Source organism: Dufourea novaeangliae, unplaced genomic scaffold (assembly GCF_001272555.1).
Source record: "Dufourea novaeangliae isolate 0120121106 unplaced genomic scaffold, ASM127255v1 scaffold39, whole genome shotgun sequence".
NCBI classification, from domain to species: Eukaryota; Metazoa; Arthropoda; class Insecta; order Hymenoptera; family Halictidae; genus Dufourea; species Dufourea novaeangliae.
In genome coordinates, this window is record NW_015373918.1 from 1,097,728 (window position 1) to 1,239,937 (window position 142,210).

A 142,210-nucleotide genomic window follows, 5' to 3' on the forward strand; every position below is an offset into this window, starting at 1 on the left:
AATCTACCTTTTGATATTAATAAAGAACTATAATCGAAATAATGGAAACATACAAAAATGAAACTAAACATAATTGAAATAACTATTTAAGATGTTTACAGTTTAAACTTACGTACCAATAGATTTCACAATGGGTATGTAGTTTATGTGTCCTCCCCCACCTCCATGACTTCCTAACTCGATCTCAGAATCGTACCCTCCTCCACCTAACGTAAAATACCAATGTTAATACCGACCGGGGTGACTTATCGAGAATAATCATAAATAACCCGGTAAATTCAAACTGGTCCGACCAATTCCCTGCAGGTCGATATCGTGGTCATCGTGACCCACAGCAATCTCCCCCAATGTCAATCCATGACCTCCTCCTAAGCTCAATCCATGACCTCCACCAAAGCTCAGTCCATGACCTCCATCTAAGCTCAGTCCGTGGTCTCCCAGTCCTATTTCACCAGCCAAGCAGACACCAGTGATCGCCAGAATCAGAATCTTAAAAACCGAAATATGTTCATAATCTTCACCAGTACGGAAGATCGTTTAATTTCACTCGATCGACATCGATTATCACAATAAACAGTGCCATAATATAAGGTGATTACGAAAACAATAGTAACGTTCGAGGAATTTAGGGCTGAAAAAAATTATTGAACGAGCATAGGCCTAGAAACGAATTTTTCTACTGGAATTAGCAAGCTGAAGTTAAAAATTATCCCTTGCAATCAGCCTGTGCAATTGTTGGTGACAACACGACTCACGTACGAGCTTCTCCATTGTTCCTCTGATAGACGCATATGAGTGCTTCGTGAATAAAAGATCAACTCGAGACGAATTCTAAGCGTAGTGACTTTATATAGGAGAAACGGGGGACACGCAACCCCACTATCCCGCAAGAAGCAATTCAACACCTTCACTGTACAGGTTACATTTCTCTGTTTCTTCAAACGGAGCGCGCGTGTCCGCCATTCTGGTTGCATAACGAAAGGATTTCCGTCTTTCCTTAATCGAACGGTATGTGCAACTTTGTTCGGACCGTTCCTTTTATTTTCATTCAACAACCAGATAACACACCTTTCTATCAGTCGTTTATCGTTGACATAGTCAGAAACAACATGTCATAGAACGTTCGTCCATCATATTGGATACACGATGAACCGACAGTGGGAGTACCTGGTACTTCCTACTTCCTCATTTAGGTTAATCGCTCTGCAAATTGTTCGAATTGAGAGTGATTGCAGTACCTGCACTGATTTATTCCATGAACCTTTCAAAATGCAATTGAGCCTTGCAGGGACAAGCAGTAGGGGGAATTGATTTAGATTTTTATTTTGTGAGTACTTCCAGTTGTTACCGAATTAGTTATGTAAATTGGTTTGGAAATTCGTGTTATAATTCTTGTGTCTTAAGCTTCTGATAGTTGTAAATTAGAACTGTGTATTTATGAGTATTTATGTACTACCATTAATTACTGACTCCATACAATACAGATTGAAGCTATAGAAGATTTTATTAGAGTCGTAACTGTCGTGTTATACAAGAGACACCTATATCATTACTAACGTAATTAATTTTATAATACTGATTCTTCCATTTTAGCTCTAGATACGAAATGAAACGAGACCCAATAATGAATGTTTTCGGTAAGAATTACACTATTTTTCAAGATTTCATAGACGTCCATTAATCAGTTAATTACTCTATTCTATAATTCCAAGGAACATCAGAATTAATTTCCTAATATTAATTAAAACATTATTTTATAAAGGAATTTACAAGATCCCCTGGAGTCTAGCTTGCAGTCCACACTTTACCCCTCGACTTCAGTTGTGATTCTCTGAAAATAAATACACACTAACCATCTCGTAAACCTACTGTTAGCAAACATTATTTATTCTAGAAACCAAAATTGTTCTGGATACAAAAATAAATGCACCTTAACGTAAGATGAGTCATCTAGTAGATCGTCGAACAAAAAGATTATTCCGAATCGCGTGAAAACTAATTTGCATTCTCATACATATGCACAAGTTATTAAACGTGCAGCATCTTTTTGCTCCTGTACTTGGTGCGGTCGCTTTCTGAACATCTGCGTCGCCGAAGAAAGCATCGATCGTACTACTTCCTGCGAATTTCGGTGTGTCATCGTGCATTACCTCGATACACCGATCTCGATAGCCAGGCTCACCTACGCAAAGTGTCCCCTCGTCTCCACGGCCCATTAACGGTAGCTGATCGTGACAATCATGCTACCGCCGTTCCTGAATTAGACCGCTCGTAACGTTCACTTTCCACGGAATCTGCAGCCGATGTATCGAAAATCCCAGTGAAAGTTTCGATTATGATCACGAGCGCATTAACTTCGTACATATCGTACGACTAGCCGGCCAGTGTACGATTTACACGGAGCATCAAGGAAAAATCACTCGATCCACCGGATCCAGCATGGAAAGTTCCGAACGTCTATCGAATTTCTCCTGGGAGACGATACCTACTCGATCTTTCCGAAATACGATATATCGTCTCCCTTGTTCAGTAGAATTTAATACTCGAATGTATCAATTCGATCTACTATTACATTCTTCAAGATCCAATTCCACATTTAAAAAAAGACGGTACTCTTCGGAATGTTAATTATACCTGTTCCGTTAATCCGTGTATAAATTCGACGACAATGGACAGAGGATTTCTGGTATCGAGGGAGCAAAACTATGCCCAGATCATACAAAGACATTTACTGTAAAAAAAACACTAGAGGATATTTATTTTCTAGGCATTTTATTGAAAAACAAGAACAACAACGATTAAAAAATTAATAAAAAATCAGGAGAACAGTAACAACGATACTTAAAATATATACAGAAATAACATGGACGCAGTCGATTCGGGGTTCCCGAGGAGTTATTTTTATCCATGGGGTTCCGTCGAGCTGCTCAGGTTCTAGAACCTCGAGTAAAAGTGGTGAACGGTCTCTATAGTCGTTTCGGCATCAGTCGGGTGGATCGTTCCCTGGCCGATAGCTAAGTTTTTAGTGCTTCTTCGCGTGGTGATAGATCGTCTTGTAAACAGGGATCTTGATGGGATACGGTTTGATAACCGGCACAGGCACATGCTTCTCGATCGTGATCGGAATAGGTTTCTCGACTGGCACCGGGATATGCTTCTCCACTGGGAATGGGACCCTCTTCTCAACTGGCACCGCAATTGTCTTCACCACTTGGACGGGCACTGGTCTTGCAACGGGCTGAGCCACGGGGTAACTTTGGGGTACACCCACGGGCACTGGATGGGGCACGGCAATCTTCACGATATGAGGAACTGGTACCCCTGAAAAATAAATTGATGGATTAGAAAAGAAAGCAAGGTATGTATTTCTCCTGATTTGTATACAACAACCATTTAGGACCAAAGCTTGCTAAGTTCGAATAAATTGATAAAAGAGCTCTTAAAAGATGGAATTTGATTGCTTGATACAACAGTTATTTACTTTTATAACTAACTGTACATAGTAATCGATTTCGGTTCACTGTTAGTCACTCTAAGCTAACATTCTGTGAGATTTTCACTTTCAAACTTTCTTAAACTTGAACAATGATTGCCCTAAGTAACTAGCCTCCTCGCAGCTGTAACGTATTATTACCGGACATTGTATAATAATAGCCTTCGAATCATAGGCGGTGCGATTGTTAACACGATGTATCGTTTAACCCTATTAATGCCCCTCTAGAATTCACAAATGTCGTTATTTCTTAATTTAATTAAATTCAACTGAACTATGTACACGACTATTTCTCGGAACGAAGCTGCTATAAATGTCTTATTCTTATAGAAAGGAGCATGATGTATCTACACTTCACCGTGATGTTAAATAAAATTGTTAATACTAGTTAAAACGATCCAAGACTTACCAATGTGCTTGACCACTTTAACAGCCACAGGCTTCGTAACTTCAACGTGTTCGGATACAGGGACGCTCTGAACAACATTGTGGCCTCCGTCCAGGGAAACACCGCCCTCGTCACCACCACCTTCGTATCCACCCCCGAGAGACGAGTAATCCGAGCCCAAGTGGTCACCAGATGTTTCTAAATGTCCTCCGACTGATCCCTCGAAACCACCGCCATGTCCTCCGCCTAAGTCACCCCCGTAACTTCCGCCGCCGTAGTCACCGCCCCCATAACTGCTACTACCACCGTAGCTGCTGCCGCCGTAGCTGCCACCGCCGTAACTACCACCCCCGTAGCTACCACCGCCGTAGTCACCGCCACCGTAGTCACCCCCGTAACCTCCGCCTCCTGAGGAGCTCAGAGACTCGTGGTCCGACCTCTCTATCGGCATAAAACCACCGTAGAGTTGTGGATGGTACACGTTGTAGTCCTGGTTCACGATCAACGGCGAGGCCGCGGCCAAGGACACCAGAGAAAGTAGCACCTGTGTTGAAGGTAAAGTTCAACTCTGAACGGTAGCGCTGGATGCACTCGCGAATGCAGATCATTTATACAATACGAGCAACATTAATCAATCATTCACGACCTGTCACGCTTACTGGAAGACAATTAAACTGATCATCAGGATGAAATAAATCACCTAGATGGTGGTAGTTAGATCGTCGACGAATAATGTTTGAGTTCCTAAATAGTAATCACAGTGGAAAGTAGTAATCGAAAGGATCAACGTTTTTCCGGGTTCCCTAATGAACGACGGTGAAAAGTAATTGAGTGTAAGTACCAGTAATTTAATAGAAATTTTTTGTTATTACAACGCGAGTCTTATTGTTCCCGAAGATCTCGATTAGAATTTTACGAATCTTTTTGTTCCGGTGTCGTTACTCACGATTCCGTTCATGGTCACGAGCATATAGCTCTTTACACCGGCCTGCTAGCTGTAGAAGTTCCTTCGACGACTGATACATCTTTGCTCATTGCTCGTCTTAATATACCGTCCAGCCTTTCACTGTCGACGATGTAGTTTAGTCCTGGGCGAACGGTGCAACGGATCGCCGTTCTGCAGGAGCAATAGTTTCCCCGACATCGGTCCGCCGAGCACCGTCGTAAGTATTGGCTGCATTTGTGAGTCGAACGGCCACTCGTGATTCGGACAATTTCTGCACTATTCGTAGGTGACTGCCCACGTACGTTCACAATTTTCATCTACGATTTGCCATTGCCACATCGTGCTCCTGCCATTATGGACGGGGGCTCACGGAACCCAAGATCCCTCGGGTTCGCCGAAAGTTCGTTGGCTTATCACCAACGACTCGACGTTCGTTTTAATGCGGCAGAACCGCGAGAGGAAACCACGCGGCGCAATTAAGTGACTACGGTCACTTTCGTTTGTAATTACTTGAAAAATCAAACAGGCGGAATTAATGATACCGTCGGAGCTACGACCGTGAGAATTCGTGACCACGAGCGGCGAATAATCAATTTCCATAGCACCTACGGACGACCCAGCCATGCTTGACGTCTTTTATTGACTGTTAAGGCATTATACTTTGAAATCAGGTACTCGAATGCTTGCAGAGTATCTAGAAAACCTAATGTTTCGGAGAGATTTTATGGTCTTTACCATTTTTATTGTCTCGTTGTACTGTTTATTAAACTTTAGTAGTTCCCAGACAAGTGGTAAAAGAGCTTGAGGTTTAGTACAAACGGAGCGAACATTCAATTTAATATGAAGTCCAGTTTTTTATAGAAGCATCCCAGAAATCACTCATCCCTGTCTAATGCATGAGACTTCACTAAAGAAATTTCCTCCTAAAGAAAACACCGATAACTAGACAGTAATAGAGTTACCGTCAAAGTTTTTGCACCCCAATGAAAACATCGTACCTCTTACATAGTAGAAACATTTATCATTCCGTAATTAACGATCTTAAACGTTGCAGTAGATTCTCGGAGAATCTGTACGTCCCTTCTAGGAAAGTTCCCTGAACTCGTACCTGCGTCTGTAATTAAGTTCGCCGATTAGAGTTATGGAAAACGTGAGCGTAGTGCGACAAACAGGATCGCGTGCAACGATACCTGGGACACGAACCACGCTCGCTCGCCTCTCCATTTAGTCGACCTTGTGGAGAGAGCATAACGAAAACGTCTTAACACCATCTAGTCGCAAACTACGCTGCGCTCGTAACTATCCAGAAAATGATGATAATTACAAGGTCGCTGCTAAGATTCGTGACTCGAATATCGGTAACGATTTTCACGGAAATTAACACGATACCGAATGGTCTCGATGCACGGAGCATCTATACTATCGTTCGTTCATCAAACCTACTGTACCATTTTAAGAGCAATGTTAGATATATCAGTAAGTAATCTATTAATTACTTTTTGAATGTATTAACTACTCTTAAGTGAAGGCATCTTCATCTTGCTTCCTCTTTTCAATATGGCGGCGGGTACTTCAGTATGTAAGTACAATGTTACTGAAGTAATAACTATTACACTTAATATTATCTAAGTAATTAGCCTTCTGAATAATTCAAGTTCTACTATAAATGGTACTCTCCATTCACAGAAGCTAACCATTTCTCCTATTCAAGATATATCGGTATGCATAGGGTGTCGATAAATCTGCTCAGGTAATCTGTGGAAACAGTGTAGAATAAAGCAAGCAATATGACTAAAAATTAATCCTTTATTTGGCAACAGAGTAACAAAAACGAACAAACATAAATATTGCATAATACTATGTCAGGGACACATCAAGTTCCCCCATAGACAATGGCGCCGCGTTCTTCGATTCGTTGACGCCAAACGACCCATCGCCCTCATTTCGTTCAAATAAATTCGAGTCCTCTCGCGCGGTGATCGTAGGATGCACGAGGCGCCTTAGTATCACTTCCAACGGCGTGTGCTCGTGACCGTAGATCTTCGCCGCTCGGTTACGCAACTAATGGCTCCATCCGTGGCCTCCGTGGGACTTGACCCGATGGAACACGTGCTTGTAGACCGGAATGTGAATCGGGTACGGTTTTTCCACGGGCACGGGTATGTGCTTCTCCACGGTAATAGGCACGTGTTTCTCGACCGGGACTGGTATAATCTTCTCCACCGGATACGGAACCTTCTTCTCGACCGGGATCGCGACGGTCTTCACCACCGGGATCGGGACCGGCTTCGCGACCGGTACGTGGACTGGGTACGGTTGCGGTACCCCAATGGCCACCGGATGCGGCACTGCTATCGCCACTGGCTGGGCAACTGGCACTCCTGTTCGTGACCACACAAAAACCGATTGAGTTGTACGTGCCTCGTGAAAGTGCTATTTCCTAATTACAGAACACTTGGAACAGATGGTTAATCGAGTAAAAGCGTGGTATTTTAACACTAAACCTACCGACATTTCATGTATACCTAATCCTACCATGAGCGGTCAAATGACCGCTTCAAAAAAACATATGTATCTTAATATAGAAAGAGATTTTAGCAAATTTTTTTCGGAAAGCAAACAATAAAGAAAGTTGTGAATATTGAAAAATGGGTTGTATGTATATTATAGGAAAAGTCAATAAGCTACATGGTGATACAGTAACGTTGTATACGAGAAATTCTAAACGAAATTTCAAAAACGGTCATTTGACCGCGCATGGTAGGTTTAGTGTTAAATAGACCCCCTGTAGTGGGTAATGAACTGTACACTTGGTTCTAAGAGTTTGATACAATAAATCATCGATGAATATTTGAAGACTCCTTGGCACTCTGTTGAGACGTCACATTAGGTGGGTCCTGTGGAACTAATCAAACGCCCAGTGGTGGTGGGTAACGTCTGAACATTCAGTGCCGAGGAGCCTTCGAACACTCATACATGATTTACTGTAATGAAACGAATCTCTCATAGTGGAGAGAAAGAGGACATAAAAGCTACATCTATAATTTATGTTTGATGGAAAGTGGAAATGATACGAAGTAATGTCGAAGAAGTGTAGTGTATACTACAAGATCGATCGAATGAGTCAAACTTACCGATATTTCTGACAACAGGTATCGGAACAGGCCTCGTAATTTCAACGTGCTCGCTCACAGGTACAGCAGGTGCGTAATGATGCTGAACATGTCCGTGTAACCCGTGATCGAGTCCTCCACCCCCGTAGGAACCGTAATTGGAAACGTCATCGTGAAGACCTCCTGACAGATGTCCACCTAAGTCTAACCCGTGTCCTGTCCCGTAACTGTTACCACTAGATATCCTGACAAATTAGATACGAATTAATAACAAGATATTTTCATTTATGCGTTGATCGTTTATGATCTCTTACCCTTGCCAGCCTCCAGGATCGCTACCCTCGATACCGGCCAACGCAGACCTGGCGATCAGGCATAACACGAGAACCTGAAAATAATGAATAATCGCAATGAATCCTCGGAGTTACATAACAGAATCGTAAAGTCATGTTTGTAATTTATAACGAGATGAATTGCCACGTCCAAGAACAACTTCTCACAACCGTGGACGATGAACTCAGGTCAAAACAGACTACTGAATCACATATTCGCGATGAAGTGTCCACAAAGCCGGGCTCGTAACTCCCTTTAGCGGCATGAATATAAAACACGCGATGAATAGGGATTGGCGTTTTACGAGTCATCTCGGATACGCCTGAAAGAAAGTACGCGGGCCAGCAGACACTTTTCACCGGCATTGTACGCGATACAGGCACGGAACTGGTCGACAGACGCGGTAATTTTGCCGTCACGGTACACCGAATCCTCCCTCGAGGTTCCTCCGTTCCTCCGTATCCCCTCTCGAACGACATTCAACGCCGTTCCCCAGATATTTCTTTCCAGTGTTACTTACAGGGGGCCAAGATAGCATTTTTCGACCACTGGATGAGGACAGTGGATGAAGAAACGGATACGGATACTGCGGATAGTTGCCGATGGACCGCTCCTTTTTATACGCTTTCTCCCTCTCCCCTTCCCAGCCTCCGCGGATGATCTCTCTCTTGAAAACCGGACTTGCATGCTCGCACTCGTATCGTACGCGCGCGCGTGTAGGAAACGCGGGCATTTGAATAGACGACGAAATACGACACCGATGCTTCTGGATAGCTTGGACGCTGGGGCTTTCGATGTCACGGTAACCGAATTGAGGACTTCGAAGGATGACTTTCGATTTATTGAAACCAGAACAAACCCTACGGTCCCCTATTGTTTTTTCTGTACAAAATTTTCTGATCATTCTCACCATATATAATAGATCAGCACCTAAATGCAATGTGTGCATTAGAACAAAGTGTTTAACCTAAGACACCTCGAACGTGGATTTTAGCCGATGATAGAGGATTCATACGAGAAGGGGCCAGATGGTCGGTCGGTCTATCTCGAGAAACGCTGACGGAATGCACAGTCAGATTTGCTAACTAACGACGGTCTAGGTGAATGTGGTGAACGCCCATGCGGACCACCCGTGATCCTCTGCGATTGAGCAAGCGATGAAAGCGATTTCCTTTTCAACGCTGGAACCTCTTTCTTCCGTTTTGCCCTATTTTGCGATGTCACCGTCATGAAATACCCGATCGGAAGTCAACCGTGTCGACTTCCTCTGGCTGAAGTAAAATGGTCTGCTATGTTTAATTTCATCGTTAGGTGGTGTGTTATGATGTTTTTATCGAGAGATGCACGCTTTAGATAGGTAATAGTGTACTTGAGATTGTGCTTGAGGTTTCATTTATTTTTTTTCTCTTTCTTGTCGGAAGTGACGACGAGGATTTTCGTAGGGCGTTCGGCTGAAACAAATTCGCGTTACAACCGTGGCCAGTGAGAGTGGCGCGGTCTTTCACGCAATAAGAAAGGAAAGCAAATAAAACTAGGTGAGGTAAAAGGCAAAACGCGACGCGTGGATCCAAAAAAGCGGCATCGATGAAAGTATTGGCCGGTTCGGTGTGAAAGGAGGAGCCCCGCCACGGCCGTTATAATAGTCGTGACTGCCCCGGCTACAGTTTACTTGCGATCCTATTGATGAAACAGGTTGGAACGTTTCCCTTCGTTTCGAGTCGCCATTGCACGATATCGTCGACCGTGGTTAAGGTCAACTCAAACGCAAGGCTATGTTACTGGGACGGATATCGATTGCTGGTCTCGACCGTGTCGGTTCGCTGACCGATACGAATTAGTACACTCGTGACAAAACGATCGGGTTAAGAGCCAGAGACTCTTCTGTCGGATATTCTAGGTTTCGTAAGGATTAATTTAATCAACACCTGGGAGAAATTCACTCATTTCGGTAAAAAGATACAGGAAATGAACGAAAGGTTGTTCGACTTAATTTTTATGCTTTAGAGAGTTTCGAAAACGTGTTAACAGCACATTATGCCTGTAGTTAATTTAGTAATCCAGTTACAGAAGAGATTGTATGAATTTCACTAATGAGTTTATATTTAGCGTCAGGCTACATGTTTATCAGTCGATCCTTCGATACTTTCCATGCAGGCCTTTCTCTAAAATCTTCAAATCCGGATCATAGTTACCCATTCAAGATTCAATTACCCTTAAAAATTAAAATAAATATATAACAACTGATTAAACTTAAATTAGTCTTTCCTAAAAACGGTACAGCTTAGAAAACTCTACCGAAGTACTTTCAAAAACCGCTTCAACCTCTCGCCACTATCAGAACCAAGACCTTCGGCCATCATTCGGGACAAGAATAATGGTCCTAATGACTGATTATTTTCCATCGTGGAAATCCAGCCGGCGAATCAGTGACGCCATTAAACGTGCCCGTCCCTCTTCCGAGGCAATTCCACGGAATGTGGGTGCATCGGTCAAGCCCCCGGGGGCGGCTCTTTCTTTGTCTCCCTGGTCGGAACGGTGACAGAAGGGGCCCCATTGTCCAGGTAAATGGTCCGAGTGCTCGCATGGAAGTCACCGGGCCAAGAAAGAGTGACTTTGATCGAACGACTTTCTTCCCACGTAATTGCTCCTGATTCGTGAAGCCGCGGCAGCCCCCTTGGACAAGAATCGCTAAGAGGAGGGGAGGGGGGCATAGCCGGCGGAGAAAGGGGGTGTTACGGATGGTCAGGAAAGAGGTGAGTGAAAGGATTCCGTGCAGGGCACGCTCATGGATACGACGTGGAGGAGAGTTTATCCAACCCGGTCGCGTTCTCCTGGGCGTTCTGTTGCACGTAACTGGACACTGATCTTGCATTCTTCTCCCGTCAATACTGTCTTCCCGCGGAACACGGTCCGTGCGCGCGAGCGGGCCGTCACTTTCACTACTGCGACTTCCCCTCAAGATAGTTCGCGCGGCAAATCATGATACTATTGTCTTTGTATCTGATTCAGGAAACGATAGATACGAATGGGATCCTCTTGCCTGACCTCCTGCCCAGGTGATCGCATTGCATCCACGACAAGAGGAAGCGACACAGTCCCTGAACGGAATTTAACGATCCATTTGTTACGATGATCGACCGGAAACTATGTCACCGCGTTAGGTAATGTCCCCGCGGATGAACGTGGCGCGTCGAAGCGTGCCGCGCGATGACACGGGCAGAGGAGTTCCTTTAGCGGTCAACAGAAACAATTAGGTGTAACGAACAATCGTAAGAACGCTGTACTTCGGTCCCTTGTGATACAATGTCGTTAGAGGTGAAAGTAACGTGGGTGTACTTTCTACAGGCAGAGGCAATTTGTCGACCGGATTTATGAAACAATGTTTATTCATAACAAGTATAAAAGATACAGCGTACCGACACCATAACTAGAAGAAGATACAAAGTGGGAGGATTTATGGTGGGGCGATGAAGTTTTTATCGGCCCCAGGGAGGATGCACCGGTTTCTGCAGCGCTGCAAGCTGGACTGCATTCGCCACGGCGTTCTCCTTCGCTGCTATGATGTCCTTTTCCTGGGAATGTATGAATGGGAAAGAAAATATCAGTCTAGAAATTTGTTATTTTTGATAAAACTTTACGAAATGTATTGTACTTCATTTAAAATTATTTTGTAATTATTCAATGTAATAAGCTTGACACGAGAAACTATTATATTAAGAAATGTCCTGTTTATTGATATGCAAGTTGATTCATTCATACCTTCGCTTCCTGTTCACTCTGACTGATCTGCTTGTCCACGTCCTGTTTCTGCAACTGAGCAGCAGTTTCGGCAGCGTTTCTCTGAATCGCAGCAGCTGCGGCCGCCTCCCTGGCGGCAGCTACTCGTTGAGCAGCTGCAACTGCATCCTTCAGGGACGCTAGTCTCTGTTGAAGAGCTACTAACTGCTTGGCGCTGGCTCTGGCCTCTGCTTCGGCTGTCGACGAGATCTCTTGGGACCTTAAACATGGAATAGGATTTGCATTAATATGAAGATAGAAAAGGGAATAAGCAATGAGTGTCTGAACCCATCCAATCATATGGTTAAGATTACTTCGCCTGGTTTATTGATAATTATTCTATCAAGGACTTCACCTTGCGGCAGCCTCCCTTGCGGCTGCTTCCTTGGCCAAAGCAACCTTCTGTTGGATAACAGCAGTCTGTTTGGCCTCTGCCACCTTCTCTAAAGCCATGTTCACGTTGTGGTTCGCTTCCTTAGCATGTTGAATAGTTCTAAGAACATCTGGAGGATACGCAATGCTGGGAGTTCCAGGGGCTGCATCCTTCAAGGTCTATCATAAACATAAAAAATAAGAACGCGAACCATTATGGTACCAGGTTCGCCTAAAAGTATTCGGTTCATTGCTCGTACCTGAAATGCGACATCGTGCGTGGCCTGAACCTGCACCTGCGTCAAAGGAATGTCGGGTACGCCTGAAGGGTTCCAACCAGTAGATCCAAACCCAGTAGGAGCCCATGGACCATTAGATAGAAGAGGCCCCACACCAAAGAAATCATAGCCGGATGGTCCAAACACAGCGACTCCTCTTTTCTCTTTCCTCGATGGTGATTTTGACGCCGCCATGTTGGCAAAGGCGCATGCAACAACGATCTGCAAGTATGTTGCCAAAAGTTTTGTACAGAAATTAATCTATTGTTATGTTTTAAGAATAAAATTGGTAAAGGTTGTAGTATTACCGCATAGACGGTGTTCATCTTGGTAGAGCAGTGGATGATGATATCGGTGATACTGAATTCTCCTAGACGAAGGACGCGTATATATACAGATTCTGATTCACGGGAGAATGCCCTATCGGCGTCGGTGTAATGACAAAAATTAATTAGTACCATTAAGGGCATGGAAAAAATCGACGTACCGCGGTAGAATTACAGGTCTTTATTGTTTAATGACGATTCGCCGCGCCGGCGTTCCTGTACAATCACCGCCCGAGAAAAGTCGATTATCCGTCTGGAAATTGATGGACACCGATGAGTGTTTTATCTTCGTACCCAGGAAATCAATGAGGGCTGTCTGAAACCTGTGTGCTTCCGGTGAGACACATTTGTCATAGAGAGAAGCTGAATTTGTTAAAATGGAGATATGAGGAATTATAGACTGGCGTCGTTTTAAATCCACAATAGAATAGTGGAATTAAAATTTAATTGCCGATTACTACGTTGGCGTACTTGTTACATTGTTGTTGATTTCCTACTTGGAACATATGGTCCCCTTATTACGACAAATCGGTTTCTCTAACGCCATCTAAAGAGTAGAACATGACTCTCGATAATCTTGATTAAAGGTCTAGAAGCGAATTGTATGTAATCCTAGAATTCAAATGACACTGTGCCGTACATGATACAAAGATTTGTATCAGAAAATTCTCTACAATGCAAGAATGCATTCAAAAGAAATTGTGAGAAAGAATGGAGACCATGTTTAATATGTAATATATTACGAACCGTGAGTTAATTTTTTTCCTGCATTCTACTTACCAGAGGTACCAATATTGTTACTATTACACATGTTACAAACAGAATTAATCACCTTCTGGAGATATTTATTATTATATAACTTTGATTATTATTGAGCGAAAAAGGGGTTCAGTATTCGAAATATTTTTATTTATAACAGAACTGTAATGTATATACAAACAAATAGAATAAAATTAATATAAATTACATGTAGCTTTAAGAATTAACATTCTATTGTAAATACTGACAATTTCAATAACAAACATATACTACTCGTAGAGCATTGTTTAATAATATTACATACATTATGCAAGAAGTTACAATATTCTTTCTTTAATGCACACCAGCTGTTCTGTGCTTATAGCTTCTCACTTTTTCAGGTATTTTGTTCCCAAATCCACCTTCGTACGCTACTTCTGCCCAAATATCAGAGCTTTCTCCTTCGTTATCTATGAAACCTCGAGGAATTTTGTAATAATTAAAATTAGAGTGACTTCCTTGGCCTGCAGGATCCTCGGAATCACGATGATCCTTATCCCTCCGTGAGGATCTTGAACCGTATTCCTCTTCTGGTACTTCTTTCGTGTGGGCGTACCCTGAAATTACGTAGAATTATAAACTATTGCACTGCTTCAAAAAGAATAATAAAATTACTGATTCTTAAAAATTGTACATACTCTGTTTCGGCAGTCCCCTTTTGTAAGACGTCTCAAATTCTTCATCAAAGTCCTTCTCAAAGGATTTAGGTCGGTAAGTGTCGTCTTCGGACTTTTGTCTCTCGTAATCGTGACCATCCTCTTCTTCCTCATCTTCCTGTTTACTATAAAAGGGTTTCGACGAACTGTCATCAGAATGGTACTTCCCTGAAGGCACGTCTTCCTCTTCATCATCGTCGTTCGACGAAGAATAGTCACTATACTTGGTAAATGGTTTCTCTTCAGCCTCTTCTTCCTGATTCTGATTGGAATACTTGCCAAACTTCTCGTCGTATTGTGTGAAAGGGAAGGATGTAGAAGGTTTGAAGTCGCCTTCCGTTTGAGAAGGTGTGAAGTGCCTTCCTGATTTTGAATCATAGTCATCGTCACCGTTGCTATCTGGTCCATAATCTTTCTCCGTAGACCCTATGCAATGATATTATTCTTCTTAAAATGAAATTCGAACACAATTATCTCCTACATTCTCTGAAATATCACATTGTATTACAAACCATCATCATCTTCATCATCATCATCACTATCATTCTTAGGCGGAGGGATTGTAGGTTTCTTCTTGTTAACAATTTCCACGTCAGTCCGAATCTCCTGCGCAGAACCAAGGTTGTGATTTCCGCCTACAGGCCGACCATTTCCATGACCAAAGTGTAACTGTGGTTGCATTTGAAGGGGCTCGTACACTACCGTTGAAAATCCACCAACAGTAGGATAAACTTCTATGGCGGCGCCCTTGTATTGAGGGAATTGTGGATTGTTATTGGCAGTCGCGATTGGGATAACTTGACCCTGGAAACTGGATAGAGGAGACAAGAACGGTGCACTCAATTGCACGTTGTTCACTTTCGGCGTCTTGGCTGGGTAGCTAAACTGATCAACAGGATTCACAATTAGTGGCTGGCTCTGGTAGTTGTTGAGGAATACAGGGTAATTGTTCTGTGCCCGCAGAACCGGCGAAGGTTTTTTGTTGAATGAATTTTGTACAGTAGGCGAATAATGTTGTGATCCCGTGGCCCTTGGCAAAGCGTAGTTGGTTTTGTACAGTGGAACTTGGCTGTTAGGGGATGGAACAACACCGTGGACACCTAAAAAGAAAAAAAGAGACTAAACACTGTATATTGCAAAAGGTGCCTATTCAAAAAGTAAAATTATTTGACATCTAAAAGATAGGGTCCAAATGGTTGACCAATGTGTGCCATTCTAGATACCCGTATGATAATATACCTGCATTCTGACTCCGTGTTGCCTGTGTCACCGGTGCACCCTCGTTTCCCACTTTGTAGCCAGCAGATATGGTGAACAAGTTGTCGAAATATGGCGTCGAGTGGTCGCTCACCTGAGCTTCCTGCTCACTAACCGTCACTAACAATGGTTCCCGAGATGCGGTCTTATCCTTGTAATAATATAATTTTGAATTATTATTCGGGATGCTTCGTGCATTCTGTGGTCTCGGCTGTCGATATCTGTAGTCTCGTGGGCCATCGTGACCTGTGTCGACGATTCCTCGTTTTGGTTTCGCGAAACCCGACGATAGGGGTTGGTATTCCGCTGCTATGGCCGCATTCAGCACCGATACGAATAATGTGGTATAAAAAATCTGCAATATATTTTATTTTACAAACATAACGTTGATGTTATTTAACTCCACGATTTCAGGGAGAAATAATTTTAAAGATTATTAGAGTGGATCACAGAGAACGTACCAGCATGGCACCGTAGTAACGACCATAGACGGGCACCAAAGTTTCTTCTTAACTGGCTGCGACCGAGACTCCGTGATCTTTTATATTCAGTGATTAGCGGTGCGAGACAGCCGAATGGGTTTGGCTTTTCTACGATTGACAAAAAACGTGTCGAGAAAAGCCGAGTCAAATCTCCGCGGCTCTCCAATGATTGGCGACGCTCAAGCGGCGTGTCAACGACCTTCCTGCTTATTAATGTACAGGGTGTACAAAAGTTGAATGTATGTGCTTGAGATTAATTGTTAGTGGTTAATATCTGTCACGTATTTCGTAAGATCCTGCAGATATTTTCACTTCAAATATTAAATACAAACAGTTAGATTATAATATATATTTTGGGACATCAGAGATTTTTTAAATTATTCTATACATATAATAGAATTTTTTAGTCAGAGTAGCAAAAATATTATAATCATATTTAGTTACATATTTTGAGGCACTGTGTACACATACAGCGGCTCAGCACTATAAGTACGTTATAAGAATTGTTATATTATACCAAGTTTCTTATCATCGTTACTTTTACTTCTAATACTTTTACATCATCTGTTTTACCTAATAAATCTTACGATCAAATATCTGCACTTCTCATTATAATTATCTGCCTACCTTCAATATTCGAAGAAAAATGTTAATCAATTTTCTAACTAATGAAAGTGTTTAATTTTCTGTTTTCTACAATTATGTGCCGACTAATGAGTCTCGTTAAAACATTCATTGAAATTGCCAATATATATTGCATTTAAAAAAAAAACAAATTTCAAAGTGTTCAGATCCATCAACGATAAATGTTCATGCAGAGTTCAAGTGAAGTTAATAGTCATAATTAAATGAGAACGACGACGCCTCCAGGTACGCGATAACGATCTATCGACCGGAAGTGCAATTACTCGGCAAACATTCATTGATCCATGTCCCCAGAAAATGACAGAGACCTTATTGTTCTCGACGGTTGTAAAAAAATTTGCTTCTAATTGCTCCCCGGCTACCATTTCTGGTGAAAGTTTCACTTGTGTCTCACGATACGTTAGAGAGAGAGAGAGAGAGAGAGAGAGAGATGAGTTTGATCTGTGGCAAATCAAATTCTCCATAGTTCAACGCAACGTGTGTATGAAACTAGAAGATTAATTGTAAGAATTAATCTGTCTTTAAATTGTAAAAATGGAGAACCATGAGTTAATAGATCTGAGCATGATATGAATAAATTATTTTTCCCGACCATTTGTCATAATTTAATTCTAAGTAACTTAGTGTTACTCTGAAAGTACAACGGAGAAAGTATGTGAAAGGTTATCCTATATTTTGTATTGCGAACAATTAATCTTCAACTAAAAGTAAACAAGTTTTGCTCGACATTATCCAGCCATTGTTACGATCGAATCACGACCACGTAACATTGATTGCTTCTTTTTTATGGTCAGCATTATGCCTCGGCCGTGAAGCGGAAAATTATATTAGAAACCGAGGGGCTTTTCGAAGCTACGAATACATACCGTCCCGAAACAAGAGGGAGAAAAATTTTCACACTTTCCTGCGCACCCTATAAAGTGAAGATATCGCAAGGTTGGTAGGAAATTCTTCTCGAAACACTTTCACCTACAACGATGCTTGCCCAGCAAATTGGAAATGTGACGTACAGAGAATTTATCGCGCTTTCATTTTTTCTGAATCGTTCATAGGGGATGGAGAGCATGAACTGTCAGTCGGTAATGACTTTAAGGAATTAGAAAGGTGAGAGCAACGAAATAATTAGTAATTTCTAATCCGTAGAGATACAAAATAAAAACCGTGGGCAGTAATGGAAGTGATTTATCTTGTTACCTATTCAATGAAAGTGTCGTATAAAGGCGTCGTTCGGCTTACAGAATTACGACGAATTACAACAAATAGAGCTTACAAATTTCTGGTGAACATTTTTTTTAAACTCTATAATAGTTCCTTAGAAATTTTCGCTCGAGCGTCTGAAGGTGTAACATACGAACGCAATAAATTACAGCACCAAAGAAGATCTCTTTTGGTTTACAATTAATATGTACACAATCCATATCTCCTCATGATAGAATAATGAACGCTTTCTCCTTCAGTCTCGATCCTTTGAACTTAAAGTAGTCGTCTAATTTAATTGGATACAATTTATTCGCAAACGGTAGCCTCTATTTGAACAGACGTTGAACGTAGGACGAATCAATCATCGTCTAACAAAACACAATATACTTATTACTTATTTCTTAATACACTAGATCAACGGTCGTGATTTTAGTCCCACTGTACACCCATAAATTCGTATGCGTTAGAAAAATATAAACTCTTCTTCCTTTTGGCTTCATATTATTTTTTCTTTTTAATATACTTTTTGCTCAGTAGAATGCACCGTGGGGTTAAAATAACTATACAATCAAACAAGAACATTGGCCATCATCGTTTTTCCAGTCGGACATCAACCTGTCCCCTTCTCTATCAACGATCTCCGAACATCGATTCCACTACGTCCCAAAGTGGAATACGAATTGCCCTCGGAGTACTTGTGCAAATAATCCCTCAAGTTATCGACGTAAAATTGCTGTTGGGATCGTTGTTTCTCGTCCTCGAAGAACTGATTCAGTTGGTCCTCGTCTCTGAAATAGTTCGGTGTGCCACCGACGGGTAGCTGTTTATTCTTCATCAGCAGTCCAAAAAAATTGTGCATCCTAGGATGATTGATCCCACGATCTTTCCCACCTTTGTTGCTTTTAGACTCTTTCGTATTCTCAGGCTGCGAATTACTGAACGATGCAAACGAATCGAAAGGATTTTTATTGAATTCCGAGCGTGAATGTCCGGAATCGAAGAAATTCTCAAACTGTGGTCTATGAGCGTGAACTGGATCACTATTGGTCGCTGAAGTTTCCAGCCCACCGGACTTAGGAGACAAATTGTGTCTGTGATGACTTCTTGGTCCGTGAAAGTGATTCGGGCCACTGTGTCTCGTTGGTCCAGAGTTTGGCCTCTTCTTCCCCGGTTTATCGTGATAATGTCCCTTTCCACGATGAGAGCCTGACTGTGAATGCGTCATATAGTCTCTGACATGTTTGGTGTCCCTGTAATCACTGTTAGACCCGAACGTATACTTATCCGAATCGCTCGGTCTGCGATGCCTGTGCGGTCTACCGCTTCCATGATAGCCATTAAAAGAATCTGTTGGATGAGTCTTCAGCATGTGTTCGAGAGCAGCTAACAATTCATCTGGCTTTTTACTGGGAAAATCCGCCGTCTGCGTTTTCGTCTCGCTATAATGGGCTTCGTGATCCTTGTTCCGTTTCGAATCTGATAGCGAAGCCTTCAGCTTCTGTAGCTCGTGCTTCAACTTCGTGATATCAGTCAAATCAGTTGTATTCTGACGATGGGCTCCTGGTTTCCGGTCATTGTTCCACTTCTGCGAATTGTATATGGTCTTCAAGGACTCTCTGAACATCTGGTCGGCGTATGTTTCCAAGTCGGTATTCAATTTTGGTTTCGCCTGTAATTCGCTGTGGGAGCTGAAGGAAGGTTTGAAGAAGTGTCCTCCCGGTATCAGAGGAACGAGATTCAGGTTCTGTTGCAGCGGCTCGGTAGCGTGAAGCTTGCTGTTCAAAGCGTTTTGGTTTTTGACCACGTCCGTGTTGGGCACGAAGTTGATGGGATTGAACACTGGCCTGTCTTGGGACTGGTAGGTCTTCGTATCGCCTATAACCAGGTTGTTCTTCGAACCCATTTCGGTCAGGGAGTTCACTAGACTGTGAACGTTGCTGGAATCCGTAGTGGTGGACATCATTGGCCTTGCAGTAACGACACTGGTAGTGGCGAACATAGGAATAGGCGTGGTGAAAACCGCGGTGGGATAATGCATCGTCTCGTATGGATTTATAATCGTGGCGTCGACTGGACTCGGCTTGATATTAGGATTCACGATTTCGACGTTCCTGGTGCCAACGTAGGGCAGATGAGCGTTCTCAGCGGTCCCTGAAACACCTGTGTACGTATTTAGTGTGTTAACATTGCTACTACTATGGCTACCATGGTTATCGATCATTTGATAAGTCATAGAAGGCAAGTTAAAGTTCTTCGTGGCGGACACTTCGTTATTATTAACGAACTGTTGCATCTGATCTGGTGAAGACTGAACCACGAAGTTGGTACCTTGAACTGTATGCCGTTCAGGCATTACTTGCTGTGTACCAGCTGTTATAGTAGTCATAGTCGGCAGTGGTTGCAGCACGGCTGGCAACAGGTGAGTCGTCTGAATGTACGTCTTCGTTTTCGGGGCTATATTAACGTTCTTCACCTGATAGACTCCTCCCTGTTGCTTGAAAATCTGCTGAGTGTTCGGATTCTGTAAATAGTAAGAGTTACTATTTGAAGATTGCCTTTGATCGTTTTGACCGACAGCTAGACTCGCGGTAGCTAAGAAATTAGCGGTCGAGCCGGAATACAGAGACTTTTTGCTCTGAGGTTCAGCTGTCACCAAGTTAAACTTTGTGACTGGGACTGGTTGAGGTGTAGATGTCACTGTGGACATAGTTGGGATACTCTGTACCTGTAAATTCCCGTGGTTGACGAGATTTTGTCCTTGCATGCCGTGATGATTCACCTGGATGTTTAAGTCCGAGGGAGACTGGACTGACGTCTGCACCAATGTTGGGACCGTCTGAAGCGTTGGTTGGGGAACTATCAGCTGGTGTATGTTCCCATGACTCGTTGGCACCTGTTGTAATTGGTTGATGTAGGTAGTCCGTGGTGTGACTGTTCCTTGGACGTTTTGAATCGGAAAGCTCTGGAAGTTATGATTTACGCTTGGAGTGACAGCAAACACTGGAGTAACTGTGCTGGATACGTATTGAGGCTTCAGATTCGTTGGGAACTTGTTCTGATCGTTCATATGAGGTACGACCGCATGCATCGAGTTTTGATAACTGTTCTGACCAACGATGATGTCAGGAACAGGTGTCGAGACTCTAATTTCCGTATCATGACCAAAAGCACCGTCCGGGGTGCTCATCATAGGAGTAGGTGTGCTGACCGTGTTACCTGGCGTGGCTGACACAATGTTCTGCAGGACAGCGTTTGACATGTCGAAGTCCTGACTGTTCCCAATAGCCGTCGCGTGATCGAAGTTCGTTACCGGTACCAAGTTCACGTTAACCGGGACGATATACTTGGGCTTCTCGACCTGACCGATTTCGACACCGCTCGAGTGTGAAATCTCCAGATTTGGAGATATTTGGCTCCAGGTATTACCTGGCTTGAAGTTTGAGTTCTGTTGTGATCTTGTCTCTGACATTCCACTGTCGTACTTCGTTTCGTCGTAGCTCTCGTCTTGATGTCGATGACGATGATCGTCAGCCCAGGAATTTCCTCTTGTTCTCTGTTTATGCGGCTTCGTCCTAGTCGAATGGTGCCTTTTGCCCTGATTCTGATACTCCGCACTATAATCCCTCGATCCTCTATGTTCCTTGGGAAGTCTTTTCTGATTGTCGATGCTAGAAGGTCGTCTTCTGCTTTTCTGGATCCTTCTAGGTCTCTCCGTATATTCCATGTACTCCCCATCGTCAGACACATCTCTGGAATCTTCGTCGCTTCGAAATCTGCCGTCTCTGTCATTAATGGTGTCATGTGGCACTTCAGAGCTGTCTGAGTTGATGGCCCTCGAAGTCATATAGTCGTCACCGCCTGGTACGGGCGGCCTCGACTGTTCGAAACTGTACTCCGCGACCACAACTGGTCTAGATAATCTATTTTGATTGGTGGGCTGAGAAGGGGCAGCGACATTATCGTAAACGCTACCGTAATTGGTCACACTGATGGTAACAGGATTGGTCATCTCTTGATTCGTCCTAGACAAGGACGACGTTGCTGATGCGTTCCCTCTACTGTGTCTGTGGCCGTCGTTGTTCATGGCATTTTGCTGGTGATAATTACTGGCGACTTTCTCCTGACTCGCCTTCTCATTATCCTTCGCTGGATAGTAATGATTATTAATATTATGATTGTTGTTAATAGCCAGGCCCTCGTTGGGCCTCGACAAGATTGTCCCATAATTTTCTGGATAACCTTCCAGTTTCTTCCCCTTTTCTTTGCTCCTGTGTCTCGGGGATGATTTGGTCGCCTCTTCCTCAGTTTCGCTAGAACTAGGCACCTCGAAGAAATGCGGATAATTGGCGACGACAGGCGTGTCGTCTTTAACTTTCAGCAACTCGAAGTCGTTCTGTCCATCCTGGTACTCGAAGGATCTACGGTTATTCGTATTCAAATGACGGAAATTCAAGAACATCCTAGCCTCCGTTGAGTAAGCCGGATCATTCTCGATTTCGTCACTTTCTCGTTCGTCAATGTCCTCATCGGCCTCCACCGATACGCTTGAGTTATTTGACTCGTTCAAAGAATTCGTCCGAACGTTGCCTGTTGCGTCTACCTTGTCGAGAGAGTCAGGCGTCTTCGATGTGGAAGAAGCCACCATTGGCAAGAATCCGTTCGAATTCTCATAATGCACCGTGGTATTTGGTATAGTCGATAGCACCTGATCCTGTAATTTCTCCTGCTTTTGTTCGGGCTTCTCCGTCCTGATAACAGTCTCCGAGGCAGTCGCGATCTGGTCGAGAATCGCTGACTCGTCTCCCGCCCCTATTACGTGCGCCCAGCTCAAAGACAAGAGAACAACCTGCATCGAATACGAAATGATTAGCGAGGACAAAGGTCTAGACAACTCGTGAGAGTATAGAGAGCTGCCCATTATCGCAGCCAATTTAGGGGAGGGAGGCGGTCAAGTGGGACAATGTGGAAATTCGATAGTCGCTCGAGTATTCTCCGCGTTTTACTGGCCAGTAGAGTTTACAGATCCTCGAGATCATCAGCTAGATTGAATCTCTGTGAACGAAGGTCTGAAACCGACCTATACGAGGCAGTATATATTAATAGTCTATACAAAATACTACTGTAACTAGTTCAACATTGATATTTAGCTACAAACGAATCTTTATTACCTAAAGTCTCACCATCCTCTAACATTCTCTGCATTTATCAAATCTTTGACTTCCAGACTGTTTCTTGAACAATGAAATTTATATTCAACTACAGGAATAATATATTGCTGGTACTCTCTCCATCCAACAAACCATGACTAAGAATTTAAACACAATTACAGTGAATGACTTGTCGACTACCATTACCAAGCTGAACACGCCTACATGATTTTGTGGAGATTCTACAGAAATGGCCTGTGTATATTAATACGGAATCTTTTGTTACTGATACGTTTCTTATTCTTTATGGATCTGGAACTGTTGGGTCTGAGCGTGTATAATAACAGGGCAGACAGTGGAATGCGCGACCGGACCCGAAGAAAGCCACGGCGAAGAAAGCGCGCCGATCATTAAGAACTTAAGGTAATGGCAAATCTAAACGGATTCATCGGCGAAATTAAGTGGTAGTCAAGGGGCTGACCTAGAAAAGAAAAGCAGAGTAGAAAAGTAAAATGCGAACACGCGTGTGCACTACAACGGCCAAGGACTGAATGTGCACGGAAGCAGATCCTCCGGTACTTTCTCACCGGTTCAAGGCGACCAGATTCAGATTGACAGTCTTGTGTAACTGATTGGACGATTACTTGACGACGTTCGACTGTTCAAAATGTAATTCAGTCATTGATAGCTTTCTTAACGATGGATCACCTACAGTAGCGATTTAAATAAACATCAACCATAACTAATTCATTCACTACTATGTTCTAACCATAATTTTTTATAGTCAGTATGAAGCACTCAATTTTGGAATATTTTAGGTTTCTAGAAGACACACGAACGATTGATTTAACTTTCATATACAAATAATCACTGCAGGTATGAAATAATATGTGATACAGAAAGTGAAAATGCAAGTAGACTCATATCCTGCCGCTACAGTCTTGTCACGCGATTGCCATGGTCAAGGGGTTAAAGAGAAATCTCTAATACAACGTTCTTCCTGTCCGAGGAAAACAATTCGTAAAAAGAAATAATGACGGTTTACATCAAATCGCTGTCAAGAAAACGCAGCGGAAGTCCATTTCCACAAGTCGAATACCAATCGACTCTCGTCGAAAACAAAATAAAGCGACACGAAAGACTTCGTTGGCCAATGAATGCGAGGAAAGTAACGTCCTTCTGTTAATTGGCCATCTCGATAGCGAAGTAAATTAGGGAAAACACTGACGTCGAAATATTAAGAAAGAAAGTGCTCCAGTTACACCAATCCGTGTACGGTTAGATGCACTCTATAAATCCGTATTAGCATCAAACTCGTATACTTCACAATAAAATAAACATTACTACTCTTCTGGTATCCTCATTCCTATAAACGTATCCTGGTCTACAAGAACTCTAAAGAGCACAATGGAAATCTGCCACAAAGTAAAAATTAAACGATTTTCTTATCAGACCGAGTGAAAAACGTGTTTCAGAAAAGCATACAGCGAGAGAAAAAAGTATTCGTACAACGGTGACCCTAATTATCAATTAACAATATTGCTTTCAGTTTACTACCAAGTGAAAAGTTATTTCCTTCCAGTCATTCCATAATAATGTAGTTTCCTGTCAATAAAATAATCTAATGGATATAATTATGAATTTGAAAATAAAATTATTAATCTATAATGAATGTCACCGTTGTAAGAATACTAGTTCCAGCCAATGTACCTCTGTTTCGCCTACGAAAGTGGAATATTAATCGTCAATTTACACTCAGGAAACGCTTCAGAAATTGTCACCTTAGACACATCGAATTTTCACTGGGATGGATCGTTGATCGCGGTACTTACAAGATGGAACAACATTTTTCCTGGGCCGACAGGCCGGCGCACCGTTTTACCCTCGAACACGTAGACACACAGAATTACGATGGACCGAGCGTCACCAGATATCGCGTAGAACACATTGATTTCGGTTCCGTGGCTTGTTCCCCGAGCTTGTTCCGTAGTAATCCGTAGGACCTTGCGAGGCGAACCTCCACGCGAGAACTGAGCAACATAATAGACACGCGATTTTCTTTATACACTCCGGTAGCCAAGTGAAAAATATCGTTCTAAATATTATCCTACAGTCCACCCGGCCGGAGGATACTTTCATTCGAGACACGCGACCGACGTTGGGAAATTTTTGTCCGTATCAAGCGCAGGATGCGACCACCCGTCATTACCGTAGTAGCCACGCAAGAACAACCTTGGTGAAAGAAGAAAAAGAATTTTTCCACCTCTTAGAACCACCCCCGTTCGATGATCCATGAATGGACGTTGTAATTAACTACAATCTGATCTAATAATATACAACGTATGTATTCTTTTTTCTTAATTATATCTATTAAAAGGGAAATAAACGACAGATCCAGGTGTCATTAAACAAGGTGTTTGTACGGTGTCCAAAAATGATCGAATTTATCTGGGATGAAAATGTTTTAATCGAACCAGGGATAAGGTGTGGAGGATTCACCTAAGCGGCCAATAGTTTCCCGTCGAGCGTTTTATGCGCTCTGAAACGCGCGCATTATGCACACCGCGCTCGCTCCTCGGGATGCTACCCGTCTCACACGATAGAAACGACGACCAGCGTCCGTGTGCCACGGAGCTGCCCGTTCCTTGTGAATCTTTGACTGTGTGTAAGAGGTCTGGTCTCGCGCGCGCTGGCAATCGCCACAGTTTAATACGCCTTGTGTCTAATTACCGTTGCTCCGGCAGATATGCGGAGATATCATCGTTGCCTCTCGTTGTGAAAACGTGGAATTAACAGTGCCCTACGACTACCCGCTAGCCGTTTGTTCATCTCCAACTAACCAGCCAGACAATTAACGCTAATTGCCCTCCGTCTCGCAAACGTGTCACCTTCACTTATCCCCCTTTTTCTTTCTTTTCACTCCCTTCGGAAACGATATTTCTGTTTTTTCTAGCAGATTGTTGCATAACAACATTCTTTCGAATATTATTTGGATCCATTAAATATCGGGTTGGTTTTTTTTTTAACCTACGGATAGATAGATTTGGGGGGAAACGTGCTGCATTGAAAAGAATTACATTTTGTTGAGCTGGAAAAATTGAAGGAATAGTCCTTGTATTGTTATACTTGTTCCTTACCTTGAAAATTTCTATTTTTAGGGTCAATTGTGGTTTTAAAATATTACATTTATTATGCAATAGTCGATCTAAGCAGAATATTGACTGTCGATGCCGGTGATCGTGAGAATATAAATTGAATGTAATTGCTAATTGTATAGAATAGTACGTTTCCCTGACCTTTCTAAAACGTACGATAACGTCGACATTATAGTGAATGCGTCGAGTGTTCTGCGTATCGGAGTCACGCGTTTCTGTATTTGCATTTCCTTGCATTCCCGAGTGGTGAAACAAAGACGAGTTTCCATTAGAAATTCAACGGCAGTTTTTACTTTTCTTGGCATTTATCACCGCCGCTGGGTTAATTAAACAATAACATAATATCGTTAACCTCCGAGGAGATTTATATCTCCTTCGCAAAGGTTAATAAAGATTAGCGCTTATAAATATTAACGGACTTCTTCGAACGGTGAAAGAAGCCACATGTAAGTGGCGTTCGAAAGTGTCTAACGGACTCGTTTAATTGGGTACAGTATTTATTTAAGTAGATAGAAATCGCATACAATACCCCCGAATGTTTTGTTTCCTTAAACAAAAATACTAAGTTTATAAGGTACCTTCTTGAAGTAAATAATTTGGTTAAATTGTATGTAATATATACAATACCGAGAGCAACAACGGTCTGCCTCGTGTGTGACCGATTTCATCAGGAGTCACGAAGAATCAGCGCCCAGCATACAATAACATCCTAATAAAAATTTATTGCACAAGCCCCTCTTAAATACTATTAAATGACTAACAATTATACAATCAAATCGAATCGTCCAATCGACATCTCGATGGCATGCAATATCTCGCGAGATCGAAAATAAATGCGCCTGTTCCCAGAATCATCTGCATGACGAACTTCCTATCGCAATATTCTACCATAAATGTTCCTTTGTATCGTAAAACACCTCAATTTTTAATCTTATAACTCGTATACCTCGGATCATCGAGGATCTGAACGTTCATAACCTTCTGCCGAACGGACGAACGTTCACCGTAATGGCTGTCGGTGAACGCTTCCTGCACCTCCGGATTGCCCACTTCGTAATTCGATCTACCGACGTAAGTGTTCGGATCGTAGGTGTGTGGAGGGTCACGCGCGTCATCCTGGGTCAATCGAATAAGATCGAGCACGGGATTTTTGCCAGGATCGGGGCTCTGCACCTTGCCATTGGTCTCAGTTCCGAGATCGTAGGTGGATGGACGGGCCAGTTCTTGGATGCTATTGGCGTATTGGATCAGGTACTGTTGAAGTAACGCCTTCAAATTGATATTCGGCGTGGCTCTGTTCTGAATAGGGGAGGAACCGTCCACCCTCAAAATAATAACAGGTATTAGGGAGTTTCCAGCTTGAACGAAAGTCGGCCGAACGTTTAAAATGGACGACGGATTCCTGATGTATTCCGAGATCGAGGGATTGTAGTTCAACAGGTCAGAATATTGCAGGTTGGAATAACTATTCAAATCGTTGCTGGGCGGATTGTGCTTCTTCGATTGCTCCGCTGCGTTGAACACTGTCTCCAGATAGTTCTGCACCTTTGGTGTGTATTTGGTCGCGACTCGAGGATAGGACTCCGTCGACGAGGAGAAGAAGTTAGAGACGGGAGTGGTGGTGTTTACAGTGGGTTCGGTCGTATAACCATCGGTGTATTCGGGATTGGGACTGTTCACCATGTACCTCGATGTAGCCGTCTGATAAGGTGATTCGTAGGCGACCTTGTGACCATTGGCGCCGGACTGCACCCTACCGGAAGAGGAGAAAGAGTAGGATGCCACCAGGCTGGGCTTCCGTTGCTGCGGCTGATTTACATTCTGCCTCTGGCCCAGTATATTCTGATAACCGTATCGGTACACTTGTTGCTGGGGCAGGCTTGACGGCAACGTTTCCGAGGAGACGAATCGATTCGGTTCCTGCACGTTCTCTTCCGAAACTGCGGGGAACTGCACTGGTCCCTGGGAAAGCACGCTATTTTCCGTGGCTGTACTGGCTTCATAAATCGTACGCGAACCCTGGGATTTGTTCGGTTGGTCTGATTGCGGGTAGCTCGAGTAGGTTTCCACGTAAGTAGCTGGAGGAACGTCCGACACTCTACCATCGGGGTATTTCCAGAAGACTTTGTTCTCGTAGCGAACCCCGTTCTCCACTGTGTACCTGGGACCATTGTTCGGAAGCTGTGTCTGCTGGCTGGAGCTTGAGTAACGGGGATTATAGTTGTGTGGGGAGACGGTCGAGGTCTCGACACTTTGAGAAACGGCGCCGAAGCCATGGGAATTGATAGTGGATTGAATGTTCTGCCTCTGAGCAGCATAAGTCTGCGAGTTTCCGGTGTAAGCGTCTGGTCTGGCGTAGTTGAACGAGCCGCTTTGCGAACTCGCGAAGTTCGCCGGGTTTGGAGTTACGTATCTGACTGTCTCTGTGGGGCTGTAGGCCGAAGGCGATTGCGTAGTTGTCGGGACATCGTTACCCCTGTATCCCGAATTCGATATTCCGTACGGGCTCACAGACGGTTTTGGAGTCGACAGCGTGTTTTGGTACGTGGCGAAGCTCGTCTGCGGTGTTTGTGGCTTTGTTCGCAAACCGTACGTCGACTGACCTTTCGGCTGATGGATATTCAGATACTGATAGTTCGTTTGGGTTTGACCTTGAGCTTGGGCACCAGCTGGTTGCGGGACATAGGAGTTTTGTTGGGTTCTGAAATACTGCCCCCTTTGATCGGTAGGTTGAACCTTCTCGACTATCGTCTTCGGTAAAAACGGACTGATCGATTCCTCGATGCTCACCGTGGTTCCTGATTTTCCAGCAGGGAAATAATAGTTGTATCTTCGAGGTTGAACGCTGTTCTTGTCCAGCCCGTAACCCAGACCGTTGTTCACGGTTCGTTTAGACTTCTCCTCGGACGTAACGTTATCGTCCTCCGTGCTATTTCCAAAGTCTAATAGAATAATAGGTGGCAGAATGGGAAGCTGATCCTCTTCATTCGTATCTTCTTTCTTCGATTCTTCTTCAACAACGGCTTCAAGAACGGTAGATTCGGTGGCGAACTTATCCTCCAGTGACCCGCTCGCTTTGGACAGATCCCTGCCGGAAGTTCTCGCCTGGCACAGGCCAATTACGAGAAGAATCGCAGCGACCTGAAAATGACGAGTACACGTAAGAAATCGACATCGTTTGTCGAACGTAACAACGATAAGAGGGTTATCGATCCTAGTCGAGTTTGATGCTCCAATAGCGATAATCTCACTTTCACTTCCCTTCTCTGAATGTATACACGTGTGCCGCTCCCTTTTACGCGTTTTAATTCGAAAAACGTCCACTACGCGAACCAATAATTGCTACTCTAGGGGAAATCTTGGTTTCTTAGACGATAACTATGACTTGGAGGGGAAGGGAAGTGGAGGTCTCGACCTTGCCAGGAAAGAGTTGAAATTTCTACAAGGTTACCGTCGACGCCGGATAGAGACAGGAGAACGAGTTCCAAGCGCACTTGCGATTTTCACCGCTTTCTTCGGCTGCCACACGCCTCGGGGGATATCCGTGGATCCCTAACTTCGACTACGATCTTCAGCCGTGAACGGTGAGCTAACGAGCCTCTTTAAAAAGTTCTTTGCTATCTCTGTCGAAATTGCTACAGCGAGTCTTCGTCTCGTTCGAAGTGAACCATTAATAATCTCGAAATGCAATAGGATCGTTAACAAGGCAGCGGACACGGGATGAAAGTTTCTTTTCTAACGCGCAAAATGGATCGACCCTGTTAACGTTGAAAAGGATTCCCCCGTTTGGAACATTCTTTGGACAATATCGAGTTTCGTAAGAGCGATCGTTATTCGTCGTATTTCGACTGGATCGATTCTTCCAAGAGGATAGAGAATCCGGTTACCTAATGAACGATCGTCTGGAAACAGTGTTTATGGCGGTGTTCCCCGAATACCGTCAAAGACTTTCACTGACTTGCCCAAGAGCATCTGCCTCGGCTGCTACCACCGAACGCCGGACGCTGCGCGCGACCGTGGATGAGAAGAAAATAAGAAACACTTTCTCCGTAATGACCGTTTCGGAACGTGGGGCCCAAATTGTTTCGTCGACGCGAGACCGTTGTTTGATCTTGTCCCGCGACAAGGATAATCTTGAGAATTACTTAATTTCGCTATTATACCGCTCGAATTCGTTCACCGCGATTCTCTCTGCTCTGATTTTGATTAATTCGGCGTAATGCGAGACTTCGCACGAGACAATATCTGATTGGTGTAATCGACTGTAACGAACGCACGCGTGAACGCATACGAATACCTCGGAATCAAAGACGTTGCGGTTTCAACGGTGGATATTCCGGTGGATGTGGTTACAGTAATCGTCTACGGACAAGATAAGACGGAAATACTCGTATCTGTTTTGCTTAATGTTTCAGGGGTGTAAAATTTAAGGAGGATACCCACGGATATTAGCCAGAACTCGTGACTTTGTTCGTGAAATCCTGCCGACGTAGGACGCGATGAACTAGAATATTTGAGACTATAAAGTGGAAATGGGAGGCGAACACGATACGTTGCGGCTGAAGATGGTGATCTCCGGAACTATGTAAAAATGTTGGTGTTAATTAGAGTATAGTGGGAAGTGAAAAGCGATCGATAGGAAACGAGTACAGATTGGATGGTGTGATTTAGAAAAACGAGAGGTCGATTTAATACATGCAAACACACGTAGTACCAAAACAACTGTACAGCTAGTATATTTACTGGAATTTTAATAAAATTCGCCAGTAATGCTAATAATGGAAGCAATAATTTTTCTTTCACTTGCATAAACATTCACGGTCTAATTGTAACTCATTCACAGAAACAGAGATATCTTACTAAATCTACAACGTATAACAAACGTATTCAACCATCACAGTAATATATGAAATAAACATTATACAATTATCATAAATAACATTCATTCACTTGAAATTTTATTGAGTTCATTTAGTAAACACTAATTATATTTCCCATTCTCGGAAAGCTATAACATTAGTCAATGATAGCCTTTACATCAAAACGATGAAATGTTGATTAGAAGACATGCCTTCGGTCAATGTGTTCAGTCAATGTATCAAGTCATATCTGTTCCTGTCAATAATGTCTGTCAACCTGTACACTTCCCAACTACATTTCTCACAACACCTTGTCACACACCCAGTGCCCCGAATTCCCGTGATCCATTGATCGAGCGTAAAAAGGTACACGAATCGTACTTACGTGAATCGCAAGTGGCCTCATGACGACGCTCGACCTTAAACCTGCTCGCTTGGCGGTCTCGTCGTGTGTATTTGGGACTGATGAAGCAGAGCCAGCAACATCCCACCTTATATGCCTTCGCTTGAACCGCGAGAGGGACACCGCGATTATAGTTTCACCGCCGTAACACGGCGGCATTTCTCATTCGATACGTACGGAAAGAGACCTGCCAGTAGCGTAGTGACGACGCGACTAGTCACGATTACGTGCTCAACCCGCGACCATTTCAACATTAGAGGAACAACGGTCCGATTCCATATACCACAAGATCAACAACGCTCGTCGTCCCCCGCCCTCTCCACCGAAAAACGCTTATCCTTTTAAATAGCAGAATTTCAGCAACAAATGAAATCGCTGAGAAAATGCGCAACACAAGACTACCTGTGATTAAAAATTAAAAACACGAATTGTGATATTCGTAAAAGAAAAAAGACAAACTCATGACATTCGTACCTTGACTAAAATTTAATAAGAAATCACGTGTGTAAATTCATTGAAAATACTAACAAACACTTTGTTTTTTCCTTCGATCTTTGTTTGCTCAAGGGTAATTGTAGGATTGAATAATTTGATTGCATGTTGCAACCAGGACCCTCTTTACTGGACGATTTAATAATAACGACGACTCAATGGGGGCTAGTTAGCCACCGTTACGGTTCGCTGGAGAGAGAACGTGTAATTCACGGTGGGAAATTGGTGTTTTCAACGGGCTCGGAATTTCTAGCGGATAATTTCAAAAGCATACACCATTGGCTCTTTCCTACAGCATCCGCTTTCTCATTTCGGCACGCCATCACACACGAACGAACCGGCCGCTTGTGTCTGTGCCACACGCGCCTTGTGTCAACGGATCGCCTACGGTGAACGTGACCGCCCGGCTCGGTAGCGGTTTTATCAGGTGTACATTAGCGCCACGGTCATAGAAATTGACAAATATATTAAGCGATTGATAGCTACGAGCCACGAAATGCTAATTTCGAACCTTTCTAACGCTTCAATCTCATTTATCTTCGGCTTATTTAAATAATGTTTTGAAGGATCTCAATTAAGCTCAATTTCCGAATTGAAACATAGAATCCCCAGTGATCTCTTAATATCCTAAGGAGATCTCGAGTGGCCTGCATAAATAAGCTCAAACACAAGAAAATTTGTTTGTTCAAATCGATGAAAGCAAAAGTTATCCAATCATCCGAAAAAAAGGAGTTATTTCTGTTACAGAGCTCCGATATCTATTTCAGTTAGACGGATACACATAGAAAGAAATTCACAATTCGATTCGGGCCAAGGATAAGATTTCTCCTCCAATAATTACCAAATGTAATCTCAAACAGCAATCGGATGAATTACAAAACTCTCGTTCGAGATACATAACAACTGTTTTAATAATACTTTATTTTTTTCTATAAAAAAAAAATTCGTATAAAACATCGCCCGTAGATCTACAAATGGAGAAGAAAACAACAGTGTGATCGACGATCCTCGATGAAAAGACTAGATGCGATCGCGCCTCCTATCGTCGGCTACAGTGTCCTTGGAGAAATTTTTCACCCCAAAAATTTCCAGCGACCGATTGGAACAACCTCTGACCATTTCTTCGCTCGACGTTCGTCAGTCGTGTGACGAAGCACGTTCCGCGAGTCACTCGGCCTTACGTTTCTTGTACAGGAAGTTCTCTTTCGACGGCAGGAAGCCGCTCTCCAATTTGATCGGCCTTTCTTGATATCTGTAACAAATCGTCTCGGTCAAACAAGTGAAAGAGGCGCCTTCTGATGGTTGGTCTACTTTTACGGAACAGTCGATCACCTGGCGGAATCCTGAGCCACGATTACGTTGCTAGGGATGTACGAATCCAACAGAGATCTTGGCTCGGTTGGGACCACGTGATTCTGCACTGGAAGGGGCTCGTCCTCTTGCGACGGAACTGGTAGCAAGGACGTGACGCCAGATTTGAAATCCTGAGGCGGTAATTGAGGCGGTACCAAATCGTCACTGGGTTCCTCGGGATCCTGTTACAACGCAAATTGTTTATTAATTCTGATAAAATTTTAGATAGAATAAAATGTGATGAATGAGGATAGTCTAGAAAGAGTCATTACAGATTTGTTCCTCTGAGTAACTGTTCCGGCAAATTTCTAATGATACACATTGAAATATCATCTCACTCTAGAAATAAAATTCTTATCTCTATTCGCTGAGTAATGGACAGCAGATCTTCGTATTTTACACTCCTCATTTCGTAGATTAAAGTATTTCTCGCTACTGGTTGATCGTCGGATGGACACTCGTAAATAAATTCGATGTCGAAATCTTTTACAGAAGAGAAAGTCGCAAAGCCGAAAATTTATCACAATATTTACGGTTTCGATAGTCTGTAGATACAAGTGTGCATAAGTTAAAGTCAACAAAAGGAGTCCTTAATAACGAAAACGAATGTCTCATTCATACTGCTGTCCGTAGATTAATCGCCAAAATTATAAATTTGCATAAACTAGTCTACCAATCGGATACTCGTTTTTCTAAAATCCTCCATTCCACGTGCAAATAACGTAAAAATTTTCACGCATTGTACTGACCTTGACGTAATTCTGAGCCACGCTCTGGCTGGTTTGTTGTGTCAAAACCTGATTTGGCAGCTCATCGGCGATCGGCACGGAAGTCTCCAATTGTTCAGGTGGGCCGTTGTAGTTTACGTTTGTGTGCAGAGAGTTGTCCTGCGAGTAGGCAGGTGCACGAGCGTAGACGTCGTTGTAGACAGGCGTAGCGTGCATATAAACAGTCGCTGGCTGTGTGTAGACTAACTGGGAGACGTATTGCGGATGGGGTGGAGCGATGTACGCTTGCGTGTATAAGAACTGCCTTCCCTGGGCGAGCGATTGGTCCGATGGAACGTATGTCGGCACGTTTACTAACGGGGCACTGGTGTACTTCTTCGGAGTAACGGGAGTGGCGTAAACGGTACCCTTCAGTGCCTAAAAAAATCATTGCTAGTTCTATATTGGATACACTTGTCTTGAATACAATATGTCTTTTTCCATGGAACGTGTTTTTTGTGGGACAGACGACCACGTAAAAATGATATTATATCAACTGCACGAATGATGAGGTCACTTGTTGTTAAATAAAGAACAATGTAATTTATATTTAAAGTATCTTCCTCGAAATTATCTTTGCATAGATGGAGAAATATATTGGAGTAATATGGTAATCTTGAAGAGATACCGTGCATGTATCTTCCTCGGAATTTTATTCGTATAGATGGAGAAAGATATTGGAATAAATTGGTAATATTGAAATGATACCATGCAATGTTCATCTACTGAAAATAGTAGAGTATCGATTGATATCTCGAGAAATATCGACTTATGAAATGTCATTGAATTTTTAAATGAGGTATATGTGAATTAATTATATGTGAATTGTTTAGTGACTGTCAATCTTAAGGTTGTCACGTTTCATTGACAGACTTTGCATCGTTCATGATAGCCGTCCATTAATTCCATTTAGAAATTGGAATATTGATAGAAGTACTATCATAGCAAGGATTATTATTTTTTACGCTAACCTTAGTGGTGAAAGTGGGTTGAACAGCCCCATTGTATTTCGAAGCGTACTGAATCTGATAAGTCGGCTTCACCGGAACAATCGGTTTCTGGTTTAGCGGCGAAGTATAGAGAGGAATGGATATCTGTTCCGTCGCGGCTGTAGTCAATTGAGGCACCAATAGCCCGCTGCTTTTACCGGGATTCCCGTTCAAGTTTGGGTAATAAGCCAGAAGGTGCATCATGGGGATATCGACGTATACTGTCTCTGAAATCGTATAAAGGAATATAACAATGTTCCATCGGTGGGAAAACTATTTCGACAAAAGCGATGAAATACTAGTCTAACCGTACTATTACCCTAGGTACGACAATTTTAGAAGTACCTTTTAAGTATTGAAATTTATTCCATGCATGAAATTTCGCTTTATATGACGAACAACAATGTCATAAATATTCACAATACCTTTGTTCACGTTTTTCGCGTATTTAGCCGTAACAGTCTTCTGCTGAGTTGCTTGCAACTGGTTACCAACGACCACTTCCGGTTGGTAGATCAACTGTTGGGATTCGTAGATACTAGGCGAAATGTCTTTAGAAGATGACGGGGATTGTTGGTACTCGTTATAATATTGAGATTCCGGAGACTGCTCCGGTGGGACATTATTCTGTTGTTGATAGATTGGTTCCCTTAGAATGTATTTGTTGGACTGAATGTAGGTTTCTGGAGCCTGTCGAAGGAAACGTTAATTGACACGATTCTGAATCATTTCTTGAGACTCCGTTAAGCTGAAAATCTACTTTACATTTTGACTCGGTGGAGCAGTGACATATGCGTTAGGTGTATTAATTGGTCTGTTGTATTGGCTGGGTAACTGGTATTGTTGCTGATTATACTCTGGCTTCGTCAAGTACTTCGTTCCTTCTGGCCGAGCGACACCCGATTTCGATATACCTTCCGATCGCAAATTGTCCCTCTCTATGTCAGCCAAGTTGACCTTCTTCTCCCCGTTTATACCGACGAACAGCAGGCCCAGTAAAACGTACAGTTTCTATAAAGTAAACATAAATCTCGTCATTCATACATCGACGATTGTGATTTAAATAATTAATTAGATTATTTAAATGATGCAGTGGAATGTATTTATGCTGCGATTTAAATTTGATTGGTATGTTTGTTCCTTAACCATTGCGATTACTGGGAAAAAAGTGAACTTGAATCGGAAGACACTTTCACTGCTCGACAAGGTCTGTATCAAACATCCGGCATGGACCACTCTTTTATACAGTGCGCCACGCATCGGGCCCCTCCCGTGGCCAAGTGTACCGCATTATCCATGCAAAAGTAAAAGTTTCTCTTCTTGGACCCCGGGTCAATTTTGGGTGCAACATGCGTGAAATATAGGGTGACCAGAAAATCATGGTATGAATATCAAAAAGAAGACTCTAATCGTTAAAAAATACAGATAGTGAAATATAGATCAAAGGCTTCAGTACTTTCACTTATATAATTTTCCCTTGTATAATTTGTAGTATTAATCGCAGGTAGATCAATAACATCATAGATCTGATGGTAATTATAATTATTAATATTACTCTAGCTGGAAAATTTAGATCCGAATCATTTAAATAAGATACTAAAATAAATTCAGATTAAGTTCATAATGTCCGATTCTTTGGTTCACTCATCTACCGAATATTTTTATGAATATTAATCCAAAAGTGAAAATTGCAAATCGTGTGTTATTCCAGGATACATACGTACCATGTTATCGAAATGAAAAAGTGTGATCGCGACACAAAGATGCTAGCTCTACTACAAAACCAAAGTAGATTCTCCTTCTCTTATATAGCCTTTACCCCTACCAGTAGCATCCCCTGACGGCGCGCACACTTCACTTGTGGATTATAGCCCGTGTAATGGGTCCTGTGGACCACGTGTTACAGAACACAGACGGTCAGTACCGGTAAAAGTGAAGGGATTTCATGACTCGTCCCTTTCCTCCGTAAGAGTCATGCGCCGCTCGTTTGCATCTCATATAAACCATGAATATCACCATAGAAGGTGAGTCGAATGCAAAGCAACGGAACCATAACCATCTTACATAGAACATTAATTAGCCAAGTTACACGGGAAATCAATTCCTTGCTCTCTTACTTCCCCGAAAGACGTTCAGTTTTCTAATTTCTAGGTCCTCTTTTATGCGAGTGATATGCATTTCTCACGATCAGACCGGTCACCGACCGTTGAAACCGGACGATTAGTATCGAGAAAAAACGAGCACTCGCGCTACTGGGTTCGGCCGTGAGAACCAACGAAGAAAAGTCGATGGAAACGCGGATGTGCCGGCGTGTCGCTCGGAAACGGATCATTAAGTGGGGGTATTTCCAGGTTCCAGCCGGGAATGATCCATGCCAAATGCATTTTCAATGGAAGAAGGCGCGCGTTAAATGGCTGTCGCGGACCACCCCCGCACCCCGTTAGCCGATAATCCCCGTTTAAATCGTTTCCAAGTTTTCCAGTACAGAGTCGTTCTAATTATTCCACGAGTTAATCGGTTCATTAGTTTGCTAATGAAGTGAATTCGTTGCCGGCCTGTGTCCGACAGCTTCCATCGGGGGCCTCGATATATAATGCAAGCTGTTCACTCTGTTATGCAAACCGTTTCATCCGCGAAGGGACGCATAAATAAATTGTTTCCGTGAGTCTGCTTTCCAAAAGCTCTCGCTTGATAATTGTGAAAGGCTTAACAATCATCGCCTTAATTGCCGTCGGGACGAACAAAAATGGGAGACATCGCGAGAGCAGCCGGTAAATTTCTTAACTTGGAATTCGATTAACGACTTGGTCCACATAAAATGGAAACTTTCGTGGGGAGGAAAGACCGCCTTGTAATAAAAGAAATCTCATGTGTGAATTAAAACTTGAGGATTTATAATATCTGTCGGATTTCATTTTTCTGTCTTCATATTCGTAAAACACAGTAGTTACTATTTGGAAGATAATGTGTTCAGACTTTGATTAAAGAAATTCCATTTCGTCCTCGGGAATTAGAATATTTTGTTATTCCCACCGGCAGGAAACCTTCACTGGAGACTTCTCGCAGAGTGAAATAGGAAGGCGAGGCAAAGTACATCAACGCACGAAAGGAATTTCAAACGGAGTGGGGGGAGAGAGAAAAAAAACTAGATTACTTTTCGCTTAGGAACGAGTTTCGAAAAATTTGATTTGCCGCGAAACGGAAGGAAAGGGGATCTCCTGATTCCCATCAATCTTATTGTCGATCCCTCTTTCCCCGTCTCGTTGATCGATTCGTCATTGAATCGCGCGTTTCCGCGAACCCTTTCTTCTAGCGTCCGCGCACGATCCAAGAAAGAAAAGAAGAAAACAAAAAAAAAAACACTTTCTATCCGCATCCCGGGCGTGGACGGGTCCGATCTATAAAACGATGACCGTCGTGCTCGTACCACGAATCGAATTACCTGCAATTAAGCAGAGAAAGTTTCTCGGTCGTGTAACGATGGCAATATTCGCCAGGAGAAAAAAGGAAGCCGCCGACCCTGAGTGGACGTTCGGTCGTTTTGGGATCGCTATTTCGTCAGATCTGTCAGGAACAAAAGCACAGTCTGGCTGAGACCGGCCTTTCTTGCCATCACTTTCTCGGCTAGTGGTCCAATGCTGCTGAACTAGAAATCCGCCCAAAATTTGACACATCCTCATCCCATCACCTGTGCAGAATCCATTAACCCTCCGAATACGTATGTTTTTAATGTTCGTAGAGACAGTGGTGTCTAGGTCCGTCTCAAACCCTGTGCCTCCTTCTTTTTAAACATACTTTCGACCACAATCATTAAAAAGCACCTGTTTATTTTATACGACCAAATATGAACAACGCATAGCTTAAATTATATTTACAAATCGATGCGTCAGTTGCCACCGTACTCAAAGGGTTAAACGACGCTCCATAAATAACCTTTCTAAAACACGGTGATAAGTTGCATTCCAGCGGGATGTGCAATCGAATTTCCCGATAATCAAGGTCGAAAAAGTCGATCCAGAAAGGAACCGATAACGACCACGATATATAAACAAACCCCCTCGAAACGGAATTTCCAAGTGTTTCTTCAAAGGTAAGAGAAAGTTCAACGACATTCCCGTAAACGAAGCTCCGCAGTGTGATGCGTCGAGCAGAAATGTAAAGAAGCTTTCGGGTCACCGTGTACATTGCGAACCGAGATCCAGCCCAGCTGCGAGAAAGTAAGAGGCTTGGTACGGTTGATTTTATTTTCGACCATCGGCACACTCACCGGGAACGGGAAAAATAAAGCAAAACGCCGTGTACACGCCACTCTCTCTCGCCGTGCGCCGATCCACGGATCGCACTTCCCCTTTCCATCACCGCGCCCAAACGATCCAGACCGGACGTAGCCATGATCCGGATCTCTTCCTTTCGTTCCGCGATCGTTGGTCTTCCCCCCCTTCGTCTTTCCACGTGCATAACGAAGCGGTCTATTTCGTTTTTTCTTTCTGGATTCGAGATACATTGGTTTTCTTTCCGTACGATTCCCGTTTCATCGAGACCATCCTCCGTTCCTCAAAAAGAATCTCGATTTTACGTAGGTAGATCCAGGGAAAGGAGAAAGGAACAGAAGTCTCACAGAGAAAAAACAACAACGTTTGTTTATTAACTAGTGACTGCAAAACGAGTACAATATTTGCATACGGATGCGGAAGCCTCATAAATACGAATATCACCGTGGCGGGTCGTAGGTGAGAAAGTTCAGGCGAATTTTTTCGAACCGAAGAACCAGTAGAATACGAAAGTATATTAGTGCGGCTTATGCTAGAGAGCTCCTGCATCTCGCGCGTTGTTGGACCAGGCAGACAATTATCTGCGACAATTAAGCTCCTCGTGCCAATTTTCCGTCCGCATCATTCATCCTCGTGGCGCGAGATACATTCGTTACGAAAAGGATACAGAAACTACAGGAAACAATTATAAATATAATTAGAGACATACTGCTTCGACTGTGATTAAAACCGACACACCATGTGAAAGTTGATCTTCTTTTGAATGAACCATTAGCAAACAGTCTTCGAGTCGTATCACTGGATTTCCATCAAAGTCGAGGGAATAACATCTCTATAACAACTGACGAATCTTAGCCGTCTATCCCTTTTTCGTCTTGCTACCATAGTTCACGTCATCCAAATTGTTTTTGTATTGGTTCGACTGTTGCTGGCCCGTTTGTTGTGACGGATTGTAGTCGTTATATTGGTAACCGTACCCACGTGGCGTCTGTGCTGTCACAAAATTCTGATTCTGATAAGATTGTTCGTTCTCGTAATTCTGTGGCTGCTTATCGTTCTGACTCAAAGAGCTGTCGTAGTCCTGGGATCTCTGAGGTGGTGAAGTATCATAGTTCTCGTACTCGTTCGAATCCACCTGATCCTTTCCAGGCTTGTCGACTGCGGTGTAAACGCCAGGTATAGGCGGAGGATACTTGATGTTCTTCAAGTGAGTGGTCGGCGCCTGGTTGACCTGGCCAGCAGCCTGAGCAATGTTCAGCTTCCCGAGAATGCTAGGATTCACGATGTAAGCCAGACCAGCCTTGGCAATAACGTTCGGGACGGAAACGTATCGTTGGGAGTCCTTGTTCTGATCGTTCTGGTTCACGTACTGTCCACCATTGTTCTTGTTCCCGTCGTTCGTGTGATACTGAGCGGCCTGTTGCAAATTCTGGGCCAACACCTTCGCCCATGTCTGACTCATCAGCTCCTCCAGTTGTTGTGCCTTCACATACGGAGCCGGTAGAGGATAGTCAGGGCCTACCGGCTGACCTGCGACGCTGATCACCCGGTAGGTCGTCTTTGGTAAAGGGACTTGAATATTCTTTAAGTGAAAGTCGCTCACTTGTTCCAACTGATTCTGTGGGCTGCTGGCTTTGTAGGTGCTGGGCTGGCCGTCCAGATCCTTTGTGTTCCCGGAAATATAGTTCCCTCCGTCGACGTATTGGTTGCCTGTAGGGTCCTGATCCGCTTCGTTGTACCTGTACCTTTTGTCCCCGCTAGGTTTCTTCTCTTTATTCTTCTCGTTGTCTGTATCGGAATAAGGATCGCTGGAATAGTCTGCGCCAGGTGGTGGCAACGGAGGCGGCGCGTATAGTGGCTGAGTATAATAATTAGGATAATAGTAAGGCGGTTGGTAGTAGTAATTAGGATAGGACGTGGAGTAAGGCATCGTTGAATAGGAAGGTGGAGCCGCTGGATAGGGTGTTGAGTACGAATTGTATCGATTGTATGCCGAGGTTGGATATGTATACGGCATAGAACTGTAGTACGAGTATCCAGCTGCAGAAGAAGACTTTGGATACGGATTATAGTTAGGGTAGTAAGGATCTCGGGGATAGTTCGTGCTGTAGCTGGCACTGTAAGAATCTTTAGCGTCGATTTTGGGCGCGTAGAGTTCCGGGGACAATTGCGTGACTGCCTCCCTGTCGGTTTCTCTTTTAATCAGTTTTGGGCTGTACGGATAAACTGGAAATATAGGGAGGAAGGGTTCTTCGTTTGGGTCATTGCTCTTCCCATATCCTTGAACGAGGATCGTCGATGATAAAACAAGCAGCACCTGTTATAAATAAAGAGTGTAGTAAAAATAAATATCTTCCCTGTCGATGTATATTTTAATAACTAATTCAGATAAGCAAGTGCCTATACATGACGAATATAAACATCTCACACTACCATTCACTTAAAAAAAGAGAACAAACTGAACATTACTGATAGAATAAATAGACTGTTCATTCTCTCTGTGACTTATCAGTCGAAAGCTTATCAGTCGTATGAAATATACATATATACGAACCAGGATCGCCATATCAATCAGCCTTCACTCTCTTTCCTGTCGATAATTACGTGTCTCTGATTTACTCGGTTCGTTTCTCCGCGCTGTCTCATTCGCTGGGTCCTGTCCCACCGTTCACCGTTGATCGAGCACAGATCGAACCGACACGCCGGCGCGACGTCTAATGATGTATCAGCCGACATTGAATTTCTCCTTTATACCCGGCCGGCTGAAAAATCGCGGAAACTAGTTTAACATTTCTCTGCTCTTATATGTAGATATCTGGATACACCGGCCGGTGCACCGGTTCAGTGAAACCGCCTAGTAAAACGCCTCTCGATCTGGTCGCTCGTCTGCACTTAGCCACGACAAACTGGTCTGCGTGTGTGCCGCGGGTGGGATCTACAGATCCACCTATAGTTACGTGCCAGTTGGTATGTCACGAAAGAGAGAGGGGGGTAACAAAGACACCGACAGATCGATGGATCACCGAAACGTGAAAGCTCTTCGGACGATCGGTGTCTAAGCTCGCCACAGACAGCGAGTAATTATCATTGCGACCCTATCGTGGCCACGAAAAATGGCTGTACAACATCTGAGAGTATCCCGTCCGACACGCGATCCTGTAAAAGACAATCGAACGATCTCCCGTCCGTTTGAACGTGGAAAAAAAAAAAACGGCACCGATTTGTCCGTGACAAGTGGTCACGGAAGCGAGAACCGTTCCGCGAAACCCGCCGTAGAGGATCTATTCCGTTCCGCCGCGCCTCTCCAGACGGACGTTCTTAAGATCCGTCTCCGGGGGTCCACTAGCGCGTCCATCTATTCGATTCGGTGTACTTTCACCTCGCGCCACGAATCCACGGCGAATCTCTACCGAGTCCTGGGACCACGCCTTCGATACTGCACACGCGATCGATGCGGGTCCACGGTGATAAATATAATGCGGGTTGGAAATCGGGGGACAAGGCATTTGAACGGCTAGCCGTGGACACTTGGCTTGCGCCGGAGAAGACAGTCTCGGATGTCGTACCGACACGCGTCGCACCGAGAAAGTGGCCACTTCGAAACAGAGAGGAACGGTCTTATCCGTAGATCTGAAATTGCTCTAATATATCGTGGTTTACGTGTTCTTGGGAAATCAGCACGCGAGATTACAGTGTACGGTTATCTTGGATCTGTAACATTCCGCGACCGAGTCCTTGCAACAATGAACATTACTTGATTACTTTGATGACCGTTTTAGCAGTCGAAGCGTTACGGTAACGCAGATAGTAATTAAATCTTCGTGGGGATTACTTGTTTCGAAGCGCAGAACGCGTAATGATGGATCACGAGCGGTTGTCGAACGACTCGGGAGAACGTCTCGGTGTACGGGAGGAAGAGTAAGAGCAGAGTTTTCCCTGTTTTCGCTCGAGGCACGTCCACCAGGACGGGCGTGAGAGTGAAGCGCAAGTATGTCGCCCGCAGAACCAGTCGGGAAATAGTGAAATGTGGCTTTTCTATGACGGAGACGACGCACCGGTTCTCCGTGCGGTGCTACCGAACCCTCCCCCCCCCCTCTACCGTTGAAGAATCAACTAGCTACGCGATAGAATATACCCCCGGATCGCTGGTGGTTCCTTCGTCGTTCGCGACGATGTTCCTTTGGCGAACACACGCGTGCTCGTTCGTGCATTGCGCACGTGCGATTGAAAAGTGGGTCAGACCACAACGGCACTTTGAATACTGCAACCGACGCATCCGTCCGCTTTCTTCTCGTGTGGGTGCCGTTCGATGTTCTCTTTCCTTCTCGATACAGGAACGAACATTCGAACGTTCGTTAACGATTTGGGAGGATTTCTCTTAAGAGACTTCTTTCGGTGTATGGCAATAAAGATTCCTTTTCAATGAGTAATCTTGTATTTTTTTGTCGAAGATGTAATAACTCTTAATCGAAAACCAGAATCAACTTAATGATACTTGCCTTCGTTCCTTAATAGGTTTTATTATAGATACCGAGGAATACGTAGGAAAAGCTGATTGAATCTAAACTGTATTTAATACCAACCGTAACTTTGATACAAACAATTATAAAGGCAGGGGATGTTTTTTAATAATCTTATTTATTCGTTATTCATCTAGAACGAGAAATATTGAACGACTCTGTTTTGCACCATATTTCGCACGTAGTTTCTTTCTCCTATTAACATGCTACCGCATGGTTTCTCCACGAATCTTTCACTTTCAGAAACCACATTCACCATCTGTACCATGTACGTACATTCTCTATTTTTTAACTTTTTCACAGACGCGTCCGACCACGCCAAGCGTGACTTACAAACCTATCTGGTTGAAAATAATCCTGACCCATATACGGTTTAGCGTTAGATGATAATATGATTCCGCACTTCGGTTCCTCCACTCTTCTTGGCCACAACGCTTCGTGTCGAGTTTTAAATATTTGCGTCCCCGGAAAAGCTTGACGAGCAAACGACGCCTTCGAGCCCCGTCCTTGTCCGCAGTAGCCCCCGATGGAGCTCTTTACTTGCTTGAAAACTTCGATACTCGTCTTCGCTCGGAGAGTTCTAGATCAACACCGGACCGGAACCGTGCCCGGCTCCCTTTTCCGCGAAGACAGTAAAATTACAAGAGTTTCAGAACTAATTTAACCCATCCCCACTCCCCTGGAACTTTTAATCCCAGCGTCGTGGCCTCTAACGCAATTAATAAAGAAGGAGATGAAACAAATTACGACTCTAAGGGGGCTAGCAAATTAAAAGGGCCGTTTATCAGGACGAATAAAAAGCGTGCAGCTAGATATCCGTGTAAACGCAACGGGAGGTAATGTAACATCCTCGAGACTTGACAATATTGAGATATTATATACCGGTAGCAGACCCGGTTACGATTAGTGTCGTAGGAATAAGGGCAACAAAATAAAAAAAAAACAAAGAACGGTTGCCTTATGAATCATGTTAAACCGGTTCGCGGACGAACAGTCACCGGCTTGCAAGTCGTATTACCGGCCGGGCGGGCGGTGGGATACTTTCCCAAAAAGAATAAAACTTTAGAAAGGAATCCGCCCATTTCGCTGTCGCCGGCCTTGGAGTAAAAGTGATCCTCTTTTTATGCTTTCGGGAGCGGTTTTTGTCGTCGTCATTATTATTGCACGCGGCTACCGTTCCCGTTTACTTTTCCCGCGGCCTATAACTTTCACAGCGAAGATGCTATATCGATAGCAAAAAAAATAAAAAATGAATTCTGCACCGATCGTGACAGTTTCGACGGGTCTAGAAACGCTAATAACACCGTCAAGTCGGTTCGGAGACTACTACGAATTCTGAAATGCAAATTGGATATATGAAAAATCGTTCGATATACTCGACGAGAGGCAAATTAATTTTTTCCCTCGAACTCGCGATGGAACTCCGATGCCCCGAGTGTTCGCTTAATTGAAAGGAAGAAGAGTTCTTGTACGTTCGTGTTTCTGATTTACGGTATCTTCTTCGATCCCGTCGATCCTAGATAATTAACGATGCGAACACGACCGGGTGAAAGCTTATGAATAAATTATCCGCTACGGTTTTCGATAATGCCAGGGATTTCCAGATCGGTTTATGTGGAACGTCAGACGGGATTGACAGCCGGTTACAAAAAAAACATCACTTTATTATAAAAAAAAAAAAGGTATAAAGCTCTGCAACGTACACATCACAATGTCGATGTCACCGGGCGTATACAACGGTATTGGGAAGCGAGTAACAAGATTATAAATATATAAAACGATGTCTTAAATAATACGATAATTATGCTAGTAACATTAATATAAATTATTACGGTGTCCTTGGAGCCGTGGACCATCCGATGCTAAATCGATCGTCGCGATTAACTTTTCTAAGACTGTCCTAAGCGAGCCGGTTATCGATACGGCATCTTACCCTGCTAGAATCGCGAGGAGGTGTATTTTTGAACTTTCGACAAATTTAATATTTTCCGCTAGGACTGGAGTAGGAGATCGTGTCGTATTTGTTGCCCTCGTAGCTCTTCCCTGCGGAATACCCGACGTATCTGGGGCTCAGATTCGAGTAGGACCCATGGGACTCCGCGGGAGAGCTATACGACGCGGAAGAACCTGAATAACTGGGGGAATAACCGCCGGATGACCCAGAGTAACTCGAGCTAGGACTCGAGTAACTGGAACTAGGACTGGAGTAACTGGAGCCGGAGTTAGAATAGCTGGAAATAGGACTGGAGTAACTGGATCCGGAGCCAGAGTAGGTCACGGACGGACCGGAATAGCCTCCACTGGAGCCACCGGTGGCGTAGGTGACGGTTTGGCTGGGATAACTGGAGCTAGAGCCACCGTAGGAACCACTTGAACCCGAGTAAGCAGAATTAGGAGCAACATAGGTAACAGTGGGGCTGGAATAACTGGAGCTTCCTCCAGAGGAGTACGAAGACGAACCAGAGGCAGAGGGAAGAGAATAACTGGAACCATCAGAACCACCAGAAAGACTGATGTGACCTCCTGATGACCCAGACGACACCGGTAAGGAATAACTGGCTGAACCACCGGAACTGGACAAACCAGAAATTCCGTGGGACCCAGAAGATATTGGGAGAGAGTAGCTAGAGCTGCCACTGGAGCCAAGAGAAGAACCGGAGGAACCTTTACCAAGCGATCCTGCATCAATTACCAAGCCTCCGCTAACAGAATGGGACGAGCCTGGAGACAACGATTGAATAGAAAGACCATGTCCCGATGAGCCTCCCAGCGAAGCCAAAGACGATGCTGGTATACTGTACGAGGAACCGTGCGAGGATCCCAACATTGCTTGAAGATTGAGGCCGCCTGACGAACCACCACCACCGTAAGATGATAATCCTTGACCTCCTGTTGCATAGGCTGGTGTCGAATAGCTGGAACCAGAACTGCCTACAGACGCACCTCCGCCATTGGATCCAAATGTAACTGGTCCGTTCTTCGAAGAGGGGCTAAATAGCGCGATGCTTGCACCCCCTCCTCCTCCACCGAGGCTCGACATGCTCGGGAGAGAGTACGAAGCTTGACCAAGGTGTCCTCCTAAGGATAACCCTTGAAGACTCAAGCCATGACCCAGACCAGAGCCCCCCAAACTAAGTCCTCCAGATCCAGATGATCCTAGAGAGTATCCCAGTGAACCGTGTCCCAGCGAACCTCCCAATCCTTGCAAGCTCTGGATACCTCCAGAATGACCCAACGAATATCCTCCACCGGATCCTCCGCTGTATCCAGAGCCTCCGCTTGCCTGAATGAGTGGTGAATTGTAGGAGGATCCTCCACCAGACGAGTAGCCACCGGAATAATCACTGACACCCCGTTTTCCTTTTAGTTGTAGCCTGAATTGTCGCTTCTCTCCTTTCGTTTCCCTGCAGGAAACGGTCGAAATAACGAGGACTACGAGTCCCAATGTGATCTGCAAAAAATTATTCCACGTTAGACGAGGATATGAAATCTTTCCATTAGAAACGATGGAAAGGTAAACCGACGCGTTTTTATAGGCACTGGTTATAGAAAATATCTTGATGTTGATTATACTAATTTTAAATAAATGTGACACTTACTAATGACCGCATGGTGGCTTCAAACGTGACTATCCCGCTCGATATTTCTCGTGATCAAGTGACAACCGGGTATGTAAGTGAAATTGTGGTTTCTGATGCCATTGCTACCCAGAAGAGACCTTTTATATACAGATCCCCTCTTACACGGCGAAAGAAAGGTCTAGGTGAAGGTGAGTCTCCCCGCACTGGTACATAGCACACCACCACCTTCGCGCCGTCGCACACGGGACGATCGTGGTTTTATGTATCTCGAAAGATGAGAAGTTTGCAAACGAGAGTGCCCTACTCGGTAAAAGTTGCTAGATCGATATTTATCAGGCATTGTTCTTACCGATCGCGAACGGGGCATTTCCTTTCGGGGAAGTCGATGATCTCCCACAATAGGAAGGAAGGGGCCGCGATTTCCATTTTTTTTTTTGCTGATCACGTCGATCGATCTAGATACGGAGCTAATTATATCGTGGATATTCCTTCGCGAAACTCTTCATTCAGGCTGCATCGTAAAATCAAGCCGAAGTTCTTCATCCGAACCGAATAGGATACATTTAATTATCGTGATCGCGTTTTCTAAAACTGCATTCGGAAGCAGGAACTGTGTACATATGTAATTATATTGGATCGAACCTCGTGCAAACGTGGGACGACACACAAACTGTTGTGTTGCACGGTAAACGTTTCTAAACGTATGCTCATTTCCGTGTAGCTTGTTTGAATTTTTATGGAATGACTGAGTATTTCTGTGCACTGAGTCACCAAAGAAAGTGCACAGTATCACGAAATACTCTGTGGTCCTCCTTAATTAGTACCGAGTTAGCTGCATACCGACAGTGGCCCCGGTAATTAAATCTTCTTCCTGGAAGGTAATTGGTCGCCGCTTACCAGACGTAAATACGGCAACATTTCTATGAAATTTCGTCTAATCGTCTGGTAAAAGGCCCATTTTCTTCGAGAAAGGCGACTCACAATTAGCTCGCTTCCTGGAGAAGGATTCTCTGGCAACCATGCGATACTATTATATGTAATTTCGTTGTCGACAACGCTGTTATTTATTTTTTAACAATGTAAACATTCTGGTTGGATGGGCGTATTGGGAGCAATGTGAAGACTTCGTTTACCGATTACAGTGAAACTAGCGTGTAGAATGAATACTGCATTGCGTCGTAGGATGTGACTCAATCATGGTCTGCCATTAATGATAATTCTTAGTAATTTGGTTATACTAAATACCCGTTTACCGTCAATATAAATGGCAATTAATAATTGAGTTTAATACATTTATAGTTCTAGTTCAAGTAACATAATATTCTATCCCAGTTGATTTTCTATTACATTTCGGCGTACTAAATTCAATGAATTCCTTACGATGGCTAACGAGCTTAGAAATCGAAGCAGCAAATTAAAAATAATAATATCAAAGAGGTGTTCGTAAATCATTCATAGAGTACACCTTTAGGATAGTAAATCCATCTTCTTCTCCGACCTGAATGATCTTACGAATCTTTTCTATTTCAAATTTCAATGAATGTGAAGATTGTACGTGGACTCTATTCACGAAATTCTATTCACAGAACGGATATATCGCCAATGAAAGTGGTATCCTTCCTGCTTGTGCTTCAATTAATCCCGTGATGTGCCTCGATATGAAAGGAACAGTGAAGGTGTGGTTCCTGTGCTGGACACGCTTCACCGTTACAATCCCGCTGAAAGTAGTCTTGATCTTGGAAAGTGAAATGCACAGAGCATAGTAGCAAAAAGTAACGAATATTTAGGCGGTCTCGAGCTTTTTATTTCCGCGCCGCATAATCCTATCGCGAACTAGAAAATTCAAGATAGTGCCGTTTAATGTAGCCTTGCGACGCCTGGAAGCAATCATTGGGGAACTAGATACTTGGACGACGCCCGCCATCTGTCGTGTCAACGATCTGTAACGCCTGAAAATACCGATTGATTTCGTTTTACTTTCACTCGTGGGCCGTACGAAGTCATTGTTCGTGTCAACGGTTTCAGACGGTATTCACGGACCATCGAAAGTCCGATGTCTTTGCCAAAAAGATAGCGAATGATCAATCCTCTACACTCGATCCAATCCCCCCTAAAGACTGTTCTCGTTTCTTTATTAATACATATACTCTTGTGAAAAATGGAGGCAACTTCGAATTTTTTGTAACTATTAGCGAAGAATGCGGAACTTTAATGGCCACCGATTAAAATACCATTTTATAAAATGTACAGGTATTTTGCTGGGAGAAGCAGATTCGTCGCTAACTTCGTAATAACTTAATTACACGCGATCGCACAGAACAAAACGTTGTACTTCGCGCGGTTACTTGAAAAGTAAAAGTGGTAATTACAAACGCTTCGGGAACTTCCATTCTTTCGTTAAACACTTCCGTGGGGAAACACGTTTATGAACCGTTGCCCTCGAACAATGACCGTGGGATACCGCTCGAAATTGAAACGCTTCTGAATGAACGGTACCATTTGCATAGGAGAAACAAGTGTGATCACGGTATTTATGTTCTCCGTCGACGCGTTACACGGCTCGCCTTGTTAGGTAACGCGATCGTAAAGTAATCCTTAATGTCTACAAGAGAACGAAGCGAGGAAGCTCTAAACGTCATTGTTTCGGTACATTAAGAATTTAATTAAAAAGACATAACAACGTTTCTGCCAGGTTTTTTTTTATCTAGTAACGCATGTAACGTGTCTGTCAGTTCGGGATTTAGAAAAGAGGCAACGAGCGACCGTTTAATCATCGAAAGCAATTGAGACTAATCGCAACGTTTCGTTTCTGTTTACCTGACAGGTTGAAGACAGTGGGGAGGGGGATCGGACTAATTTATATTCAGCTTATCCAACGATCTAAACGGTCCCTTCAACAAGAAATCCAGACCCCGAACAGGTATAAGTGCGTACGGTAAAAGTGCACGAGCAGCGTTAAAACGAAAACAAGGATGGGATTCTGGGTCAGTCGCGGAAAGTGAGTTGACAGCCTGGTTTCCTGTACAGAGGGACGCGACGTACGTACATCCAAATCCGTTTCTCTGTAACGAGTCGCCCTTTTTTTTCCGTTCGAGCATGCTTCGTCACAGAAATCTAGGAATGGGTCGTCTACAGGGGCAATTATACCAGTTCAGTCGGTATTCGTTGGGATCTAGTACGTTTAGCGGTATACATCGTGCAAGCTGGTTCGTCGCTTTACTTTCTTAACTCGGTCGCACGAGGCTTCGGTGCACGCTCGGTTTTCGTGGTTGCATTGCGCCACGGTGGTGTAGTGTCATCGATGAAACGGGTTGGCAAACTGGTGTCTAACTCTGGAAACACGAAAACGAGCATGGAGGTGGGGGATGAAAACTGAGTCGCTAATCGCGACTAATTCGCGACGGAAGTGCTGACGGAGCAGCAGTGCTTGGATCTTCCAGCGTCTTGGGTTTTGGGTTCGGTGGAGCAACCGTCTGGTGATCAATTTCCATTCCTGACTACGCGAAATTTCCAGCAACACGATATCACGGTGGCCAAAGATTACGAAATCGACGGAGGGAAGACGGTATATATGCCTGCCGAGGACGGGCGTATTATGTATTCTCGGTATTGTCTGGGTAATCTGGCTCCGTTGGGTCGTGATTAGAATTATCGAACAGCTTTCGAGGTCAGGATCGAACTACCAACAGATCAATCCGGCCGCCCATTACGACGACTTCGGTGAGAGTTCCGTGGCGTGAGCTCGCGGGCCGGAAGTGGAGACAGTTGATTTTCTCGGATGAACTTTCCTTGACGTCAGAACTGTCACGTCCGTGGCCCGTCACGAGCCACAGAAAAATAATTGAAATAAAAAGTGTAGGTACTCGTGGACAGTAAAAAAAAAACATTTATTTCATGATAATAAATAACACCGACGGTATGTACATACATAACTCAATAACAATCACAATGATACACATAAATACGAAGTATAGAAAGAGTTAAGTAAAGTTCACCGTTTATCCCACATCGTATGATTTACGAAACGAAAGATTAATCTAATGAGTAAACAATTGGAAGCACCTTTTACCGATTACACTAAGGATTCGCAAATTTAACAGAATTTATATAAAAAGAAGGAATGAAGTTGTATGATTTTTCTCACGGTCGAAACAAAATGCGTTTCTGTGTGTTCAGTAAATCTTCGATGAGTGTTCAAAGATTCCTCGACACTGATAAGGAGAGATCCCTAGGTGTACTGCTGAAGCCAATGACATTTGTTGCAGTCGCATACGGCCATTAATTTATGAACTATTCAATGTTCATTGCCGAGGAGCCAATTAACACTCATCGAGGATTTACTGTATGTGTTGGTGTGTACAGCTGCACAGCCAAACCATTGTCGCCGTAACCTTTCTCGCGACGCGTTATGCGATGGTCATCGGCAAGACAACGGTAATTCATAACGATCGAAGCATTACATCCAACTGTAATTCGGCTAAACAAATCAGACATCCTTAACAAAGCGGCCAGCTCGACACATCCAAAGACTCAAGTATTTACTCGTCTCCTCGGGGGGGAACGTGTGTCGCATCGTGACCGCGAAATCCGCTCCGCCTGGCGCCAGGTTTACTTTCATCGTTCGATCTCTTCGACCTCCCTTTTCCGCGCGGATAAACAGTCAGTCTCGATAAGGAGAGGGCGAGTTAACGGGATTCACTCGCACCTCCGCCGAAAGGGTGGGGGAACTGGATCACAGCGCGTCATTTCCATATTTGTGCCGGTTTCGCTTGCGTGGCGTAGGTCGGCGCGTAGCCCCACGGGTAAGTCGGCGACGCTGGCTTGTGCAGCTGATACGCCACGTTCGGGTAATAATAGAACGGGTAGACGGGTTTAACGGGCTTGTACAGGAACGACGGATTGATCACTGGTGTGGTCTGCACACCGTACGTCGGATGCGCTGGTGCAGACGGTGTCTGTACCGGATACACGTGCGTGGGCGTCGCTGGCAGCACCGGTTGCAAAGGTGTCACTGGTCGTAGCGATGTCACCACCGGATGCAACGGTGTCGCGACAGGGTGTACAGGAAGGGGCACTGTATTAATCGGTGGTGATGAAGGAGCACTTGGTCGTCCTGTCGACGGAGTCGATGGGGTTGAAGTCGGTATGATTGACAATGTGGTGCCTGTTGTCGGTTTCTGACCAGGACCCGTCGGGATGGGTATACCGAAATGGGTAGGAGTGGAACCGGATGTTTGAACCGCTGTGACGGTGCCAGGAGCGAAGAAACTGGGCCCGTAGGTAGGAATGTTCGACAGGAAACTTGTGCCAGTGATCAAAGTCGGTACGAAGCCACCGTAAACTGGAACTCCTGCGGCGGGTGATAAAGGAGACGGTGGTTGCGAGGCGGGCAGAGTGGAACCGACCTGTGTGGTTCCGTCGCCTTTCGTGGCCTGAGGTGGCTGCAGTGTTGTGGTCGTTGTCGTTGCGGTGGTCGTTGGGGGCTGAATCGTGGTCGTGACTCCGTAGTTAAGCGGAAACCCTGGGGTGATCGTCGTGCCTGGCAAAAAAGGTGATTGATTGAATGCTGTGTCCCCGGGCCGGATCGTTACGATACTTGGTTGCGTATTTAAACCGTGAATCTTCATTCGCTGTCCAAGGGAAGCCAGAAGATCTTGATTCTGTACGAAGTTCGGCTGATTTTGAGCGTACCTTCCAGCTGCTTCCGCCGCGTTCTGGGTCTCTGTCTGGCTGGCGAGCGCACGTTGAAGTTGGACGATCAGCCGGTCCTTCTCGATCGACTGAATCTGTTCCAGGGTTTCCTGGGCGTTCAGTGTGCCGGACGCGTATGCCGGCAAGGGACCTAGGAAACCTTGGGGAGTCGGTGAACTGCTCTCGAGATTCTCGAACTGATCAGTCGTAGATGGCGCTTGGTTATTGTGTCCTGGGAACGGGGCATCGTTCGGTGCGAAATCCTGTTCGTTAGGTGGAGCACCGTACAGTTGCTGTATGGCTTGCGCGTTTTGCGCCAGGAATAGGGCCGCGTCAGAAAGCTGCGGCTGGGGCTGCACGATATTCTGACTTTGGAAATTCGTTAATTGTCCCTGGCCATTGTCCAAGGGGTTCTGTTGTTGGAAAAACGATTGCGACACTGTCGGACCGGGTAATTTCTGATTCTCGGGGGGCAAGTAGTTCGCCGCGTGTGACGCGAACGGTTCGTTATTCTGACTGGCTATCGGATTCGGTTCCACGAAGTCGACCTGTCTAATTGGACTCGGGACACCCTGCTCCTGCAAACCACTCGGACGGCCATCAAAGTTGCTCGAATGTTGTTGGCCGAAATGACCGTGGTATTGTAATTTATCTCGATGCTGTTGACTCTGTAAAGCCGGCCTCGATGGCGGTGGATTCTGATAACCGGGCGGTCCGTACTTCGTGATAGGTCTGTTTATTTGGGCAGGATGTCTGTTCACGATACGTCCTCTGTGACCGGATTGTCCAACTTGGAAACGAGCTCTCGTGGCTGGCGTAAAGCCTCCGCCACCGCCGGGTCTTTTATAGGAATAACCTGAATCCCTCTTTCTTTGAACTTCCGTGTCTTTAGCATCGATGTCGCTTTCTCCCTCGCCGAGATCCACCAGCTCTAACTTTGTAATCTCCGGCTTCTCTCCGGCTTCCTCGACTTCAGCCCCCGCTTTGACAGTTAATAAGCCCATAACCAGGAGACAAGTTACCTAAACAGGAAATAAGCGAACGATACCTCAGTTTTCGTGCGAGGAAATCATAAAATAAACCCTAGCTAGGTCGTGTCACCCGGGTGAATAATATATTCGACACAGTTTAATTCGCAAAGTTTCCATATCGATACTCACCGAAAGCAACTTCATGGTCGTTAATCCGATTTACACTTGTCACTACACCGTACGATACGCTTCCAATGCTAGAACTATACTACACCGCGAAATCCCTCGACATTTAACCGGAGCACCCGAGCAGAAAACAACTAATTCGTTCAAGGATGGACGGTCCGACTAAGACCACGGCCATACCTGCACATGTATAAATACAGTCGGGTCGCGACCATCCACGAATTACAATAGACTTTCTTGCCGGCTTTCATCGATCACACTTAGGCAATGCTGTTACGGATTGGTGATGTTACACATATCGATGTAGAGTATCGTCTTCTCGCGGCTGTTCCCGAATTTCATTGATTTGCATTCGTGACTCGCAGAAAAGATGCCATTGTCCATGGAATCTAAAATGAATTTTGCAATACGTTCGAATTACAAGGGTGACTTCTGTCGATTGAATTAACTATAGAAAATATTCCACACATAATGCTTAAAGAGCAACCTTCAAGTTGTTAGTTTCTCCTTATTAGATATAAATACTGTTTTATGTAAATTTAGGTCATCGAGGCGGTAGCCTCGAGGGATTAGTAAATCTCTCCCATTGTAATTAACGTAAAAATTTCTTCTTTGCTAAGAAAATATGAGATAGGTGGTTGTACGTCAGCCTAACTTCCGTTGGGCTCCCGAAAGGCATTCCGCGGCTATGAGAAGCTCCTATCATTCCCATCACGTCCGTATCCGTCGAAGCCTCAGTGAAAGTATATAAAGTCATCAAGTCCCGGAGAATACAGAACAAGTGTTCATTTACAGTGATATATTCGTGTTGTGTAATTCACGATTACGCGTAAATCGTGCGCGCCTGTATTCCATAAAACAATCCGAACCTCGTCCTTGTTACGCGAACGCATTGAGATGCGCCGAAACAGGCCCGATTAAATAACTCCGTTGGTACCGCTTTAAAAACGTTCATTTTTTCAGGCTCGTGGAACGTCACGATTCGTCCTTGATATTCTACGTGCTCCATTTCTATCATCATTTGAATACGACCGCCCGAGGAAGCTCGATGCATCGCCATCTTTTTCCATGAACAGCGCTCGAAGCCAATAGACACGGACAATAGATTGACGCCATTGTCGCGTATAATTTCTTTCCAAATGATTTCATACTGTGGCCCTAAATGCTGGCGTTAGAATTACAGCAGCACATTTCACCTGATGGCGTCATAACGTTTCTGTTTGCAGTTTCCTTGCATCCGCGACAGGAAGTGTGCGATGCCACAATGCACCAACACTTTACGATGCGTACCGGTATTAAAGATGAAACTGCAGATGCATGGCTAATAAGTCCACGCCTATGGTACATAGACAGAATTTGCATCTGTACTAGATGCCGATGGAATTCGAAGGTATCGGTTATCGATCGCATCTAACGCGTCGCTTCTGCGTCTGATCATTGAAAATTAATTTAGTCGCTTAAACGATTCAGTTATTCGATCATTTACTAAGATATATGTTTCAAACATTCAGCTCCTAAGATTCATAGATGGGAAAGGTAGAATAGAAAATTTTACGAAACAAAATTAAAATGAATTACTTTCTATATTTAACATTGTGACACATAAGGGAGCATTAAATTTACATATTGTATATCGAAACGTGTGTGTTCGTCAAACATTACATTCATATGTTGTTACGATATTGGTGGTAGTTCATTTCGGAAAATTTTGCTGGGCCATCGAATCTGTGATTACCAGGCTGATTCTGTTTCATTTACTTAAACTAAAGTGGTACACGCTGCTCGATAAGAAGTCCTTGCAATTGCCATGATCGTTTCCTGAGTCTTAATCACAAAGGTCCCTCGGTATCTCGGTTTTCAACCGCTTAACCGACATAGTAGTTGTTGTAGTAGTATGGGAAGCTGCGGTAGGCGTATGGCAGGCTGGAGTAACTAGAACTGTACGTGAGCGGCGCAGAATGGGCAGCGTATGTAAGTGGTGCAGAGTAGCTCAACAGCAGGCCTCTCTTGTCTCTAGGCGCATCCGGACCAGGGAACGGCGCCACAGGCTCGAGTTTTTCGGCTTCGGCGGGTTTCTCCTCAGCGAAAGCAACGGCGAACATAGCCAAAAGAACGATAGCCTGGAAACGATGAGCAATAGTTTCATAGATTAATGATTTCGCAGCTGGATGCAATTTGCAACAAAAAAAGTCCCGATTGCAATCAACTGCCAAGAAATGTAAAAATACCCAAGTTGAAAAGGTATCGTGCAAGAAATTGACAAGTAATTAATACCTTCTGTTGGTATCACTACTAAATGTGTTCCACCGATTACTTTTTACTAGAACAAACCGTGCTAACAGTTAGCATCGGTAAAAGTCACAGAAATTTCGCATAATACGTACAATCTTACTGATGGGGGACAAAATTATAGACAAGTGACTGTTGTTATCCCATCAGAGAATAGTGTAAGTACGCGTTAAAATGGTTCGTTCCGCCAGTATGCACGAGTAAAACGATTCCATGAGCAAGATGCAACATTACGTAAACAATGACTGTATAACTATTGTAGTATAGTGTATTCGATGTACTTACGGCGAAGCACTTCATGTTTGGTTGAGTTTGATGGAGCTTTCGAGATGAACTTCTGTGATCAGTTGGAACTGAATGATGCTTCTGCTTTTTGGTGGATACCTTTATATACCTGTGCGACAGATCGTCCTATGCGCGTCATTCTCCGATTGATCAACATACGAGGACAAACGCGTCGTGCGTGTGTGCCCCGGCCGCGCGTCTGTCTTCGTGAGCCGGTGGATGTTGCACGGGGTTGTTACACGTCTTATTGTTTACGGAGCCGTATACGTAACCAGTGTAGGTGTGTCGTCGATGTAGCTGTGGACGACGTCGAGGTCTGCTAAGGAATCTCGTTCACGTATTCTGAAGCAGACCCATGTACAACCTCCGATGCATGGCACGCGGGTGAAGCAAGGGACCTTGGCAATCGGCCAAATACGGACGAAAGTGTTTTACCACATACGACGTAATAGTGGCCGGTATACACGCCGTGATACAATTGTAACGAGTTCCATGAACTTTAGTGATAATAGTCAAAGGACATCTCGTATACGTTACATCGGCGCTAGCATTGTTTATTCGATTCTGAATGACGTTCACTTACACAGATGACGGGTCCAAAAATATCGGCCAAGCGTATTGCGCAAGACAAAAGTAAATCGTACTCATCCACGGTTACCAGGAAAAATATTTTTCAACGGGACCGTTTCTGGAATACACAGCTAATAAGAAAAATCAGCGTTTCACGATGTACATATACGTGTACCAGGAAAATAGCAAGATGTACAGAATATTTATGGCGCTTAATCACTGATCATACACACACTGAAGAATCTTCTCGACCTGATGAGTTACCAATTTTTTTTTTTAAATTAGATCATTGATTGCAACATTTTAAAGAAATATGGAAGGACGGCCACGGGCAGAACATTCATACAATATATCGACCAAAACAGGAAAGGAATCCGAAGTCCTGGACATTTTGATCGGAATTGCTAATTCCGACATGTATTTTGTACAACGAGCATGCACTTTACGGAATGCCTATCGAATAGAACAAGACTTTTGATAATCTGCATTTGAAAAGTAAAAGTTGAATTCTTCTCTACGAGACACTATTTTTTACTTCTCGCAATAAAATCTGAATCGAGATCCGAAGGAATCTATTAAGCGATACAATTATATCGCGAATTAAATTATGATGAATAATGGTCCCGATTTAGTTAATTTTTTGTTTCAGATGGTAGATCGATTTTTGCTTCTCTCATTAATATGCGCATTTAAGAAAGGTAAACAGAACTTAAGTTTTTTTAACACGAGAAGGTTATAACGTAACGCAGTTGTTATTTATTATTCTAAGAGATGTTCCTTGAGCCTTACACCATTTATGGAATGCAATAATTAATTTCATGCAACGATAGTTTTAATGTTTCCAGGCTTTCTTATTGCGAACGCAAATATCAAACGCTTCTTACGTTTGAAGGGCGCGCCCTTGCTGTTTTGAATTTCAATCGCGTTGGGAAAACCCGACTACTTCCTAATGTTCTCCCCACTGCGCATGCGTGTCCACAGTGCTAGCCGGCTTGTCCGACTGTTCGGCCGCATACCGATTTCCTCGGTGTTTTTTTTCGATTCACATGGATTTTTAGTGGGCGATCCTTTGTTCGACACATTGATTTGTTTATTTCGTTTACTTCCGACCACAAAGAACCAAGACTACTGGGAATCCACTTTGTAAACAGATCTCATTTTTCCTACGGACTTCGGGCCCTGTCTGCGGATGGCTACATTTGCATATACAAACAGGGGTAACTATACAAAAATATTGAGGCCTAAATGATTTCTAATGTCGTCGAAATTCGGACTGCATTCGAAATTCCCTTTGTCCGTGTATAAACAATGATTCAACGATGACGCCAAAGGAACAGACCAGTTCTTCACTAACCCCGTTGTTGTAGACAAAGAAGATTGTCTAAGAAAGGTTTCAGAACTATCGTCTAAAAATCGATACTAAAAGTACCTGGTTTTATTAATCTATCGATGGTTCTTGAAGTAACGAAAACATTTTAAGTAGTCCAATTAGGCCGAATATCCGGAATACAAAACTTTTCGATCAATCCGACAAAAAGTTAACGGTTGGCCATTATCGCGTTAACTAACCTGTTCTTTAATGGCTATTTTTAAAATAAACGATAACTAAAGGGTACGCAATTATTTGTATATATGAATAATTAGTCGATTCGTGTTCTGCGTGTTATAAAAATACGGTTCCATCACTCCCTGATTCGGTTGCGTCGCCAAAAAGAAACTGGAACGCGGCATCTTTTTGCCTAATTAATAATCCCGATGCAATTTGTTCGTCTTAGCGACTTCGCTTTCAAATCCTTCCTTGACACATAATAGCGACACCCTTTAAGTTTTTTTCTTATGAATTTTAATGTAGCGAAGCTTGCCGTTAATGGAACTACAGTGGTTGGATCCATTGTAGTTCCATCTATTCTTCGATGATACATCGTTCTCATTCATTTATGACTTATATTCTGCATTTAATAGCTTATATAATTTGTAAGTAAACGTAATATACATTTTTGAATTTTGTTTATAGATTTGTATCGATGTATTTGGCTACATTAAAATGGCTTCCTACTGTAGAGAATTCAAGTTTTATTAGCTATGTGCATGTTGTTTTTTTCTAATTAAATAATACAAAATCAGCTAAATTAAAAATAATTTAATAGTAGGAACGAAAATAATTAAACTGAATTCCAAAATAATACAAAGAATAAGTAAAGGTTTATTAAATCTAAAACATGACAATTCAGTATATTTGGTAGTCATATTAATGGTCAACGGTAACGTTAATTGTAAAAAACGGCAATCGAATTTTGTTTTTAATTATTGTCGCTACAGTATTATTGATACTTCATATGTAGTGCTTTGCAATATTCATACTCGGGGTATTAAACATACAAAGGTACTAACTTCAATTCATTTATTTATTAGTTTATACAACACAGTAAATTAGGTATGATGAAATACACTTCACATCTGATAATCTTCAGGGAACTCTCACCAATAATCTCTGAAAAAAGATTTCTGTTAAAGTTGTGTAATAGTTAGTAGGAAAAAATGTAAAAATAAATTGAATTTCAGATAGAGCTAATGTCTTCTGAATCACAGTAATCAGATAAAAACAATCGTCATCATTGGTAGAGTACATAATATTTTGCTAATTTGTCTTTTGTATAAGATTGCCGTACCTTTATTTCTAGTCCTGTGAAAATCGCTAGTTAGAACATGTTTGCTTCAAAGTTGTTTCTTCAACTGCAAAGAGATAATAGTTTATATTCTGCTTAATTAAAAAATAAAAATTCGAACAACCTGAATGTTTTTCTCAGAGGTAGTGACGATATAATATGTATATATCATTAAATATCAAACACACAAAGATGTGTATACATCATTGAAATTTAAATCTAACGAAAATATCGATGAAAAAAATTTGAACTATACTCACTAATATAATTTAATAAAAGTTTGTATGTCTCGAAGGTACTGGTACTGCTTCAACATGTACTAAAAAAAAAAAAAGAAAAATGTTTCTTTTGCATGTAGTGGAATAAATTAGAGTCAATTATTGAGAACGCAATCAGATAGGGGTGAAAGACTATTTTGTTGTTAATCTCCATACTAAATCAGTTGAACTATGAATTCATCACAAAAATTATTTCATATTTAATTACATTTTCTAATCTAATACAAGAAGCCTGGGAACTTACTTTTCTATATTGATCGGTTACACTTTAAATTCAACTTCAATTGAATCCACAGTACTGTCTGTAACACGAAGAATCAAGGTATAGAAGGATGTTGTCACCAATGGTGTAATTAATATTATATCATAACACTATCAGATAGGAGCGAAAGACATTATAAATAATCTTCAGTCTGAATCAGTTGAACTATGCAGTCATCATAAAAAAGCATGTACACATTATTTCATTTTTAATATAATATAAAACTGTACTACTCACATGAATTCAACTTCCATTGTGCTTTAGACTGAACACATTATATGCCCTGAAACATAAAAACAGATAATGTAAAAACCTATTTATGTGCACAATCAAATTGTTGCAACAATATAAAATTATCAGATAGGAGCGAAAGACATTAGTAACATTCTTCAATCTAAATCAGTTGAACTATGAAGTCATCATTTATTTTTAACAAAATGTAATCAATATTTAACAGAAACATACCATCGCATTAAAATTATTAAGGTTTTTCAAATTTCCCCTGAACAAAAATTCTGGCCACATCTATATTCTCCTTCAAGTTTACGGTACGTCTTTGCACATAATCACATGTTAAAGTACGGAAACCAGCAGATTCAAATAGCTTAGTTACTTCTTCTGTGGTAAAATAGTAACTTCTGAAATAACAAATAAATCTTGTTAAGATTTAACTAAAACAACAAATATCAGGCAGCTTCAGCAGAAGAAAGAACAAAACTCTACCTGGTTCCATCCTGCCTCATGTAAAAATTTTCACTAATTTTATGACCAGGCTTAAACCTCAACTGGGCCATATCATATCGACCATAATCTCTTACAAGTACAACTCCTTTATTATCAAGAACATTGTACAAATTCTCAGCAACTCTGAAACACAAAAACTTCCATAAGCTTCCGGCCGCTATAAAAAAATGGCGGCAATGCGCGATTACCTACCTTCGGAACTTATCCGGATGAATGGATGATAAAACGAATATTAAGGTCGCCGCATTCACAGGACAGTCTACATCGGCGAAACAATCCTCCGTTGTAACATCAGTCTGAAAAATCCTCATGTTTTCTGGATCATACAATACATGACTCTGTAAAAAGTACAATTATTGCAACCACGTGTATACATGAATGTAGTGCGATAAGTGAAATAAATGTAACAAATATACCTTTGTTAATTCCACTGCTCTAGGAGACAGATCACAAGCGAATATTCTTTTAAATTTCAATCCATCTTCGACCAACGGATATACGAAATTCCCAACACCGCAGCCGACCTCAAGAAGAACCTTTGGATCCTCCTGCGCGCCCAAGCCCAACAGCTCGCTAAATTCTCTAGTGGTCCAGTGTCTATCTTTGAAGAATCTGGTGTCGTTTCGTTTATAAAATAGATCCCAATGCTTTTTGGCATCTTGTTCCAATTGGTTTGCTCGGAATTCCGTTACCAAACGGGAATTTTGAGTCTTCATCTTCCCGATCTCTTCCTCGGTGAGACGCCTCGCCACGTGGCTAACGTACTCGCCAGTGGACTCCGATGAATCAGCCATTTTCCCGTAACCCGTAGTAATAATGTACCGAATTACGAAGCCAATCCGACGCCCAGAGAATCTTCTCCAATTTGCAAGTATACTTTATGGTAATTGAACGGAACATTTACGCGAAAATGGAATGTAACGAAACGACTATCGGAGGAGCGAGCTACGCAAGAATACCTCCCACCTTCGTGTCCCAAAAGGAAATGAACGAGAAGCACATGCGTAGCATGGGCGCCGCCCCACTACTCCGGGAACGATGGGGGGATTTACCCAGCCTAGTAACATCAGGCGTACCATTGTTAGAAAATTGACTGGGAAAATTTGAAACACTCTCCGTGTTGCTTCACATATTGTAACGGAGACACAATGGAATTAAGAGAATTGTAGCGAAACAGAGTATGTTGTGTAACTTATTATTATGTAGAAACAGTGTTTCCGTGTAATATTCACGGTGTACTGTGGAATGAAGCCGGTCGTTCAAGATTATGTGGTACAATTCGAAATGAATCAATTGTTGTGGAATTAATTGTTTTCATTAACAGTTAAAATTTTGAAGCATTCTGACTTTGAAATTATGCTACTCTTATTTGCATACTGTATTTTAAATTAATATCGCTTTTAATCGACATTGTTAACTTAGCCTCCCCAACCAGTGAGTACCATTGGTATGAATTCCACGCGCGGACTTATTCGACAAATTAATATGCGGTCCCCGTTCGAAATGAATATTTTCTGCCTGCGTACAGAATTGTCACACAATGACACAGTACTGAAAGGGGTTACTCGTGACTGAAATTCAGTCGACGAGACTATACTGTCCACTTCGTTCAAGATTCATAATTAAAATAATGTGCTTCATCGTGTGATATTGCGTAAGCGAATGCATTTGATAATGATTTCGTACCACGATATACATGTGACACCTATCAAATTCATTGCTAGTAATACATAGTGGAAACCTGTTCTATCGTCATTTCAAGTACTTTATTAACATGCAATTAATTAAATCAAAATTTTGTTCGTAATTATAATGTAAGCGAAATCAATGGGGAACACTTTACTGCACAATTTCACACCGTTGTCCCAGCTCTCCCCCTCCTCTTATCGTGTTTGTTCGATCATTACGCCATACGTGTCCGCTTCGATATTTAGCGGACGATGTACGACGATCTGAAAACTTGCAAACAGAACGAGGCTAAAGGAAAATTAATCGATCGCGTAGTATGTAGGTCATTGCAGACCACAATTTCGTCGAGTGCTTGACGGAAGCGGCGACGATAGATTGACCGAATGAAATGAAAAACACGTTCTCCCGCGTCGTAGTCGTTAGCGTTTCTTCAAATAATGTATTTCGCGACTGTTGATGCCGTCGCTGCCGCGTCACGCTGGAATTTTTACAATCGAGAGAAGAAAAAATGTAAATAAATAAATAATCGATTGTTTTTTCCTGAACGCAGTGTCGCAATCGCGTCGAAGTCATTATTAACAGGTTTCTCGAAGTTCTCAGGGAACGGCGTCAAGTTATAAAAATAAACGATTTAAACGAAGAATTGTTTCGGTATATAAGAGATCAGGGGATTAAGGTGGATAAGTCTTTCTTATCGTCGGCGGACATTATGCCCGTTGGCTAAGCTTTTCCGATTTACGTAATTTCGAGTCCTCCGACGATTCTCATTAAGCGACTGACCATCCCCCTCCCCCTTCACCGTCCATATCTTCCAGGATAAAATTGATTACAAGGATGAGTTTTCAGAAATCCTATCGCGTTGCTTCTGCCTTATTCGTTCGTGGTACGAGAACCGAGCGCAATATATCTTCGCGTGAATGGAGAGCATGCAATAAGAAAAACCATTCGGGGGCGAGCCGTGCCCGCGTTACCCTTAAGCAAATTAAAATTAATTTTTTCCGCGGACTGGTAAAACCTTACCCCGGGCAGATTTAGAACATTTATTACGAATGTTCATATTCCTCGCGGTAACTCGAACAAATGTTTCCCCCGCTATATTTTACATTAGCGCGGAAATACCTTCCAGCTAAGAAATACCATCGAGTTTATCATTCCTCTCGGTTCTCGCTGACTCCGGAATATACTGGCACCGCTAAATTGCATCGACTTTATAATAATTCTGTTCGAGCGGAGTCTTCCATTTACATTCACCAGTAACAGCGTTATTAATTTGCGCATAAATGTATATTACGTTACATCTTCACGAGGAGAATTTGTATATATGAGACAAGTAGACAGACAGTTCACCATTAAAATTTTCAGATTCAAAAGGTGTATCATATATAATTAAATACTACATAATTTAAGGGAATCCACCGATAGAATTATAAATTAATGTACTCGGAACATTATTCCGAATTCTAAAGGAGGAATTCAGAATAAACTGTTAGTCGGTTAATTTCTTGTTAATCGTAAGCAATTTATCTAGGCATAATTACAGGCAAAACGACACATCGAACATGAACTCGATGCAATTCATATAATTTACAGGAATTACGATACACTTATGCCCAGGAATCCGTGGGTAACATTGAATAAACAAAAACGGCCAGCGATCGGTAGATAATAATCAGCTACAAAATAACCGTATAATTAAGCTGCACGGAATTTTCTTAATAAATTTACGTGCTGAGCGCTCATCAAAACGGTCGAAGAGCAGCGAGGAGCGACGAAGACGAGCACGTAATTGTAGGCGCGGCGAAGATGCTTCGACCGTGCCTTTTCCATTTGTCGAGGCAGCCAGCGTCGAAGCATCTTATACCGTTCGTCCTCGTGGGCATTCCAAGCGGGAATTCTCGAAAGCCAGTTGTGCCGTAGAAACACGCGTCGCCGCCTGCCGTTCGCTGGCGACTTTCGAGTGCTCGTAAAACCCGCCGTTTTCTCGGCTTTGTGCCGCTTTCGAGTGCACCGAATTTTCTTGCCAGCGGGACCCACACACCACCGCCGGCCGAATAACGGAGCTAGGTGACTACTTGACCTCGTCGCCCTCAGGTACTACGGTCAAATTCCGGTGAGTAAAAACTACCTGTCGTGTGTGCCTGTTACCGTCAACCTTCTGGGGTCACTGGTTTACGAGCGGTATGTTAAAGGGCCGAAAAAGGGTTAGTTTACCTGTGACGATTGTTGTGACACCTGTGCCCACGTTTTGTTCATCGGTGGTATTTTTATTAGAAAGTGTCTAACCGAGACAGAATTTAGTCTAGTCTCAAGTGCAAGTTGTTTTGGAATGCTCGGAGTGTTTGTCAAGCAGAACTATCGTTCGTAATTAATTTTAATCGTTGTTTTATTAAGTTCCCGGACAGCTATTAAAGAGCTATTAATATCGCTTTAACAAGCTTCCAATAGAAAACCTCGTGATCAACGTCGTACCGCGGCATCGTCTTCTAAACCGTAATGGGCTGATAGATAAGTTAATTATCTAGTGAAGTAGAGCATAGATTAAGAAACCGAGTGGTGCGTGACGTGTTAAAAAGAACATATATTACACGCTGAAATATGAATAATAAACGATCATCGCGAACTCCATGATTTCCATCGTTCTCGGCTCATGTACGATGATTGCACCGCCCCGTGCGTCGGCTTGTAATTAACACCCGGCTTTCGAAAGCAGTCGGAGAGAGTTTTTGTTATCAATTTGTTGAAATCACTCGAAAATGAAAAAAAAAAAAACTATCGGTGAGCTCGTCCATAATTTCGCAACGTTCCAAACGATTCCAACGACCGGTGGCGGCGGCGGTACCATCATCGGATCGATGGGTTCCGAGCAACAAGAGTTTCGTTCCGTTGACACGGTTCGCCAGCAGCGATAATCGACGGTTTCGAGGCGGAAGCGACGATCCTCGTTTAACAGCTAATCGAAACAAAGGAGTCGTTCGTGCGATACGACGACGGTACTTTTGCGAAATCTTGCAGGATTACCGATACAACGTGACCACCGTCGACACGGTCCTATGTTGAAGTATTCAAAGTGTACAAATAATACCGTTCGACGATAACAAAGATCCGTTAAAAATAATTTTATCGACCCAAGAGAAAACTACAATGCCATAGGTATATGTAATCCATCGTCGCGATTCGCATTCCTGGACGATACGTGTGTCTCTTGTTCACGACGTTTTCAGCCAGCGGCGGGGAAAAGTGCTCGGCCACGAAACTTTCTAAGCGTGTATATCGCCCGTGGCTGGCAATCCATGAACGGGAACACGGGTTGCCCACGTCAAAGACGGGGTGCTAACCCGTAAAATCGACTCCAAGGATTTGCTCAGTGTCGTTGCGTAACCGCGACGAAATCGGCGCCTATATCAACGCTCTGCCCTGCCTTCCCCCTTCTCGATGGTTTCGTAACTGTAATCTAATCCAATCCAGTTTCGTCGGTACGGTTTTACATATGGACAGCTGATGGTGGTGGTTTCTTATCCATCCTTCTACACTATTACTTAACCGTTTTGTACGACAAATCCCACTTTCGAAGATACACGCACGTTCCAGCGGCAGGTGTTCCGCGGATTACATCAGCATCACGCGCGCGCGCGGAAAAGGAACACGATCGGAGGATCGGTCGTGGAATGTTATGCAAGCAACAATCGCTGCGCGCGGCATTCACGGATTGCCGGTGTTTATCTTTTCCACACGGTCACTCGCGGTCAGCAGCAAAGGAGTACCGTTGCGCGTGTTGCCCGGTGTACTCTGGAACAAGTTGTATTTAGACGCGAGGCCGATTTACCGTGTTGTGGGATACGCGAACAGCGCAAGCTTGTGAACGCCAGACCCTGGCTAATAATTCTTACGATTATAAAGAAAAGTACCGCCTGGTTGGCCAGGGAACTCCGTTAAAACGTATGGCGTCATTGGCCTTTCCTGGATTTCTTGCAACGATCCGAACACAGCCTCGGTTAATTCTCTTAGCGGTATATACACCAACGGCCCACGGAAAAATAGCGGGAACCGCGATACGATGCGTATAAATTATTGAGGCTGCTGCTATTGGAAACACATTTTGCATGTGCCGAACGATTGGCGAACGGCATTCGTCGAATCGTGACGAAGATTCGGCGGTTTGCGGTCTACATTCATATAGATTCCAGAGCTGTACGCTGAAGGAATGCTTTGCCAATGGATTCTCTTGGATGTTCAGTATTCAGGGTACCGGTAATGTTTCGTTACTAGTCTGTTGGTTAGGTTACTAGAACTCTTGATCGAGCAAGGTACCGACAGGGAGATATTAGCTACCCGACCTCGGTCGATGATCACTGCAGGTCCAGAAACCCTGACCTACTACGGTGTCATTATAGAGTCTATTTGACCTCGTATTTGTCTATCGTTGGAATGCAGAATTGCATCAATGGAATGTATTGGTTAAGCTAGCCAATAGTCATAATGATTGCGTAAAATCCTTCCGCACACTGTCATCTACCCAATGGACATACACTACCACATAAATGTCCGGACACAGTACATCATCGATATTAGAATGTTACTATTTTTATAGCAGTTACTTATTGAACTGAATAGCCTCCTTTGAACAATTTTACAATTGTAACAAGGTCTCCCATCGCTAATTTTTCTTTAGAACTCGAGTTCGCTATCTCTTGCACTGTTGAACGTCAACTGATTCTAACCAAATGCTTACACCATCTTACTGACATCTTTTTATTTATTTTACATGATTGAAATTTGGGAAAAGTAGCTAAAATTTATTCCTTTTGTATATGTATACATAGGTATACCTTTTCATTCAATTTTGATCATAGTACTTTTATCGATATTATTTCTCAATAAATGTCAATTACAGTCTTCTATAAGTATTTAATATTTTCAATTTTGATAAGATAAAATTATAAATATCAATAAATACATTTTGTATAAAAAATATTTCACAGATTTGTGTAATCATAATATAAGTGTCCGGATACTTCTGGACGAAGTGTACATTTGTACATCTTCCAGTTAACATAATGATTTAATAGGGTAAACTTGAAATTCCAATTCCACTTAATTTTTTGTGAAATTTTTCTAAAAATTATTACTCATTATCGTAATTTGTAAAAAATTATTCATGAAGTGTAAAACGCGTAAAAGCCCTGTAAATGATTGTTACCTTTCTGAAATATTTTAATTTTGTTGTCTAATAGTCGTTCACTGGTATATAGTCAATTACTAGTTGGTTTACCCTGCACCGTGTATGTACATATCACATCCAAGTGCTAAACGAATGCGTGATCGCGTCTGTTCATCTTCCATCAACCGTACGCATCGCATTAGACTCAACATTCCGATACCCCAACATATGGTAAACGTAAACGCGATCTAAGAAGTTATGTTAACCACATTTCCGTCGGCCCAGAGGATCGCTGCAATGCACCGATCCGCTCGAGGAATTGTTCCGCAAGGATTCAGGATCGCAAGGAGTAGCCGGGACCCTTCCGATCGATACTCCCGCGTTCCTCTTCGAATTAGCACGGGCGTATAAACTCCCGCAATTCGATAACGTGACCGCGAAAACATGATTCAACCGTGGATACCACGCACGCGAAAGGAGAAGGCCTCGCAGACCCATCCGTTTCTATCCAACGCCCTGTCGTCTACGAGCTAGGCGTAATACGTGTAATCCACCGTGTGACTTCCAGCATTCCAGGCGGTGCACGCCTCGCGCTTAGTGTAGCTTCGGCGATTAATAGAGGTGACATAGCTGCTTATTACCATGGCATATCGTGATTTGCGGCCGCTGTCCGACGAAGGATACAGCGGAGTGCCCTGGATGTCCACGTGAAAATCGCGGAAATTATAAGCCTTAATGCTTCAGCCTCCATTACTGAAGCCTTGGGGAGATTTGCTATTCACGCATTACGTTCCATTGCAACTTTTATTTCGAAAGCTTTTGTTTGTTAATTCAAAATACGAGTTACCACGCAACTTTGTTAGAGCCGCAGTTTTACTTGGACCTGGAGCTTGAAACAGCGGATACATTGTCTGGGAATTTCTGCGGTTGTTCGATGTTTATTCATATTTCCGTAACTGTATGGAGAGTTATGACTATTCGAATTGTGTCTATATGAGATTGTAACATTGCGATATTTTGTCTAATAAACTGGAATAATAAGATAAGAGTCGGAAACAAAGCCTCTTGTGTATGGGATTTCCGCGAGGTTCAGTCGTCCATCGGTGCACTGTGAAAATCTATTTAGTTTGTTCGCTAAGCGTTGATAATTAATGCACCTCTTGGTCGTTTCGCGTTAGTTGATGTTTATCCGTATACGTGCACGTGAACTGTATCGAGGGAAAGTCTTTTACGGGCTTATGGAGCGGACCAGTTTCGCGAATAAATGTCAACACGACTCGCCTTTTACTCGGTCTCGCTCGAACGGAATCGCAGGGATGTATCGGTATTAATGATATCCACACCGTTTTGTTCGTGACGGTTAATTTCTCACGTGTTTGCCGTCGCAGAAACCTTGTCGTGTAAATATCATAAGGAAAATACCGATCGTAAATTATTGGATGAACTTCTGTGTTTGCTTGTTGTTCGGACCAAGGCCATTCGGTGATATTTGCGAATTCTTATGAATGGGAGGCGGGGCCAGGATTGCGTCGTATAAAATCACGAGTCGCTGATTTTTTTTTTCATCTTACATCGATGATTTCGGTATTTTCACGCGAAGTATCCTTTCGTATCTTGTGTGATCTAGACGGTAACACGTGTTCCACGAACCGAATACGCCCGCTAAAGTAACAAGTAAATCAAACGACCAATTACTTTAATAATTTCGTCGGTCTAGCGCGCTAAGATAATTACCGGGTGAAATAAAAAAAAAACGGAGATTTTGCGAAGAACGAAATCACGTTTCACCGGGATTCTTTATTGCAGAAGAAAAGAAAAACACGGCGGCGGTATTCGCGAGATCCCCGATAAGCTTCTATAATTTCGTGGCACCTGTCGTTCAACTTGGTTTCTTTCCGTGCCTGCATTCCAGAGAAAGTTAACCGCGATGATTTGGCACGCAACCGGAGCCGCGCATTCGTTCGACGGTGCGTTGCCTGCGTTTCCATTGCCCGGCGTGGCCTGCGGGCGTGCAGGTGTAACTGGAATAGAAACTCTTTAATTTTCGATATAAATTAGAGAACAATTTTCGTCGTGCGCGAAGATTTTCTCCACTAAATTTTCTACACTGTCCAACGCAGATACATATAAATATAGAAAGTTTCACCCGAATAAATCAAAGTGCAAAAATATCATGATTGGAAAATTTCAAATGTTCCATACGTTCATTGAACGAACGAATATTACGCCCGGGAGAAAATTCTGCCCGTTTTCACTGCATGTTTCAATAACAGAAAGGAAAATTTTTCATGGGAAGGGTAACGCCAGACTGATGGGAACATGGAATGTAGTTATACCGAATAATAACCAATCGATAACACAGTTCAATACGAAAAATGGCACTATTACATCAGTCCTAATAGTTACTTTTACTGATTATATTCATTCACAAAAGAATAGTTTAATATCCATATCAGTATAGGTCTCACCTTGAATTTTCTCTCACCCTATGCATTTTCAGTGCAAAATGTAAAGAAGTAATTTTGACTGCGTAAGTGTTTGTGAAGTTTTATTGATTTTTAAGAAAATAGAAATTGTCTTCTAATTGCTTGTGAAATATATCACAGATAGCATTCCCAACGAAAAACTGTGTAAATCTTCCATTCGGGAACTTGTAAATTACGTTTTTATTCCCCTGGGGTGTTTTTGCGCCGCTCTGCACAGAGAGAAAATTAACCAATATCGATGCATACTGGCAGAAGAACGTGAAGCATTTAAAGTCATTTAATTTCCTCATACAATTTTACTCTTTATCCATTTCTGAAGACCGCAAATACCACAGTGGTGCCCAAATGTCTAATGGTTGCCGTTGCATACAGTATCAAGAAGCGCAACCGATTCCGTCCAGATCTGGAAGCGTTGAAACGTATTAATTCTGGTAACGTGGTAGTCGTTTCTCGGATGACAAAAACATATCTCACGCGTAACCTCAATGGACGTACGTCGAATAATTCGTCCACGTCCCCTGGGAATCTCGTATTACGTTTGAAATCGAAGGCCGCCATTGGGAAACAGCGTGCAGGGACGCCTCGAGCATCGGTTGACACTCCACTTCCGGAGACGCGATCCGAACTATTTCGTTCAATTCGCGCGCGCGGACAGTCATGACCGGAAACGCGAGATTTTCACAATCTCCCGGAAAGAAACTGGAATCCTATCTATCTGGTTGCTTCTCACAAATGGATATCCGACCGGTTGAAAGTCCACGGACACTCGGAATCGATCTTCGTGTAATTCAATTGCGCCCGGTCGCGCCACGGCATTTCCGGTCCCTCCCGGAGAAACTCACGCGGCGTCGTCGTCGAACGAATCGTTTCGTGCGAAACTTGTTGTTTTCTTCGTGAATTATAGGTTGGTAATGCGCACGCGGGAAACACGACACGATATATGGGCAAACATTTGTGTGATTACTTCCCTTCTGATTACTGCGCTTGTTTTTATAAAAAAAAAGGGGTAATATGTTGAAGTACGCAGTAGTCGCTGACTGTAATTACTGGGCTGTGATTACACAGCGGATTCTCACTTGGATCAATATTTTTTAGTGCGTACATACAGAAACTGGAATTAAACGAGAACCTGTTTCGTTCGTTGGGAATTTCACTTGATAAAAATGAAACCTGGAATTTCAACCATTTGTATGCAGATTCTTGTACATTAAAAAATGTGAAAACTACGAATTAAATATTTCCTACGATGGGATGTTCTATAATAATTGAGTGCAAATTGTATTTTTTATTAATTTCAGACTTGCTGAAATTAAAAGTTTCGTAATACCAGATTGGTACAATTCTGTGTTATAATAATAAAGAATATCTCTGGCAATACGGACATTATTTAAATATCTTTTATTCATTACACAGTGGTATACATTCCAGAGGGCAACGTTTGCTCGTATTTTCTCGATAATATTCCCAGTTGGACCGTGTCGGCGGGCAGTTCGATATTTTTCAACGATCTCGTCGTTCGGCTTGACAACCAGCCGAGGGCTCAAGACGGGAATATTCTAGCCCGGTTGAAAAATGCCTCTTTATGCCGTTTGAAACGTTCCCCCGTCTGGCTAATCGATTCAGCACATTAACGAAAACGTGATCCGAGCTATTAAATCGACGGGGCGCGATTTTCACCGTCGACGTGACACGTCTGGGACCCCAGGATTGCGTTCGATTTTGCAAATCCGAGCAGAATTCGTGACGACCCGACCGAGGCGGCCGCGGGGAAACAGGAGCGGCCGCCTCAGCCACGCCTCGCTGAGTACAGATACAGTTTAGAAAGGCGAGGCGATTCGACGAGGCAAAAAACCTTTCCAACCGCCCTTCACTTTTCGCGGGAAAAACGGAATCCGCCGACGTCTTTTCGCGTTTACGATCAATCGAATCGCCAATCCGCGATCGAGCTCCAACGTCGAGATTCCAACGGTGGGAATGCAGGTAGGCTTCACGCATAAATTGGATGGGAATTAAATGAGTTTTTTAGTGGGAGGATTCTTTGCATATTCAAATCGAAGATATATACATATTAAAATAGTCCCAGTTTGAAATACTGTTTAAAAAGGAACAACAGTAAATCTTCGATGAGAGTTCGACGGTTCCTCGGCACTGACAAGGAAATGTTCTCAGGTGTAACGCTGACTTTTTGTTGAGGTTTAGCATAGTGATAGAGTTTGGAATTTTGTAGCCAATGATACATGTTTCAGTTGCATATGGCTATTAGTTTATGAAATATTTTATGTTCAGTATCGAGCAGCCTTTGAACACTCATCGATGATCTACTGAAATATGTAAACAGATGCAGAAACGGGTAATTATGATTTTATGAATTGTTCTCCGTGTTATTTCTGTAATGTAAACGATAAAATGCGTGTTCTGATTAATTGTTGTAAATATTCTCGTGTTTCGTTTAATTTCCGCTCAGGCCGATCGTATTTTGAGAAGAATGTAAATTGTAAACTGAGAACAGTAACGAACACCCCATTACATCTCTGTTTTCTTTCTCACGTAAATATTAAACATTGAAATAGATTGACACTGTATACACTGAAATTTGCGAGTTTCAAACGTACAAACGTATCCTTTTCGATACTTGAATTGAAATTGAACATTTCTCTCTCCGCGTCAAAGAAACTTCTTCTACAGCGTTGTGAAGTTTTAATTGTTTCGAATATAATTCGAGTCCTGGAAACGCATTTCGTCTATTCCCCCTTCCAGGCAAGGGTCACGGTAAGAGTTTATTGAAAATTCTTCCCTTTAGTTTCCTTTTTTCTCGTGGCCGTACGATAGCATAGGGAAAATATTTTGAATTGGAAACGGCGCCGTTCCGGCTCCCAGAGGGTTTTCAAGTGGAAGTTTGCATTCTGTCATTACACCGTACTGGGGAAAGCTTTGCAGGCAGTGCCGCGATCGCATCAAAGAAAAGTTTCGCCCGAAATATTTGCCAATTTAATTTTATAAAAATTCCGTGATTTTTTCACGAGAACCTCACCACACGGTCGTCAAAGGGTTCAATTATTAGAGTCGCGAGTGCATAGGAGTTCGTTTGGGAATAGAAATAAGTTTGTTTAACTCGCAACCGTGTTTTTCGGAACTGTATATCGACACGACTGCATCCGTGAGGAAAATGTTACGCTGTTCGAAACGATTACTTACGCGAACGTTGCTATATCACGTTAAGGTCTCTCCACCTCGCGGCTGGATCCGATGGGAAACTGGCTCACGTACGACGTCTTAGGAAAAACGACAGATTTATGGACCGTGAATGGAATATAATTTTGCCGGGTGTCGGTAATCGATGAACACGTCCGTGGCGATCTGTGATTCCCCCGTTGGACGTGGGAATAACGCGATTCGTCGACAATAAAGATGCTTGATTTGTTGTATCGCCCCACGGGCGGGCTCTGACAATTTCCCCAGTTAAATGTACTATGCCTTATGGCATCATTATTGATTGATCGGCTGTCAACGGCATTCGTGCACGGAATTACGCTTCGCGGTGGATTTATACGGGTTGCGTGCACCCACCGAAAACATTGGTACAAATAGTACCGGTGTGTCCATAGATCCATCGCTGGAGGCACGTCGACGAGTTGGATGCCACGAATCGGGGTGAGGTTCTTTTTCGATCGACGACACGATTGAAATAGACCTTTAATATCACTTAATCACTCCTTACCCTGATTTCTTTGAAACCAGTAAGTCTGATTAAATATCCTTCCACTTTCTACGTAAGTGATTCGAGGAATGTTCCAGCAGAAGTTAATGAACAATGAAAATTGTTAACGCTGCTTGACTTCAGAATTTCATTCTCTGTCAAGCGTAACATTTTTCAACTCAGCAGCTCGTTTAAACGCTTCCAGTAGTACATGTAATTTTCCTCGTACACTATTTTCTATGTACCCGTGGAAAGAAACTCGAGGTACAACCGAACCATTGACGCTACGGTAGCAGCCCGATTTCGTTCGTTTCATATAGACAGTGTAAAACAATCAGGGGATCGCGTAAATGTAGAATGCTTTTTCGGAAAGTCGTGAATTTCCATTCAGTGTCATTAATTTCGAGCGAAACCGTGGCTCGGCACGGTCGCGAAACCATGAAAACAACAAGCGGGGGAGCCTAGATTCACGGAATTGCAGGAACATTATGAAATCCGACGAACGTTCTGGTCGGGACACGGTTGTTGGAACTCGCCCGGGCAATCCTTCGAAGGGTGACGCGATTAAAGTAGACCGCGGGGTCGTGGGGAGTGGTCCAATAGAGGGAAATAAATTAATGTCCTCGGAACAACGTGGTCACCGGAACGTATGTGGATTCTCCACATGGTATTTGTTCTTGAATCGTGAGCACTTCGGGAACAAACAGCGAACTGTGCCTTTCGGTTTACGTGGGTGAATCAGGGAGAGATCGAGAGAACTGTCATCGTGTATCGGTGTGCGAAACTCCGCAACATGAAATCTGACTGTGCCATAACGACGATGAGAAACTATTCACCGGTGCCATTGCGGAGATGGAAGGGCCCGTATGACCCGGCTTGAATTGCGCTGTAATTGAGATGTAACTTCGGCCTTTGCAGATTGAATATCGCCCGGGAGGATGGATGCAGAGACCGGGGCCATTTTGGCCCTTCAAATATTGGCTCTCTGTTCGATTGTCGCTGCCCTGTTGGCTTATTTGATGCGGCAATCGAGGAACGCAACCGACGAGTACGAGACCCGTAACAAACGTCACGTGCTGGTTACCAGCTGCGATACCTGCGTGGGCCTACAGATCGCCCTTGCACTCTACGAAGTCGGCTACAAGGTAATCGTACACATTTCGCAAACCACGCGCCATTAGGAAATTTGCTGGGGAAGTAGAGTAATGAAATAGGAGCGCTTCTTTTATGGATAAATTCTGATAGATCTTTGAGCATTTCGATGTTTTTGAAGCTCATATAACTGTGGTTGATGGCGTTAAAATTGCAATATGTTTACCAATGAAATGTAGATAGTCAATCTCTTATTAATATCTGAAATGAATTTGAAGAATGCAACCGATAGTTCGTCGTCCGAGTTCTTAACTGTACACACTCTATTTTAAAAAAAAATTAATTTATCAATCTACGTGCATCGCATTGGTCCAAAAAATATAAATTCACCATAATGTAGAGAATACTCAACCGAGAATACAAGAAATGTTCTTTTAAGTGCTAACTCCGAAATTTTGAAAGTTTTTTGTTCTTAATGGTTGTATCTCCAAATATTAACAACAATTAAATATTTATGTTAGTAATAGGATACAATATTAGTAAAAATTGTAATAAATAGCTATTCAGTAGATGGTATTGTAGTGTATTTGATTATTTCACTACTTTTCTGCTTCTATAATATTGAATTTCGTAAACTTTAAACTCAGTTTTCTCAGTTCAGAAACTAGTGGAGATAAAACAATTTACAACTTCAGCAACAATTTGTTCTACATATACATACGTGGTGTAACTGGTGGTACAACCAGATAGGGTGGGGGGATTCTCGTGAAAAAGCAAGTAGAAAATATGTAATAACATTTTTTTATTTGAGACTTCGTTTTCGAGGAAAACGAGTGTGAAGATTCATCTGTAACGTGAATTCGTGGTGGCAGTCCGTAGAAACGGAATGCAATGAACAGACGCAGCAACCGAGTCCTATCCAATTGCACGCGTATCCAGCAGACTTTCAAAGTTGATTTTTTCGAAAACGTAGTATCAAATGGGAAATTTTATTCTATATTTTCCAGTCATTCGTTGACGTAGAATCACCCCGTACCCGGTAATACCATCAGTTACATGACATCCTGTATATACATATGTATAGTACAACTATCGATTGCGTTCTGTACAGTCAGAGAATATTCATTTTAATAGATATTTTGTAGAAGGAATATTGATTACATTGTAATTTTTATGATTCCATCCTGTGTCACCTGCAAGAATCTACAAAGTAACTTTAAAATCATTGAGTCCTCCGTCCAAATTGATTTCCGGGTGTTAAAGGGATATTATGTCACACGGCGGTGCATCTAGTTACTAATTATGTTACTTTGAAGCAGTTATTAAAGTTTCGTTCTTGTAAATGGTGCTTTGACTCGAAACTGTTAGCTCTCGGAGAACTCGATATTTTATGAAAGTTAATACCCCTTAACCGTCGAAGTGTATGAGAGCATCTCATCTTCGTGACCCGTATTTCCTGGCGTTGGAGCTTCGTAAATTGCACAAATAGATACCTCAAAGCATCTCTGATTTTTAAACTCCAACTCTGATAAGATACAACATTCAATATCTGAATTATACAAATGTAACGATTAAGGTAGCTTCTGTATTTGGTGTCGTACCTAGCTGGGACTCCATACGGCGCTTTATACTTCTTATCAATTTTAATTTGAATGATTAATATTTTAAGCTACTTCAAAATACTTAAATGGAAAATACATTTACAAATAAATCCTTATTGTAAATAATTTTATCGTTGACCTTGCGATTTTTTGGTAACAATCAAAAGTTGAACTTTTCAAGAATGTTCTGTTAAATTTTCAACTAAATTTACAATTATTACAAATTTGCGGAAGTTACCTTAAGAAGCTGTTTTAGCTGTGTTTAACCCTTTAACGCCCAGTGTTGCACCGGTGCAACATTAATTTTAAAAATTCGTCATATTCTATCGTTGGTTAATATTTAACTTGTATCAGCAAGGATTCGTAGTGTCACTGATGTAAAGTTGATCTCCACGTTGTCAGTTGATAAATTCAAATATTCCTTCAAAGAATTAATAAAAAAAGAAAAAACATGAAAAAAATGGGTCCGTTTAATTTCGATATTTCCAACTTCTGAATAAGAAGGTACATATTAGACTCATAATTTTGAAATAACGATTGAAGGATCTGGGCGTTTGAAGGGTTAAATCTAATTCATTCTCGAAGCAACACGTATGCTTCATGAGCAGAAGATCGATGGACAGTGAACCGCGCGTGGCAGTGATCCAACGTTGGAATCGGTATCGTAACGCTACGGTTAACTGTCGACAGGTGTTTGCCGGTCTGCTTGATCCCTCTGGCAATTCACCGTCGATCAAGATTTTGCGGGCGATGGAGCAGCAGAAGGAGAGGGAGGAAGATCCGGTGGACGCGGCTCAGGGCAATCCGCAGGATCCGGAAGTACGTGCTCGCGGCCAAATCGTGCCATTGGAGCTGGACCCGACCAGGGAGGACAGTTTACGCGCTTGTTTGGACGCAGTTAGAGCGAAACTTCCGGCCGGCGAAGACGGCAAGCAATTGTCGATTTAATGCGCGCCGAACGGCGAAGATTGGACCACGCTCCGTTGCCTCGCCGCCTCACTCCGTTTGTTTTCGCACGCTCGAACTCGTATATAACATTACCACCGCGCGAGTAATTAAATTCGTTTCTGTCGATAATTTAACCGGTTGCCTTGTAACGACGAGCGCCAAATGCAGTTGAAATTATGATCATCGTGTAATAGAACACCGGGTTGTTCATTATGAACGATTTTTTTTGGAATTTCGATTCCATTCGATTTCCATCGTGATTTCGTGTGTTTAATTGGCGATCACATGAAACACTAATGGGATAAAATTTTGCATTCCAATATCGTTTCATGGAACAAGAGTATTTTAAAATCAATATAATTCCTCATTATTATATATAAAGTACCCCCTATTATTTATAAAGAAACGATGCGTAACACTAGAACTACCGACAAACGCATATTTATTTCGATATGGTTGGTAAGTATGACAAACTTCTGAAAATTCATAGATTTATAAATCAAATCATTTCCTCACTTTCATATTTTAATAAAAGTTGCAGGAAGTCTGAGAGAATGTATGGTTATAACGTTATAATCATCGTTATAAGAGTATACTGATAAGTTATTATGGTAGTTCTAGTGTTAAAATTATTGTAATTACTCGAAAATTCATAAGGCAGGGTATTACGTTTCAAGATGAAACGCTCTTTCCTCCCCGGGGGACCTTCTTAACATTGCTGAAATTTAAAGTATCAAAGGCGTAACCAGATCCCCGTATAAAAAGATCGAGAGAAAAATTAACGAGTAGCTCTCCACGGTGTCGGCGGTGAGTCCAGCGATGGGTTACTTAATTAACGAAAAATCGCGTTATTCCGAGGGAACGTTAATTAAGTTTCGCGCGATGTTCGCGTCCCGTTTCAGAAACTTCTCGCGTTCCTCGTCAGTCAATGGCTGGTTGGAAAACCCTCCGAGGCTCCTATTCATTTTGATCTTCAAAACCGGTGCCTTATTATTTCTATCGTTAATTACGTGGAGATCTCGGAGCTCTGTTCGGGGATAATCTGCGAAGAAAGAAACGGGGAGAGAGAGAGAGAGAGAGAGGGAGGAAGGGAGGGTGATCCTAATGTGAATAAAAAACCTTGTCCCGTATGGGCACGATAACGTAGACAACTGGGCCAATAATTGTTCTCGCGATGATTCCGCTGAGTTGTTCGTTTCGATATAATGCCCGCCGGGGATTTTATCGGTCCGTATAAATAGAACGCGAGGATAGGGAACGAATAAGAGAAAAGGGAAGGCTGGAATGGAGTTTCCAGACTCGCGACGACCGCAAAAGATTCGCGGGGATGTAAAATACCCTCGGCTCTCTCTCTCTGGAAATTGTACGATTTAAACGAACAATTCCGTGGGACGGGGGTTCTGATAATCGATCAACGGGGATGCAATGAATTTAATTTCATCGATTTCCATCGTGAACTCTTGCTGATCCTGTCCGGGTCAACGCGGATCAATTACGATCGACTCTAAATTACTATTGGCACTGTTTAATCGAAACTTTTCTTCGTTCCCTCTTCCTAATTTCTTTTTAGAATTTTTCCATTTCTTCCTGATTCTTTTGCTCTCATTGTTTCTTTAACACGTTCAGTGCAATGTTCTATACAGGATTAACTCTCATCAGGATAAAATGGAAAAGAGCCTCAGAGTATCACAAATACGGAATAGCTGAAATGAATAATTCTATAATATTTTAATTGCTTTAATTTGGATTATTTATTCATTAAATTAATGTTCAGACGTCATCTCTACTACTGAGTACTTGATTGGTACCACGGAGGACCCCTCAGTGGTGGTTATGATATCTGAGTACTCAGATCCAAGGAGTCTTTAAACACTCATCGATGATTTACTGTACCAGTTTAAAATGCGCTATCGGGCATCATAAATGAATATTAATTTACCCAGCTTCCATTCTAGTCAGCAAACAGTTTTCATCCAATAAGAATCTTCATAAATATTAACGTGAATCTGAAAAAATTGGGGTGATCGCTCATTTAAGAACATTTAAGACGGGAATCAGTGAGATGATTGCGAATTCACGGACCACGCGAATTCGTCGAGGGGCGTGAATTTCGGCGAGACGAAACTTCTATCTTCGCCGTGTCTGCCGCGCCATCCAAAAGCGGCCGCTTAAAGTACATCCAAGTTTGAACTTTACTTAATTACAGGTCTCTGGGCAGTCGTGCACACCGGCGGCCAGGCTCTTCCTGGTATTATTGAGAGGCAGCCGAGTTCCGCGTGGGAATCCATGTTGCGACACAATTTGGTCGCACCGCTTAGAACTGCCAGGGTCTTCATTCCTCTCTTGCGGGCGAAAAGAGGTCCGTCCCTATGACATTTGGTGGTGGGGCTACTATTACTGACAAAAGAAACCCTTCTTCTTAACATTTAAAAAATTCCTTCTTCCTAATATTCTGGATACTTCGTTCCACGTCCAGCGTTTTAAAAGTTGGTTCCAGTGTAATATGCAGAGTGTCTCAGGTCGGGTAGTACAAACGGGCAGAAGATTATTCTAAATGCAAAAACAAGTGAAAAATATACAATAGAATTTTTTCCTACGATGCTTTGTTTTTGAGGTAATCGAATATAAAAATCTGCTGGATACGCGTGCAATTGAAAAGGATTTAAAATGCGTCTGTTCACCACATTCTGTTTCTACTTATTCTTACCACAAATACAGACATAGTCGATGAAATTTCTAAGTGGTTTTCCTCGAAAACGAAGGTTCGTATGAAAAAAATATATTCTGCTTTTTCGACTTATTTTTTCCTATAGAATCACCTTCTGCCCGGTTATATTACTAGACTTGTATAATCTACATAGGGTTCGATTTATGTTTGCTTAAAAACTTGCGATAAAGGACAGACTAGAATGGTGCAACAAGATCTATTTTCGTACGAAATCTTTTCTTAACCATAATACATTAGAAGAGTGTAAATTGCATGTAGATTCTTTCTGATATAGCGATTCGTTCGGACACCTCTGCATCTCCATCCAATTCCAAATCTGTTTTCAAAAAACTAACCGCCTTCGTTGCTCTTAATGATGCGATTTACGCTGTACCAGTTTTAAATTCGAACTAACTTGACGAAATTGAAAAGTGATATCCCTGAAAGTCTTGGGATACAATAAATATACCTTAAACTGGGGGTTTCCCTGGAAGACAAGGTGCCGGAGCGCGCTCTAAGGAACATTTATGTTGAAGGTCGCATCGTTCTTTTCGGAGATTCCGGGACAAGCTATGGTACCAAAGCCGGGACCGGGCTGGTGGCGTACAGCGCCTCCAGAAAGGCCGTGGAAGGGGCCGCGGAGGCATTAAAAAGCGAGCTCCAGTCCTCGGGGGTCGACGTCGTTCTTCTTAAACCGCCGCCCGTGAATCCTCTTATTCTTTATAGCGCGCCCGTTCTGAAGACGTAAGGCCTCGAACAGTATTTTACGGACGATTTTCTGCGGGTGTATATGTTACGAGTCGGTTGAAGGCGAAGAACCTTGCTTTAATTAGTATCTCGTTCAGTGCTTCTCATCCATTTATCGCGACGTAATGGCTTTTACCGCGAACGTTTACATTCGAGGATAAAGATAAGCACCGTTTCGAATAAGAAAGAAAATAATATCTTTGACAGGTCTGATGTGGAGTCCGGGATATTTTCATCGGAAGGAACATGGACAGCTCCGGTGTCGACCCATTCCATTCAGAATTCGCTAATCCCGGCGCTGACGTCGCCTTGTCCACGTGGCTCGTACGACATGGCGGCTAAAACGAGACTTTTCTGCCAATGAACCAGGCCCAGTCACGAATACCGTAATCGTTGTGTACATGACTTATTGAAATGCCGTGTTAGGTTACATATCCAGCCAGTAATACTTTGTAAGAGTGATATGGTTAAGAACGGAGGCTTGTTGACTTTGTATTAATTAATCCCTCCTCTACATGCGTCGATGGGGCGATAATCGAACGTCCAGCCTGCCATTGTGACTGTGTCGTTCGAGTGGTTTCGTTCTGAATACCTTCACGAGCAGATTGATGCGTCAGAGGCTTAACGTGCTAAGAATATGTACAGTTTTGTAATTAATATTGACGTTGACTAAAACCTTTGATTAATATTAAGGTGTCTGTTTCAATCGATTTCCTCGAACAATATTAGGTTTAGGCGAGTTCGATCTATAAACTCTTCACCGTTCAGCAGTCACGATTAATAATTTTCGCTTTACGACGGATTTTACGTCAGCGTTGCAATTATTCCGTTCCCTGTTATATGCAGCTTGCAATCGTAGGTTGTAGCGTATATTAATTTCGGCGGCTTCCATTCCGAGTTCCATGGATAATTCGCAGACGTCCGGATCGTAGATTCACCCGCAACCCGTGTGCTATGCAAACGATACAGGAGCTTCGGTTCTTGGTAATGATAAATATCAAATTCGATGCGCCCCTAGTCGACATCTAGTTAAATTTGATTTGTTAATTCACAATAGCCTTTGGATTAAATACCGTTTGTCTCGGATGTTTCGTTGTCTGTCGGTCAACAGGAATTCAAACAATTTCCGTCCTAATTATTTACCGGCGGGCCGGTAGACTAATAGATGCTTAGAAACTAGCAAAATTTATTTCAAAGTTCGATACCCAGGATGAATCCAAAGATTTCCAAATATACCTTTCGGTGGTCAGTTTCGCAAATAAAACTTGATGCAATGATTCCACTGATTTTTACATATTTAGGGTAATTGTGCAATTATCCTAGAATTTTCACGTAATTAACGAACCGCGCAAGAGCCGAACACGATAAACGGAACGCTTACGGGGTCGAAAGTATTAACACCTCAACATTGTCGTTGCGCAAAAACCTATTCTAATTACCCATTGGACCGTGCATAATCTTTTTCCAATAGTTTCGCCGCGAGCGAGAAGAAAAACGCGCCAAGTCAACGAATCAGAAAAACCGTCGATCGAAGGAGGAACTCGACGGAATCGCGAAAATCTGTCGAACGTTACGTTCGATACTAGCAGACCCGTGTCCGGTAAATATTTATTAATAATTTATAAGGTAATTCGTTAAAAGTATTTCATTTATTGTTCGCCGAGGTGTACGGTTGGTGATAATAATCGAATCGCCGTGACGAGAGGGTGCACAGGGGGTGTAGATTATTTGACTTTCCATCGAATCGATAGATTACAATTCAGCCGAGAATGAATGTATCATGCGAGCGGGGTCGGTCCGCGGAAATGCAATAAATTCAACAATAAACTGTATTGCCATGCCGGGATGCGGCTATTCAGCCGACATATTGACACTCGTTCGCTCTATCGTCGCGAAAACGCGCAATTTATTGCTCATTAATCACGACAGTCCAATTTGCGTTCGCCGATCGAATATATGATAGGACGACGGGGGTGAAAGGGGTGGGTTTCTTTAATGGAATCGAGCAGGTCCCCGACACCCGGGGAGTAATTGTAGCCCTATAATTTCGGAATTATCGCGGATTTCCGGGGCTGATTAAAACTACTAAAGCATTTGGTAAATGCGTTCGCGTGTGTACCAGGCCAGGCGGATAGTTACGAGTACGACTTGAAATTAAAATTCCCGGTCGCGTGAGGCACCCGTAAATCACAGTGAATCGCGTGTATACCGGCCACCCATCCGAAAATTCAATTTATCCGTAAACGCTGTCGATCGATCCCGAAACTTGTGTCTTCGAGGCGAACGATCGGTAAAAAACGGAAAGCAACGGGGATTTCGTCGTTCGATATTTTGCAAGTGGATTTTTATGGAACTGTTTTACGTCACACCGTCGCGACAATAATGCCAGCCGGTGCCGGAATATGACGAAAACCCATGGACCATTACGTACGCCATTAAAGAAACAATCGTTGCCTCTCGCTCTGTCGGGCATCGGCCGACAAGGTGTGACTGACAAATTAATGTTTTAACGAGCCCCCGTTCTTTCGCGGTCCGATCGTTCCTATAAAACGCGATATTCCCGATCGAGTAAACAGTTGATCGGCGCGCGGCACCCCGAGAGTAGCAACATGGCGCTGATCGAGGTAAGCCGTGAACCATCTTTGTTTCGTCGTGTTTCCGCCGGGATTACCGCATAACAGTAGAAATTTCGGAATTTAGTATACGCAAACGAAGCTCGAGGGTGGGACAGGGAGAGAACCAGCTTAATCCTATCGATCGTTCCAATTCCGAGTCTCTCGCATTGGTTAAAAGGGTGAACCAGCTTTCGTATAAACGGATCACGGTAGCTGCGGCAAAGTATTACAAAGTCGTGACCGTAAAGTAAGAGCGCGGCGTGTTCTAGAGGTCTTTATGCTACTGGCTAGGGCGTTCGTTTCCGCCTAGCGTCCCTATTCCCCGTACCTATTCGTGAGAAAAATAATGGTCATTCCCCTTGGAATTTTCTGTCTCGTGGTGCCATTTCTTCGAGTGAATATCCATCGTCTCCCGGCAGTTTCTCCAGTACCATAGCCATTTGTTGTGTTTCTTTTTCCAGAAAATGATCGTCTTTCTTCTGATTTCGATCGCGATTGTTAATGGCCACCCGAAAATCTATCACGAAGGTATGACAATGTTGAATCACAAGAAAATTGTACTGGATCGAAATTGGCTTCTAGAACGCGTACTGTTCGTTTTTAGGTGACGATGATGCCGGTGGCGTAGACAGAAATGGCCACGATGGCGGCCACGGCCACGCGCATTCGTTCCACCATTTCTCCGGACCAGTCACCGGCCACCATGAGGAAATCACCTGGAAAGACAAACACGGGGATCATCATCACGACTACGTCGCTCATCCCAAGTACCATTTCTCGTACGGCGTGGACGATAAGCACACCAAAGATTACCACGGACAGAAGGAGCATCGCGACGGTACGCATTCTGGCTAGGTGGCTTTGATCGAGCACCGGCAAGAAAGTCTACCGAGGACTCGATCTCGTGCTCTTAATTAGAATCCCGAACTAATTGGACGGTCGACCTTGCTCTTAATTAGAACTAGCAAATTCGCCTGTCGACGGGTTCCCGGCACGCTAGGTTTACGATTTTTGCCAGGGGATCTCGTAGATACGCGAGAACATTTTCCTCTTTCGCGACACCTCTGCGTGTACATTAATGCTTTTAGGTCAAGCAATTTCGAAAAAATGGTAAACTAATCGGTAGTCAGACTTTTAAAATAGAGACTACGAAATCTGTAATCATTTTGAGTAGCATCCTAGATAGCAAATGACGTCTTCAAGACGTCCATTTTACGGCTATTTTAGGTCTAAGGCGCCTTTAAGCCGTCTTCCAGGCGTAATGTGCTACCCATGGCGGATTTTTCGCGGAGGTTCACAATCACGGAGGAAATGACCATTCCGGTGGCACTTATGGCGGTCACAAGCACTGATAGAGATAGAAGCAGAGGTGTCTAACTTGTTTCTTACAAGTCTTTTATATTTATTCTGTTGTTACTTTTACGTTATTTCGTTGTTTTCGAGTGGTCCTTCGTCGGGGCGAAAGTACCACTGTTGTTATTATTTTATGGAATATTAAGTATGGAATAAAATAAACATGTTAATCGTTAATACTTTGATTTATTATATTAGCGAATTAGTGCAGGGATAGTACTTAATTTGAACTGGGTGGCATAACTATAGAACCACCCTAAAAATTTACAGTTTTTATATATTGTGGTTAAAATAAAAACCAATCAAGTATGACGTGCCTGAATTCACGTTGAGAAATAATGTTTCTCTAGGAAAGGATGAATTATTTTCCCTAAAAAAAGATGACTCGTTACGCACTGTATTCTACCCAAATAACCATGTCGACTTCCATGTCATCCGCATAAATTTCCAATGTTTGGAATAAATATATCACGTATGTTCGATACAAGTTAAGAATTCGTGTTCCTTCCAAGGAAAGAGATTTAATATCGACAGAAAATTATATCAGGAGCACAGATCGCAAGCATTGAAATTCAATGTTTGTAGTAGTCGCGACGGTATTACACAGCTCGTGCAGTTGCATGCACCAAGATCGAGGGTGCCATAAAGAGATCACCACCACCACTGCCAATTCCGCTACCAATTTCCATCGCCAGTAATTGCATTGCGCATACGCTTCGACAATTTCTACTAAGTTTGCGTAGCGGATGATATTGAGTAGACACGGACCCGCCGTTGAAACACAGTCAGGCGAACTCCTGGGACGGCAGCACGGGTGGTGTTCCTTTGAGGAGTGGGCCAACAAAGATGCGCGCCGTGTGCTGCTCGCCGCTGCGCCGCCCGTTCCGTGGAACGACTAATTAAAAGCGAGCCATGCCTTTAAATATTTCTTCTCCGCTGTCTGCGCAAAACTTCCATGCAGAATGGGTCCCTCTAATTAATTAGCTGAAATTCTTTCAAGTTTGCGCTCCTGCCGTCTGCCCCCGTTTCCTCTGGACGGTTACCGTGAACAAGAACGGTGGCAGCCCAGTAATCACGGTGTACGAAAATATTGAAGATACCATTGAAAATGGCTGTCCCACGGGGCGTATTTACCGAAGACAGGGAATTCCACGGGAGGCGTGCGGGAACGGGAAGACCGGAAGGGTAATAGAATTAAAAGAGAACGGTCGACAGAATTCCAGCGCGAGAGCTGAAGAACGTGGCTCGTGTCGCCGTACACGGATGATAGTACAAACTAATTACATACGCCCGTCGCTTCTCGGAAGTAAAAAGGACGGAAAGGTGCATCGCGTCGAATACAAACGGCAGCATCTGTTGCTGGGTACTGACAGAAGAAAGAAAAAAACAAACAATAATCTCGCTGTGTTCCGACGATGTTCGCCCCAGGATGCGCGTGATTCCCGCGTTTTCGACGACGCTGTGCCGCATGGCGCAACACCTTCCGTTTCTGCACGTCGTTCTCGCATTGACGAATCCCTCCGACAATTGGCTCACACTCGAAGCTTGTTGAAGTAATTAGTCTCCTGAGCACAACGTCATATCCTCATTCCCTAGCTGGTGTTTGTGTAATCATTTCTACCTCGGCTGGATTGTCGCGATGTTGGGAGAATGACGATCCTCTCGCATCGGAAGCTCTTCATGGTCTTTCCATACCAGGAGTTTCGTAATTGCAACACTTAACCATTACGATTCAGTGTTTTCGTGTGTTTTTTTTTCATACGTTGCAACTGTGGCTGTGTAGGAGACCCAGTGTGAAGTTACAAAGGTTGACTCGAATATCGGGGTGCTTTAGTTATTAACACGTCAATTGCCACAGTGAAAAAGACCATACGTAGCCAGACACACTTTACTTCGTCTTTTAAGTCATTGATTGTCGAAAATGTACACGTTTAGTTAATACAGGCTGTTGATCTTACTTCAAATTATACCATTAAGTTACTTTCACGCAATAATTTTGTGACAATATTTAAATTATTCAGCTCCTTTGCAATGTACGTGTCACCCATACTTGGTTGATGTGGCAGTCAAAGCGTCAAATAATCGTGTTAATTTCTCGTAGCCTTACCGGAGGGTGGGGCACTATTTATCTCAAACTATACTTCACAGGAACTTTGATCAAAACAACTGTTTTTGATTCTTGTTTTATGAATTTTTAAATTTTTGTTACTAACAGAGTCTTCACTGATTCTAACATAACGCCGTGGCGACTGGTCTTCTGTCGCCGGGTATAATTCTGGTGTTACCAGAAACAATATTTACAGGGTGTCTTAATAAATCCGTTTCGCGGCGCGAGGGTCTCAATACTCTCCCCGTTATTTCATCGAAACAATCGAGGTCCGGTGCCTCGGCCTTATAACAGGAATACAATCGTTGACGTTTATGATTTCGGAGCGTGTTTGCGGGCGTAATTGTGGCGTAAATATTTAGCAAGCGGCCGTGGGTTCGCCCGACCGACGAATTCGTCGCAGAGGCGACCCACCCCTTGCAGGTTCACGCACAAATGACGCATATCCGTTCCGCGTGTACGAATGCGCGCCGCAACGCGCAGCCTTGCGATCGATACAGTCGTTACCGAAGTAAACGGACGGATTGCGAGTCGAGTGCGTGAAATAACCTTTTCTCCATCGGGGTAACACGGCCGGGAAAGTCGAGAGTCGCGGTGCTCCCTCGAACCCCTCACCACCGTTCGTATATTCCCCGAGGGTAAAGATCTTTCTCCATCCCCTATCCCCCCTCGTATCCTGCCGTAAGCTCCGACGAACTTGCTCGATACGAACGCACTTATTTAATTAAGAACATTACACGGTCTCTCGTTATTTTAATAACGTTATCATACTCTCTCGTCGAGATTAAGCTAATTATAATTTCGTAGCGTGCGCGATAAACGAACGCTTTTCGAACGCTCCGCTTTTTCCCTGGAACGACGGGATCTTCGGACGATTTTTCTTTAAAACGTTTCTCGTTCCATTTAAGCTTCGTGCACTGATTTTATTTCCACTATTATCAACTAATGGAATTACATGTGTACTCGGGAAATATTTATGCAATGTGATATACAATTTTTAGTGACTAGAATTCGCGCGTCTGATAACAGAGTTTAACTTGTGTTTGTTGGTACAAACTTACGTTTTGTGTTTTAAGCCTACAGACACTGTAAAGACATTTTTCTTATTGCAAATTTTAATGATTATAATATGGATATTACCGGGTAAAACGTGTGTTACGTATTTATCGTTACGATTTTTACCAGTGGATCACGAAAGCCATAGACTTCAGAATATTATCGAGCGAATAACCTTTTAACCAGCAGAGAATACTTTCCCCCGATAACAAAAGGGAATAGCCTGGATATATTAATTACGATGCCTCGAGCGAAACTTTTAATCTCGACGGTTGAATAAGTAAAAAGTTCCACGGTGAAGTAAACTTCGGTCCCACTTTGACAATTTCAGACCTGATTAAACGTTGACTTAAAGTTACGCTAGGTAAAACGTCGCCGCCGCCGTCCGCGATCCAGCTACTTAGAAAGGTGGGGGGACCCGCCGAGAAGCGTAAGTACTTCGAAAGCCCTCATGAAAGTTTGGAATCCTTAAAAGGTTCTTTGAAACTGTTACCCGCAATGTTAGAGGACCCGGCTGGGAATGCGGATCCCAAAAAATGGCGCGAGCCACGCATAGTTTCCGGTGTTTATTCTTCGGCCTGTAAAAACGGAACGAATTCTGCTGACGCGGCTAAACGTGCAACGTGCAGAAAGACTAACAAGAAAAGAGTAAATTCAAAGGGAACGTGAACACGCTTAAGAACAGCAATGTTAGTCACCTTAGTCTTTCTTTTCTTTTTAACTACCGCCTACAACAGATTGAATACTGTCAGAAATAGGAACTTCAAAATCGCTGGAAAAAAGCTTTGAAAATCGGAAGGAAAATTTGCAAATTGCAGAAGAGGGAATTATTTGCTAAATAATTAATAGTTGTTAAGTTCAGTTAAAATTGCGTTAAAAATAACTTTAAAGTAGCGCGAGAGAACTGCAAAGTCGAGAAATTAGAAATTTATTGTAGCCACCTTGTGACGAAAGTAAAACAAAATCTGCAACTTCTTAATCCAGTCCTGGAAGTCTAAATAGTAGACGGTTTTATAATATACTTATAATAATATTTATATAAATTCAATAAAGGAAATCTTAAATACCAGTTGTGTATACGATTTTCCTTTTCCCTTTTTTGATCCAACTTTTTTCAATCGAAAGATATTACATGAATGGCGTTCCTCCTCCCGTGACGTCAATCCCAAATTTACTGTAGAAATTCGTTCAACTTGAAATTAGACGAATGTTCAACGAATTATCAAAAGGTGGACCGGAAACACGGTCTACCTTTGTGTTTGATTTATGGCGCAGAACAAACAGTATCCGTGCAAAAACCTCTTCCGTGTCGAGATCAATAGAGCGGAATCGATGGTCGTTTCGGTGAAAACGTCGCCCCAGGGTCCACGTGCGTGTGGACGGTATTGTCGTTATGTTAAAGTCTCTCAAAGAAACGGCACACTTTACCCACAGAAAACCGATCGGCTCCATGCACACCCCTTTTTTTCGGCGTCGGCGTAACGGTGGCCCGTACGTTCTGTTACATCGACGTTGAATAACAATATTGTGGCGAAATTCCGCTTGCCAAAAACCATCGGGATCGTTGGTATATAAACTCTTACGACCGTGTGCAGAGGTATCATTTTATTACGATCTTGTGTACGCTAACAATATGGCGATCAGGGTACGAGGCACTCAAACTTGAAAACATCTTGTACTCATTCATTACAATTAATAGCATTGACTAAATTCAATAATTCTATTGTATATTCACGTTAAAAATCGATTGTGTCACTATAATCATAATAACATGGCGTGTCACTTACATCTGTCTTTTACATGCTCAAATTTCTTTCTTCCTTCTTTAATTAGTAACACAGTAATGAAGTAAACTTGGTACATGATTCTCTCTATAAGTGAGTATTAAAATGTTCCTAAAAGAACGTGTTAAGAAAGTGTTTAAGTTGAACGTACGATACGCTCATTGTTTAGGTAATGTCTGAATATTCTGAACGCTAATGACAATCACTGAACATGGAAACGCCGTTCAACTCATATTTAAATCAATATCGACTGAAGTTTGAATTTCGTAATTTATTATTCTGTCGACAGGCCGCTTTAATTTCCGCCGTTCTCGTCGTCGCCGCTGTTCAAAGTGGATCGGCTGGACACGCTCACAGTTTCGCCCATTTCCACGGCCCGGTGGAGGGACCGGGTCAAGAAGTTTCTATCCACGGTAAACACGGACACCATCACATCGATTACGTGGCCCATCCGAAATACGAGTTTTCCTATGGTGTCGACGACCATCACACCGGCGACCATCATGGACAGAAGGAGCATCGGGACGGTGAGTCTCTCTGGTCAATAAATAACAAAAATTTATCGACCTTTAAACCGTAAATCCGCCGCGATGCTCGAATTTCTTATTTCCCGTAATAAGGGCGCGCACGGTTATCGTCCGCCCCCCAGGAACGGCTGTAGTGGAAGAAAGTAAATTATACATGCAAATAAATTCCGCTCAACAGGTCGATATATTATATTTCTCTCGTGTTGGCAAGATCGTGTGCTGTCTATACCGGGTGTCTCGCGGTGAGAGACACTAGGTCGAATGGGCTTGTACAGGTTTTCACAAGATGGGGGTACAAAGTTACAATAAAGAAGTTTATCCGATGTTACTTCCGTTTTTACTAATTCAGAACTTACGTGACGATAGAGTAAATCGTTCAAGATAACAGAAGCGTTTCTCCGCGTAGGCAAAAACGTGGCAGGTGAATACACCGTGAAAGAACCAGGTGGCAACATAAGGGTAGTTAAGTACCACGCCGACCCTCATGGAGGATTCTTCGCGCACGTGCACAATTCTAACGGTAACAATCACGAGGGCGGCACTTATGGTGGCCATGGACACGGTGATAGCGGTGGTTACGGAAACGATGGCGCTGATGGATCCCTTGGATACGGATACGGTCATTACTAAAAAGGACTTATGACATCTGCAGGAAATTGAAACACACTCGCTGATTTACAGGGAATCAATCTTGTTACTCGAGGATTATCTTCGTTTTAGAATAATCACTACATATTTAACGACAGCGTCTGAACCAAAGAGGATTGGAAGAAACGTCGCTCCGTTAGAATCTTGTTACTCGCGGATTATGTTTGTTGTTACACGTTGTTAACCGTTGAATACATACTCGTACGCTACAAAGTAGTATCCGTCTACGTTGCAACCCTCACCACCACCTATTTCAGCAGTGTGTTGGTGTTTCACGAATGCAGGCTTTTACGGGCGAAGGAATTTCCAGCTGGAACTGAACAACCGAATCTACAGGTACGCCGCCGTGGAAAATATGAACGGCCGTAACAATCACGGTATCGCCGCAATAAAGTTATCTCCGCCGGAGAAATACGGGATTCGTGATATTTTTATCGGCCACCCGCAACAAGCGACGTAGGGGTGGCTCCCGTAACGTTCCCATAAACTGTCTAATACATCGTTGCACTCGGAGTTTCAACGAAATCATGTTACTACTTGGGATCTTCAAAATTCCTGATTATTACCTCATGGGCTTTTGTTTCGTTGGTTTACAGAGCACTCTGCTACCACGATTAACAGACAAACGTAGTGGCTTTTCTCAAACGATCGTGGAATGTACAATTCTCATCGTATTTTCTCACGTGGCTCACCTCAAGGGTTTGCGCCATTTCGACGGCGACAAAATGGAACAGATTGTTACGAATTTTTTATAACAGACACATAGGTTCGGGTTTAACGAATTTTTTTATTACGAATAAAACACGCGATAAACTTATGTACCCGAAGGCCTTTTTTACGTGTGAATTTATACGCGACAGAATAAAATCTCGTCGCCTTTATCGCCGTCGCGACAAACTGGCGTCCGTTGTATCATCCAGAATAGTACCCGAAAATTGGTTTACCATTACGGTCGCTCTCGAATGTACTCGATTCTTGGTGGATTTTTTATTTTCGAAAACTCGTTACACTTTCGATGATAAAAGTAGCAGAGTGAACGAGAATAACTAGAAGCGTACTAACCGAAAGGGGGTTGGATTTAGGTCCTGGAACGGTGAAAAAATTCGGCCGACCAACCGGGATCACAGTGATTCGCGAAAATTCGAGTATCTCCTCGAACTTCTGTGCAACCCTCGTGGGAATGTAGGTCCATCGGGAAGGTAGTCGAAGGCTGAATTCGGGGGTTGAAATCGATCGAATCTCCTCGCGAAGCACCGCCTCCGGTTCCCATTAACCCAGAAAAATCAAGCCTTAATGACCACGTATTTGGCCTGTCCCTTTTTTCATTAATATATTTAACGAGACTCGAGTAAAATCACCGTGGCCCCTCACCGTGTAATGCGAGAATGCACGTGATCCGTGTCGACGATGCATAATCTCTCGAGGCTGTGTCTCTCGAGGTTGTGTCTGTCGTCGTTGTCCCGTTCGATTCCGTTTGGCCATCGAAACGATACAATTACTCGGCCGAGATACGGGACTGGCTCACGCGGGATAAATAAATGGATGGATTGCGTGCATATAGGGTTAACTTAATGGGAAGCAGGACCGTTGTAAGCCTGACCCTACGTATTGGGTCACGTATCCCAGACGGGGGTTACGACGACGATTTTCGTCCGCAGCGTGGGCTGGTGGAAATTGATTTTCATTTGGGGCGAGATATCGTTTCTTATGATTCGTGGGTTTACGATGTTCTGTGATATTCAGGAACATCGGTTAACGCTGACGTATCTTCTTCGACTCTTTTCACTTCTGGTCTTGCTGCAATCTCCTAGTCTTCAAGTTCACGATCAACACTAATCAGCAGACTGCGGTTTTTTGTTATTTAAATCTTAAATCAATTACATTTATATAATTACAGTACCAACATATCTTGAAAAATATTGTCCACAATTTTTCGTGATTTTTTGGTTAGAGGTAGTATTAAAAATCAAAAACCAGAAGGGTTCCATCCATCAAAGGTCCACTAGAAGATAAAAACGTGATTAGGCTTCATACATTTTCTTATTATACTGAATTTTATTATTGATTCTCTACGTATGGAAAAAAAAATATATATATACATACCTAACACAGACCACCAAAACCGTCAATAACGCAACCCGTACCAATATTACACCGTTTCGCATAGATCGCCGAGTTTATTCGCTGACCGCTCCGCAGAAACGCGGCGAACTTACCAGCAGTTACTAGGAAACTGTCCGTGTTTGGTTTCCCCCCTTTCGTCGATGTGATAAATGAAATCGTATAAGCCCTCCACCTTCATCGAAAGAAACAGACAATTTCGTGACCTCGGGACCACCGAGAGGGTAATTTCATCGGTACCGCCCCGCGTTATTCCCGGTGACAGTAGTCGAGGGCCAGGGGCCCTTTTTCCCTTCACTTTGTTTTTCTTCCACCGTCGTACGGAATGGAACACACCCGGGGGGTGCGACACCCATCCAAGTGGCTCAGTCAAGCGTAGCCACAATCAGGCATGTCGGGCACGAAGGGGGTGGGATGGGCTGGGCACCGGGTTGTCGGAAACAGGCGGCGGCAATAATGCGCGATGGGCGCGATAGGGCGCGATCGATTTTCACGATCTCCAGAGAGAATGGAGTCCTTATTATTCCGGCGAGAAAACAGCCGGCACGGGGGTTGCTTCGTTATTCGATACGAAGCAACGGGTCGCCCTCGAATTCACCCCTCTCGACCCAGGGGGTTCCGACTCCTTTTATATCCGCCTTCCTTCTTCCTCCTTTCTCTTCTTCAGCCTACTTCCGCGCTGGTAAAAATCCAATTCGTGCCGGCACGTTGCATAGGGAAATAAGTGGCCGGGAGGGTGAGAGGGTTGTACTACTACGTAACGAAGCCACTCGCGCCTCGAGCTATTGGGCCTCGGCTAACAAGGGACATCAGTCGAGCGTTACACGCCGATTTCTGATGAAATTTGACGCAAAGGTAGTGCATCGGAAAATATATTTCACGCGTATTTTTCTTTCCGCTGGTGATATTCGTATCTATGGTGGTGAAGACCGCCGTCGATATTGGGAGTAGACAGATTTTTCTTCATATCTCGAAAACTATTTGCCTTAGGAAGAATATTTGTTAAGAAAAATTGTTTCGTCTTTAACAATAAAAATATCTACGCAAGCAAGTTCTCCGAATTTACCGAATTTTCGAACACTGTTATCGCGCGAAGAATGGACCTCAAGAGTACAGTTCACCGGTCCAGGTCGATTCGCGACAAATTAAAAATTACCTCGACGATCGACCGCGGCTCCATCCGTGACCCTTTAATTCTTTACGATCGTTTTATCGCGTCTTGGTTAATTCAACGTTCCATTCCGCCATACTCGGTAGCCGAAGGTGGAATCGATCTGTCCCCGGGGATAATTAAAGTTTAGAGTATTTCGAATGCTCGCCGGGTATTAATGGAATTTATAATAGTTCTTTTATCCGACCACTTTAACCCGTCAGGACCTTGCGAACTTTTCAGTTCGCCGGGATACGTAATCGAGACTCCGTCCCCTTTGCTCGGAATTGAATGCATAATAAAAACGAAACGATTAATTAATCCAGCCCGTCCCTTCTAAATTCTCTTCTTATTTTCTTCTTTTTTCTTTTTCACAAACCGAGTAAACAACTGATCCCTTTTTCTTCCCTCCAACGAAAATAAATATATCACCGGCTACGGGCAACCATCGGCTCCCTTAACCGATCGTTATCCCCGAACGGAAATTCACGGCGAACTAGTTCGGAACTTCCATTCGATCGAGGGAAACAAAGCGTATCCGTGGCTCAAAGAAAGTCGCTTCCTTGCTCGAAAGAGTCCCCAGGAAGGAGCCCTCCTCTACCCGGTAAACATATTTACATAGAACTTCGTGGATGGTTCAGCGTGCTTGCTCCCCCCTTTCCCTCCACCCCCGACACGATGACGCGCCAGATTTACAATTAGGAAGTTCGTTGCTCGTAAAGACTTCCGGCAAGGGGGTCGTGCTAGCTCACTCCGTTCGGCCTTCCCGCCTAATCAATGTCGGAATGATTCAATAAACTGTTCGAGAAACCGCCGCCGAAGAGTTTCGCTCGCGATTCCGCGTAACGATTATTATTTCAGAGAAGTTAGATTACACGCGATCGAACCGCCCCGCTGGGAACTTGCTCGTAATTTTATCTCCCGGAAAATGTTTGGACAGTAATGAATAATAACGTTCGTTCCCCCTACGCCCCCGACTATTTGCGGTCTCATCCACCCTAATCACCTTCTTCTTCGTCATCCCTTCCACATCCACGAGCGAGCACGCCTCTTTACAGCTGGTTTTATAAGGTTCTTTCATCGAGAGATTCGCGGAACAATGGTGCGTCATTATCGACACGGGGCTCAGGGAGGAAAACGGGGGTAAGACTCTGAAAGCTTATCGCCTGTTGCCGGCCCTAACTCGTTCCTCATTTAACTTTCGCAATACTCGTCGACTCGCTGGGCGGAAGTGTGTCTCGCGAACTTTCCGATTGTCCCGTGAACATTTTGGCGTACCGTGACTGATTTCGATTGGCAATTCCTCTTAATATGACCTCGCTTCTCTCTAGCACCGAGAAAATCCGCGTGTAGTAGTCGCGACTTTGCTTTATTACCTACCAACATTCGATAACGATCTTTCCAAACGACTTTCCGTCGATTACGAGAGTATCCAACTTTCGTCACTTTTCAGGGAATTAAAACAAATTTGCCCGGAATTGTTGCCGCGGATCCTTCAGATTCTTTGGCAGCACCGGTGCAGTCGAATGGAAGTTTGGTAATGGTTCACTGGCCAGAGTCGAGCTCTATGTCTGTGATTGCTTTTCTCGGTCTAACTTCGACCGAAAAATCAACGATCTTATTGATTGTACGTGTCTATTATGAAAGAAACTTCGACTAATGAATTATTCGAGCGACTAATTATTAGACGGAGCTGATTCACTTTATCCAAGAGTTTGTATAACAAGGGAACTCTGTAGATTGCTGTTTTAGTCTCGAAAGGCCGTGCGTAGATAGACACATTTATTTCTAAGCCTATACAGGGTGTAACAAAAATGTTGGAGGACTCGGAAATAGGAGACTCGTGAGATAATTTGAAACAAGGTTTTCCTTAGCAAAAATGTTGTCCGAGGCTTTGTTAACGAGATATTAACGAAAAACCCCGACCAATCAGAGCGCGGGTCTGCCGGCCGAGTTCCCGCGGTAACGTTGGCTACGCACTGCGATTGGTAGAAGACTTGCGCTGTGATTGGTCGAGGATTTTCCTTAATATCTCGTTAACAAAGCCTCGGATAACATTTTTGTTAAGAAAAAAATTGTTTCAAATCACCTCACGAGTCTCTCATTTCCGGGTTTTCCAATATTTTTGTTACACCCTGTATAACCTACTTTAGTCCAGCTGATTTGCCATGTATTTACGTATTACCCATATTTGGGTGACGTGACAGTCAAATGTCTTAAACGTAGCCTTATACCCTAAATATAATACATTCAACATTAATGTTAAGTACGGTGTCAGTCAAGCACATTGATCTACGAGCGAAGCATTACCGCACAAAAGTCACGATTCTCATCGAAACTCCACGAAGAGGAACTCTCACGGAAACGGTCAAGATTGAACGGTACACGGCTCGATGCACACTCCCGCCGACGAATCTGTTTTCCCAGCCACGATAAAGGACCGTCTTCGCGTTTCTCCAAGACCCATACCCGCTTATCCGAGCAGCGAAAGATCGCCCGTGACAGTTTCTTCTATCTTCCGTCCCGTTCCCGCGGGAGAGAAAAATAGCCGATTCTCACGGAGACGCGTAGTGAAGACCCGGGGTATGGTAAAAGTTTCGAAGCGGCTCCCGGTAAAGAGACAGCGGGAAAGACAATAAAATAATGGAGCTCGTGGAGGGGTTTGGGGGAAGTGGAATTGACTCCGAAGCAAAACGTGGAAAACATTCTAAGCCGGTCGGATCTTGAAATTTTTATGTCGCTGCGGTGGCGATATGGGGGATGGAAGAAGCGTTCGTTGTGAAACTTAAGGAGCGACAAGAACTAGTTCTCGGTGCTCACTTCATTCATTTAATTGCATTGTACCGCGAACGGTAGGTACATCCCTTTTACCGACCGACGAAATATACGATCGTAAGTAAATTCGTAATAAATTCCGCTGTTTCGCTCCCCGGTTCGCCGAGCAGTATCATCAGGGACGCAAAAGCGAGGCCAGTTAAATCAACCGCAAGTGGTCCTCAAACCATGATAGTGGGGATGAAAGGACGTGTACCAACAGAAGAATTTCTTCTCTGTTGACACCCAGGCACCGTAGGTGCTTGGCAGCTTGCTGCTAGTCACTAAATTCTTGAGTAACGATCATTTCGCGATACCTTACTCGTCGTTCGTCTACAACCAGGTCCTCTCTCTCTTCTCTCTGCTGGATAACATTAGAGCTTTGGTAACGTGCCAAGATACATCTGCCAGCACTCGCCGAAACCCACGTACACCACTTTTGTGTGTCTCTGTATACCTTCTATGTATACCATACTATGTATACCTTCGGTCTCCACCTCCCCCGTTATCCTCGGTGTGTGTTCTATCCACGAAACCGAAACCAACCACGTCCCTCGTCGCCCTGATTCGATCTTCTTCTTCGCCGCGTCTTCTTTCGGTCGGTGTTTCTTGTCGTTCGCGTGGCGTATCACAATCGATTGTCCATCCATTTCAGCTCGATTTTCGGCGAGCTACACACACGCTCTCGCGGGATGATGGAAACACAGCTTGTTATTTATGGCACTCGTGCGCCATCGACATTAAATTGGGAACAGTTCTGTTTCTTTTTTCCTTCGACGGGTGATTTTCTGGAGTGAAGTTACTTTAGGGGAAAGCTAAATCGTCGAAAGACAAGTGGTTCGATTCTTTTTACTCGAAGGTCGCGGCTCGGTTTTTTCAGCCGCGTGACGAGATTCCATTGTCTGCGTGGATGGATCGTGTATGTTTTGTCAAAGTACTACCCGGGCTTTAGACGATAATGAAATACCATTTCGTTCCTCCCATTCGTTCTGACTTTCAAATGTGGCCCTCTTCTGTCGCTGTATATAGTATATCCTTTTTCAGTAAATCTCTCTGGAATGGAATTTCCACCACTGGGTGCTGATATTTGTCTACCGTGACGGGAACATAATACTGTATGAATTAACGAAACGCGTGGCTCACTTTCATTCTCGGCGGCGTTCGCTGACGAACGAAGGAACTTTTTTCGCGTATAAGCCAGGTTTAGTCGTGTATTAATTTTACGGTTAAAAGCGACCCGTCGGTATAATCCTTATACTTCCATTAGCCTTAAAAGCACTTTCTGCTTTCGTTTCTTATGCCATATTGGTTGAAATATTAATCCATCCATTATGAGATATTACTGCTTGGCATTGACGGTGGCATAATTCAAAAAATTTTTAATTTACTTTTAATGAATACAAGGCCTACATTATGTTCCCATTTTCGTCACGTAAAACGTCATCTTTATAATTGCATCAGTTTTACGTCAGAAGCTGTGTTGCTATCAATCTGACCTTATCTATACAAATGTAACGGTTAAAAAGCTTCTCCTCTAAAATTGACATTTTTTAAGTTCTGCCACTATCAATGCCAAGCAACAATATAACATACTGTAATTTCAAAAGCACAGTCCACATGAAGGTACCAGATCACGCCAGGACATTAGGAGTAATCCATCTACAGCAACTTGCGCATGAAAAACGTGAGCTGCGAGTACTCGACCACCGTCAGATCGTCTACTCAGCCCCAATTACAATCCTTAGCTTCATTCCCGCGGACACTGTACAATATGTGTGTAAACAAATCGGAAAAGCAGCGAGGAATGAAGAATCCAAACCGATGAGCGTTCGATTCTGTCCGTAGCGATCGATCGGTCCGCATAAAGTGCTCGGTAGTGCAATCCTACGAGACGTCTCTCTCTCCACGGTATGATTAACGTGATGAAAACGCTGCTTTTTACCAGGCTACGAACCGAATGAACGAAGTTCCTGAATGCATTCGTGCCTTTTTATCCTTCGCCCGCTCGAGCCGTCCTTTTTATCTCTTTTTCCATCCGTCCTCCTCCTCCACCCTTTATCTCTCTTCATCGTTCCGCCCAGATGCCAGGACAGAAGGAAAAGAGGTGAGCGGAAAAGCGAAAAGTGAATACTGGGGAAATGTGATTCGTGAAGCACGGCCGTGGCTGTGGGGCTTTGCATTACCATTTTGGCCGTTGGCCAACCTCTAGCCCCCAAGCACCGAGGAATCCCCGATAGAAGATAAGGCCTCCGGCTCCTGTTCGTCCCCCTCCCCCCAATCCTCGCGGTTCGATTCAGACGACACACCCGCTAGATAAACACACCCGTGGGGGATGGTAACCGACTCCCTGTCGACTGGTCGAGGACTTCGGGATTTCCAGCGGATTTACAGTGCTGGAATTTCTTATCGTAATCAATCGGCCGTATCTTCCTTCGAGGGTAGCCCTAAGGAATCGAACGGCGGATCCTTGTTAACCTTGCCAGACGATTGCATCTGATCTTGTGAATTGTTACTCGGACGGATCAAAGGGTTTTTCCTAATGAATCTTCAGGGTTGGAAACAGTGGTGGAGGTGTGAGTCCATTAGTTTCTGACACTTTTCCCTCTTCTTTGTTTGTCCTTCACTTAGTGACAACACAGTCGTTATTGGATGCTTGTCAGAAAACAGTGGAATTATGTTTGTGATGAATTAGGTGTACAGGTTAAATCTTGCCATTCTTTTCAAAGATTTCTTGTTTATTTACAGAAAACCAAAATATAGTCTAGTCTTGAGATTATTACCCATTACTATCTACAGATTTACGCCATTCCTGGGGTAATTGACGAATCCTCCCTCGAAAAAATGATGGCGGTTTTGAGTAAATAATTAACTGTAGAGTCCACGAATTAATTGGTATACCTAATATGTAGGTAAAATTATAAAATAATGTACGATCGAAGATAATACTCCAGTGATCCTGATTGAAGACTCTGGGGAACATCAGCGAGAATAAAGCTTACTTCGTGATATCGTAACTTCCAGACGAGGAGCTTAACTCCGAATGACATTTCACGAATGCCCGCAGAACAAAGAAAGAAAGCAGTTTCTTCGGAGATGATTCCGGGTCCGTTCTGTGTATCACGCGCAATTCGTTTCAATTCTGACGTCCACATTTTTTTTTCTTCCAAGCAGCGAACGATCCCGGTTTATCCATTTTTCTTCACATTCGTGGGCGAGGGCGCCGTGACTAACGACTAAGTGGACAGTGGTTGACGTTCTAAAGACCACGGATGAGAATGACGAGGGTCGACGCGGATACACTTTGACGCGGGCGAAGTAAGAACCCTCGAAGCGGCCGGATAGAGGCCAACATCGTGGGCACTATTTTAATATCTTTGGATTCTTGGCGAGCGTATGCAAATAGAGGTCCATTTATCGTTATTCCGAGCGAATAACGCGTGTTAGAGGGATTTCAGGCGGGATCCCGCGGTTTAAGGCTTCTTTATTCTTCCCTTTCTGGTTGGAAATCTCCGACGTGGCGGAAGTCGAGGATTTTCATCCTCGAATCAAGCTTCTTGCGGACAGACAAATTCGGGATTTCTTCCCTCTACACGCAAATAACCGACGATTTGTATGATCTCTGTAGACTGGCAGTAGAAATTCTTCATATATTCATGTCGTCATTGTTAACGTTCACGGTCGAACAAAAAAAAAACAAGAGAAGCATCATTGTTGCGTGGATCATCGGATGTTAGACGAATTTTTGCACTCAGACCACGATCACAGATGTTCTTACGTGTCTATCAGATTCTCCCGTCCAGCAAACTTTGTACACGAACGGACTCCGACGTTCCCGGAATGAGTTTACATTCAGTTTACTCGAAAGAAGATAGTTTGCGTATCGGAACGGTCTCCACGTAGGTACTTTTTCTTCCGTCGCGGGAAACTTTTCTGAAATTGGCAAGCAAGGTTTCCCTTTTTCGAATTATTCGGTCCGTCCGTAATCGGTTGTTTATCTTTTAATGGTGAAATCAGGGATGCTGGCACGCCGGGAAGTCGTTTTTAATTGGACCACAGGCATTCGCAAATTACACACGCGCAAATATTTGACCGGAACTCGTCTGCTCCATTTTTTTACTTTTCCGGAAACTCATCTTGTGGTTTCTTTTATATCAGGGAAGAACAAGGGATGGATGTATACAATCGAACGATGGTAATGTGTACTTAGCTGCGGAGGAATTCATGAATTAATCCAATGTCTTGTTAATACTGATTGTGTAGCGAGCTCCAGTTATCGAGTTAATATTGGCTATGGTGAATGGAATAGCTGGTAGTTTGCTATGTCTGGGAACTGTTGTCGCGATAATGCATATTGAAGTTTGCCGTGGAAAATAATTGGGCCGCTTGTAGCTGTATAATAATGAGAAAATGAAGGGCATGTGCTATTAGGATGGTGCGTATGAAATAATGATTTTCGAAAATTTAAATTCTGTAACGTTTAAAATTTATAATTCAATCTAAGAAGTGGACTCATTAGAAGGTATTATTGAGAAACACCGATCAAATTATTATGGCTTCATTTAACATGTTGACTGCCACAGTGAAAAGGCCGTACGTAGCCAGACACAATTTATTTCGTTTTTTAAGTCATAAATCATCGAAAATATATTCGTTTGGTTAGTAGATGTTGTTCGTCTTGTTTTAAACTATATTGCAACATTAATTTTACGTAAAAATTTCCTAATTCTATGTAAACAATCCAGCCTCTTTGCAATGTACGTGCCACCCATATTTGGGTGACGTGGTAGTCAGAGTGTTAAGAGTCTTCGCTGCTTGTTGCTACAACCAATGATACAGAGAAGAAATTAAGTTCTTGTGCAGTGTATTTAATTTCAGTTTAATTTTCCATTTAATTTGGATTTCATGGAATTTTTGAAATTTTCCAGAAATTAAATTAACCCATTACTCGATTTATAATGTTAAAAACCCTTAAAATCAAGAACAAGCATCCTTTCAACTGGAGGACGGAATAAAAGTCTGAAAACGGCGTGACCTGTTACGCAAGATAAAAGTATTCCGAGCCTTAAAGAAGATCGCGAAAACACGTCCACGGTCTCTTATACCGTCGTATTTCGAGAGCTGCATTCAAGAAACTCGACAACACAGTCTCTCCGTTCTGGGGCTTGCTCTCACGGTTCTCGGTCTCGTTTCTTCTTGAAATATGTATCGTCGAGTAACGACCCGCCGGTCGAAAGTATCGAAGGAGCCTCGACGAGTTATTGTCGTCGCGTTTACCACCCGCCGTCGTCGTCGTCATACGATTTCAACGATCGATCAACCAAGAAGACAGGAAAGAGCGTGTGGACTCTCTCTCCCTCTGCGGTTTCCCCTGTTGGAAGGATCGAATAAACCCCCTTGGAAAGCCTTTTCATAACTCCCTTTAAAGAAAGCTGGCACTAGTTGGACTTTGAAATGGACCTTGGCACCCGAATTACCAGCGTCACAATGCAAACGCGGGACCGTACGTGGAAAGCTCCTTTATCAGAGACTATGCGGAGAACGTCCCACTGCATTAAGCCAGATTTCCGCGTATTATCGTCTATTTGAGCTGCTCTGCTTTTTGTCCGACCTCTAGGGACTCTTTGAACGATATATCGGGGAATGTAGTTTATTATTAAAAATTGGAGAAAATGTGTGGCACTATCTTGTTCCTTTTGTCTAATGCGCTAAATTTGGTGTCCGTAAGTTTCTGAAGGCCTGTGTTATTAAACTCAGAATATGAGCTCAATTCATAATATCAATGTACAGTAAATTCTGAATGAGTGTTCAGAAGCTCCTCAGCACTGACAAGAAGAGATCCTCAGGTGTGCCTTTAACTTTTTAATGAGGTCTAGCATAGTCATAGAGCTTGGAATTCTGATGATAATGACATTTGTTTCAGCCACATATGGCCATTGGTTTATGAAATATTTAATGTTCAGTGCCGAGGAGTCTCCGAACACTCATTCAAGATTTACTGTATGTTCTATTTGTTGACATTGATGTATAAAGCTCGTAATATTCGATATCTGATTGTTTTTCCTTCCATTGCTCTATCCGTCTGTCATTAATATTTGAAGACCATTAGAAACTATTACATATTGGTTCTCAGACGCCAGGACACGTTCCTGTGGGTGATTAATGCTCGACTTTCCCCTCGAGCGAGTGTCACCATCGTTCCGGGAACGTTCGAAGGTTTGCGTGGCGAAATTTAAATAGAATTTGAACCGGGCGTCGAATTATTTCCCACCAAGTGGACTCGATCGGTTCGCAAACACTGTCGCCTCGAGCAGCCATGAATCTTCGAATTATTGGAGAAGGAACGGTTTCCGATCCGACGAAGTGTTCTCAGATACTCGATGATTGATGCTCGCTGGGACACTTCCACATTCCATTGTAACGTCGTGAACTTCGACGAAAAAGTTTTAATAACCCCTCAGTCTACGATGGAATTCCAGTATCTCCGTAAACTTATACAATTCTGAACAGTACGTCTTTCTGGCTGTGGCAAGGGAGAAATATTCACTTGCAAAAGAATTGTGTTCTATACTTTCTATATGTTTGTGATAAAATTACCATCCATTGGTTTTAGCCATATGACATTATATGTAACACAAAGTACAGTATATCATCGACGAGTGGTCGAAGGCTCCTCGGCCCTAAGTGTTCAGACGTCATCCCCACCACTGGAGGTCTCCCGTGGAGCCAGTCAAGCGCCCAGCGGTGGGGATGATGTATGAACACTCAGTGCCGAGCAACTTTCGAACACTCATCGATGATTTACTATACTATCATCAAGTAATATTAATCCCTAGCAGGTACTGTTCATTCCAGCACCCACTGTAGGTATACTGGTGCAAACCAGAAGTTTCAAACTTTGATGTCATAAGACTTTCCACGAAATGTGGGTATCCCTAATCGACTCTTGAGAAAATTTTCTATAAGCGACAACGTTTCATTTAAACGTTACTATTGATTTCTGAAAGTTATATGTTTCTCCTAAATGTTAATAGCAGAAAAGTAGGATTTTGAAAATACTCAACACTTGTAATGTTTGCTGGTACGAATTTGCAGTCTGCCTAATACGAATTAATATTACTTGATGACAGTACAGGGAGCGGGTAGTGGTCCCCGTGGAACCCAATATTGTTCCTCGATTCTCAAAAGGTTAAAGTAGGTATAATTATAAAAGGTTTCATTTAATTTACCATGCCAACTCACTTTTTTTACACCCTATATCTCGCATATAGGATCGCTGAAAGTGACACGTGATTACAATCAACCCACGTGCATTAATATATCGTGACGGTAACCCTGTTCGCATTGTACACGCGTCATAGGTGCGTGCACCGATCGGTACATGTCTCTCTCTCGTGTATCGAGAAAAATTACCATATCATGCAAATCCGTACACGGGCCGCGACACCAGTGGCCCAAGGTAGCCGTGTGACGATACCCGTTCGACGCCCGTAAAAGTGGGCGGAAAAACGGTGGACTTTCGAGCGGGCAGCTGATGGACCGTGGCGCGTCGCGTTGCCCGACACGCAATTCCACGGGAACAACAACACTATCGGTCTATTCGGTCGAGTCCTGAAACGCGGAAACCAGATGCGGAAAACGATATGCGTGTCGATCATTTCTACCGGTAGCCAATCGAACGATATATTGTATCGACGGCATTGTGTCACGTCACCTGTATCTGTAAAATAGAATCTTCAGTAAGGACTGGAGAGTAGGTTATATTTCAAGGTTGAACATTTTTTTTTTTCATTGAATCCTTGTCCAATGTTCGGATCAATAGACAGCTACCGTATACGTTTCCTTCTTGATAATAAGATCGATTTTACAGGGTGGTTGGTATTGATGGTACACCCGGAAAAGGAGTAATTCTGCATACAAAAATAAACCGAAAATGAGTCTGAGACGACGTTTTCGAGAAAATTGAATTGGAATATTAATCTGAAACGCGTGTATTAGCCATAGTAGTAAGTAGAAACGGAGTGCAATGAACAGACGCGTTAACCAAGTTTTATTCAGTGCCACTCGTATCCAACAAATTTCCAAATTCAATTTTCTCGTAATTGGAATTTCAAACGAAACAAATTTATTCTATACCTTCGACTTATTTTTTTGCTGTGGATTTTCCCGCTTCTCTGTTTGCACCACCAGTTACCGACCACTCTGTATATCGAAGAATTAGCCGTTCCAATGATAGAAACGGGTCAATCATCGCTCGGGTAAGCAATTCCCGTATTGACAGGGTTAAAGAAGCTTCAAAATCATATCGAAGATCGCCCAGAAAATTTACTCAGCACTCGTGATTGGCAGATCTTCCTTGCGGGCAACCGTATATCGAGGGCCCGTTCTCGCGAGTTACTTTTCGAGCACTTACTGTGTACCGTTTCTTAGAGGCGGTGCCTTCAAATTACCTGAAAAACTTTCATCGGAGTTCCATTATCCCGGAATCTCCGATTCCTCTGTCGAGCGGTCTCTAGAGGAAAGACAACAGCTCCGCTGGTCTGGACGGAAAGGCCGGTAAAAAGAGTGGTAACAAGGCGGACGGAAGGGAAAAAGACGTTCCGCAAATTTGAAGCATCTTCGTGAATTGCGGCGTTCAGACCGAAACCCCTCTCTCTGTCATGCTACGACGAAGCATCATCCACATTCCTGACGTTCTTACGCCGGGATGCCGGTCGGTTCTACGCGAAACAGCGCGGGGCCTTCTATATTTTGGAGAACTGCCAGAGACACGCGATTTACGAGAGGGGAGAAATTTAATTGTTCGAGAATTCGGATTACCGTTCTCTCGAACTGTAATCCGATTATGGGTTTTCCCGCTTCAATTACTAGTTCTCAGTCGTTGTAATTGGACCTCCGTAGTCCAGTGACCGGTGGAGCTTCCGTCAGCGAGTCGGAACGCATCCCTAAATCGTCTTGATGAGAGAAATATGCATACATGATTAGTAGACCGTACGTAAATTGACTTGTAGGGCGATTAAACAGCTGTTTTGGTTCAAAATGGTATAAATTTCGTGTAGAGATTAAAATCTTCTGTTTATTGTTTACGATACTAAAATCAAGGCATTAGTATATTTTCATAAATTTATTAATATTCGGTGCAGCGATGAGTAATTCACTACTACCGTATGAAATCAGTAAAAGTCAAGAATGTATACTGTTTCCTTTACATATTTCCTATTTGTTTGTAGTCAGTGAACGGCCAGGAACACATTTTTATTTTAAAATACAAAGTGACATGTAACAGGTTGTACAGTCGGATATGTGGCGATTCTACGTGAAAAAGTAAGTCGTAAATATAGAATAAAATATTTTTACTCCAGACTTTATTTTCGAGAAAATTAAGCTTTCAAAGTAACTGTAAAGCTGGATAAGCGTACAATTCTACAAGACTTGATTAACACTGTTCATTGCATTCCGTTTCTACTTATTTCCAGCACAAACGCATGAATTTGTAACTAGCCTCGGATGAACAAATTTTTTTCTCTATTTTTAACTTATTTTTTCACGTAGATTTACCGCTTACCAGGCTGTACCACCAGTTACGTGACACCCTGTATGTCGCCTCACAGTTGAAGAAGATTAATAGACCTCACCTCTCGATACACCGAATAGAAGTTTGTCCGCTAAACGAACCTGTGTATAACAAAGCGAAATGCAGAACATTGAATATGTCGAGGATTATAAAAAGTGAATTCAAAAATAAAAACTACTCGTGTATAGGATTCTCTGAAATACTTTCCAACTCCGCTCCATTTACCCGTTCAAATCGAACCCCCAAACTTCGTTTCATCCCCGGTACTCTTCCCGCCATTGCCCCCGCAGTCGAACTCCTATCCGGCTATTCGCGATTGCTCAATTGGTCGGAGATGTATCGCGGATATTCGCGTTATTCCCGCGTTCATCCGTGCCAGGGAATCGAGGGAACGGAGGGGAGAGTTCGTGGATAGAAAACACCTTAGATTTATGTAGACAGCCGGGAGCGTGACACCGATCGGATAAATTCTAAAGAATGTTTTCGTTTCTGGCCCGAAGGGCGAGGCTCAAGGGCGAGGATTTTCCTTGAGATACAACGGTTTTCAACGTGGGTAGCCTTTCTGGCCGTGATACAAACTCTGTGTAGTTGACATTAGCACACCTCTCCACCAATCAAAACAGGTGCTGGCTCGCAGACATTTCTCCGGACCTAGATTCATGCAGATTGGTCGAATTGAATATCGGGATTAAATCCAGCCCTGGCTTCCCTCCCCCCAATGAGAGAAGTTTCCTCCGAGGGGTAGGAATTTCACGGAGAAATCTTCGTGGCTCGATCGCCAGGCGCTGAACAGCCACCCCTAACGAACTTTACGCTATCCTGTAACGCCGTCTACACGCGACGCACCCCCTCCACCTCGACGCGTTGAAACACTTTGATTATACATTAGCGCGACTCTAAGTACTAATTTGGATGAAACGGCAATCAGCAATGTAAATTGTCGCGACACGCGAGACGGATGCGAGACACGCTAATCAGGAGACGCTGTTTATTCTCGGACGACTTCTTTACGCGCAGCTAGGTCTGGTGGAACATGCCACGTGTTTTTCGAGCTAAGAGCTTCATGCGGATGGGAGATTCTGTGGTAAGTTATTTGAAGATTCGCAGGAAATTTTAGGGTAGACACATAGGAATAATTAAGGATACGTCGTTAATTAAAGTACTGGGTGGCAATTAAACCTCATGCACTGGTGATTCTCGAGGTAACGTCTGCTGGCTAATGGGATTTTAGTATAATAGAGATTTTAATGTAAAAGTACAATATGCAAGTGAGAAGCTTCGTGGAACGACTCTGTCCTTGGAAACTCTACAAAACTCTCCCGCTCGTAATGGTACTCTCTCGTCGCTTTCTGTTTGACTAAAGCCACGTATTTACTTCCCTGTACTTTTAAGGTAACACAAATTTATCGCGTACTCGATGTTGGACATTCAATTTAGTAATGTTCTTCATAGTGTCATGTTTCGCTTTAACAGAAAATCTATCGAAAACTACTGTAATCTTTCAGTCAACAATTATTCGAAGTAACATCACGAAAACAAAATGAACGTCGTTTCCTTTCTCTAATACGAAACGAATTTCTCGTGGTTCTCAACATGAAACGAAATTCCCGTGAACAAAGGAACTGGAAGCGAACCAGGACAGCCAACGAGAGAAGGTTTCAGGAGATTAGAAACACCCCGAAGCCGCATTTTTCTAATGATTTTTCCCTGTGTGTACGTCGAGGTGTGTAAGCGCTGCTAAGATGATGAAGAAGAAGCTGGATGTAGTGTTAGCAGTAACGTCGCCGCCGCGTACGGCTCGCCGAGCGTGCCCTTGTCCCGTTAAAAGTTTCCAACTTTGGAAACTTACCAAAGAGTAAATGGCGATGATGGCGGTTTTGCTGGCGTTCACAGGACACTGGGCCATGGCCGCCTTGAAACTTGGCAGCTCCGGCTTTTAAGCATTTTCGGGCGCGCAAATGTCTCCTTGTGGAATGCCAAAATTTTGGGGGAACTCCTTAGGCTTCGCTAGAAGACGTCGAAAATTTGCTGATTTACGACACCAAGTCCGCGTGTGGCGTTAAAATACTGTAGAACCTCGATAGTGGTCCACTGACGGATGAAACTTCTACTTGAACTATACTTCAAAGTGGAGATCTCGGCAGAGAATCGGCTGATCGGTTTAGCGCTGAAGTACAGAATATGGACTAGTAGCGAAACGTTACTGTACTTCGAATTAACTATCGACAGCCACCACAGATGGTTCCAAGGGTCGTAAACATCGTTCCAATCGACAGCTCCTGACGTATCGTCGTGTGAAAGTTTTTTAATCAGCATCACCGCCTGATAGAAAGTTAAACGTTCTTGGCATTGGCAATAGAGGGCGCACGCGCGCGACCCGAGCGTTTATATACGGGGCCGGGCAGAAAGAAACCATTACAAATTGGACAGAAACGCCTGGCGAAAATCTATTGGTAACGGAATGAAATACATAAATCGAGCCCGGGGAAGTAAAACGTAGTAAATGCCCGGGGTGAACGGTTTTCTTGGGTATACGGGCAACTGATCCAGTTCGCGGCTGGCGCATAAGAAAAGGAAGACCGGAATAAGGAAGATGAAGACGAAGAAATCGAAGGGCACGGACGGGAAAGCCGCAGTTGGTTCCAACAGGTAGCCGCAAAAGCGATTACGATTTAAAGGCAATTCCGTTGTCACGGGTTATCACATTTTTCACTGGTGATTTATGCCAGTCGGAAGGTCCAATTAGTTCCCGACGCGATATCTAAAATACTCTTGAGCGTGGAAAATTATGTTCGGTTACGTTGCGTTCTTTACGATGTAATTTTGAGTCTCGAATTCTCATCGATGAGTGTTCGAAGGTTTTTCGGCCCTGAACATTAAATATTTCAATAAACTAATGGCCCTATTCGGCTGAAACAAATATGGATTCAAAATTCCAAGCTTTATCACTGTGCTAAACCTGATTAAAAAGTCAGCGTTACATTTTGGGGACCTCTACTTCTCAGTGCCCAGGAATCTTGGCACAATCATCAAGGATTTGCTGTACTTCGAAGTTGTTTTATTAATCCTTCACTTTTTCCTATTCCTCTAGAACACAAATTATATAATATTGATGAGATTATTTACGTGTTGGTTCAATCGAAAAGGCCATTATAATCATTGCTATTGCGTAATACACCTCTCACACGCTCCCTATTATTTATTCAAACAAGCCCGGAGTCTATTTCAATATTCACGGACATCACCGATGAACCATGGACCACGGGATTCGCTCTCAAATTCACGAGATATCGCGGATAGCCCATGTATGATATACGTTCGTGTTGGCCATTCGGTCGATGCGAACATCCGTCTTCTCGTCGATACTCCATGGAAACGCTCTTGTTCATCCGGTATCCCCACTTGGGTTATTCTTCCGGGTGCCATCGTCTCCCGCCGACATTCCGTTCAATTTGCAACCGGCACCGATAAGCCCGATATCATCTTCGGAAATCGATGAATCAACCGGTTCAGGAGGGCGAGGAACGAAAGCTATTCTCTATAATCGAGAGAATAACACGAACGATCGAGGGGTGACTTTCCTTGGAAGATGCTTTTCCCGTCAGCAGTGGTAAACAAGAAACATTCAGTTGTGGTCGTTCGGGAGACAGTATCGAAAGTTGCCCGGGACAAAAATACGGAAATGGAGCGCGCTCACGAAGAAATACATAGGACGGGTGGAACTGCGGCATGGAAGGGAAGTCAGAAAGACGCTGAAAGTCGCGAGTTCAACGGGACACGCCCTTACTTTCGGCAAACCCTTGAAAAGTTGTGCCGGTCGCGGCTACCCCGTTAAGAACGCTGAACCTCATACTTTCCAGTCGTTGCATCGAGACTTCTCGAGGACTCGTGTCGGCCAGTTGGACGTTTCGACTTTCGTAGGAGGGGTCGGGTGTGCCACGTTAAGAGCCTCGACTTTCTGGCCGTGTCGTCCGCGTGAAAAATCGCTGCCTGGCTTATCGGACGAACCCCCGCATCCGGACTATCCATCGTCCTCGCAGCGTATCTTCGGCTGACGCGCGGCTGTCATGAATATCTCGCAGAAATATTACCCGTTGATCCTGTCGAACGGTTGGAACGACGAGTCTCGTTTCAGTCGATACAGAACAAATGTTTGCGTTCGTGATTAGTGATAGGAGCTGAAGAGTACGAGACTTGGAAATATAAGATTATGCTGGCGATGAATGATTTATTTGAAAGTGTATTGTACGTGGATTTAAATTCTTTCCATTTATTTTCTGGCGTGAAAATAGGACTGTGCTCTTTGAGACTCTAGGCTAGTTACTGTTGCCACTCTAAATACAGGTTAAGGTCTGAGTTTGGGCAAGTTGAAAGTATAGGGTCATGGTAGGTACGTCATCGTAGTGGAAACAGTGTGAAACTACGACACAAAAGAAGCATATTTTAACTCCGTATTTAGATACATTGAAGTGTTACATCTTAAAAATCATTAACTGGTTCAGCAATAAGTCCTGAAGTAACGAACACTAATGATGATTTACTGTATTGCACGGCTACTACAAAATGCATAGCAAATGAAATTTCATTAACCCTTGCTCGACAGTTCTTATTTTGTTCCCATGTTTGTCACCACACATTACAGGTAACTTGTCTTCATTGTATGTTACATATATTATTGTAAACTTATGAACTTTGCAGATTACGATAAATCTAGCCTGCAATACTTTTGGAACACCAGCATAGATGGAGATACTTTTCCAGTCCCATCACTAACACTAAAGAGTTTCCGTAAACTCGCACGAATGACCGACAAAAATTTGTTCACGGAAGAACGATACAAAGGTGAATTGGTTTTGTACTTCCGAGGATCGTGTAATGCGATTAGCGGATCGGTCGCGACACGCAAACGCGCTCGATACATATGTACCCGGTCCCGGGGCGAACGACATCCGCAAAATGGAACTATTTTTCACGGAACAGCAAGCCGATGTAACCGGAAGAACTTCCAGTGAAAAATTTTACGTGCCCGGCCTGAAACTGCAGTTTCACAGTTTTGATCGAAACGCGGCGATAACTCATGCCGGATTTACAATCCGTGCTTGTTTCACGGTGGCGAGCCGACAGAGTCACGAGGGAAACTTTTCTGCCCCCTCTCCTGCCTCTCACGCCCGGAATACTTCCGGTCTCTCCATTCGAGGCGAAACTAATCGAACAACGTTTCGTCATACGATAGCACTTCGCAGCTGAAAGCGCACGAGCCACCCGGGGAAAATTCTCGAAAGGGTATCGAAATGCGGCGAACAACCGGCCCGGCAAAAGTAGATTCGAGAGCCACCCACGAGCGGATTCGAGAGTCTTGAACAGAAGAGAATGGTCCAAGACTGGATGGAACAGAGACGCTCGTTTGGGGAACACAGAACGTTTTGAAATTATTTCATAATTCTTAACACCGTGTTTCATTAATCATGTTACCATAAAAGCATCTGTATCAGGCATGACGAACATATGGCACGGGTACTAGAGGTGACACTTACTAAAATTTTGCTGGCACGTGATTTATCGATTATATCATTTTGTACGCTTATAAATTATTCTGATACTTTTTGGTTGTTCTAGCATATACAAGCAAAAGTTTGTTTTGCAAGACAGAAGCTAAAGAGAAACCAATGTACAACAAAAATCTCGTTAATAAACAATTGATATTGATTTTTGTTCGACAAAATTTATGACATGTTATAAGTTCATGTTTATGAAATACTAAGTTAATTGTCAAAATTATCTTAATAAAAGTCTGTAATAATTTTTTTTATTAAAAATTGCTTGGCGCGTCAGTAATTCAATAAATATTATTTATAAATTTTTGGCACGTGCACGAAAAAATGTTCGTCATCACTGATGTATACCGTTCACTTGATAACTAGATTTTCTTTTAAAAAAGAACATTTTATCCGCTGAAAATCATTCTAGTGGGCCAATTTAAAAACTACAGAATATTAAGGGTATTCTATAAGACAATCAAATTAGTTTCGTTTTTCAGATGAGTGATATTCTATGCAATAATTTCAATCTTGTTAAATCGAATAACCCTTCGAGACGGTAGCGTTGCAAACCACTACAGACCCAAGTGACACTTCTATCCACGAGGTAATCCTTTTCACACCTCCCGAGTACGTCTCGAGTACCTAAGTATATTCGTTCCACGGAGTATACGGTATATTACGCAAATGTAGACTCCGATCAAACGTTGGAGCATGCTGGCTGGCGCAGGACGGTCCAATTGAGTCGTCGAGGGGATTGGGGAAGGCTTAGACTGGCCCGGAAATGAAAGTAGACCCTTTGGTTACGATAAATCATACAGTCGATTACCCACTGAGAATCCACTTTGAAAGGATTTCCTTGTGTTCTATGCCCTCCTACGAGTACCCAGGTTGTAGGCAACCGTGGGCTTAAAATTCTCGACTTCCTAATGCCTCGTGATTAGGAAATTGGCCGTGGGTATTGAATGAAATCTTGTATTAATGAATGAAAGCACCGCAGTTGCTATTACATAGACTGTACGAAATGTACCAGCCTTCCAACTGTGATCCAAACGCAATGGATATCTGTCCAATATTTTAGAAAGCTATTAAATATTGCAAATACGATGTTTCGTTGGATCAACAACTCCACGTTCTTTTCTCTTTTTCAACGTTGTATACGACGATAGACGGTACATGAATCGGTCGAAAATTTGGATGGGATTTTCAGTTGGCTCTCCACGGTCTTTTTGATTAAAAGCAACGATACAGTGTTCGTTATACGGAGCTCTTGGTAAAAGAGACACTCGAAACTCGCGGGTCAGGAGCGAATTTTTCGGTATAATTAGTGCCGGACGAAAAACTGGGGAAAAATGCGGTTCACGTCCACGGGACGAACAAACGTTCAGGCAAGGAGAACGTGATCTCCATTCTGGACTGACTGCTCCTTCAAATCCTAACCGTTCAGAGGTCTTCGTTGACTGTAACGTGTAAGCGAGACTAATTTCTGTAAACTGCGTTTTTATAATTCGCGTTGTTCATGTTCCGAAACATTTCATAGAAGACACAGAAAGTCTGTGGATCATGGAATTCTGCGTGTACTGGAACAAGATACACCGAAGACTTCAAGGGTACATAACTGTTCATATGACCTGAATCTGTAGCAAGTGTCGGCAACCTACGACCTGCGGGATCAAAGTTAATCTATTATTTATATTTTCTCAATGTGTTTGTTTCATGTGTATGTTTTATAATTTATTCTTATATATTATATTTATCCGCGGAACTCAAGCGGGTCATTGGAAATTATCCAATGGGTCATTTGGTGACCCGCGGGTCATAGGTTATCCACGCCTGATCTATAGAGTACCTCGCGGTAACTAACGTAAGGAAGAAACTTTTCCTCTTAGATTCAACAAAAAATCCGTCATCTGTCGAATGGGTACAATATATTTAGAAACATACGGCTACCAGTGGCGTCGTCTTTCGAAAGTTAAGGCTCATATGAAATACGGTAGCCAAGCTGTTAATCCACCATCTGCCGCCTCTGTTCGAAGTTCAAACGGTTCCGTGCGCAGCTTTCAATAACCCGTAAGATAAAGCGAATCCACGTTTCCTCTTTACATGGAAAGTTTCGTTGATGAAACCGAGAGATCTCGCACATACCCATCGTTCACCACAGAATCTTTGCTGGACGGACGGTGGAGGGGATGTTTGCCCCCGCGCGTGGTACTCACGGCGTTACAGATTGCGCCGATCGCGCGATGAAGATAAATTGTTTCCACGGAAAACTGCCAGTCAGTTGGCTCGATAACCGAAAGAAAACGCGACGCAGATTGCTCGTGTTCCCTTTCCAACCCTACAACCACCCCCTCTCCCAACCCTGCGCGTCGTGAGCACCAGGGGGAACGGATCAATTCCACTCTGTTTGTCTTTGAACATGATGGGAATTTATGGTACCGACGCCACGCTCCGGTTCGCTCTCCTTAGAGCAGATGGTTACAGTGCGACGCTAAGATAAGACCAAGACAAATTCTCAAAGCGACCGGTATACTGCACTGGCGACGAAGGGAAACGAGCGACGAAGACGAGTCAGGGCGACAAGAAAATTCGTCAGGAGGAAGACCGATGCGGCGTAAAGGCTGCAGCGCAACGACGTTCTCTCGCTTAGCTACCCTTTTAATGCCTCTCCTCCGTTCTAGTTGACGGAAAGAGTATAGCGAAGCTTCCTAACACGTTGTACTATGTCACACGACTGATGTCTTGAGGAATGTATGACAGTGGTTCTTCATTCCTTTGGGAGTTTAATGAATCCTATATTCTTTTATTAATCTGTCTAACATCAGGAGCGTGGGGACCTTTCCCTATGCAATCATTATACCAGATGGAAGACTATAATATATAAATTGTTCCATAATTTTTTTCCTACGGTTGTGGTAGAAAGAGCAGACAAATTTCCTTTATGCCATTGAGTAGACCCTTTCAGGCATATACCCTGAGTCCTGTAGCTAACGCGTTAGTACACTTTGAGAAATCACAGTTGCAACATTGTACTATGACGACTCTCACATACGACAAAAATTATGGAATAAATTTATATATAGTCTAACAGTAGCATACCTTTTCCTACCCAATGATCATGGATTAACTTCCTAAACAATCTACCAGATGGTATACTAAAATATACACGAGGGTATATGGTAGGTTGAACATAATCGTAAGCGATCGATTCTAAAAAGGCGACGAGACAAGCGGCTAATACGCGACCATATACCAGCGATCCGCGCGAACCAGGAATAATTGAGAGATAACGGTTGATTGGTCGGTGTATTAATTCCACGGTCGGGAGGGTCGGCGGTGAAAGAGCTAATCGTACGAGCCTGGGTCATCAATCTCTAGCCTCTTTCCCCGCCCCTTTAGCTCCGTCGATTTTCCCCTCATCCTTCAAAACTGTGCGCGCAGCCTGGGGATAACGAGATAGGTTCGGCGAGATAGTTTTTCGCAGCGATCCGTGGACCGAAGGTCCGCGGGCTGCACGTAGGGAGTAACCCGGGTGGCGCGTTTCCATTAGCATCGGTTAAAAGTGCTTTCCATTAGCGTCGACAGGCCACGGGAACAAAGGCGTTCGAGTGCGAAAGGTGAGCGAGGCTCGCGCTATGGAAGGCCGCGGTGAAGCGAGGAGGATGCCCGGCTGAGAAAGGCTTGGAGAAGGGCACGAAGGATTGGAGGGGTGGGGGGTTCCAGGGCAAAAGGACCGACAGATAATGGGGGCTAGCTACGGTCTAGGCGTGGGCGCACGCGCCTACTCAAAATAATATCGCAGCGCGATGGGGCCCTCATCAATCACGCGACCTAATGAAAAGCCTAGCGTTAAAGCTGCGCCCTGAATGAGCCAGCCACCGGACCAACGAAACTCCACGCCAACGATACGCCACACCGCCCAACCACCCCTCTCATCGATGCTCGAACTGAACACAATTACTCTCTCCCGATGGAGAACGCGAAACGTCACGCCGACCACGAAACGGCTCGACGAGAACTCGATCGTCCGTGTTTGTATTGGTCCTATGGAATACGAATGTGCATTTTAGAGGGATCGTTATAAAAACGGAGTTGGTACTTCCCTGTTGCACTTCTGGCAAATGTGATGTCCGATTAAAGTTTCGTACTTATTGAACCAATGAAAATATTTGCTTTTATTTTGCGTTATTGAATTTAATGGTTCGATAGAAATTGATGGGAGGAAAAATTATTATGCTAGTGATTGGTGGTGGAAGTATTGAAGAAAGTAATGGAATAGAAATGGAGATGTCTGCTTCTTCTGAGAAAATATGAAATGAAGGGACGATGTTGTAGATAGTCGTTCATAATTTCGATAGTTGGTCTGACAATTTTTTGGACGGAGTAATGGAAGATTTGGATCCGAGAAGGTTCGTCCTATTTATTCGTTAACACCCCCACGCATCGATTTATTTTACACCAGCAGCGTCCGTGACTTGGTTCCAAGTTCGCTCCTCCCCTTTTGTTCTCCATCACCGACGCTTTCACCCTGTCTTTACCCTTCCCTTTGTCGACACACCTGTCAACACTCTGCTAATATACGGGCCACTTGGCGGCGCCGCTGAATGGCCCTCGAAATCTTTATTTCGCGGAGACTTGTAAACGACCTTCTGACGCGAGGGAATAGTCTTCCCGTAGTTCTCCCCTTTCTTGCTTTAATGCTTCGATTTTTCTTTTCTGCTCATTCACTTCTGTTCGCTCATGCTACGTCGGAGCTGAGAAATTCTGTCTATCGATACGTGTGAATACTCAAATATTTCTTAACGAAAAAGAAGTGGAACTAGTTATCGATGATCGGGCACTCTTAACTCCAAGCCAGGGAATTACTATAAATATTGAACATACAATCATATTTTCACTATTGCTATAGTAATCCGCTCATCGTTTGCTATTTCGTACGAAAATTTCGTTTCCATGGAAACAAGAACCAATAGTCATTTTAAGACTATACAAAACATTTTTAAAAATATTTTTCCTATAAACAATTTGTCTGCTTACGATAAATAACGAACTAGTAATCACAGTATCACGACTTTTCTAATGATTGGATGTCATTTATAGAAATTTCGTACTGCCGATCGTCATGAAATGTTCCAAATATTGTCGCTAAAGTGATAAAGTAGGCGTCCACTGTAGTGGACAGACGCAGTTAGCGGATTAAACATAATCCTACGCTCGAGAAAAAGGAAAATTTGTTTTGTACTAAAATTTCACACATAAGACTACAGCGTCCCGTTTAATAATGACTTCCCCTGTTTCTAAAATTCCTCTTCTTAACATCACGTCGAAGGCTAACGACGGCACCGAACGGTGTATAAGAATTTCTCATCTCCGCTCACAGCACACAGAGAGCCTCTGATCTTCACTTCCTGAATGCTTCCTTGTCTTCTCCTTTAGCACCGGGACACCTGTCGACTCTCTGTTAATGTACGCCGCTGTTCTCGAGTGGCTTTAGAAATACCCTTACGTCTTCTCGTTTCCGGGTTTCGATTCGACAGGCGAAAGGAGCAAGATGCCGTGAGACTTTAAAGTCGCCTGGAAAGGCGTTGACGCGAATGACTAAACTATACGGCTCGTCGCGTCAATGCCGAGAACAAATGTCACTTCGGCTACATGGGGCTTCCCGCGCGTTTGTTCTCCATAGCGTGGTGTTCTTGATATTCATTCATCCTCTTTCTGCATGCTGTTCTATTTTTTTTCATTTGAAGATACCGTGGATGCACTGACAGGATCGCTAACACGATTCGAGGGTAATGTGTCACGCGATTCTGTCGTTTCGGCTGATGCATTCTGTCTCGCAACAAACGTATTATTATACAAGCAGTACAATTGAAGGCAGGTATTTACAAGTAAGTGAGCAGAACAGTGAAAAGTCATTGTACTTGTAACAATACTACATATTTGGGCCATTACCCTTTTATACACCGAAATAAAAAGGTACAGCAAATTCGGGATGAGTGTTCGAAGGTTCCTAGGCATTGACAAAGAAATGTCTCTAAGTGTGACGTTGGGTTTTTACTGAGGTTGAGCACAGCGATAGAGCTTGGAATTCAGAAGCCAATGATACTTGTTCCAGCCGTATGTGGTCATTAGTTTATGAAATATTTAATGTTCTTATATCTTAATTTTCACTTAATCCATCGCTACCTTTCCTCTCAGAACTATTGTCGTTAGCTCCTTAGCATTATTCCTTTAGTAACGCAAGGATAAATTCCCCCAAGTGAAACCTCACTCTGTCACGGTATTACGGGCTTTGCGACCCTTTTTTCCAAAGAACAATTTTATTTCCCAGAAACGCCTCCCTCTGCCTTATCGATTCCGTTTTTAGCTTGTACCGTAGCTTTTGGTATCGGGGTACAAGCTACTTAAAAGTCAGGGGCTGAAGATATGATAACGTGCGCGGGCTCACGCGAAACGTAAGTTTACCTCGTATGAAACTATGGAACGGCTAATTAATTGAAGCATAACGCGTGCGTGCCAGGAAAGAAATCGACCGATCGCCGTCGCCGGCGATAAAGCATCGTCTCGACGGGTATTATTAACGAGGCCCGTTACGACTCGCGGTCGCGCGCGTGCTGGTAATGAACTGTTCTCGTTCGACTTGTTATTGCGCTTCTTGTTGGTCTATTGACTTTTATCGCTTGAACCGGGACGGTTGACGTAATTCCATTCAGATGCCGAATGAGATAGGATACACTCCATTCGGACATTAGGGGTATCCGATAATCCATCACAGAACAGCGTGCCAATATAGGTTAAATTCGATATAAATAAACCTTCTTTCTCTAGAACTAGATGAACACGATACAGGATGACGAAGAACAATACTGAATATCAATAACCATGTGTTAATTAAAATAATTGATTATGCATATGTATTCTTTAATTATTCGTTCGTCCATTTATAGTTCCTTCGATGAATTCTATTTGCTGCTTGCAATTCATCTCATCCGTCTAATACCATTTTTCATTGTCATCTTAAAGTGCTCCGACGAATTTTGCCACTCGTATAAATACAGCTTCGATTGCCCGAACAGACAATCGAAACGTAGAATTGAATACGGATAATGATTCTTCGTTCGCGGGAAGATTGTATGTGCTTTTTAGCGCGCTTGCAAAATCTCTCCATGTACTTTACATCCGTGTGTTTATGCGTTCCGGGCACGTCAGACCGTCGAGACATAAAAATTTTTACAAAAGCGTGCTTCTCTGTACATACACACTCGCCGTGGTTTTCTACCACGGTTTTGTTTCCGGCGTCGCGGACGCGCGTTCGTGCGGCTCGAATTATTCCCCGGGGAATTTTTAAGAGGATTTTCGTGCGTTGCGTGTGAAAGCGTGCGCGCACGCTCTCGTGCACGGTCTTCGTCCCATTTTGGGCTGGCAACGAGAGCGACGGGAGTTATTAAAGACTTGTTCCACGCAGTAAATAACGCGGCTCTTTTCGAGTGTCTGGTTAATAGAAGAACACGCAATTATAATAAATTTCACAGCTTTCATCTGGCCGACGAAACGACCTCTTGCCTTTATTGGACTTTCGTGTCGCGCCTTAACCCTTCTTTGGGTAACCAAAATATTTACGGTTGCTTTCCAACCGGAGTACCCGGGTACCCCTAACTTCCTGTTCCGATAGATTAGGTAAACATAAAGAGTTTTTTTTTTCAAACATTCCCGAAGCTCTTAGTTTTTCCGTTCTATAGTATACCAAGTCATGTTCCAAAGAATTTGAGTGAAAAAGTAACTCGAAACTCCTTTTAGGTAGATAGGTTATACATCACTGCACGCTTTTGTTTGTTAATTAAGAATCTACGACTAATTTTCTTTTAGAACGTTCGTACTTAATTGTTGTCGTATATTGGTAACCCGGGACCCCCATTTTTGAAATCAATGGTTTCGTGCCCCGAATGCTGATCCCAGGCGTAGGATCGCATTCAGGCGTCTTTTTACCAAATTGGTGTTTCTTGTCTGGGAAATGCGACGCCTAGGGGTAGCACAACGAAATGAGAAAGGAACAGCGCACGCTGCAACGGCGTTGGGGGTCGATGCATAATTCCACCGACTTTATTTAAATGTAAATCGAAGCATCGACGTGTTCAAATTTCACGAGCCGCGTGATTACCGGGTCCGGACGCCGCTGTGCCGGCACGGGCGTATTTATACGGGCGACTGTTTAATTAGGACGGGCGGCGAATACGTTATCATATCGACGCATTCAAATAATTTCGTCCTGGAGGAAGGGGAGGAATATTTCTCTTGTGTCCGCGGCACAAATGAAAGGGGGCAGCCTGCTAATTACGAGCAAACGGAGCCTCCGAACGACGCACGCGTCCTTTCGTCGAATGAATCGGCGTGTACACACGGTGGTGCTCTACAGTGTAAGGATTATCATCTGCACACACCTGATCCGATAAAAAGATATTCCACGTGACAGAATCCAGTGTTATACGTAGATGTCGATATGTTCCGGATTTACTGTGTTCTCCGACGAACCTGGTATCTTAGCATTTGTTAATCATCTGGTTAATAGAAATAACTGCGCTGTCATTTCGAAGAAGCCTAACACTTTGACTGCCACGTCGTCATATGGGAAACGCGTACACTTCTGCGGGGGCTAGGATTATTTAAATACCGTTAGAAAATTGGGCGTACAATTAATATCTATATATATATAAAAGAAGAAGACCTGACTGACTGACTTATCAACGTCCCAACTCTTACTGTTTAACCTGAGAACATAAAATTTTGAGGATAAATTCTCTTTACGATGTAGTCATCGACTAAGAAAGGATTTTTCGAAATTCAACCGCTGAAGGGGTGAAAAGAGGTAAAATGTATTTTCTGCGAATCTTTACTATGCTTTAGTCCCGATTAAATATCCCGCTGTTTTTTGCTTCATAATCGTATTTATACAAATGACTAATTTCAGATTTTTTGGTAATTCCATCCTCAGGGCGCGAAAAGGTGTCCGAGTAAACGGGAATAAATGAAATAATATAATATATACCTACTTTTTCACTTTTACTTTTATTTAAATCCAATTTAAAAATTTTCTTCGAAAAATAATTTTGCCTAATCCCGAAATCCACGCGAGCAAAGCCGCGGAAAAAAAACTAGTCGCAATATAATTTCAAACAAGCCCCACAGTCTCTATTCACTAAACCCATGTATTTTCGGCGATTTATGACTTAAAAAACGAAATAAATTGTGTCTGGCTGCGTACGGTCTTTTTCACCATGGCAGTCAACGTATCAAATAGACATATTTGAAACTCATCAACACGATCAACAACACACATGAAACACTCGTATTAAGTTAAGCAGGCGTTGGTAATATTTCCAGGTAACACCATAAATCATCAGGTTATGTACATCGAATAGTTCTGCAGCAAAACTCAAAGGTAATACGAATTCGATTCGAATTCACAGTACAGGAGAGAATAAAGGAAAATTGCGGAATTTCCGGTTGGGGGGGCACAGAGGTATTAAAAAATGGTGGACATCTTAACACGATTAACTCGCCAGCGAACCAGCTTGTTTCACAGGGTAACGTTATTTTCTCCTGGGGCATGTCGTTGATATTCCGTGAGAGGCGGAGGGGCAGGGCGGAGTTGCGAGACTCGCGATATTACCTGGCAAAGCCGCTCGAACGAACGTTGTAATTGCCGTTAATTACCATCGAAGTGGACACGGCAGTTTCCTATTTCATTACGGGGCCAATAGTCGTCCAATTTTACAACGCGAAGCTACGTCGGAGGGGGGGGGGGGGTAAAAAAGTCAATCAGCGATCGGGCCTGATGACGGGGAGTTGTCGACGGTGCCGGATTAACTCCGATAATCCGACGTCCGATCGAAAGAAAGAGAGGCGAGACCGAATAGGACGGGACTGAGGCGCGATGGATAGACGGATGGTTTTGAAGCGGTTACCGGACCGAACTGAAATTCTGGAGGGAGAGAAAGGGAGAACGAGTGGCTAGCTGGCTGCTGCGCGCATGCCGTTCATCCGACTCGCTAATCGGACGAAAGCAATTAAAAATGTTTAATCGAACGTGAGATGGTGGGCCCCGAAGCTTTTTATCGTGCGACCATCTGATTTCGTTTCATCTCCGACTCGGTGTACCGATCGACCGACCTGACGATTCCCCCTTCGATTTTGCCCCCTCGCTGTTCCCGATAATTAAAAGGCATTTAGCGTATTGGACTGAGAACGGAATTTCGTTGACGGTGCCTGTAGGCTTTTTTGCATCGAATGGCGACTTTTTTCTGGGTATCGATATCTTTTATTTTCCTTTTTCAATTGGGCATTGTTTTCTTGGATCCATTTTTTTCTAGAATATGTTTCGATTTGTTGATTTAGAGGATTAGATCTGTCGATACAGTATGCTTTATGATCGTTGAATGAGGCGTAAAAATTGTGAAATTTATATACAGTTTCGTCCAGTTAATGGTACATGGTAAAGAAGAGGGCGAAGAAAGCTTTCATTAATTGCTAATGACAAATCGTTACGTTTCGAATATTTCGAAGTAATTAAAAGACGATCGGCGAGCGACTACAGGGGAACGGTCGGCAAGAACTTCGTTATGCGTCGACAAACTTCTTCCCCTTGAACTTTCTTCCTAATTCGGAAGTTTGTTTCGCTGTAGGTGTGTTTTCCGCCGACAGGTTCATCGGGGTTGCTGACAGTTACTCCCGCGGAAGTTTCCCAGCTCCCCATATTTTGTATGGTCTATTTTCGTCTTCTTAACTAGACGCTCCTGTTAGTTATCAAAGTAACCGTGTAAATATTCATCACTTGGATTTTCATCAGTTGTAACAGAATTCTTCATTGTTAAAAAATTAGAAAATTAAAATTTCTATTCTATTAAAAATTAGATAATTTTGTTTAGAGCTATTGGACCACACACATACACGAACTGGTTAACTTGGACGTTAACGGAAGTTTGAGCACCGCTGTTGGAGGATGCTTGTCGCACGAACCTCGGAGGGTTGTTCGTATTGTTCGCGAAAACAATGCTTTTCAGCAAGTGATTCGGGGCGAGCGTTGTACAACGAGGTGTACGCAGGAGCCCCGTTTTCGTACAAAGCCCAAACCGACTTGTCAAATCTTGTTTTACGAATTTTCGGATCACCGATCCGATACAGCTTGTTATTCCTTACAGCCAATGGTTCAAACACATCATGATGTTTATACGAACATGCGTTGATAAACACGATTACGAAGAGTTTCGAAATATATTTTTCAAACACGGTATTAGTGATGAAATCACTGCTAAATTTGACATTTTGCAGGTTACTGAAAAATGTGGAATGTTATTGTAATTAAGAGGACTTCAAACTTAACAGAAAGGATTCCAGAAACTGTTATAAATCTAGAAAATGAACAAATTAATGAAGATGAATACATTCCCTATTCGTTTAACAAGAAGAAATCGTACTGGATCAAATTTCATATTATTTATGTTGGTTAAACCTTTTCGAACTTTTCTTTCATACACATAATTCGAAGGCTGTATCTTTGGCCACCATTCCAGGAACAACATGTATTATCCATCAGCTCACGCGTCCGAGGAACGGTTATCGTCTCCTCGTTCGAATCGAGTCTAGTTTATCGATTCCTACGACGCTCGTATATTACCGCCACAACAATTTTACTGTCCTACGGGGAACAAAGGGCAAACCTGCATGATAAACTGAAACAGGAACGATGATAATAGAATTAACAGGGCGAGGCTTTTCACCGATCCGTGAATCGATTCTTGATACTACAACACCGGAAAAGTTGTGTTCATTAATACGTTCGGATTAATATACAGTATGAATTGAAAACGGGAACAAAGTGTTGTACAATCACCAGAGTCCACTTTAAAATGTACGGGACCAATAACATATATCGAAAAATATTACTTCAAATATTAATAGTAAATATAATAGTAAAAAGTAGATTTCAAATTTTCAAAGCGTATAAGGGTGTCGTCGAAAAGTAATATACAATTCTTCAAAGTAATTAATTTATTTTATATTATATAGGATGTACATTGATTTTTTTAAGTAAAGAAATTTTAATTAAAGATTAAAAATTAATTACTTTGAAGAACTATCGTATAACTGATAGTACAACCGGGTTGGAGATGATTCTACATACAAAAATAAGTCGAGAATAAACATTAAAAATTTTTCATATGAAATTTCGTTTTCGAGAAAATTGACTTTGAAAATCTCCTGAATACGCGGGTGCAATTGCATATGGCCTGGCTAGCGCGTCTATTCATTGCATTCCGTTTCTACTTATAATCATGACGAATACACACTTTCCCGATGAATCTTCAAATTCAATTATTTCGAAAATGAAGTGCCAATGAAAAAACTTTTATTCTACATTTGCGATTTATTTTTGCACGTAGAATCATCCCCTATCCGTTTGTACCACCACTTGCACAACACCCTGTATATAATTTGCCTCGGAACCGAACCTCTGTCAGCCAAAATTTATTCCATCGTTTTCATTTCCTTCGGGGTGTACCATTAACTTCTTCCGTATTGTAAATACCATAAAATTCGGTCCACCCTAAATCTATTACCCTGAGAGCCGTCATAAAATTATGTCCGTCGAATGGTTCCGGTTGTAGCCGTGGAACAATGAATTCAACGTGGTCGCCAACCACTGGTAGGGTCCGTTTTATTGGCGATCGTGCAACGACCGATCGGCCAACGGAAAGAAATTACGTTTTCCCTCGTTACGACGCGACGCCCGAAGCCATCGGGGGTTAAGGGTCGTGTTTCGCGTGCGTCCTGTAAAATTTCATTCTCCCAGTGGCCATTCGAGTTTTTTCAGGGTCCAACGGGGTGTTCTGGCGGTAACATTCCGATTCTCCATCACGGTGCAAAAATCCCGAGATATTGTTAAGAATCTGCAAACTGTGCGCATACCGCGCCGTTCATAAACGCGGAACAGAATGTCCGCGAATAAACGTGCCCGGTTTTTATTTTAATTTGTTTCCTCTTTCTGGCTCGCGCTAAACCTGCAACCGGCTACGACGACATTTTTGTCGTTCAATTACTGTAATACGCGGGCTTTTGAATTCTGCCACCGCTGTTTTAAGCGCCATCGTGGGATTCGACGAACGTTAAAATGGCTGGCCTACTTCCTCCTTCATGGAGGTGAAACAAAATTATTTCGTAAAATTACACGAGCTTTTATCCCAGCCAGATATTAGGTCATTCCCTAAGCAATGTTTCTTATTTAATACACCAGGTAAATTGTCTATTTTCTATTCCGGTATATTATTGCAGGTAATGAAATGGACCTTTAATGCAGCTCTATGTTCTCTCGAGGATTATGATTATGATTATTATTATTACAGGGAACTTCTTATGGAATGACCCGATAGAATCGACGTTTCTGCTGGATGAGTTTCAAAGACTCTGGAAGCAATTATCAGAAGCGTCGCAGCGGAAGCCTTCGAGTTTCCCCTCTCCGCTTGAAACCTCTGCGGAGCCATTAAGTGTAATTACGAGCTAGAATTAGTAGGTGCTTAAAAATTTGTCTTCTTTTTCGAGGAGATTCACACGCGATGCCGTTTCAAAGCTCATTCTACCGAGTGACGCTCGCCGTTATTCGTGACGGTGTATTAATTTGCCACCTTGAAGAACCACTTTGGTGACCAACGAAATGTGACGCGTTTCTTCGTTCAAATCTTCCAGTCGACTCTAATGAATCCATTTTAATAGTACAATAAAACATGAACAAGCAATCCTGGTACCAATTGCATACCTGATGTATTTAATTAAAAAGTAATAAAGAATATTCTTCTCTCCAGTAAAATATTTTCTTACCCCGATTTCATTTAGATTTTTCCTACCGTACCGTTTGAACGTTCTCCGGGAGTAATAATATCACGGCACCGCTGTCATTTTTGCCGTCGGAATTTATGTACCGGCTCCGGGAACAATGAACGCTTAAAACTATTTAATATCTCGAGCGGTGTTTCTCCTTTTCATCCGCTCCGTGCCATTTATTAAGACGTTATTCCGAGGAGGCTGGCATCGATCGCGCGTAAAAGGGAACTGCTCGACCGCTTCCTCTGAAACGTTAAAATTATTGTTCGCCAGAAACGTTTTCCATTCACCGCACACTCGCCCTCCCCGGCCCCTCCCGTCACCCTCGCCGTTCCCAACGGAAGTCGAGTCCATTGTCGACGACTGTGACACGGACTTGGGTTTATTGTACAGGCTTCTTTACTGTTTTTCGGGACTTAAAAATTCCGATTGTTTCTTGCACGAACCGGGAGACACTTGGAAATGCAATGATTCACCAGCGACTCGAGATAATAATAAGCACTCTATTGCACCGTCGCTGAAAAGTAGGCTAATGATTCACTTTGGAACGAAGAAAAATTCGTTTCACGTTTATACAACGTTTGTTTACGTCTATATAAGGTACATCAAATTTTGGAATTTCCTATGTATCATTGAATTCTTCAGTTATTTATGAAAATTGGACCTAAGTCTTGATTACATAATTTTGTACAGATTAAACAGACACAGTGGGGTACGCTAAAACGAACTAAATGGTTCTAAAACCTCGTTCGTTATAGCATTTGTTCGTTGCAGAATTTATCTTCAAATATTGTATATAATTTCATAAACTATAACAAAATATGACAACTGGCGCTCTAATACTATTCACGACACTCTTATTAACAGATTCATATCATGTTTCATTTGTTTTTTACCATGGTAACGGAGGCAGACTAGGAAAGTCGGCAGAATGGCCGATCGTCTTTGCTTGCATTCGTTATAACATACAATGAATCATCGATGAGTGCTCGAAGGATCCTCGGCACTGAACATTAAATATTTCATAAACTAATAGTCATATGCGGCTGAAACAAATACCATTGACTTCAGAATTCCAAGTTCTATCACTGTGTTAAACCTCATTCAAAAGTCAGCGTTGCACCTGAGGACCTCTCCTTGTCAGTTCCGAGAATACTTCAAAACACTCATCCATAATTTACTGTAATCGTTCGTTGTAATATACCCCAAGTATACAAGGAAAGATCTTTCCTCTTTGTTGCGAGAATGAGACTTTTATTAGAATTTAAAATCGGATTACTTTGCATGAAATTCCAAAGGTAACGTCTACATTCAAGTGTACAGTTTAAGTAACTTCGCTCTCTATAAGTCCACCTGAATAGAATCACATTTCCAGCTCTAGATTGATAAAACCGCAGTAATATACCCGTACGCGAAGCTACTCGAAAGGCTATACGTGGGCCCTTCTTTCTCTCCTTTTGCGCATTGTTATCTTCACCACGGTCCGAATGCTCCCCAAGCCCGGGGAATTTAGACACCCGTGTCACGTGCGCGATGCTGATCGGATAAGGAGACTTTTTGTGGTACGTTGTTGTCGTGTCCCTCAGTATTCCCCGACAGTTTCGTGTGATCGTGATGAATCAAAGCTGTGTGTCTATAGCATCTCCAAATATTCAGACATCAACGAGACCATTGGTTAAATCCCAAAGGTCCCCAGTTCTACCCTGTTTTAGCTACATCACAGATAACCCTTCCACAAGCCTCGAATACAGAGGAGTACATCCCAGAATAATTATCCGAGCATTACTGTACTTCTATCCACAAATTTTATTCGTTCGGGTCTGGAGTTCTTTCAGTTATACCAGTGTTTCCCAACGCGGGGTACACATCCCACCGAGGGGCACTTTAAATATTTTGGGGGTCAATTCATAAATCATTGACATTCATCACCTCATTGACAACAGCTTTAGCTATGTGCCGTTTTTATTTGAAGCATCTATTAATGTTAAGACACTCCAAAACATAGTTTAATATTATGCTAGGAGGCTCAACCAAAAAAGGTTGAGAACCACAGAGTTACACTAAAGACAGCACTATTTTCTTGATCTTGCTGGAAGAAAAGAACCAGGCCTGCATTTCCTAGGACACTTAACCGAGTGTTTCTGTACTTCCAAGGAAACCCCGACAACAATTAAGACTCAAGATTCCGCGGTTCAATCTTCACGCGATATCGTTGTGTCGATTCACGCCCGATGTCGTTGAACATCCGTGGCGTCCTTCAGACGTCTCGACGAGACCTCAGCCTCCGCTAACCGACTCGTCTAATTGGAGCCGCGCTAGGTAATCTCACACCACGCCCGTATACCGCCAGCTGCAGCCGCTACGAGCTGCCTCTCGGGGGCGGATGAGGGAATTGAATGTCGAAGTCTGCGGAGGAAGTCGCGTCGCGCACGATTATGAGCTACTCTCGCGGAATCGTCTTTGTTTCGAGCCACAGGAGGGTGGTTCTCGCGTCACACGCCCTATTATCGAGCTAATCGCCTCGGTGGATGCTCGAGATTCCACGGAAATAAAATGCGTCTTGGGAAGCGGTGTTTCGAGTCGCACGAGGCCTCTTTCCTCTTTAGCGGCCCGAAGAAAAGGTGATATTTAAGAATTTTCTTTAAACAAAGCAAAGAACGTATGGTAAAGAAACTTCCAGGCCTTTATTTATTATACATTCAAGTAAATAAAAAAACGTTTGTTTCAATATTTGTGCAGCGTGATAAATTGTACGTGGCGCTAATCGTGTTAATCCGGAATTGCACTGTATAAACAGTGCCCACTATATATCGATGTGGATTAGTCCGAAATCAAAATTTCAAAAAGATTTTGAATGTTACTCAATCGTCTATGGTACGACTTATCATGAAGAAAAAAAATAGAATGACAAAGTCATGCAAAGGAAGGAGAAATTTTACAAGAAGAATTTTTTAAATCGGTTTATAACGTTTTGCGTTATGATGGGCACCGTTTGTACAGTGCAGTTTCGGATCAACACGATTACCATCTCCTAAAATTCAGAAATATTGAAGCAAACATTTTTTTTATTGACTTGAATTTATAACAAACAAATATCGCCTTCTTTTAGGGTCGCTATGTAAGAAAGGGGCCTTAAGGGTAGGCGTATCGATTCGGCCCGTTGTCTTGAACAATGTCTCAGGAGTGGTGGAGGACAGGCAGGACTTATTTCGCTAAAACAATAAGGAACTGGAGGGACAAGCGATTCCGATGACTAGGAACGTGATCGAGGAAAATAGCGAGGCATCGCGGATGATGGAGGGTGGGGGGATGAAAAAAGGCAGAGAACGAGCCTGGCAAGAGGGAAGGAAGCGAGGACGGAAGGGCCGGCGGTTCGGTGGAGAGGCGTGATTGAGTTTAAATCGATTGGAAAGATTAGAGATTGCGAGAAAATAAAAGGCTGGACACGGACGCGCCAAGAGGAAACCAATTTCGAATTAAAGTAGCCTCGATGGATTTTCCTCCCCGTTCTTTCCTGTCTGTCTGTTCCGATCCTTACGTGCCTTTCAACGCGAGTGTGTACAGGGTATTTCTGAGGCAAACAGTTGAATGGTGACTTATTCTTTTCCGACTGGTCACAGCCACTTCCATCGCAGAACGTGCATTTGATAAACAATACAGTGTATATGTAATTCAACCCCACATCACCAAACAATCGTAAAAATTACTACCTCGAATTGGCGATTCTCAGAAATCGGCGCGTAATGTAATCAATGTATGTCCAGATTGTGCTGAATAATTAATGTTTGAAGTTTTCATCATTTTTAAGTCTGACCGTGATAAGTATTTAAAACGTAGGTTTCTACCTCTGTAGAATAATATAGTTCGAAAATATCACGTGTTTCCTTTCAGTCGTCATTTTTACAAGTAAGGAGTTCTTAATTTCATACCACCATAAGGATATAAACTCTTGGGTAAGATGAATATTGGAGAATAATTTAAAACTCGACCAACAGCCTTCATTAACTGAATGCATACATTTTCGACGATTTATGACGTAAACAATATTTTCTCACTGCGGCAGTGAACGTGTTAATAACTTTCATTCATAAAAGTACACACGAACGTGTCTATCGATAAGTTCCTTACTACACGAATGATTGGTTTATTTTGCGATCTTGTGACGAATTTTAGGATCGTCGATAAGGGTGCCCGTTATCGATCGCGACGCTAAGAAGGGCTTCCTTTGGACGAATTTTACTGTGCCTTTTCACTTACCCGGGAAATTTATTCGGGAGCTGGAGGAATCGTAACGTCTCTGGTACGATGCGTATCTTATCTTGTCAAGCTTTACGAGGAGCTTCGGGGTTTAAGAGTTCTCTCATATGCATAGAGAATGACTCCTTCGTTTTCTCAATACCCGCCCGGTTAAATGGCTGATAAGCTGGCCTTCCGGCGTGTCAGCACCGCGGGTACGATTCGTTGTCGTGCGCGCGTACGGTCTGATTGAAATTTTTGTCTACGTGGTGCAATTTCGTAGGAAATTTCCATGAATTAATCTACGAAATAGTTCCGGCTGGAGAACCGGCGGAATAATTGAGACGTGCCCAGGGGTGCAAACTTTTTTTAATTCACGGTGTCAGCACATCCATGATATTTAATTCGCCACTACGGGATCCCTCCAGTTTGCTCGAAATCCCCCGATAAGAGATTCCAATTATCACGTTAGGATTAAAGGGGACCTTCGTCCACATATTACGCGACAGGCTATTGAACGGGAACAGTTCAATTAACGTGGCTGATTTAATTTAGCCGAAACAAAGATCGTTGCGCGTGTTAATAAGTACACGAAGCCGTTTTTATACATGTCTCGATGGACACTCGATACCATCTGGTCGTTTTCACGTAGACAAAGCGAACTAAACAAACGTTCCGTGTGCGAGCGAGCCTGATACTGGCCCTGTAATCCGGTGATTAAGGGGGGATCACTGCTGCCGAAACGTTCGATCGAAAGACAGACTAGAGAAGGTAAATGACGCGATCACGAGACAGTCGCTGCTCCGGATTACCGGTGAGCTCTCGCTGACCCTTGGACAGGTTCGCAGGGTGCATTTGCAGCCCTCGAGAACGGACACCTGCGCGCCCCTTACGTCGATCCTGGTGTGCACCGGCTGCCAGCAAACTTGAGATCCATCTCGTCGCGATCGGTAATTCCGCGCACGGAACTTAGCCGTGCACGGCGCTACGTGCCTGCGGTGAATGCTTTCCGAACAATTATCCTGCCGATCCATCGACGAATCTTCGATACTGGAAGTGGATCGATCTGTACTGGAATTGAAAATAGAAGGCACCTGGAAATATTAAATAATCGCCGCTTTTCATCCTTTTATGAATTGGATAAAATAAATATTTCCTTGACTTTAAGTCCATTGAAATAGTTGGTAAACATAACAAATTGAATAGAATATACTCATCACAGGTTTTCGGTGTCAATAGAAATAAATTCTGAATCGGACAGAAATACTGAGTAGCAATAGAATAGTACTATTGTTGTGGAGAGTATTTTCGTTGTAGGAAGGAAAATGGAAATTTTAATTAGTATGTATTTACGTTCTGGATTATGCAGAGGTGATTTAGACAACTCTGTTGGTTTATAAGCTCACGATTCGCGGATTAATTACTTTCCCACGGAGTTTTGTGTACAGAAAAGCTGCCGAGGACGAAGTGTTAATATTGTCGTGTCACCGTGAGAACGTAGACAGAGAGGATGTTCCGTTAACCGTGGCGCAAAGTAGGCAGACAAGAGGTGTGGCAAGTGAGAGAGTAATGAGAACGAAGGTCTTTCCTCGCTGCATGTTAAGTGAAAAATGACGTACTATCTAGAAACGTACGACCTACCGCATAAACAATGCCAGAGCTTTCCACTGTTCCATCGTGCGAAGCCGAGGACGTCGCTGAATTTTACATTACAGCTTACAGCTACGTATTGGGTGCATTTGTCTCTTTGAACCTTTTCCTATGTATTCGTTGTCGTGTACAATCTTCTAACTTTTTCTGAATGCTTTTCAGAAAATTTGCTCGTCATAGTCGGAGAAGAATCTTAACCGAATGTTTGTTTCAGGAACGAGTTGAATTAGCGTGATATCATATTCTATCTAGGACCAGATTGCAAAATAGTATCTGCATACAGAATCTTAACTACTTGTCGTTTTATAATATATATTCTTGATGAAACAAAATTATAATTAAACGTGAATGTTCGTATGCCAAGGATCCACTTCATCGTCTTTGATATGTCCACACGATTACACAGAAGCATATTCCTCAGGGTCTTGGAATCGATACACTTGGATCGCTCTACGAGATGGTTAAATACAATAACCGTAAGTGGGATCGCTGGGATCGGGTCGTTATCACTTTACATGTCAGGGCAAATTGCAGGCGTGCGGATAATCGAAAGTTTGCCCAGCTAATAGCTGTTCCCGATACTCAGGCTCTAGCGCCATCGAGCTGTCGAGTCTCGCATCCTTCCGATCGATCGGTCAACAGCCCCAAAAATTTATTGACTTTACGATCTAACGCTTCACGTTACACTGAAAATTCATTTTCGATTTACACTGACGTGAATAACACGACTTTCTCTATTTTAATATAAAAATATCTTCACTTTCTATTTATGTTAATGGCTATGAGGACACAGAATATATGCGTTTTGTCTTTAAGCTACATCCCGTCGAGGATATACTCGACTAAAACTCGCTAACTCTCAAACTTTTCGGTACAAATTCCCTTCGAAACAATGCACGCATCTTTCAGAGAGACGAAATTGTAGCTTCCGTACATCCTGAACGCATTTGCTACGCTAGGACAATTACTTCTTCGGACGTTAATTGCGCAGTTATCAAGTAAACGGTCGCGACGTTAATCTACGGTGATTAAATATAGGTATCTGCTGGAAAGAAAATGGCAGAACGTGGACGAATAGGTTAACCCATCGCGTTTCAGTACACAGATACGTCTTGAAGTTTCTGGTCTCTGAAAAGTACATAATTAATAAATCGTAAGCTTAATTTGTCTGGATTTATAGACCCATTCGGTAGAGGTTATCGAATGATTCGAGTCTATGATGTATCAGGACGGAACCATCGACGATCGACCTTCCCCGTGATTGGATAATGTCCACGCTCCGGTTTCCCCTTGGCGGAGGTAAGATTATAACGCAATAAAGGGTCAAAGACTCGTTCTTCCCGGTGGCCGAGCACCCAGCCTCACGGTCTTCCACCAATTTTCCGCGGCGTTCTGGGTCATCCCGGTCTTCGAGATTTCGCTTTTCAATTTCCTTCGACCGAAACTCAATTTGGGGGGAGAAGGTATCGTGGGTTCAGGCACACTAGGAAGAGCCTCGGATGGCCGTTACCGATCGAGAACACGGACACACGGCTTCAGACCTCGAACAGGAACATTATCAAGCCTGGACGTTACATGAAATTATAACTTAGGTGCTTCGTGGCGGTGACAATAAGCTTTTCCTAGTTCGAGATAATTTTTAATTTTCTCTGAAACGTACAGTAGCTAAAATCGCAAAGAATTCGCTCATTAATGGCGGTTCAATTATGCCTTATATTAAATTTTAAAGTTTGACTCCCTGTATTGGAAGGAGATAATTCTTTTTCATTCGCACTTATAATCTAGGACCGACATCGTAAAATCAATTTTGTTAACCAAACGGGAATCACGACACCGTCCTTTTAACGGCTCCCTTGTCCCGTCCCAATAAAGCTTGCGCTGTAAGTATTCCAAACAAATCGGGCGAGAGTAAAATTTATGAGAACGCGAGTATAACGGTGGTCTAATGTAAAAAATCCATTCACGACGTTAAAACGCCATTCACGCCTCTCTGCGAGTCCAGGGATTTTCATTAGCCGAGCAGGAACGGTTTTCTTCAGAGGCCGGGACGTACAATAGACGGATTTCTATTCATTTATTCGAGCTTATTCGTGTTATCGGCGGATAGGAAACGTTCGTCAGCCGAATACGGAATATAAAATTATACGAACAGGAATATTTGCATTAAGCGATAGCGCGAAACGGTCTCCTTCGAGCCGAGTCGCGGATAGAAACGTCCGATGAAGAGTCGCGATCCATTTTCCGCCGTCGTCTTTCCACCTTTGTGTTTGTGATCCGATTGGGATTTACGAGGATCCTCGTGTGATCTCTTAGGGGGCCTTCCTCGTTCCTCAAAAAGGAAGAGACTCGGAGGCGGAGACGACGTCGCCGTTCCGTGAACGAGCGACGAATGGGCGGACGGAGGACGGCTGGGCTGTTGCCACTTTTTTTTTCGCTTTACTGACTACAGGATGATTCAAATAGATCGACGAAAAATTTATAGGCGTGTTCCAGCGAATGATAAAAGAAGACCTGGAAGACGTGCGAGCTCGTAAATCTTTCGTATGTCCTTTTCATATTTTGCATTTTCAAGACGTAAAGCAGCATCATGAATGCTGGAAATATTGCATAAAAGAAATGAACGTCTACCGAATCCTTGCCCTGTTAATGTGGTTTGTATTGTAAAAGTATGACATTATACAAATTCGTTGAAGGTAAAATAACAGCTAATCTTCTTCATGGTTTACGAAGCATAGAATAGCTTCTGTGAATTTTACGACGGTTCTTTTGAATTGTCCTATGCATTCGAATGGCAGTAATCCACCGGAAGAGTTTCCCCTCTTATCCGATGAGCCGGATAATATCTTTATTGGTTATAAACCGATTCACTTCTTACGTTGCCCCTATCGAAATCTCCTTCAGCGACACCAGTCCACCAAAGACAATTAGATTACAAGGTTCCTCGAACCGCCGGACCGCGGACCAAGAACTTTTTTATTCTCGCAAAAATGACACTGAAGACTTTTGTTCACTTTATCGCCATGATGGGATTACGTATCGCTGTGAGAACGTTCAACATTATTAGCTTGAATTTTGTTTCTACAACCACCCCTTTGACGTTAATTGCGGCAATATTTATGTTGATTGAATTTGCTCGCGATTCGGTGCACGGCGACGCGTTGTTTGATCTAAATAATTAACGAGCGCGGAACAACGTTTTCACGGTGGATTTAACACGGTACTTTTATCTCGTAAATATTTGTAGAGCTTCGGAAATGTTTTCCTTGCATAATACTTTCCATGCGTGCTATTTACTAACAATAAGTGAAGTCAAAAAAGTTAATTACTAGAAGGCATATTCTTTGTACAATACATACGTTAGCGTCTTGAGGTGTTCCTTGATTTTTTACAGCTTGCGAATAAACTTTCAAATTAAATACATTATACCGTGAACAGTTCCTTATATTCAATATTAAAATGATGACAATAATTTTGTATTTAGTCACCATGCGTGCCAGTAAAATAATTACGTATTGTATACAAAATATGTAATATCTTCGTTTCCTTGTGCTCATTCCACAGCTTTCAAGAACTCATCGAGAAAGCACTATCGTTCAAGAAACTACAGTTAAGAACCTACACTTTCATCGTACCAAAAGAAAGCTTCCTCTCGATTGTTACAACCCCATCACAATTAATCAGTGTACCCAGCACTCTTCGACAAAACGCGACCTCAGCCTGTAACGACACCGTTCCCGCTCCACTTCGCCGCGATAACTCACCCCTCTGGTCTCGACTACCGCGGCACGACATGCAATAAACCAATACAAATTGCACCCTGGAACGGGTTATACATTAAGATGTTCGGGGGGTGGCAAGTCGTCGGTTAGCTCACCGTAATCGACCTTGACGTCTTTTCATTTCCACCGACTTCCTTGCTGAGAGGATGGTTGAGATATTAGCTCGTGTAACGACGGTTATCGTGGCTGGAAAGTCCTCGATAATATCGAGTCATCCCCACGGCATGCACGACAATGGCGAGAAGGGGTCACCCGCTTTTAATAATAATTTCATCCCCTTTGTACGCGCTGGTACACGGCGACGGTATGACGCGCATACCAAGATAATTTATGGTAATTGGGCATTAAAGAGCGGATTACGCCGTTTAACACGCTCGAAGCAGCCCTCCTCCTCCTCCACCGGTAGTTTCGCAAACAATATATTTTTGTTTTCCCGCCGCGGCGTTGTGTACGCAGGCAATTAAGGACAGCGGCGCGATTAAAGGGAAACGGACGGGCGGGGGATGTGGGAGAAGGAGTTAAGGGGGCGTCGTGGGCGGCGCCGGCGCCCCGTGTCGCTCTTCGACCGTACTTTTCCAGATGAAATTTGCATACTAAGAACGGCAACTTTCTCGAGATTTCTTAGCTTAACGGCGCGGCGCCGCGAGAAGGCGGTCCCTCATCCCCCTACCACGTCCCCAAACGGGTTTCCGCGTGCATTCCCTACGCAACAATTTGCACAGCCGAGAACGGAACTACCACTCAAGTTTGGCCATTTGTCTTTTAAGCGACTGGCGAATAATTAATGAACATCGCCTGCTTGAGAGCTACGAACCTCGCCGTGGAATTACACTAAGAGGGTTAATTATTTTAACTCGCTTCATCCAGCGCGCGCAGTTGCGCTCGCACCTGGAGAACCGGGTAGAACGATTGCGCACAGAAATGTTTACTGTATTCTGTTCCTACGGAGTTTTCGAGTTGTTCGATGTCTTCCTATCGTTTTATTTCTTCCAATATTTATACGGCCACGGCGGAGATCTTTTGTTCGGTAGGAAACACGAACGGACTTCATTGTTGGTTCACTCTTGGGCATCAGAGGTATCCTGTGGCTTCTTTGACGAACTAGCGCTTGAAAGTTCGTGATAACGAAGGAAATTGATACCGTTCGAGGGTTTAAATTTCTGGAAGAGCTAACTTTGTAATGGTATATCAATTTTCCATAGAATTGAGTTTCTAAGACCCCACCGCAAACCTGAAATAAATCACGAGATGCGTGCAGTTTGTATTAGTTAAACCGCAGTCCCCGGGAATCGATTGACAACCGTGACAGGGGTGGACTAACCGCTCGCAGGTATAAGAGGATAAGTATAAGCTGATCCGAGGTGGTCGGATCGGTCGAAATTCGACAGTGTAGATAAAATATGATTATACTTCGTGAAATACGAGCCACTGTGGAGGGAAATTCGAAAAGGCCTTGTAAAAGCTCGGCTAGGACGCGTGATGGAAAGAATTGAGCTTTTAATACCCGGATGAATCCACGGGAAGCGTGTACCACGGTGGTCCTTTCGTGGCGATCCATCCCGTTGTCAGTTTAGGAAGATTTCACTTAGCCAATCGATGACGCCCGGCTCCCGAAGATCGATTTTCGTATTAATGTTTCGGGAACCCCCGGGCTTTCGGGTATTATCGGCAGGGTAATCGATGTTGACCAGTGGCAAACAGGTTGGTATTGTGTCCCCATGACCTTCTCGGGACTCAAACATTCCGGTGAATTGCCTGGCATAGATTAAATTCTTGTATGTTGTGTGAAGAGTACTTGAAAGTATAAAAGCATTTAACATAATCCTGCTTAAAGTTCTACTGTGCATAAATCTGTACGCAAAGTTTGGAAGATAGACAAGTTACTAGATAATTGTCAAGTATATTTCCAGTCTTCCTATCGCTGAAAGAATAGCTGTGCTGTGAAGTATGGAAGCATTATATATACACTATTATAATAGTATAATATATAAGCGAGAATGAAATATAATAGATATTTTATAGTCCTCTATTTGTAATTAACCCTCGAATGGTATGGTGGGTTTTAACGTCGTACTTAGTAAGGTGAGGTCGGATCCGACTCGATCCCTTTTTTGCTATTCTCAGACGAGTAAAGAAAGTTTTTATCTTGACTTACTATTTTTATTTATATATTACGGAATAAGAATTATATTATATAATATTAATATAAGTGTGAGACCTTTACTAAATAATAAAAAATCTTTTAAAATAAGAATAATAAACAAATAATAAAAAACAGAAATTAATAAGAACGCAACCGCCTATATGTAATAGGCGAAAGGTCTGAAGTACAATAAATCCTGTCATTTATTTATCCGTAGATAATTATCTTGATAACATATACTTCCATATTTGATACCACTGATTCCATTTCTACATCCTCGCAAAGATAGACACCTTTAGCACCCTCTACCCTTCAACCCTCTTCAATCCACCTACGAGAACATTACTGGGACAACTCCGATCCAAGTCGAAAACACATACCCCAAAATCCTTTCTTCGGATCGTCCTACATCAAAATTACATTCAATTTAACTACATAATAGCAGCTTACTAGGCCCTGGAGCGACGTGTATGGAGACAACCGAGTCATCCGAACCGGTGGTGGTGGTGTACCTCGGTTACTGGAACACCATCGCAAAGTACACGCGTTCGTATTGTTCCCCTAAGTCTTCCGTAAATCCTCGAATAAGCCTCTCCCAAGTTCACCTCCGCCTTAAGAGCGTCTGGCGCGGTGGAATTGCCTTTAGGATTTGCCTAGCTGCGCCATAGATTCAGAAGCTGCGGGGTTCCCAGGTGCGTCGAGGAATTTTTTCCAGTCTGATAGACGAGACGAGGCGCAACCACGTTCTGGTAATACGCGCACGGTGGCTGTATTAAAATTGTGTACACATTCTCCTACGAACGGGGGTAGGGGGTGGAGTAATTCGTGGGGCGGATTCGAAAGTTCGAGGCCACCATAAAAGTTCCTCCGCGAAACGGTCCGCGGCTCGGGATTCGCTTTAATGTTACCCTCCGCCGCCCGTCGCGACTTGAGTCTCCGTCGTGGCTGGCTGAGTTCACCCCTGAACGACCCTCCTACGGTCTCTTCTGGAAATCCCGGCCACGTTACCACGCGCCGATAGCCAGGCTTTTCCAGTCGGCCTTCGATAGTCCCCCTCTCGAGCGGGGAGGCTGTCGTCAAACGGAACACGGGCACACGTTTGTGCGTGAACGATTTCTCTAGCCGTTTAGCCACTTAGGAAAAACTGGCGCTGCGACAACGAATGAAACTGCCTGACCCCCTTTTAACCGACCAACCTACTCGGCTTTTCCGACTGAACCGCGCTAACCCTCTCTCAGTGGGGAACTGAACACCTTTGCTACGATACAGACTCTTATAAAATTTGGCGATCCGTGGAATATTTCTTGTGGATCTGGTTCTTTTCGAGACTAAGTTCTTGGATTTTGCAGTGCTTTTCTGCACACGAAAAAGAAATAATTGATTCAGATGAACAGTGGAAATGTCTTCTTACTTTTTTAGGGATGATGGACACATAGGGGAAGGTTGCATATGGACCATTGATGACCGTATGATAGACAATATGTGTATGCTAGTGGTGATTGCATTAACTAACTTATTATATAAGCAACATGTATTGTCTATTATATTGCACAAATTGCTTGCACATGACATGTTACCGTAGTGGTGGAATCTAGGTGATAGTCCAAATTCGGCAACCTTCAATTAGTTTTTTCTAAACAATGCTTTGTATTGTTTTATCTCACCAGGTCGTTTTCATTTCCAACGTCTATTTTATATCGCAAAAATGAACACAATAAAACGGACGGGTTTCACTGCTCCGAACGTTTAATTTCTTACAGGATTACCACCGGTGCCGGTGGGAATGGTTTCCTGTTAGTTACAACGGGACATCGGGTACGGAAGGTGGGTGTGTTTGCCCGGAAAGTTCTTGTCGGAACTTTTTCCACCGTTCTAAGTAGAATTTCAAACAAATTCGGAACACCCGATCGTGCCTTATCGCTTCCGCAAGCGAGATAGTTCTCAGGAGATATAAGCGCCCTGGCTTAAACTGCAACAGCCCCGGGGGGAAGGAAGAAAATACCTGCCGGTATCAGAGTCTAATACCTCACTTTGCAACTTTCCTACCTAGACCCCCGATAATGCATTCGCCGAAACTGCCGACTAATCTTGATTCACGATTACCGTTTGCTTTGTGAAGTTACCCCCGTCGGACAAAGGTTTAATCGACGTCGTCGATTGCTTTTGTAACGAACGAGTATCCTGGCGGACGTAAAGTCCACGGAGATGAGGATCAGCAAGATGAATTCTACTTTCGGATATACAGTATTAATCGACGTACAGTAAATTCTTGATGAGTGTTCAAGGGCTCCTCGGCACTGACAAGGAAATGTCTCCCAGGTATAACGGTGATTTTTTAATGAGGTTTAGCACAATGATAGGGATGGAATTCTGAAGTCTATGATATTTGTTTCAGCCACACATGGCCATTAGTTCATGAAATATTTAATATTCAGTGCCCTCATCATATTGAGTTCAATATAAAATAACAGTAAAATAAAACTCACGTATTTGTAATCCAGAGACTTGAAGAAAGTCGACTTTGGATTAAAAAACAATTCCCTTCAACCAGTTACACGGATTGTAGCACGGATTTCAAGCGCGTCTGTGCACAGTACAATAAACGAGCAATATTAAACGTTTAATAAACGAGCGTTTCTGTGTCGCTGGCGTGTTATTCTCGTAGCCGTTCTGTGAACGTTTCCAGTGGAACGAATCGAAGTAATGCTCGTTACAGTCGTACAATATCATCCCCCACAAAGCATCCTATGATATTGTGTATTCGAGGCTCATTAATCCGCGAACGGCGTTTATTTCAGTCCGTTCGAACGTGGAAAAGCAATTACGGCGATCACGAGCCGGGGAGTCTGAGAGCTGTACGATCGGTCAGCCGTGAATTTCGTTCGCAGTGAGTGCACCGGATTGCAAAAAGTTGGAGCGCGTCGATACGAATATTCGTAGACGTTCCGAGACGCGGAGCCGTGACTGCCTAAGGGTAGGGGTGATCGCGTGGGGTGGGATCGAAAGCCTCCTAGGAGGGGCGTTGTCGCCGTTCGAGTTTCTCGGCGATATACAGAATTTAATATTCCGCCGAATGAATTGAAACGAAGTAGTTTCATCTCGCTAGCCTGCCAGAAACACGTACACGCTCTCACGTCACGCGCGTAATGTCGGGGGCTGGATGAACGTCATCTACCGTCACTACGCTCTCTTGCATTGGCTGTGACGTCGGTGTAAAAGGTTGCCTGACATTCAATAATGTCGCCGTGCCGTGTAAACAACCGAGCGTGTAGGTGAACCCATCAGCCAACCTCCGAGGGTAATAATGGAAACCATTTCGAGCGAAGTCTACGTTCTGTAACTCGTGGTAGGTGTGAAATCCTGGGATTACGAATTGGCGGTAGAACTGGGCGAGTGATAATTCTTCGTAAAGACGTAGAAGACTGAAATGGAACGTTTACGGATGGGGTCACATTTAAGGGAAAAAGGATTTTCAGAACCTGTGTTGGGTACACGTGGTACTGAAAAGAAGTTGGCTGATGTGTCTGTTCCGATGTATAACTGCGAAATGTGTAAAATTGGAACATTTTGTGGATTACA

General features: G+C 43.2%; 16 protein-coding genes across 16 annotated transcripts in view; 3 read left to right on the top strand and 13 right to left on the bottom strand.

Annotated features, from left to right (window-relative positions):
• Positions 1-771, bottom strand: part of LOC107194365 — a 1,235-nt gene extending 464 nt beyond the window's left edge. The window contains exons 1-3 of the mRNA XM_015583983.1: positions 760-771; positions 294-489; positions 117-206 (exon numbers count right to left, since the gene is read on the bottom strand). Coding sequence (XP_015439469.1) covers positions 117-206; positions 294-489; positions 760-771 — 298 coding nt within the window. The remainder of the gene's footprint in view (positions 1-116; positions 207-293; positions 490-759) is intronic.
• Positions 772-3,022: 2,251 nt separating this feature from the next.
• Positions 3,023-5,451, bottom strand: LOC107194366 (protein argonaute 12-like). The gene is made up of 3 exons (XM_015583984.1): positions 5,338-5,451; positions 3,903-4,425; positions 3,023-3,321 (listed from the first exon to the last, which is right to left on the bottom strand). Exons 1-3 carry the CDS (start codon positions 5,449-5,451, stop codon positions 3,023-3,025), a joined length of 936 nt encoding a protein of 311 aa, XP_015439470.1.
• Positions 5,452-6,888: 1,437 nt separating this feature from the next.
• On the bottom strand, positions 6,889-10,675 carry LOC107194367 (protein SEY1-like). Its single transcript, XM_015583985.1, has 4 exons — positions 10,577-10,675; positions 8,255-8,328; positions 7,962-8,185; positions 6,889-7,208 (listed from the first exon to the last, which is right to left on the bottom strand). The coding sequence occupies exons 1-4, from the start codon at positions 10,673-10,675 to the stop codon at positions 6,889-6,891; spliced, it is 717 nt and encodes a 238-aa protein (XP_015439471.1).
• A 1,074-nt stretch (positions 10,676-11,749) lies between these two features.
• Positions 11,750-13,026, bottom strand: LOC107194368 (protein TolA-like). The gene is made up of 5 exons (XM_015583986.1): positions 13,009-13,026; positions 12,683-12,961; positions 12,406-12,602; positions 12,033-12,270; positions 11,750-11,845 (listed from the first exon to the last, which is right to left on the bottom strand). Exons 1-5 carry the CDS (start codon positions 13,024-13,026, stop codon positions 11,750-11,752), a joined length of 828 nt encoding a protein of 275 aa, XP_015439472.1.
• Positions 13,027-14,118: 1,092 nt separating this feature from the next.
• On the bottom strand, positions 14,119-16,204 carry LOC107194369. Its single transcript, XM_015583987.1, has 5 exons — positions 16,199-16,204; positions 15,720-16,092; positions 14,993-15,580; positions 14,463-14,906; positions 14,119-14,381 (listed from the first exon to the last, which is right to left on the bottom strand). Exons 1-5 carry the CDS (start codon positions 16,202-16,204, stop codon positions 14,119-14,121), a joined length of 1,674 nt encoding a protein of 557 aa, XP_015439473.1.
• A 2,470-nt stretch (positions 16,205-18,674) lies between these two features.
• LOC107194370 lies at positions 18,675-22,982 on the bottom strand. Its single transcript, XM_015583988.1, has one exon. The coding sequence runs from the start codon at positions 22,980-22,982 to the stop codon at positions 18,675-18,677; it is 4,308 nt and encodes a 1,435-aa protein (XP_015439474.1).
• A 4,302-nt stretch (positions 22,983-27,284) lies between these two features.
• On the bottom strand, positions 27,285-31,787 carry LOC107194371. Its single transcript, XM_015583990.1, has 3 exons — positions 31,611-31,787; positions 27,936-29,507; positions 27,285-27,863 (listed from the first exon to the last, which is right to left on the bottom strand). Exons 1-3 carry the CDS (start codon positions 31,785-31,787, stop codon positions 27,285-27,287), a joined length of 2,328 nt encoding a protein of 775 aa, XP_015439476.1.
• A 1,500-nt stretch (positions 31,788-33,287) lies between these two features.
• On the bottom strand, positions 33,288-39,621 carry LOC107194372. Its single transcript, XM_015583991.1, has 7 exons — positions 39,589-39,621; positions 35,995-36,240; positions 35,655-35,919; positions 35,212-35,456; positions 34,223-34,618; positions 33,453-33,655; positions 33,288-33,372 (listed from the first exon to the last, which is right to left on the bottom strand). The coding sequence occupies exons 1-7, from the start codon at positions 39,619-39,621 to the stop codon at positions 33,288-33,290; spliced, it is 1,473 nt and encodes a 490-aa protein (XP_015439477.1).
• A 738-nt stretch (positions 39,622-40,359) lies between these two features.
• Positions 40,360-42,066, bottom strand: LOC107194373 (cuticle collagen bli-1-like). Its single transcript, XM_015583992.1, has 2 exons — positions 42,055-42,066; positions 40,360-41,817 (listed from the first exon to the last, which is right to left on the bottom strand). The coding sequence occupies exons 1-2, from the start codon at positions 42,064-42,066 to the stop codon at positions 40,360-40,362; spliced, it is 1,470 nt and encodes a 489-aa protein (XP_015439478.1).
• Positions 42,067-45,998: 3,932 nt separating this feature from the next.
• On the bottom strand, positions 45,999-47,631 carry LOC107194374 (loricrin-like). The gene is made up of 3 exons (XM_015583993.1): positions 47,620-47,631; positions 46,364-47,471; positions 45,999-46,315 (listed from the first exon to the last, which is right to left on the bottom strand). The coding sequence occupies exons 1-3, from the start codon at positions 47,629-47,631 to the stop codon at positions 45,999-46,001; spliced, it is 1,437 nt and encodes a 478-aa protein (XP_015439479.1).
• A 4,712-nt stretch (positions 47,632-52,343) lies between these two features.
• Positions 52,344-54,467, bottom strand: LOC107194375 (flocculation protein FLO11-like). Its single transcript, XM_015583994.1, has 2 exons — positions 54,453-54,467; positions 52,344-54,314 (listed from the first exon to the last, which is right to left on the bottom strand). Exons 1-2 carry the CDS (start codon positions 54,465-54,467, stop codon positions 52,344-52,346), a joined length of 1,986 nt encoding a protein of 661 aa, XP_015439480.1.
• A 1,594-nt stretch (positions 54,468-56,061) lies between these two features.
• LOC107194376 lies at positions 56,062-61,053 on the bottom strand. The gene is made up of 3 exons (XM_015583995.1): positions 61,037-61,053; positions 57,024-57,132; positions 56,062-56,569 (listed from the first exon to the last, which is right to left on the bottom strand). The coding sequence occupies exons 1-3, from the start codon at positions 61,051-61,053 to the stop codon at positions 56,315-56,317; spliced, it is 381 nt and encodes a 126-aa protein (XP_015439481.1). The 3' UTR covers positions 56,062-56,314.
• A 227-nt stretch (positions 61,054-61,280) lies between these two features.
• On the bottom strand, positions 61,281-62,353 carry LOC107194431 (methyltransferase-like protein 6). The gene is made up of 4 exons (XM_015584053.1): positions 61,960-62,353; positions 61,736-61,881; positions 61,523-61,666; positions 61,281-61,437 (listed from the first exon to the last, which is right to left on the bottom strand). The coding sequence occupies exons 1-4, from the start codon at positions 62,335-62,337 to the stop codon at positions 61,281-61,283; spliced, it is 825 nt and encodes a 274-aa protein (XP_015439539.1). The 5' UTR covers positions 62,338-62,353.
• Positions 62,354-65,265: 2,912 nt separating this feature from the next.
• On the top strand, positions 65,266-82,146 carry LOC107194430 (D-beta-hydroxybutyrate dehydrogenase, mitochondrial). Its single transcript, XM_015584052.1, has 6 exons — positions 65,266-65,342; positions 75,492-75,718; positions 77,957-78,194; positions 80,421-80,573; positions 81,458-81,665; positions 81,876-82,146. Exons 2-6 carry the CDS (start codon positions 75,512-75,514, stop codon positions 82,030-82,032), a joined length of 963 nt encoding a protein of 320 aa, XP_015439538.1. The 5' UTR covers positions 65,266-65,342; positions 75,492-75,511; the 3' UTR covers positions 82,033-82,146.
• Positions 82,147-84,277: 2,131 nt separating this feature from the next.
• Positions 84,278-85,138, top strand: LOC107194377 (adult-specific cuticular protein ACP-22-like). The gene is made up of 3 exons (XM_015583996.1): positions 84,278-84,292; positions 84,745-84,811; positions 84,888-85,138. The coding sequence occupies exons 1-3, from the start codon at positions 84,278-84,280 to the stop codon at positions 85,136-85,138; spliced, it is 333 nt and encodes a 110-aa protein (XP_015439482.1).
• Positions 85,139-90,432: 5,294 nt separating this feature from the next.
• Positions 90,433-91,740, top strand: LOC107194379 (adult-specific cuticular protein ACP-20-like). Its single transcript, XM_015583997.1, has 3 exons — positions 90,433-90,444; positions 90,873-91,110; positions 91,517-91,740. Exons 1-3 carry the CDS (start codon positions 90,433-90,435, stop codon positions 91,738-91,740), a joined length of 474 nt encoding a protein of 157 aa, XP_015439483.1.
• Positions 91,741-142,210: the final 50,470 nt, after the last annotated feature.

Excerpts from the sequence above, each read along its gene's own strand:
- LOC107194366 (XM_015583984.1), bottom strand. The coding sequence starts at position 5,451 with ATGGCTGGGTCGTCCGTAGGTGCTATGGAAATTGATTATTCGCCGCTC. Across the intron at positions 4,426-5,337 it reads CCGCCTGTTTGATTTTTCAA|GTGCTACTTTCTCTGGTGTC; the intron begins GTAATTACAAAC and ends CCTTCAACACAG. Across the intron at positions 3,322-3,902 it reads TAAAGTGGTCAAGCACATTG|GGGTACCAGTTCCTCATATC; the intron begins GTAAGTCTTGGA and ends TTTATTTTTCAG.
- LOC107194367 (XM_015583985.1), bottom strand. The coding sequence starts at position 10,675 with ATGGAAAATAATCAGTCATTAGGACCATTATTCTTGTCCCGAATGATG. Across the intron at positions 8,186-8,254 it reads GATCCTGGAGGCTGGCAAGG|GATATCTAGTGGTAACAGTT; the intron begins GTAAGAGATCAT and ends CTAATTTGTCAG. Across the intron at positions 7,209-7,961 it reads ACCTGTTGTCAGAAATATCG|GAGTGCCAGTTGCCCAGCCA; the intron begins GTAAGTTTGACT and ends GGTCACGAACAG.
- LOC107194368 (XM_015583986.1), bottom strand. Across the intron at positions 12,603-12,682 it reads CGCACGATGTCGCATTTCAG|ACCTTGAAGGATGCAGCCCC; the intron begins GTACGAGCAATG and ends TGTTTATGATAG. Across the intron at positions 11,846-12,032 it reads AGAGTGAACAGGAAGCGAAG|GAAAAGGACATCATAGCAGC; the intron begins GTATGAATGAAT and ends ATACATTCCCAG.
- LOC107194369 (XM_015583987.1), bottom strand. Across the intron at positions 15,581-15,719 it reads AACACGGAGTCAGAATGCAG|GTGTCCACGGTGTTGTTCCA; the intron begins GTATATTATCAT and ends TTTTCTTTTTAG. Across the intron at positions 14,382-14,462 it reads AAGGGGACTGCCGAAACAGA|GGTACGCCCACACGAAAGAA; the intron begins GTATGTACAATT and ends ACGTAATTTCAG.
- LOC107194370 (XM_015583988.1), bottom strand. The coding sequence starts at position 22,982 with ATGGGCAGCTCTCTATACTCTCACGAGTTGTCTAGACCTTTGTCCTCG.
- LOC107194371 (XM_015583990.1), bottom strand. The coding sequence starts at position 31,787 with ATGCCGCCGTGTTACGGCGGTGAAACTATAATCGCGGTGTCCCTCTCG. Across the intron at positions 29,508-31,610 it reads TGAGGCCACTTGCGATTCAC|GTCGCTGCGATTCTTCTCGT; the intron begins GTAAGTACGATT and ends CGTCATTTTCAG. Across the intron at positions 27,864-27,935 it reads CGACGGAGTCCTATCCTCGA|AAGCACAATCCGCCCAGCAA; the intron begins GTCGCGACCAAA and ends GAGCAATCGAAG.
- LOC107194372 (XM_015583991.1), bottom strand. The coding sequence starts at position 39,621 with ATGGCTACGTCCGGTCTGGATCGTTTGGGCGCG. Across the intron at positions 35,920-35,994 it reads CTGCTCCACCGAGTCAAAAT|GCTCCAGAAACCTACATTCA; the intron begins GTAAAGTAGATT and ends TTCCTTCGACAG. Across the intron at positions 33,373-33,452 it reads GTGGCTCAGGATTCCGCCAG|ATATCAAGAAAGGCCGATCA; the intron begins GTGATCGACTGT and ends GATTTGTTACAG.
- LOC107194374 (XM_015583993.1), bottom strand. Across the intron at positions 46,316-46,363 it reads CTACGGTGGCTCTAGCTCCA|GCTATTCCGGTCCGTCCGTG; the intron begins GTTATCCCAGCC and ends GCTCCAGTGGAG.
- LOC107194376 (XM_015583995.1), bottom strand. Across the intron at positions 56,570-57,023 it reads CAAACATGAAGTGCTTCGCC|GCTATCGTTCTTTTGGCTAT; the intron begins GTAAGTACATCG and ends CATCGTTTCCAG.
- LOC107194431 (XM_015584053.1), bottom strand. The coding sequence starts at position 62,337 with ATGGCTGATTCATCGGAGTCCACTGGCGAGTACGTTAGCCACGTGGCG. Across the intron at positions 61,882-61,959 it reads GAGCAGTGGAATTAACAAAG|AGTCATGTATTGTATGATCC; the intron begins GTATATTTGTTA and ends TACTTTTTACAG. Across the intron at positions 61,667-61,735 it reads CATCCGGATAAGTTCCGAAG|AGTTGCTGAGAATTTGTACA; the intron begins GTAGGTAATCGC and ends TTTGTGTTTCAG.
- LOC107194430 (XM_015584052.1), top strand. The coding sequence starts at position 75,512 with ATGGATGCAGAGACCGGGGCCATTTTGGCCCTTCAAATATTGGCTCTC. Across the intron at positions 78,195-80,420 it reads ACTTCCGGCCGGCGAAGACG|GTCTCTGGGCAGTCGTGCAC; the intron begins GCAAGCAATTGT and ends ACTTAATTACAG. Across the intron at positions 81,666-81,875 it reads AGCGCGCCCGTTCTGAAGAC|GTCTGATGTGGAGTCCGGGA; the intron begins GTAAGGCCTCGA and ends TATCTTTGACAG.
- LOC107194377 (XM_015583996.1), top strand. Across the intron at positions 84,812-84,887 it reads CCCGAAAATCTATCACGAAG|GTGACGATGATGCCGGTGGC; the intron begins GTATGACAATGT and ends GTTCGTTTTTAG.
- LOC107194379 (XM_015583997.1), top strand. Across the intron at positions 91,111-91,516 it reads ACAGAAGGAGCATCGGGACG|GCAAAAACGTGGCAGGTGAA; the intron begins GTGAGTCTCTCT and ends TTCTCCGCGTAG.